At 37.4% G+C, this 144179-nt stretch overlaps 1 protein-coding gene and 1 pseudogene across 1 annotated transcript; one reads left to right on the top strand and one right to left on the bottom strand.

Annotated features, from left to right (window-relative positions):
- Positions 1-30620: 30620 nt before the first annotated feature.
- On the top strand, positions 30621-70087 carry ANKRD10 (ankyrin repeat domain 10). The gene is made up of 6 exons (XM_077158686.1): positions 30621-31050; positions 36497-36649; positions 44573-44664; positions 55780-56015; positions 64268-64363; positions 68352-70087. The coding sequence occupies exons 1-6, from the start codon at positions 30841-30843 to the stop codon at positions 68825-68827; spliced, it is 1263 nt and encodes a 420-aa protein (XP_077014801.1). The 5' UTR covers positions 30621-30840; the 3' UTR covers positions 68828-70087.
- A 12499-nt stretch (positions 70088-82586) lies between these two features.
- Positions 82587-83987, bottom strand: LOC143680584 (torsin-1A-interacting protein 2 pseudogene; annotated as a pseudogene).
- Positions 83988-144179: the final 60192 nt, after the last annotated feature.

Here is a 144179-nt window from a genome sequence, read left to right as displayed (position 1 = left end):
TGCTCTAGTTCATTAAAGAACTTTTTAATATTTGTATAGTTAATCACAGACATTGTCTACTACAAGATTTATTGTTATACATTTCCTTGTTTTAACCTCCAACTTTCTTTCTGGTGACATACATCACTCTAAACTTCCCTTTTCCACTACACTCACACGCCATTCAGTACTGTTAATTATTCTCACAATAATGTGCTACCATCACCTCTGTCCATTTCCAAATGTTAAAGTTCACCCTACTTAAACATTCTGTACATATTAAGTAACCGCTCCCCATTCTTTAGCCTCATTCTATATCCTGGTAACCTGTATTCTATATTCTGTGTCTATGAGTTTGCATTTAATGATTAGTTCATATCAGTGAGATCATAAACTATTTGTCCTTTTGTGTCTTATTTCACTTAACATAATGTCCTCAAGATTCATCTATGTTGTTGCATGCTTCAGGACTTCATTCTTTCTTACTGCTGAATAATATTCCATGGTATGTATATGCCACACTTTGTTTATTCATTCATCTGTTGATAGATACTTGGTTTATTTCCATCTTTTGGCAATTGTGAATAATGCTTCTATGAACATCGGTGTGCAAATGTCTGTTTATGTCCCTGCTCTCAGAAGATCCTACCGTTTTAAAGTAACCTTTTTCCTGATATAGCACTCACCACGTTACTATAGTCCTTTAACTGTTTTCTGGTGCTTTGAGAAAGACGTTTCTGTCAGTTCTTGTTTGTTGTTCAAAGCTATGTGGGGGGGACAGAGCTCTGAACCATCTCATTCTGCCACCATGTTTGGGGTGGGGCCTAGATTGATGCTTGAGTAATTTTTAAAGCACTGAAATTCCAGTTTATGAAAGTAAGTATAATGTCACTAAAAAAGAATGGATGGAAAAGTGTTTTTGGAAACTGGTAAAGCACTTGTACAAATTTCTTTTATACATGACTGGATATGAGGGTTCAGAGACTGTAAGGGGCTTACTCATTGTTGCACATTAAGATGGTCAGTGGTCAGGAGTGAACCCATTATTCTAGCTCAGGCCTTCCAATTCAGAGGCCAGGGTCTTCCTACTAAATGTTTAAAAATCATGACCATCATTGCTTGCTAAGGAGAATATTATGATCTAATCAGTTTTTCCCCAGGAGGTGCTTGGACACAGCAACACTATCCCAGAAAAGACAAAATGTAAAAGTAATCTTTTCATTACCTTGTAATAGGTTGATTGGGTATGCTTAAACTCTACCCTTCCTCCATCTCTGAGTGTATAACATCTCTCATTACAGAAATTTTCAAAATCTGGAAGCCTAATGATTTAATATTTTGGCCATGTAAAAATGTTTCCAATCTATGTGACAGCATCAAATATATATGAGTCAAAATGATGGTGTTGGAATTACCTTACAAGCATTTTAAAGTACCAGTCACAAAAATGTTTAAACAAGCAATTACAAACATTCTTGAAACAAATAGAAAAAATCTCAGTCCAAAAAACTATATATATAGACAAGAACCAAACAGAAATTACAAAACTGGAAAGTATACAATAAAAATAAAAAACTCACTGGAAGGACTCAACAGTAGAATGGAGATGGGAAAGGAAAGAATCAGCAAACTCAAAGAATGATCAGTAGAAATTATCCATTGTGAATGATTAAAGAGAAAACAGACTGAAAAAAAATGAACAGAACCTCAAGGATCTGTGGAATAATAAAAGACAATTGGTGTCATGGGACTCTCAGAAAGAGAGGAAGTAAAATATGGAGCTAAAGAAAATTTAAAAAAAAATGGCTGAAAATCTATTAAATTTGGTAAAAGGCATAAACCCACAGACGGCAGGTGAGTGAAGCCTAAACAGGTTAACTCAAAGTAACCCAGGCAAAAATATATCATAATCAAACTCTTGTAAATCAAGGTCAAAGAAGAAATATTGAAAACAGCCAGAGACAAACAATGCAACCTTTGGGGGGAAAATGATCGAAATGGTGGAATTTCTTTTCTGAAACAATGAAGGCCAGAAGAAAATGGTACATTTTTCAGGTTTAGAAAGAAAAGAACTGTTAACCTTAAATTCTATAACCAGCAAAAATATCCTCCAGGAATGGAGAGGAAATACATTGTTCGAGGAAAGAATACTAATGGAATTTTTACCAGCAGACCTACCCTTAAAGAATGACTAAAAAGAGTTTTCTAAACAGAAAGAAAATATTAACAGGAGTCTTGGGATTTCAGGAAACAAAAAAGAACAATGTGATGCAAATATTTAGGGACAAATATAAATATATATCTATAAACAAAAATACCAAGAAAATCCTTTCTTCATGAATTTTAAAATGATAATTGATGGTGTGGTATTCAATGTATGTTCAGGGAATGCTTGATACAATTATATTTAAAACACAGGGAAAGTAAATGGACATAAATAGAAGTAAGGCTTCTATACTTCACTTGAAGTGGTAAAATACTAATAGTAGGAGACTAGGATAAGTACCTACGTAGATTGTAATACTGAGAACAATCACTAAAAAAAAATAGACAAAGATACACTCAAAACAACATAGATAAATCAAAATAGAATTCTAAAAATGTTCAAGTAACTCACAGGAAGACAAGAAAAGGGAAACAAATGATCAACAGAGGGAACAGAAAAATAACAAAATAGATAAACTTTAACTTATTTGTAATTATTTTAAATGTAAGCGGTATAACTATACCAAGTTAAAGATTGGCAGAGTAGATTTTTTAAATGAACCAAATATATACAGTCTATAAAAAACTCACTTCAATTATACTAATACAGGGAGGTATAGTATAAAAAATAAAAAACTATACAGACATTAATTCTAAGAAAACTTCGAATACCTATATCAATATCAGATACAGTCGACTTCAGGAAAAAAATTACCATAAACAAAGAGGGACACTTGAAAATGATATAAAGGTCAATATATGAAAGGATAGAGCAATCCTAAATGTGTATACAAGCAAAGAACAGATCTTTCATACACATAAAGACAAACTGATAGAACTGAAAGAAGAAATACATAAATGCACAATTATGAGTGGGAACTTCAATACTCTTCTCCCCGCAATGGATAGAACTAATAGAAAATTAGTAGAGTCAGAAGAACTGAACACCATCAGTCAACCAGAGCTAGCAGATATTTATAGAACATTCTACCCAATAGCAGCAGAATACACTTTCTTTTCAAGTATCCATGGAGCATTCACCAAGATTGATCATATCCTGGATTATAAACATAAACCTCAACAAATTTAAAATAATTGAAATCATATATAGTCTATTCTTTGACCATGATGGAATCAAACTAGAAATTTCTAACAAAGATAACAGGAAAATCTCCAAGCACTTGGAAACTGAGCAACACATTTCTAAATAATTTATGATCAGTTACAAAGTCTCAAAGAAAAATGTTAAAAAGCTTAGAACAGACAGAAAGTAAAAATACAACATAGCAAAATTTGTGAGACACAACTAAAGCAGTGCCACATGGGCAATATATAGCACTAAAATGATTACATTAGAAAAGAGGAAAAGTTTCAAATCATTGATTTAATCTCTTACCTCAACAAATTAAGAAAAGAAAAGCAAAATCAATAGAAGGCAAGGAGAAGATAAGACAGAATAAAGATAAGAGCAGAAATGAATGATACTGTAAACAGATATAATCAATGAAACAAAAGCTGGTTCTTTCCAAACATCAATACAATTGATAAACCACTATCTATCAACACTGACAAAAATAAAAAGAAGATAGAATATCAATATTGGGAACTGAAAAGGATATAATTCCAGATCCTTCAGCCATTAAAAGAAAAATAAGGATATTCTATTGTATTAGTTTGCAAGCTGTTGAAATGCAGTATATCCAAATTGAAATAGCTTTTATAAAGGGAATTTAATAAGTTACAAGTTTACAGTTCTAAACCTATGAAAATGTCCAAACCAAGGCATCCAGGGACACTTACCTTAATTCAAGGAAAGCTAATGGGTCAGGAACACCTCTGTCAGCTGGGTAGTCACATGGCTGGCATTTGCTGGTCCCTTGCTCAAGGGCTCTGTTGTTTTCAGCCTCTGTTCCTATGGGGGTTCCTCACTTTGCTTCTCAGGGCTGGGCTTCATCTTTTGGTTTCCCTGGGCTCTCTCTCAGGTTCTGGCTGGCTTAACATTTCATGGCGATGTCTGCTGGACTCCAAGATCTCCAGACATCTGTGTCTCTGTTCTCCAAGTGTTGGCATCTGTGTCAGCTCTGCTCTTTAAGTTTCTGTCCCCTCTGAGGCTTCTGTCATTTCTCCAAAATGTTTCCCCTTTTAAAGACCCATCTGGAATGGGTGGAGTCACATCTCAATCTAATCAAAAGTTCGCAATTTTGTGAGGGCAGTGTTTCTTTTAATCTTGTTTCAATACTGCAGGTTGGAATCTTTTGATTAGATTATACCCACAGAGATGTGACCCACCCAATTGTGGGTGTGACCTTTATTAGTGGCGATGTGACCCCATCCATTCTAGTAAGTCTTGATTAGTTTATTGGAATCCTTTAAAAGAAGAAATATTTTGAAGAGAGCCAGAAATGTCAGAAATGACAGAGCCAACAGAAACTTGAGAGCAGAGCTGCCAGGCAGAAATACACCTAAGTGATTTTTGATAAATGTGCAAAAGCAATTCAATGAGGAAAGACTTTTCAATGAAGGGTGCTGGAACAATTACATATCTACAAGTAAAAAATTAACTTTAATCTAAACCTTATACAGTATAACATATTGCTTCAAAATGAATCAAAGACTTAAATATAAATCATAAAACTAAAAAACTCTTAGAAGAAAACATAGGAGAAAATATTCAAGACGCTTAGGTAGATGATGTTTTCTTAAACTTGGCACCGAAAGCCAACAAAGCAAAAAATGGATAACTGTCTTCTGCAAAATCAAACACTTTTGAGCTGCAATGTATCCTAGTAAGAGGATGAAAAGACAAGCAACAAACTAGAAGAAAATATTTGCAAACCATATAACTAACAAGTCTTATATCTAAAATACATAAAGTACTATCAAAACTCAACAACAAAAAACCAAACAATCCAATTAGCAAATGGTGAAAATGATACACATTTTATCAGAGGAGACAGAGGTGGCAAATAAACATATGATAAAAAGTGTTCAACATCATCATTTATTAGGGAAATGCAACTTAAAGCCTCAATAAAATATTGTCACATATTAGAACATCTGAAATAAAAATATAGTGACTATCAAATGCTGACAAGAAGGCAATGAAACTGGGTCTCTTATACATTGCTAGTGGGAATGTAAAATGGTACAGCCACTCTGGAAAACTGTTTGGCAGTATCTCATAAAACTAAACATGACCCAGCAATCACTCTCTGGGAATTTATCCTAGAGATATGAAAATTTATTCACATAAAAATTTATACATAAATGTTCATAGCAGCCTTATTCATAATAGTAAAAAACTGGAAACCTTTGCTAAAAGGTTAACTCAATAGGCCTGATTACCCAAACGTTGCACGTTCCACAGATCTTTCGTACTGGTGCTTGGCCAGCTCTTAGGTAATGACCACTGAGCCTTTTGAGTACTCTGTATGAGAGTGTCTTAATATGCCTAAGGCCTTGGGTATCAGTTTGTATCAGTTTGACCAGATAGTTTATGCTAACGTGATTTATGGTCTGTTTTCACATGCCTTCCATCTTGGGTTACACTTTATCAATTTTGATCTCTAGGGACTTGAGACTAAGGAAGGTCAGTGAGGCAGGCAGGCACTGCTTGCCTGTGTGACTGATCCTCATAAAAACCTTGACACCAAGGCTCAGTCAGGTGAGATTCCCTGTTTGGTAACACTTTGCACATGCTATCAAATGTTATTGTTGGGATTATTTAGCACTGTCCATGGTATCGACTGGAAGAGGGTAACTAAAATTTTGTGTCTGGTTTCTCCTTGACTCTGCCCTAGGTGCTTTTTTCTTTGCTGAATTTAATCTGTTTCCTTTTACTGTAATAAAACACAATCATGAGTATAACAGATTTTCTGAGTCCTGTGAGTCATTCCAGTGAATCAATGAGCCTACTCATGGTTTTGGGGATGTTCAACACAACCCAAATATCCTTCCATAACTGAATGGTTAAACAAATCCTGGTACATCCATACAATGGAATACTACATGGAAATAAAAAAGAACCAACTATGAATACATGCAATTACCTGGATAGATCTCAAGGGCAACTTTGCTTAATAAAAAAGGCATAAGGGCATTATGCTTAATGATAAAAGTCTATCTCAATAGGTTACACATGGTATGATCCTATTACAGTCTCAAAATAAGAAATCTATACAGATGGAGAACCAATTAGCACTTGCCAGGAGATAGAGATTATAGGAGGGCAGGATGCAAATATAAAGGGATAACATAAAGAAATTCTTTGTGGTGATGCAATGATTTTATATAATAAGTGTGGCATGAGCTGCAGAAACCTGTACATGAGATAAAATTAATAGAAATATACACAAATAAATGTATGTAAAAATGAGGAAAACTGAATATGGTTTGTAGCATTGTATTGTTATCAGTGTCCTGGTTTTGATATTATGCTAGTGTTATAAGATGTAATCATTGAGGTGAGAGGTATACAGGACTCTATGAACTATTTTTGCAAATTCCTGTGAATCTATAATTATATCAAAATAAAAAGTTTAAAAATGATATTGAGTCTCAAATTATCAACAGTTATGGAGTATCCACAGATTCAGGGACTCTTCTGAATGCTACAGGAGACTTAGAGTTGCTGACCTCAGAGGGTTTACAATCTAATTGAAGAGCTAAAGTTATGAACAAAAAGATAAACATTAGCAAAACCCAAGCGAAAAATGAGCTTATAGGTATTAATAGTAAAGACTTGTGCATGTGATTGGCCAAGATGTGGCTTAGCGAGGTGTGGGATTTAGTTTGTCCTCCAGAGCAGTTAATAAATAGCTGGGAACAGTATGGAACAATGGCTGGGGCCACATCAGTGACCGGACACACAGCGTACTCCAGTCTGGACCAGCTGGACTGGCTGCGAACCCACCCAGAACTGTGAGTCCCCCAAGCTGCAGCGGCTGGCGCCCCTCCCCCACAGGCTGCTTCCCAGAAGGGAAAGGGAAGAGATTTTATCAGTAGCAGGGGCTGGGTGCAACAAAACTCCAATTGTGGAATTAATTAACAAATTCTGACTACTAAAAATAGGCCCCCAGCTCAGCTGAACCTGGAGTAAAAGTGGAGGTCACTGGTTTTTGCCCTGGTGAGGAGGGGGTAGGCTGAAGGAAAAACAACAACAACATCATCAGAGATTTGTTTGGATTTGAAAAGGTCTGGGCCCTAAAGGAAAGGAAGGGGCACATAGAACCTGGAGATACACAGAGCAACAAACCAACTTAAGCTCTTGATTGGCAAATCCAAGAAACGGGGTCCTACTCTGAAAAGGATTTTTCTCTTTAGTTTTGGTGGCTGTGTTTTTATGGTTTGACTGCTCTTTGGATACAGCTGCAAGGCTTCTTGGGACCCACTGCCCCAGGCATAGGCAGAATTAAGCTTGTTTGAGTGTTTGTCTGGAGCCTGTGCCTTCCCCAGGAGAGGGGTGGGGCCCAGCCCAGGTGGAATCCCTCCCTCAAGGAGTTCAGACTCCAGGGTCTGGAAAAGTGAAGCTATTAAAACAAGACCAATCTCTCCTCTGTTTCCACCACATCCCCAGCAGGGAGAATCTGCTAAAGTTAAAGGTACTGTATCACCTTATGCTGGTGGGACCTGCAGGCAGACGAGCACCACATATTGGGCAGGATAGGAAAAACACAGAGACCAGAGGTTTCATAGGAAAGGCTTTCAATCTGCTGGGTCTCACCCTCAGGGAAAACTGATGCAAGTGACTCTTTCCTCCTGACACGAGGCCAGTTTGATCTGGGAAAATCTGGCTGGGGTCTATAATACCTAAGTAGGCCCTCATAAGGGAGGGAAAGGCACCATTCAGGCAGGGCAAGAAACAAGAAAACAAGAACTGAAAAATTCTGATCTGTTAAACAAAGCCTAAGCTAGAGGTCCAGAATAATTTGAACTGAATGTCAAAGGACAGACAGACAACAAAGTCATCCAGCAAGAAAATCCTAGGTAAAAAAAGTGAAAACAATCTCCAGAATAAACTAATTAAGGTAATTAAATGCCTAGACACCAGCAAAAAATAATGAATCATACTAGGAAAATTGAAAATATGGCCCAGTCAAAGGAACAAACCAACAATTCAAATGAGACACAGGAGTTGAAACAATTAATTCAGAATGTTCGAATAGACATGGAAAACCCCATCAAAAATCAAATCACTGAATTGAGAGAGGATATAAAGAAGCAAGGAATGAACAAAAGAAATTGAAAGTCTGAAAAATCACAGAACTTATGGGAATGAAAAGCACAGTAGAAGAGATGAAAAAACAATGAAAACCTAGAATGTCAGATTTCAAGAAGCAGAAGACAGGATTAGTGAACTGGAGGACAGGACATCTGAAATCCGACAAGCAAAAGAAAATATAGGGAAAAGAAAGGAAAAATATGAGCAGGGACTCAGGGAACTGAATGACAATATGAAGCACATGAATATACGTGTTGTGGGTATCCCAGAAGCAGAAGAGAAGGGAAAAGGAGGAGAAAAACTAACGGAGGAAATTATCACTGAAAATTTCCCAACTCTTATGAAATGCTTAAAATTGCAGATCCAAGATGCGCAGCATACCCCAAACAGAATAGATCCAAATAGACTTACTCTAAGACATTTACTAACCAGAATGTCAGATGTCAAAGAAAAAGAGAGAATCTTGAAAGCAGCAAGAGAAAAGCAATCCATCACATACAAAGGAAGCCCAATATGACTATGCATAGATTTCTCAGCAGAAACCATGGAGGCGAGAAGACAAAAAATCACTGAGAGAATTGTGACCAAGAGACAATCTCTGCAAGAAATATTAAAGGGAGCACTAAAGGCAGAAACAAAAAGACAGGAGAGAGAGGTGTGGAGAAGAGTGTAGAAATGAAGACTATCAGTAAAGGTAAAAAGAAGGAAAATTAGATATAACATATAAAATGCAAAAGGTAAAATGGTAGAAAAAGTATTGCCCATACAGTAATAACACAAAATGTTAATGGATTAAACTCCCCAATCAAAAGACATAGACTGGCAGAATGGTTTAAAAAATAGGACCCACCTATATGCTGTCTACAAGAAATGCATCTTAGACCCAAGGATAAACATAGGTTGAAAGTGAAAGGTTGGGAAAAGATATTCCATGCAAATAACAATCAGAAAAGAGCAGGAGTAGCTATACTAATATCCAACAAATTAGACTTCAAACAATGTAAACAGTTAAAAGAGACAAAGAAGGACACTACGTATTAATAAAAGGAACAATTCAACAAGAAGACATAACAATCATAAATATTTATGCACTGAGCCAGAATGCTCCAAAATACATGAGGCAAACACTGAAAAGAGAAATAGACACATCTACCATAATAGTTGGAGACTTCAATTCCCCACTCTCATCAATGGACAGAACATCTAGACAGAGGACTAATAAAGAAACAGAGAATTTGAATAATACAAAATGAGCTAGACTTAAAAGACATTTATAGAACATTACACCCCACAACAGCAGGATATATCTTTTTCTCAAGTACTCATGGACCATTCTCAAGTGTGATTAGCCGGAAACAAAAGGACGAATACTGTATGGTCTCACTGATAGGAAATAACATTAATGAATGAACTTGGATAATTTCAGATAAGAACAGAGGTCCTCAGGAGATAGAAATAGGGTAGATATTGGGTAATTGGAACTGAAGGGATGCAGATTGTGCAACAGGACTGATTGTAAAAATTCAGAAATGGATAGCACAATGCTACCTAACTGTCATATAATAATGTTGGAACACTGAATGAAGCTGAATGTGAGGATGATAGAGGGAGGAGACCTGGGGGCACAAATGAAATCAGATGGAAAGATACATGGTAAAAACTGAGGTGATATAATCTAGGAATGCCTAGAGTGTGTAATGATAGTGACTAAATGTATAAATTTAAAAATGTTTTGCATGAGGAAGAACAAAAGAATGTGAATAATGCAGGGTGTTGAAAACAGATGGTAATTAATATTTTAAAATTTTAACTTACACGTGAGATTAAAGCAAAAAATGTTTATTTGGTACAAAATTTGTATTTTGACTAGTGCATTTCCTGTTATAACTTATGTGGACAGTTTAACTGAACACCATGAGTACATGGAACATTGAGTAGGTCATGAGATTTTGTAGGTTTGTCCAGAGTGATGCCTTGATAAATCCCAGAAGGATTCAAACAGTGAATAAAAAATTATCTGCAAAGCCCCTTGGGGGAATGCTTAGAAAGGGGGAAAATTCAACTTCCCCAAGTGGAGAATTCTTGATATTCTCACCAGCAGTGGGGACAACCAAAGCAATAGGCTGAGCCCCCAATCTTGGAGTTTGTTCATATGAAACTTAACCCCATAAAGGATAGGTCAAGCCTACTTAAAATTAGACCTAAGAGTCACCACCTAAGAGAACCTCTTTTGTTGCTCAGATGTGGCCTCTCTCTCTCTCAGCCAACATGACAAGCAAACTCACTGCTCTCCCCCTCTCTACATGGGACATGAGTCCCAGGGTTGTGGACCTTCCTGGCAACATGGGACAGAAATCCTAGAATGAGCTGGGACTCAGCACCAAGGGATTGAGAAAACCTTCTTCACCGAAAGGGGGAAGAGAGAAATGAGACAGTGTCAATGGCTGAGAGATTCCAAACAGAGTGGAGAGGTTATCCTGGAGGTTATTCTTACGCTTTAAGTAGATATCGCCTTGCTATTCAAGATGTAATGGAGAGTCTGGAGGGAACTGCCTGAAAATATAGAGCTGTGTTCCAGTAGCCATGTTTCTTGAAGATGATTGTATAATGATATAGAGTTCGCAATGTGACTGTGTGATTGTAAAAACCTTGTATCTGATGCTTCTTTTATCTACCTTTTTGACAGATGAGTAAAACATATGGATTAAAAATAAGTAAATAATAGGGGGAACAAATGTCAAGATAAATTTAGTAGATTGAAATGCTAGTGATCAATGAATGGGAGGATAAAGGGTATGGTATGCATGAATTTTTTTTTCTGTTTTTATTTCTTTTTCTGAATTGATGCAAATGTTCTAAGAAATGATCATGATGATGAATATATAACTATGTGATAAAAAAAGAATGTTCATATTGTATATTGATTGGTTTTATTAATATAAATAAATAAATAAGATTTGCCTCTGAGCTAGAAGTGAGCCTTCTACTGGGTCCTGCATCTAATTGGATGCAAGCATGCCATGATGAAGAAATAATGCCCCTAAAAGATATAGAAACAGAGATAGGTGCATAGGGGTACAGATTGCTGCCACAGAGATCCTGTTACTCATAGGATTGTTATAGGGAGGAAAATTTTTTGAGCAACATTCATTTCCTCTTTAGATTTCAATTTGTTGTGACATGCTTATGGCTCAACCTATCGTTAGTTTTGCTAACTGCTCAGAGTGCACTTCAAAGAATGCATACTCTGCAGTTTTTAGGGGCAGTGTTCTATAAAATCAGTCAGATCTTTTGTTAATTATGTGGTTTAGTCTCCTTGCTGATTTCTTTTTCTGGGTGCTCTGTTACTATGAGAAATTTGTTAAAACCCCCCACTATGATAGATTTGTCAATTTAGTTGTTTGTGCCAGTTTTGCTTTATAATTTCAAAGCCGTGTTAATTTCCTAAAGATCTTCCAGTGGAATGACTGTTAAAATCATTATGAAATGTTTGTCTTTATCTCTAGAAATCTTGCCGTAAATCTACTTTGTTAGATATTAATATAGTCAAACTTTCTTTTGATGACTATATTAGTATTTGCATAGCATATTATTTTCTATTCTTTTACTTTCAACCTTTCTATGATCTTATCTTTAAGGTGTATTTTTTGTAGACAACATATAGAAGGACTTTTTAAAATCCACTCCTAACCACCTTTTGCATTTATTAAAGTTTTTAGTCCATTTTCATTAAATATAACTACTGATATAACCTGGCTTATATCTACTATCTTACTATTTGCTTTCTATTTATCTCGCTTGTTTTATAGTCCTTTTTTTCTCCTTTCTTGTCTTCTTTTGTATTTATCAGGTATTTTAAATTCTACTTTCCCTTTTATTAAATTACTAGTCATACATTCTTTTTTAAAAATTTTTAGTGATAAAACCAAACAACACACAAACATGAACATTCTTAACATATAAATAAACATCCATACTTAGCGTGCATTCAGTGGCTCACTATATCATCACATTCATCACTATGATCATTTCTTAGAGCATCTGCATCACTCCAGAAAAAGAAATAAAAAGAAAAAAGAAGAAACTTAAACATGCCATGCCCCTTACCCCTTCCTCTCATTGACCACTAGTTTTTCCCTCAATCCAATTTATTCTAACATTTGTTCACCCTATTATTTATTTATTTTTAATCCATATTTCTTACTTGTCTGCCCATACTATAGATAGAAGGAGCATCAGAACAAGGTTTTCACAATCACACAGTCACATTGTGAAAGCTATATCATTATATAATCATCTTCAAGAAACATGGCTACTGGAACACAGCTCTACAGTTTCAGGCACTTTCCTCTAGCCTTTCTAATACACCTTAAATTAAAAAGGGGATAGCTACATAATGCCTAAGAATAACTTCCAGGATAACCTCTCGACTCTGTTTGAAATCTCTCAGTCACTGACACTTTATTTTGTCTCATTTCTCTTTTCCCCCTTTCAGTCAAGAAGGTTTTCTCAATCCCTTGATGCTGAGTCCCAGCTCATTCTAGGATTCCTGTCCTATGTTGCCAGGGAGGTTTACACCCCTGAGAATCCTGTCCCATGCAGAGAGGGAGAAGGCATTAAGTAAATTTGCTTGCCGTGTTGGCTGAGAGAGAGAGAGAGAGAGATGCCACATTTGAGCAACAAAAGAGGTTCTCTGGAGGTGACTCTTAGGCCTAATTTTAAGTAAGCTTAGCCTCTCCTTTTCAGGGATAAGTTTCATATGAACAAACCCCAAGATTGAGGACTCAGCCTATTGACTGTTTGTCTTCATTGCTAGTGAGAATATCAGGCCTTTTCCAAATGGGGAAGTTGAATTTTCCCCTTTCTCACCATTCCCCCAAGGGGATTTTGCAAATACTTTTGTTTTCACTGTTCAAATCACGCTGGGATTTATTTGGCATCACTCTAGACAAACCTACAAAATCTCATGCCCTATTCAATATTCCATGTATTTATGGTGTTCAATTAAACTGTCCATATAAGTTATATTAGGAAATGCACTAGCCAAAATTTAAATTTTGTACCAAATAAACATTTTTTTGCTTTAGTCTCACACATGAAGTTTTAAATTATGAATTACCATCTATTTTTAACATCCTGCGACACTGACATTCCTTTGTTCTTCATGCAAAAACATTTTTTAATTTTATAAATTCTAATGGTTACCTTAACTGTTACAACATGCCTCTTTGACTTCTTAGAATTTAAAATATATTAGTACTTTTACTACTTCATTCTCAGTACAGAGACTAGAATATTTAATTCATGATCTTTTCTACATTTTCCATCCTTTTTTCTCTTTGGGCTATAATCTAGATATAAACTTTGAAAAAGAAATCCCTACCTCTGGAAGGATGCCACGCCACTCCAGTATGCATGGTTTGACAGAAGGGGAGCTAGATTCTAGTACCTATTTGTCTCTTTGGATAGGTGCTCTTGTCCAGTGCATAATGTATACAAATGTACATGGTAGTTCAAGATCAAGAGTCCAAATGATTAGTCCTGGCAACAAGACATTTCACCCTCTGAGTAATTAATGAAGAAGGAAAAAATGAATATATTAAGACTCTTAAGGTAAAGATGAGTTTAGGGTCTGATGTGGAATTCCAGGGACACATCTTTTGATCCTTTATCCATTTCCTCTTGTCTCCACATAATGGAGGGAAATAACGTCTCTAGTTACAAATCAGTCTTAGTGGCTTTTAGGATTTAAGCTGCATCTGCATTTTAATTTTACAAATTAAAAAATATATATATGACATTTTCTGTTGGCTTCTGGATATGAGGCATAATTTGGTAAAATATACATTAGCTTATAGATTTTTATATGGTATATTTTGGTATCATTAATTCTTAACGATTATATAATTTCATTTTTTTCATTTTTGGTTGTGGAAAAAGTTTGAATTTTTAATTTTACAAGAATTTAGCTTTTTTCAGTTGTTACTTTTTCATTTTATAATGACCATAGTTTAAGATCTGGGAGAAGGAGAGTTGTTGAGGATTGAGATTTCCTTTTCGGAACAGAAAAATAAATGGGAACCTGCCAAATTATACTTCGAATGTAATATAAAGCTACAGTTCCTCCCTGGTGTAGTGTGTCCAGGCTAGCAGTTTGTGTATCCTTGTTTCCTGCTTTAAACTAGCACACTGGCATGCACTCCTAGTTCAGACTGCAGACAAGGAGAGAGGCTTTTCAGTGACCCACAAAAGAAAGACATTCTGGGGACCTTTTTTTCTAGTTCATTTTGATTTTAGATCTGAGCATACTGGTCCTGTGGACATCCCTTAGACAGCTCTCTTGTCAGCGGCTTTAATCTCAAGAGAAGAGTCAATCCAGTGACTATGGTTCAAGATGGATCCATTATGAAAGAGGGGAGGTGTCACCACGCTGGGGGGCTTTGTAAAGCCTCCGCAGAAGCTATGGCACAGGCAAAAGCTGGTACAAGACATGTCCATGTATCATCCTTAGTGCATAAACCCAGTCTGCATACAGTGGTACCTATGGGTGTCTGGGGCACAGGGCTGTAGTGTCCTTGGCATAGCAAGGGTCATGGCCCCAGCCCTCCTACAGGGAATACCCACGGCCAGACTGTGTGTGCATATGCTGGAAGAAGAATGTGTGACTGAGCCTGTCAGTTCCAGCCAGAAGCAGTGGCCTCTATAGATTGTCAGGGACATAACTTATAAGAAGGAAGAAAGGGGCACTGGGGGAGAAGAAGTGGGATCAGGGAGGACATTAGTTTTCATAAGAAAATAAATTTAGATAAGCTAAATATTTAAATATTAACAATAAAAGCATTAGAAATACTAAAAGAAAACATAAGGGAATTGTTTCAGTCTGGAGTCAATCAGTAATTTAAACAGGGGAAGTTTAATATAAGGAATTATTAAGCTATGATGGGAGACAGTAGATATATGGAATTTGAAGCTAAGAGGCAATCAATTGATAATTGGCACAGAAATATTTTTATAATCTCAGAGTTCTTTTCTTGGCATACAGAAACTATAAAGAAAAAAATGATAGATATGATTATATAAAACAGAAGACTTTTGCATTGTAAAGGGTATCATTAAAATAGGTAACTATTTGCAACATTTATGAGAGTTGATATTCTCAACTATAAAAGGCTCTAATAAATTAATTTTAAAAATCCAAGAATACCAATTGGCAACTCAGAGCAGAAATATAAAATATATGAAAACATACAGATGCTCAGTAACACCCTCATCAAATAATTTTTAAATTGCAAATTAACAATAGCAGATGATAGGTGCTTACTTAATACTTACTGAATGAATTATTTTGTGTATCAGATTTCCTAACTTTAAAATGTTGATAATACCCAACATTGGCCAGGATGTAGAGAAATAAGCACTCTCAAATATTGTCCATGGTGGTACAAATATTCGGGAGGACAATTTGGAAATGTATGAAAAGCCATTAAAATGTGCATAAAATTAACATAAAGACCCTACTTCAAAAAACTGGACAAATATGCATAGAATTATATACAACATTGCAAAACTGCTTATAATTGAAAAGAAAAAAGAAATATGTATCCATCAATAAAGGTTGGGTAAAAAATTATGGTAACAGTCATACACTGGAATACTAGACAGCTATCAGAAACAACATGGAAAACTGCCTACAATTTAGTAAGTAAATGACTCGTTACAGAACAGTTTGTATAATATGACTTCATTTTAATTGAAATATCATGGGTATATTAACATATAACTATACTTAACGTGTGTGTATGTGTGTGTATGGAAATACACCCAAGAAATGCAACTGTCAATAGGGTGGAATTTCAAGGGACTTTCAACGCACTTTTTACTTTGTATATTTGTTTACCTAGATTTTGCAACAAGACTTATTATTTTTGTAAAAAAAAATTGCTCATTTTAAAACTCAAGCAAAATATGGAAATGTTAAAAAAAAAAAAGCCCCTAAATATCACCACCCAGAAAATCTCAAATGAAAAGCATTTCCCACATCTATTTATAGGAAGATAGAATTATAAACAGATATAGGACTAAGCGGTCCATATTATTATTATTTTTCAGAAAACAAATGCCAATATTAAAAATATGCATCCAGACACACTAATAACTACATTCAATATGAATTGCTTAAGTACTCCTATCACAGTCAGAGATTGCCAGACTGAATGAAATCGTAAGATCCAATATGTACTGTCTAAAAGAAACACACCTTAATTCAGAGACAGAAATAGGTTTAAAGTAAAATGATAAAAAAAGATAAACCATTTGAACAGTAAACATCAGTAAACTTGAGTAGTTATATTAATATCAAAATAGAATTTATGACAAGAAATATTACTACTGACAAGGAGGGGTGTTTAATAATAATAAAAGATTCAATACATAAGGAAAATATGACCATTGCAAATATGGGCACAATTCACAACTAAGCCTCCATATGCATGAAGTAAAAATTGACACCTATTTCAGAGATAAGCAGGTAAATAAGGAGAGGCAAGGTTACTGTCTCTGATCTCCTCCAGCTGAGTTCCGTACGCTTTATGCTGCTGAGGGTGATGGCTTAATCATAGCTGTTTTGTTTTATTTTTAACTTTTTTTAATTGTATAGTATAACATATATACAAAGCAAAGAAATAAAAAAGCAATAGTTTTCAAAGCACTCTTCAACAAGTTGTTACAGGACAGATCCTAGAGTTTGTCATGGGCTAACATATGATCTGCTTATATTTTTCCTTCTAGCTGCTCCAGAATATAGGAGGCTAGAGGGCTTAAATACTTTTTAATCAACATAATCAATTTTTTTCCTTTTTTTTGTTTTGGGAAAAATAACATATATTCAAAGCAATAAATTTCAAAGCATAGCACCATAATTAGTTGTAGTGGTCCATATAATTTAAACTAGAAGTTGTTACAGTAGAGTCACATCATATGCATATTTAACTTACTTGCATTTAGTTTATTTAATTTCCACTGTACATACATAGTAAAGAGTGAGGAAGAGAAAGAAAGAAAGCAGTTTGGCTAGTAAAGGATAATTCTAGGTGCCATTCCACTCAGGGAGCTTATAGGCCAAAGAGTGAGACAGAAGACCTGAATCTATTGTTTGCACAATTGGTCTCAGTTCTTTTTTTTTTTTTTTTTTTTAATTTTTTTTATTAATCAGAAAAAAGAAAAGAAATTAACACAACATTTAGAAATCATTCCATTCTACAAATGCACTCAGTAATTCTTAGTATCATCACATAGATGTATGATCATCATTTCTTAGTACATTTGCATCGATTTAGGAAAAGAACTAGCAAAACAGCAGAAAAAGATATAGAATGTTAATATAGAGAAGAGAATTAAAATAATAATACTAATAATATATATATATATAAAAAGGAAAAAGAAAAAAACAAAAACAAAAGATACAAACACACAAACAAACAAACAAACAAAAAACCATATTTCAGGTGCAGCTTCATTCAGTGTTCCAACCTAGTTACATTACACTTAGGTATTATTGTGCTGTCCATTTTTGAGTTTTTGTATCTAGTCCTGTTGCACAGTCTGTATCCCTTCAGCTCCAATTACCCATTATCTTACCCTGTTTCTAACTCCTGCTGGTCTCTGTTACCAATGATATATTCCAAGCTGATTCTCGAATGTCGGTTCACATCAGTGGGACCTTACAGTATTTGTCCTTTAGTTTTGGGCTAGACTCACTCAGCATAATGTTCTCTAGGTCCATCCATGTTATTACATGCTTCATAAGTTTAGTCTGTCTTAAAGCTGCATAATATTCCATCGTAGGTATACGCCACAGTTTGTTTAGCCACTCGTCTGTTGATGAACATTTTGGCTGTTTCCATCTCTTTGCAATTGTAGATAATGCTGCTATAAACACTGGTGTGCAAATGTCCGTCTGTGTCTTTGCCCTTAAGTCCCTTGAGTAGATACCTAGCAGTGGTATTGCTGGGTCGTAATCCATTCTGCCATTCTATGTCTTTTGATTGGGAAATTCAGTCCATTAACTTTTAGTATTATTACTGTTTGGATAATATTTTCCTCTACCATTTTGGCTTTTGTATTATATATATCATATCTGATTTTCCTTCTTTCTACACTTTACTCCATACCTCTCTCTTCTGTCTTTTCGTATCTGACTCTAGTGCTCCCTTTAGTATTTCTTGCAGAGCTGGTCTCTTGGTCACAAATTCTCTCAGTGACTTTTTGTCTATAAATGTTTTAATTTCTCCTTCATTTTTGAAGGACAATTTTGCTGGATATAGGAGTCTTGGTTGGCAGTTTTTCTCTTTTAGTAATTTAAATATATCATCCCACTGTCTTCTAGCTTCCATGGTTTCTGCTGAGAAATCTACACATAGTCTTATTGGGTTTCCCTTGTATGTGATGGATTGTTTTTCTCTTGCTGCTTTCAAGATCCTCTCTTTCTCTTTGACCTCTGACATTCTAACTAGTAAGTGTCTTGGAGAACGCCTATTAGGGTCTATTCTCTTTGGGGTGCGCTGCACTTCTTGGATCTGTAAATTTAGGTCTTTCATAAGAGTTGGGAAATTTTCAGTGATACTTTCTTCCATTAGTTTTTCTCCTCCTTTTCCCTTCTCTTCTCCTTCTGGGACACCCACAACACGTATATTTGTGCGCTTCATATTGTCATTCAGTTCCCTGATCCCCTGCTCAAATTTTTCCATTCTTTTCCCTATAGTTTCTGTTTCTTTTTGGAATTCAGATGTTCCATCCTCTAGTTCACTAATTGTAGCTTCTGTCTCTTTAGATCTACCATTGTAGGTATCCATTGTTTTTTCCATTTTTTCTTCTTTGTCCTTCACTCCCATAAGTTCTGTGATTTGTTTTTTCAGATTTTCTATTTCTTCTTTTTGTTCAGCCCATGTCTTCTTCATGTCCTCCCTCAATTTATTGATTTGGTTTTTGAAGAGTTTTTCCATTTCTGTTCGTATATTCAGCATTAGTTGTCTCAGCTCCTGTATCTCATTTGAACTATTGGTTTGTTCCTTTGACTGGGCCATATCTTCAATTTTCCGAGCGTCATCCATTATTTTCTGCTGGTGTCTGGGCATTTGATCAGATTTCCCTGGGTATGGGACCCGGCTGGTTGAAAGGTTTTTCTGTGAAATCTCTGGGCTCTGTTTTTCTTTTCCTGCCCAGTAGGTGGCGCTCGTGGCGCTCGTCTGTCTGCACGGCAGTCGGCCCGGGAAACCGCGCGTGGAGGCGGGGGTCGCTGGCCGCCGCGGCTTGGGAGAGTGCCGGTCCTAATTGCCCAGCTGGCCCGAAACGCCAAGCGTGACGGGAGGGCCCCGCTATCCAACGTTTCCCAGTCAGACTGGGGAGCCACGTGCGTGGAGGGGACCCCAGTCGCCAGCCGCCCCGGCCGGGAAAACGCGCGACCCTCGGGTATCTCACTGCAGCGGATTCTCCCTGCCCGTTCAGCCGTTCCAGAATGGGGTACGCTGTCTTTTTGGTCTCTGTCGTGACTCCGGGAGCTGTTTCGTATTGTTTCTGTTTCTTTAGTTGCTTTTCTGGAGGAGGAACTAAGACCCGCGCGTCTTACTAAGCCGCCATCTTCTCCGGAAGTCTCGTCTCAGTTCTTATGAGTCTCTCATGCCAGTGCTTTCTAAATAGAAATAAAACGCAAGATATACAGTAATTTAAAATCATTCACTAGCTACACTAAAAAATAAAAACAGGTGAAAAATTTGCATGCATTTTATTTAATCCAATGTATTCAAAATATTATCATCTTAACATATAATCAATATTAAAAATAATGAAAAGCTTAACATTTTTTTCTTACCTTTTTTTTCTTTCCTGGCTACTAAAACAAAGACCATACAATGGGTTGGTATTCTAGTTTGCAAGCTGCCAGAATGCAATATACCAGAAACAGACGGCTTTTAAAAAGGGGAATTTATTAAGTTGCAAGTTTACAGTTCTAAGGCCATGAAAATGTCCAAGTTAAGGCAAGGTTATAAAAATGTCCAAATGAAGGCTTGAGTGAAGAGATTACCTTCATTTAATAAAGGTCGATGAAGTTTGGGGTTCTCTCTCAGCTGGAAGGGCACATGGCAAAGTCTGCTAACTTTCTCTCCCAGCTTCTTGTTTCATGAAGCTCCCCTGCAGGCAAAGTGCCTTCTTCTGCAAAGGTCTCTGGCTACGTGGGCTCTAGTGGTTCTAAACCTTTTTCCAAAACGGTTCCCTCTTAAAGGGCTCTAGTAAGCAAGCCCATCTTGAATGTGTGGAGACACATCTCCGTGCAAACCATCTAATCAAAAAGTTACCACCTACAATTGGGTGGGTCACATCTCCGTGGAAACAATCAAAAAGCTCCCACCCAGCAATACTGAATGAGGATTAAAGAACTTGGCTTTTCTGGGGTATACAACAGATTCAAACCGGCACAGTTGACTTAACAAAAGACTCTAGTTTCAGAAGCTAGAAAGCTGGCTTCCTCCCAGGGTCAGTATCCTCTGGCTGGCCAGCAATCTTTGGGGTTCCTTGGCTTTTCTGTGCGATATTACATGGCAGCACACATGACGATTGGTCTTCTCCTTTCTCCTCCCAGTTCCAGTGACCTCTGGCTTCTGCTCCTTCACATGGCTTTCTCTACTTTTAATGAATTTCTTCTTCTTATAAAAGGCTCCAGTAATCCAGAATAGGGCCCATCCTGTTTCAGGTGGCCATACCTTAACTAAATAACATCTTCAAAAAGTCCTAATACAATGGGTTCATACCCACAGGAGTGGATTAAGAACGTACTTCAACCATCCACGGTAAGTTTCTGATGTTCAGTGTGTATTTTACATTTACATCATATCTCAATTATACTGTTAAATTTTTAAAATAGACTGTTCTAGAGTAGTTGTAAGTTTACAGAAAAATTGTGCCCAAAAATACAGAAAGTTTCCATATGCCCTCCCACCCCCCATACACACACACTATCTCTCCTACTAACATTTTGCATTAGTGTGGTATATTTGTTACAATTGATAAACCAATAATAACACATTATTTTTAAATAGAATTCAGTTTGCATTAGGGTCATGCTTTGTGTTTACTAATATAAACAGTTTTATGTGTTTTGGCAAATGCATAATATCATGTATCCACCACCACAGTATCATACAGACTAGTTTCACTGCACTAAAAGTGTCCTGTGCTTCATCTCTTCATCTGTCCTCCTCTTTCCCCACTCTGTCTTGTAACCATTAACCTTTTCACTGTCTCTATAGTTGTGTCTTTTCCAAAGTGTCAAATAGTTAGAATTATACAGTATGTAGCCTTTTCAGACTGACTTCTTTTACTTAGTAATATGCATTTAAGGTTCCTCCATGTATTTTCATGGCTTTATGCTAATTTCTTTTAATTAATTGATGAATAATATTCCATTGTGTAGATAAACCACCCTTTGTTTATTCATTCACTAATTGATGAACATCTTGGTTGCTTCCATTTTTGGTCATTATGAATAAAGCTGCCACAAATATTTGTGTGCAAGTTTTAATCTGAAAAGGTTTTCAACTAATAACTACAAGGGTGGTTGCTGGATTGTATAGTAATTCTATGTTTAGATTTGCAAGAAACTACTAACCTGTCTTCTGAAGTGGTTGCACCATTTTGCATCCTTAACAACAGTGAATGAAAGTTCTTACTGCTCCACAACACGGCTGCTCCACAACACGGCCAACATAGTGTGACATCATCAGTGTTTTGGTTTTAGCCCTTCTAACAGGTGCGTAGGCTTTTAATTTGTAATTTCCTCATGACATAGGATGTTGAGTATCTTTTCATATGCTTATTTGCCATTGTATATCTTCTTGGCAAGTTGTCTGTTCAGCTTCTTTTGCCCATTTTCTAATTGTTTTTTTGTTTTGTTGTGTTTTCTTATTGTTGAGTTTTAAGAGTCCTTTGTATATTTTGGATAAAAATCCTTTGACAGATATGTGTTTTGTAAATATTTTCTTCCAGTCTCTGGCTTATCTTTTCATTCTTTTAATAGTGTCTTTCATAGAACTGAAGTTTTTAATATTCATGAAGTCTAACTTCTCAAGTTTTTTCTTTCATGGATTGTGCTTTTGATGTTGTCTTTAAAAGTTATTGCCAAACCCAAGGTCACCTAGATTTTTTACTATGTTATCTTCAGAAGTTGCATAGTTTGGCATTTTACATTTAAGTCTATGATCCATTTTGAGTTAATTTTTGTAAGAAGTGTAATGTCTCTAAGTTAATTTTGGAATGTGGATGTTCAGTTGTTCTAGCATCATTTGTTGAAAATACTATTCATTCTCCACTGAATTGCCTTTGCTCCCTTATCCAAGAGCAGCTGAATGCATTTGTGGGGTCAATTTCTGGGCTCTCTATTCTATTCCATTGATTTACTTGTCTATTCTTTCACCAGTACCACACTGTCTTGACCACTGTATGTTTATATTCAGTCTTACTGAGCAGTGTCAGTCCTCTGACTATGTATTGTGCTGGTTACTCTGATTTGCTTCCATATATACTTTAGAATCAAGTTTGTTGATACCAGAATTAAACTTGCTGGGATTTTGAATGGGATTGCATTGAGTCTATACAATAAGTTGGGAAGAACTGACATCTTAATACCAAGTCTTCCTATCCAGGAATGTGAAATATCTTACTATGTATTTAGATCTTTGCTTTCATTGATCAGTTTTATAGTTCTCTTCATACAGATTATATACATACTTTGTTAGGTTTATACTGAAGAATTTCATTTAATTTGGTGCTAAGTAGATGGTGTTGTGCTTTTTATTTCAAATTCTAATTGTTCATTGCTGATATACAGAAAAACAATGGACTTTTTAAATTTTAACTTTGTATCCTGCAATCTTGCTATAATTACTAATTAGTACCAGAAGTTGTTTTTAATTTTTTTCCCCAATTCTTTGGGATTTTCTGCATGAAGAACCGCATCATCTATGAACAAAGACAGTTTTATTTCTTCCTTCCCCATGTATATACCTTTTATTTCCTTTTCTAGTCTTATTGAATTAGCTAGGATTTTCAGTGCGATGTTGGGGAAAAAGGATGACAAAAGAATTTTATTGATCACAGAATATAAAAACATTCTTTTTACATTAAAAATTATTCAATAATATAAAAAAATTCAGTTCTTCAGTATCATTAATCTCATTTCAAGTATCTAGTAGTCATATGTGGTTAGTGACTATCATAATGGACAACTCTCTACTGCCCTTTATAGGCAGTTTTAAGAGACTTTAAAGGGTAGTTTTGACTGGAAAAAAAAAGCAGAAGACTGTCAAAATTTATAACAACCCATAAAGATTCAACTCCATTATAAATTTTATCTTAGTTTATTCATTGTCCTTCATTTAACAAATTTTAAACACCTACTGTGAATAGGTACTGTTTTGGGAACTTGGGACAGTCTTGCTGTGGTGGAACATACGTTCAGGTGGGGTGGTCAAGACAGTAAGTAAATAGGATAGATTTATATGGTAATGCTACAAAGAAAATAAAAGATGTATGGTATAGAAAATGACTTGGGGGTTAAGATTTCAGAATGGGTGTTCAGGGAAGATCTTTTCATAGAGATGACATGTGAGCTGAAGATTGAGACAAAAGGAGACAGGTGTGTGAAAACTTCAGGTAAGAACACTTCCAAAAGAAGGGCAGCTTATTCCAGGAGCAGGAAGAAGGACCGTTTGGAGTAAGAGGAAGGAAGAGTGATGGAAAGGTGCGGTTACAGAAGACTGTAGGGACCTAGTGAGATCACATCAAGTTTATATGTCATGGTAAGGTATTTTTAAGCCCAATGAAAAGGCACTGGAAGGTTTTAAGCAAGTGATATTATCAAATTTACAGTTTAAGAGAGTCTGTGGCTACTGGACAGGAAGTTGGGAAGCTCTTTCATTAGTTTAGGCAAGAGTGCATGGATCATGATGGTAGGAGTGCAAAATAAAAGATTGGATGGACTCAAGATATATTTGGAGGTAGAGCCACTGATGTGCTGATGACCTGTTTGTGGGCAGTACAGAAAGTGTTGATTCCCAGGTGCTGGACTTGAGCCATTTGGAAGACATCCGCGTAATCTGCAGAGACAGAGAACACCGTGTTTGTGTGGAATGGGGTGACAGGTGTAGGGAGGGTGAGTTAAGAACTTTATTTGAGGCACAACTGAAGATGCCTATAAGAGATTTAAATGCAGATGTTAACTGAATCACTGGATTTATGTGTCTGGAACTCAGAGAGGAGGTCAGGGAAAGAGATATAAATTAAGGAATCACCAGTATAAAAATAGTATATGAGAACATGGGATTAAATGACATTGCCTAAAAGGAAAGTTTGAAGGAGTACTTCAATATTTAGAGATTAAACAGGAAAGTTGGAGTCCAGAAGCCAAGAGAACAGAAAATTTCAAAAAGGAGTAAAAGGTCAAGCTGTTGAATTCTCCTGAAGATTAAGTTAGGATAGAGAACTGATCATTAGGCTTAGTAAACACGAAGGTCTTTAATGAACTTGACAAGAGCTATTTCACTGGGGTGTTGGAAACTGAAGACTAGTAGGAAAGGGCGGAGAAGAAAATGAGACGCAATGACTATAGACAATTTAGGCTGTGAAGGGAAGCAAGGAAATAGGCCAGTAGCTGAAAAGGTATGTGTTGTTTAGAGAGCTGTGGTTACGTTAAGGATTACGCTGCAAATGATACAGCAGATTTGCCTAGTGATAGGATTAACCAATTTAGTAGGGCAGGAGGAATTACTAATTATTGAGCATCTTTTCATGTTTATTGGACATTTGTTTTCTTCCAAAGAATTGCCTATTCTATCCTTTGCCCATTTTGTTTTGTTTTGGTCCTTTTTTTTCTTTTGTTCTTCTTGGTGATTTGTATTTGTAGCTCTTTTTATATGCTCAATGTGAATCCTTTTTTTGCTATATGGCTTACAGACAATTTCCTTCAGCCTGTAGCTTGTCTTTCATTTTTATTCTGCTGCCTTTTCTCAAAATTACTTTTGACCTCATTACTTTTTTTTTTTTTTTTTTTTTTTTTTTTTAAGGAAAGACAGAGAGAAGGAAGGAAGGATAGAAGGAAGGAAGGAAGGAAGGAAGAAAGGGAAACATCTTTAAACATTTTCTTGTTTTATTGTATTTTGTTTTTCCGTTTTTTGTTACATGGGCTGGGGCCGGGAATCGAACCGAGGTCCTCCAGCATAGCAGGCAAGCACTTTGCCCGCTGAGCCACCGCGGCCCGCCCTGACCTCATTACTTTTTTTGTTTGTATGGTGTATGACAGGGTCTACATTTCATTCTTTTTTCCATGTGAGTATCCCCCATTATTGCAGCACCGTTTTTTGAATTTTTGTTTGTTTGTTTTTGTTTGCTTGTTTGTTTGGTTTTTTGGAGAACTGCATGGGTTGGGAATTGAACGCGGGTCTCCCTCATGACTGGCTAGAATTCTACCACTGAACTACCCTTGCACCCCCTGACCTCATTACTTTCAATGTAGTCATATTTGTCCATTCTTTTTCTATTATGGCTTCACTTCATTTCTTAAGAAATTCATCACTACTCTAATGTCATAAAAATGTCTATGTTTTGTTATTTCGTTTGTTTTAAATTTTGCTTTCACATTTAAATCTAATCTACCTAGAACAGATTTTTGAATATGGTAGGACGTAGAGTTCTAATTTTACCTCGTTTCTTGCCCACTGCTCCATGGAGACAGGCTAGAAGTGAAGCAGGAAGGTAGTCAAGTAAAGACAATGAAAACAGCCCTGGGTCTGTGAGCTGGTTCCTAATTATTTTCTGTAGAGTAGCATCTCCTTGCCAGTGCACCCAAACCATCAAAGTGTTAATCAAAATTATGTTTATCATCCTTTAATAAATAAGGAACTAATCCAGAGAGGTACTTGGGAGAATTAAGAGGAAGGGTCCATCCTATATTTGGGATGCATTGGACAAGGAAGAGCAGTATCTCTTCTTCAAAGGACAGAATGCTTTGTAGCATCAGTAGCCCCTGTAAACAGCAGTGCCCAAGAGAGGCATCCTCAACAGGGATCATGAGTGCAAGAAGCAGAGCCAGAGGGACCTGAGCTGACACCCAAGAGATGCTCACAAACAGTTGGGGTGAACTCTGAGAGGGGCCAATTTCTGATAACAAAGCCACTGGAGGCTTTTACCTCTGTATTTTAGCCTTTAAGAAAAACAACAAAAAATGTCATAGTAATACCTAGTACCAGAAAAAGTTGGTTTCTGAAATTTTTATAAATTGCTTGCAGCACTTTGGGAAACAGCCTAATAACATATACCTTTACAATCTAAAAATCCTTTTCAAATCCTCAATCTTATCTCACCCTAAGAATGACCTTTTTATTTAGACAGGATAATTATCATCCTTTAATAAATAAGGAAACTAATCCAGAGAGGTTAAGGCACTCTCCCTCTAGCAGAGGAGGTCTGTTTCATATTCTTTCCAAATGTTATCAATCTGGCCCTCAGAAACTGAGAGAGAGAGAGAGAAAAAAAAAGGGTTTACAGAATAAGAAATTAAATTATCCAAGCAATAATCCCCTGGGCTTCCTACCATCACAGTTGTTGTGCTGTTTTCTTTCATTTCTATCCCCATTTATGGCTGCTTCCCAGAAGCCGGGAGGCTCAGTAGTTACATATACAAACTGCTTTCAAGTTTGAAGGGGCCAGGAACTGTGGTACAAGGTACTAGATAAAATGGGATAGAAGAAGACAATCAAGCATTTATCATCTAGGTAGAAACTATATTGTGAAACAAGTTATTTGATCTTTTTTGCTTCTCACCTTAACCTCTTGGTATGCCTTTTGCATTCCTTTCCAATTTTCTGATGTTTCCTGTCTCACTGGTTCTGCGTTCACTCATCTAGTGACTTGTTTTCTTTTAAATAATGATGGGCTCTAAGAGTAGTTTTAACTTGACAACCTAATTCTTGTTAAAATGTCAGATGGTTAAACTTATATTTTTTCTTAAGTTAACAAAGATTCTTAACAGGTTAAATACACTTGTTTCTGGAACCTTTTTAAGGAATAATTCCCACAACAGTGGGAATTACAGGGAGGGTGAGGAAAAAAAGATAAGTCCCTTTGATCACATCAGGTACCTGAGTCTGGTCCAACTAGCATGGGTTAGCAGCTTTTGTCTGAAAAATGTGGCACTCTTTATTTAGTGGAGGGAAACAGAGGCCTGGTGGTGTGGTAACTTGGGGATTTTCCCAGTCCTGCTATGTAGAGGGAGTTCAACAACCCCTCCCAGGTGGAAAAGTTAAAGTAAATTTTAATAATTGCAATGACTCTCTAGGGATTTTTCTCTATGGTAATAACATTGGGCAATTAAGGAATCAGCTGAAAACATTTTAAATGACTGCATGGTTGCCAAATTAAAGGTCTAGTGTCAGAAACCACAAGCAGATCATCTTCACTGTTCACTCCCAGAATCCCTACTCAGGCAGAAGCCCCTCCTGTTTTCTCTTTCTTAAGGGTAGCAGGCAACAGTACCTTGACCTGCTGTTTTTAAATTTTTTCTCTTCAGTACCTTTTGCCACCCTTTCCCTTAATGATTCTTCTATCACAAGTCTGACAATAGAACATGTCTCCTTCTCTGCTTCTAAGTAGAACACAGGTCCTTTTATTTTTATCTTAAGGATACTTGTGCTAATCACTTTTTAACAAGACAAAAGTAAGGAATCAGTAAGATTCCAAAATCTTGATGTTCACTATAATCGTGATCCCTGGTCTAAAGAACATACCCCTTTTGAAAAAGAACTATAAATGGATTTTGAATTTCAATCAACTTGTGTCATTCAACAAATTTGCACTGAAGGCTTAACATGGGCCAGGCACTGTCCTAAGTGCTAGGGATACAATAATGACCGAGAGATGCCCATCCTCAGGTGTGAAAAATACATACATTTAATTATTTAAATTGTATTTGCATGTTTTAACCAATCACCGGTACTTATTTAACTTGTGGTTTTTGTAATATTCTTACTTTCAAAAACCATTTTTTTTTTTTGGAACAGCTAATAGTATGATCAAGAAAATGCTGTTTTCCCTTTGGAGAGAGTACACAAACTATGCTGTGCATCAGTTCTCATGTTATCCGTTACTGTGAAAATGCCTGAAGTCACTCTTCTTTGTCACAGTTTTGGGATCTGTTTTTACCTGACACAGAGGCCCTTTCCCATCTCCTTTCTCTCCCAAATCCTAGAGTTTTCCTAAATTCTGTCTCTGGACTTATTAAAATATACTCAAATTCTTCACATGAAAAGAAAAAAAATTATTTCTGTAAAAACGGACCCTTTCATCCCACCTACCATGGGTCTACCTGATATATTCAATAGAACATAGACATCTTAGTCTGAAGTATTTTCAGAATAAGTTTTTCGACCTGAAAGACCAAGAGGGCTCACAGAGGAGTTCCATTCTGGAGTATGAGAAAAAGCCTGCCACCAATGACAAACATCAGCTTTCACACTTAGAGCGACCAGAAGCAAACTGCTGGCATGTTTCTAATCATCCAGAGTTCCATGTATACGGAGATGCAGTCTCAGGGCATGTCTCTTCATAATCAAGAATTTTCTTTTCTAATTTTGATTTATTTCATGACTTAAATAACATTTACTTCTCCAGTTTAAAAATTTTTTCATTTGGGCCAACAGGAAACTAAAATGCTAACTAAGCCTCTGGAAATTCCAGGAAGAACTGATAGCAAGATGGGAAGAAAGCACCTGTAATGCTTTCTTACAAGGGTAATGTAATGGCTTTTGAAAAGGAAACTGAAAGGAGTCAGGCAGTCTTGATGGGGAGACCAGTTAGTAGGTCAAGGCTAGGGCACCACTCAGAGAACGCTTCCCTCAGGCAGGGGAATTCAAGATCAGAATCAGGCAGAGAGGATAGGAATGCTAAGCATGTTCCACCTTTTTAGCCCCCCAAAAGTATTACAGAACTTGAACTATTAAAATATTATGTTTTAGCCCATTTAAAGTACACTGTATGTCTCATTCCTATTTTCCATTCATTAATAATTGCTCACTGAATAGAAATGCTTTGCTGCTTTTGTAACTTTTTACATATCAAGCATTTCCCAATATCTATTTCATTCACCACTGTATTTATCAAATGTTTGTATTAACAGATGCCTGTGTTCTGTGTTTATACTACAATTTAACAATTTCCCTTTGTTAAACTTTAAGTTTCTAATATCTTGTTTTATTAACTAATGCTGCAATGTCCTTTCTTGTGTATCGATTTTCTCAAACATCTGAATAGTTGGTTGAATTACTGTGATTTAGAATTCTCTAAAAGAAAAAAGGAAAGCAATATATACAAGGAAAAACAATATACACAAATAAAATATATACTTAAAAGTTCATAAAGGAATACCCATATATTTTAGATGGTTATTCCTCCATAGTGAAACTATTGATGATTTTCATATATTAATCATAATCATAAAATTCTTACTGAAAAAAGACTACTATAATCGGTCACCTGAAACAGAAAATTTACTATTTCTTTACAGCTATATATCTTCCTCAATAAACAGTATATATCTTTTGCACTCTGGCCTTATAACTGATTGTTTAAAATTGCAAATCTATAACATTAGACTGTGCTTGATTATGAGGCAGGCTTTTCTAATTAAGAGATAAAGGAGAATAATTTATTTGTTTTGTTAAAGAAACTAGGGCTTGCTGATTTTCAGGTTTTTAATGAGAGTTCTGCTTCCCGCAGGCGCTCAATAAATATTAATTGGTAGACTTAAATATACACTACTTAAAACCAGAGTGGAGACCTAAGAGGCTCCCACGTGCTCAGCGGTGGGGAAAGTCATTAACAAAAAAACCAAAAAACTTCAAAAACCTGTGCAATTACAGAAGCTCTGAGGTTTTTTTGCTTGTTTTTTTAGAGGAAGGGCTTCTCTGGAGTTTTCCCGCCACCCGGTCGCCCTCCCAGATATTGCTATGGTTTCCAACGCCCTGGGGCCCGAGTCGGGGAAACTTGGCAGCCAACAGACTTCCAGCTTTAGCGGTTCGAGCCCCTCCCCCCGTGCGCCCCGGGCCGCCTCAGGCCCCGCCCCCAGCCCTGGCCCCGCCCCGCCCCGGCCGCGCTCCGCACCGCCCTCCCCGCCCCTCTCAGTGCACACCCGGCACGGCCGCCAGTGGGACGCAGCGGTTGTGGAGCTGCGCTCGTCGCCTTTGTGTTCAGGCAGCAGCAGCGGCGGCGGCCTCTCGGCTTCTTACCGGGGCCTCCTCCTCTCAGCCCCGTCTGCAGCTCCGGGGCCCGGTTCCAGATATCGGCCGGCGGCGGGGCCGGCTGCGGATGCTCAGCGGCGCTCTTGCTGTTCGCGAATCATGTCCGCGGTGGGAACGGGAACGGTGGTGGAGGCGGGCTTCTCCAGTGAGGAGCTGCTGTCGCTCCGCTTCCCGCTGCACCGCGCCTGTCGCGACGGGGACCTGGTCGCACTCTGCTCGCTGCTCCAGCAGACGCCCTGCGCCCACCTGGCGGCCGAGGACTCCTTCTATGGCTGGACGCCCGTGCACTGGGCCGCACACTTCGGCAAGGTGGTTGGCGTGGGCGGGTGCATGGGGAGCGGAGCGGGCTCCGCCCGGGGTGCAGGCCTTTCCCGAACGCGCGCGGAGGGCTGCGAAGAGTGTCGCTTTAAGGCGCCATTTTCTGCCGCTCCCAGCACCCGGGCTTTTCTGTGGAGATTGGGAGGAGGGGGGGGTTGAGACGCGGGCCGGCGGGTCGCCCCTCGGGCGGGCGCGGGGAGTGTCGGGAGCGTGGGGGGCGGAAGCGCGGCGGGCGGGGATATTGCCCGCGCGCGGAGGGACCCGGGGCGCATGTGCCGTGGCGGGGACGAGGCCGGGGGCTCCGGCGACGGTGGGCGGGGGTCGCTGGGCGGAGCCAGCTTCAAACGGGGGCGGGTTCCGGGAACACGCGGAGCCAGGCCTGGTCCCGGCCGGCCCGGATCGCTTCAGCCCTGGGTTGAGTGAGGGGAACCGCGGTTCTGGGCCTCGCTTTTTTACGCTGCTCCTAGATAGGGGTGAAGGCCTCTGGGGGTATCTCTTCACCACCCCTCCCGCTTAGAATTCTTTGTATTAAAGAGTTCAGCTACCCTCACCAGGACAGCTTTTTGAGCCCCCATACTCTTGGCAAGGGTCTGCTAGTTTGTCCCCCTACTGTGTTGCCCGCCTCCTGGGGAAAGATTGGTCACACAGCACCTGAATCACCGTTTCTTTTTTGGCTCTGTTTTGTTTTTGTTATGCCAACGAAGATGTTAGGTACCTCGGGCGATAATAATGGGACTTTTCAGGCTAAATAATTCAAGTTGCTTCAGATCTTAGGACCTGAAGTTTCTTTTTTGGACGTCATTATGAATGCCGATTTTGTCCGTTGAAGTTAGAAGTTAGAGATTCCTTTTGGAAATGTTTTGTTTCTAAGGTATTAAAATTTCCACCACAGGGTTGTTATTCTCGGGTCTGACTAAACGGAGTAAGTAATTCTGTTCTCTGTAAGGGGTGGAAATATGAAAAGCGTCAATTAACCGGACACTCCCAATAATTGGCATGCTCTATAAACAGCACACGAAAGAAAGGAGTAAGTCTTGATAAGTAACTTGGAAACAATTGTGTCTTTAAATTTGAGTTTAAGAAAAGCCTGTAGCTGTTGATATTATAGGAAAGGTGAAGCTTTGAGTAAAAGGGTTTCACATTAAAAATTTTGAATAACTCTTGTGATAGTGCTTCTAAATTTGACTTTTCCTTGTCTCCATTCTTGTTAGTTGTGAAACCCCTCCCCCCTTTTCCCCCCATCTTTACTAGACGCGTGATATACCATCATACTTTGGCTCATATTTATTTTTATCGAGAAACTACCTGCACATTTCATTAGGTTGCCCTTGTGGAAAGTCCCTGGGAAAAGATGCATAGTATTTCAGAGAATATGTTCAATTTCTCAAATTATTGAAGACTTTTAAAAGCAATTTTGACTTTAAGGCATTCTAGAATCAGATTATACACACATGCAAAATATACTAAGTAGTATAACTCCGAGTCATTAATTATACTGTTCTGAACATAGAGCTATGCCCTGAGGATCTGTTAGGCATTAAGGACTCATTTGTGTATATTTAAAATCAACCCGGAATTCATAGGTCTTCATACCATTGAAACCACCACCTTTTTTATCACTGCTTATGTTTGACTGGAGTAGCAAACACCGCAACAGTGTGTTTATTCCTTAATCTTTGCTTTATATATGGTTCTGTAATTTGACGTAAGGAAAACATATAAACTCTATGACATTTCCTGTGCTTGCCCTGGTTAAAAGAGGTAGTGTACATAAAATACCTGGGACACACAACTAACCTACTTTCCACTTCTGCTCAGAGAAGTTTTCACTTTTTAGCTGAAGGTTGCATTTTACATGATCAGGGTTGTGAGATGACTGACCTGATTAAATCGGAAAGTCACCAGACTTTGGGGAACTGTGTTTGGAATGTTCTGTGTATGCTTGTAAGACTCTTACCTTGCCTGGGTTCAGTGAAATGAGTGATGGTTCTATTTATCTTGCCAATAAATTACTGTAGAAGAGGGTTAAATAAGACTTACCTTCCTTTACTTCTGTTATCATTTTTTAATTTGAAAATAAGGGAAAAAAAGGAGGGTACTGTTCTAAATTTTAGAAAGGTTAGATATTTTCCTCATTTAGATTGGGTTATTTGCTCACAGAGGTGGGTCCCTTTCTACTCTTAAACTGAGATTCACTTGCATTTCTACAAAAAGGGACTTATTTAATGATCAAGTTTTTTTTTTCTTTTGGGTGCGTGGTCCGGGAATCAAACCCGAGTCTCCCGCATGGAAGGCGAGCATTCTACTACTGAACCACCCGTGCACCCTTAATGATCAATATTTTTAAATTTGCCTGTTTGAATTTGCTGAAGCTGCCAGAATGCAATATACCAGAAATGGATTGGCTTTTATGAAGGGGATTTAGTTAATTAAATTCTAAGGCCATAAAAATGTCCAAATTAAGGCACCAAGAAGAAGATACCTTCTCTCAAGGAAGGCTGATTCCAGGTTTTCTCTATCACATGGGAGAGAACTTGGTGATGCCTACTGTCTTTTGGCTTCTGGGTTCAAATAGCTCTCTGCCCAGGTCATGGGTAAGGGTGGAAGAACTTTGCTTCTGTGTCTCCAAACATCTGTGTCTAGGCATCTGCTGTCTCTAAGGGCTCTCTGCTGTAGTAAACTAATGCTCTAGTAAACTAATTAAGACTCACCTTAAATGGGCAGGTGGGGGCCACAACTCCATGGAAATAATCTAATGCAAAGATCATGCCTGCACTGGCTGTCACATCTCCATAGACACAATCTAATCAAGTCCCACCATATAATAGGTCTGCCTCACAAAATTGGATTAGAATTAGCATGGCTTTTCTGGGGGTACATAACAGTTTCAGACCAGCACATTGTCAAAATTCAGGGATATAAGGTTTTTTCCTTTTCTTAGAAGATGAGGTTGGTTGAAATAAAGAAATGGTTATGTAGAAAAAACTTTGTTTACCTTGAGATCTTCATGTGTTCTTTTTTTTAATTGCCACATTGATGAAGTTGCCATTTACATTGGTCTTTCCAGCACCACATTGACATTACAGTTGTATATTTGGGGAAATGGTTTTTTATTCCCCTCATAAAATGGAAAAGTTAGAGACTTGTTTTAGTGGAAGAAATGAAGGAGAATTTTGACAGTGGGAGTGGGGGAGCAAATTAAATATTGGCTGTTAGATTGCAATGGCACCAATCTCTAGTTAATTCCAGTCACTGAAAATTAGTGCCCATGAGAAATCAGTCTCTGACAAGCCCTCTCCCTCCAGTCTTGAATGTAAATTCCTAAGGCAGTCAGTAATCTGAGGCATTATTTCCTTTGAGAGTGCAGCTAGGTCAGATTTATTCTTACATGAAACTTCATGAAACCCAGAGCATTGGTTCTCAACGTTTTTTCTGTCCCTGCATGTTTTGGGGAAATGACTTAAGGATGCTGACAGTTAACTACGTAAAAGGTTTGTATCTAGAGAGTAAAGACAACTGGCCAGGCACCCCAGTTCCCACTGGACCCCAATTCTAGCATCAGTTTCTTTCCCATATTTGCAGTTCTACAGTGGGAAGGGTATGATCTGCATCCAAAGACAAGCCAGCCATCCAGTCCAGGCTGTGCTGTTATGCTGAGGGGCAAAGGAATTTGCCACTAAATTTTTCCTTTGGGGTGGAGTTTACTCCATGAGGGGCTTGCTGCTCTCCTTCTTATGTACAAAAATACAGTATTTTCCATGGTTTAAAAAAAAAGTATTTTTATCTTTATAAAGTATCTACTTCTATAGAATTTGTGTAGTAGATTAGCCTAGGAGACCGAATATTGTGAATAGAGGCAGTTTCTTTAGTATCTTTTATCATTAGACATGAAACGGACCTTGGAAATCCCCTTTCTAGTGTCCAGTTCCTTCTGTCTGTGAGAAAAAGCTGTTGAAGGAATGAGACCAGGACTCATGGTTACAGATACCCAATCCAGCCCCCCCCCCCACTTTGACAAATACTACCCTTCTTTCATATACATATAATAACCACTGTTCTCAGTGCCTTCAGCAAAGGAATAACTTGGTATTTAGCATACTTTAAGCTGTTCACAACTTTGGCACAAATGTTTTGTGCTTATTTTGTGCCCGCTTTGCACATTTAATATTTGCTTATTTGTTCCTGGAAGACTGTCATTTAGAATTGCACTTTGCTTTTAAAAGACATCGTGGAACACTATCTTTGCAGAATTCCAAACCCAGTTTCCTAACCAGTTAGACAAATAGGTGACAGGTTTAAGTTCAGTGAACTTGCAGTTGATGTTTAAGATTAACCACTTTTGGCATGCCGAATGATTTCTATCTTTGTTTCAGTTTTATTGGGTTAGAGACCTGTTCGTCTTACCACTAGTGTCTGCATATTTTTCTTGTTTCCCACTCAGTAAATTAATAAAGGCAATATACAAAAGTTGTATCTGTTTATCAGCTTTCATGACCAGGTTCAAATTCCTTCAAGGTAGACCCCAGGCTTTAATTATCCCTGTACTCCCAATTGCTCAGCAGAGTTCATCTTACAAAAATGTATATTGAAGTAGTCTGTCATTTGCAAGGAAAGGTTTAAAATGCGAAAAAATGTAGATATACTTTGATGAAATTGAAATATCAGTTATTTATTTGAGGTCTTCATTTGAAAAAGCCATTGCTTTTTCACTGACTATGGGTTATGATCACTGAGGGAAAAATGGGACAGGCCTGGATCAGAGAACCAGCCAGGTAGTAGAGTGTAAGCCCTTGAAGGCAGTGACCCTTCTACTATTCTAGCATGGGGCTTGGCACATGTTGGTACTTGATACATTTTTGTTGATTGTGGTGAAGGCAGAAGACCCAGCATAATACCAGGGCCTGGCTACGAAGTCTTAGGCATTTCTTGCGTATGGGCTCTTCTCCTATATATTAAAAGACTAAGTGCAACCTGCTCACCTACTATTCCATATTTGTTTCCCCTAAAAAAGTAATCTGCAGAATAGGCTTCCATTGAATGTTCTTAGAATATTGGATTGTATAAAGTGCAAGATATATTTTTAAAAAGTCTTTAGAAAGTGTTTAAATATTTGTTCTTTAGAATAATATGTGTGAAGTGGTGAAATCCAGTTGTTTAAACTTAATCTTTTTAAAAATAGTCTTTGAGTATACAAATGTAATCTTTTGAATTGTCTTCTCTTCCCCTGTACCAATTTATAAGGGCAAGGAAAAATATTTTTTTCAATGCTTTTTGAAGTTTGCATTGTATTGGGAAGTGATTTATACTCTTAAAAATAAAAAATTTTGTGACAAATGCTGTTTGCCACCATTATAGGATTTAGATGATTTGTAATATTTTGTAGTATACTGACATTTATGCATGTTTCTTTTCCCCCTACTCCCTGCTGTTTTTAAAGTTGGAGTGTTTAATACAATTAGTGAGAGCTGGAGCCACTCTTAATGTCTCTACCACACGCTATGCCCAAACACCAGCCCATATTGCTGCTTTTGGAGGACATCCTCAGTGCCTAATCTGGTTGATTCAAGCAGGAGCCAACATTAACAAACAGGTAATAAAGTGCCTATTGATTTTGTTTTTCTTACTCCAGTTAGAATTACTCACATGGTTTTGAGTTTTAAATTAAGGCCTTAATTAGAGTTTGATATCTTTACCTGTGGGATAACTGGAATTTTTATTTGCAAATAATAGGCCTTTTACATGTAAATGCTTTCTGTGTACAGAGTACTTTCACATGTTATTTGATTTATGTTAATCCACTATGATCCAAGGTGATTTGCCCAAGGTTATAGCTGGTAATTGAAGGAGTCTGGCCTTGAGCCCAGGTTTCCTGACTCCCCTGCTCACAGCTGCCTTAGCGTCATTTATTAATCTCTTTTCCACAAATAATTGTAAAAACACATCTGTCCTAGCAGAGTGGCTATTAAGTCAGCTCATGGCTGAGTTAATATTGGTGCATTTACCAAAGTGAGTTAATAATTGCTTCAAATACAAGTTGGTGATGATGACTAAACACATAAAAGTAACTATCATTTAATAATTGGAATGAATAATTGATTCCTACACAATAAGTATAATACATTTTGCATTTATGAACTTGTGTGCCAAATTTTTCATGCTGGGTTTTCAGTGTTCTTTACACTTAAGTGAAACAAAACAGGAAGAGTGTTTAGATTATAAGGAACTTGGTTACATTAAAATAAGCATCTGTGTACTGAAGTGTCCAATAAAGATAGTCTGTTCTGGAGCAGTCTCCAGATTTAGCATCCTGTTTTGAGGATATGTTAGTCTTAGGTACTTTGCCATTGGCTTTTGTAGCTATTCTTTTATGCCTAATTTTCTCTTTTCCCTTTCTCCTATTTTTTAATGCTTTTCCTACTAGTAATTATCGAGTGCCTGTTACGTGCAAAAGAACTTTTATTTTCTCCTTTCTGCTTTTCTCTGCCTTTCCTAAGATTCAGTCCTTGATGATATCCAGGTATAAACTAATTGCTATCTGCTATTTTACTCCACTTTTAAAAATTTTTTACATGGGCAGGCCTCAGGACAGGCGAGAACTCTGCCTCTTGAGCCACTGTGGCCCACCTGCTGTCTGCTATTTTAAAGATAGCTCAGCTACCCACCTAGAAAGCAAATAATTGAGGAAAGGTGTTTTTAGCCTTACAATAATTTATAGTTAAAAAGCAATAAGAATTAGTCAGCAAATTTGTTCCATTTAGGAGACTTTTATTACAAAGGGAAAAGAGCCCTGGTGCTCATTACTGAACTGGAACTTGGAATCTGGGACTTTTAAGCTTACTGAGCCCCATCTTTTTCTCTTCCTAACATCTCCACACATTTAAGTATGTAGGTTTCTCTGCTGCTTTGTTGCTTTTATTCATGTTTTTAGGAGTACTGTTATTAAGCTAGGAATTAAGCTGTTAGCCCATTTGTCTTACTCATTGTATCTTGCATTCTTCTTTTCAAACCACACTCTCCTGTGGCCTAGTAAAAAGTGTACTGCAGGCTTGATGTCTGAAGGCTTGGGCTTGATTCCAGATTTTGTCACCTTGTTTTGGGCAAGTCATTTACTTGGTCTGTGACTCGATTTTCTTATCAATAAAATATGGATAATAACTCCATGAATGGCAATAATTAATATTTAGCATTAAAATGAATTTAAGTGTAGAATATTTTTATGTTAATTTTCATTATATGGTTATATTGGATATAATTGTCTAAGGAGATTTCTGGCATTACTTTTCAGACTTTTTTTAAACCCAGAAAGCCTTCCTTTCCAAATAAAGTATCTTATAGAAGCCCAGTAGTTTCAACAGATAGAAGAGTATAGCAGGGTGTGGAGCCCTATTACTCCCTCCCTTTCTCTGTGATGCTTCTAGATAGTGCTGTGTGGAAATCTTTACTGCACTCTCCTTCCCAATAAAGGAAATCCCCAGCGGGTCTTCCAACTTCTATTACTCTTTATCCTGACATCCCTCCATATAAATTAAAATATTCACCTTGTTAAATATCCCCTCATGTTTCTCAAATGTACCTAGGAGATATCATTTAAACTTATTAAGCATCCTGAGGTTTTTCTTAAAGTTTCTTAGTTTGAGGGCTGAGTTTCCAATATTGCCTTGCTGTATTATATAATGGTTAGATATTGTCTCTCTTGTGATGGACACTCAGTGACCCTTGGAAGTCATAATGGTTTTTTTTGTTAGCTACTGTTGACTCATCTTGATGAGTAATACCCTACCTAAAATGTTAATGAAGCCAAATCCAGGTCTTTCCCATTGTTGGTTTGCATTTAATGTTTTTGAACCTGGAATAGTACTTCTTTATAAATCATCTTGTTAAGTTTTATCTCTTTTAACTGTTTTACATTTGAAGTCTAATTTGTTGGATATTAGTATAGCTACTCCTGCTCTTTTCTGATTGTTATTTGCATGAAATATCTTTTCCCAACCTTTCACTTTCAACCTATGTTTATCCTGTTTTTTAATACATTCTGCAAGTCTGTGCCTTTTGATTGGGGAGTTGAGTCCATTAACATTTAGTGTTAATACTGTATGGGCAATACTTCTACCATTTTGCCTTTTGGATTTTATATGTCATATTTAATTTTTCTTCTTTTTACCTTTACTGATAGTCTTCATTTCTACACTCTTCTCCACACCTCTCTCTCTCGTCTTTTCCTATTTGTCTCTAGTGTTCCCTTTAGTATTTCTTACAGAGCTGGTCTCTTGGTCACAAATTCTCTCAGTGATTTTTTTGTCTGAAAATATTTTAATTTCCCCCTCATTTTTGGAGGACAGTTTTGCTGGATATAGAATTCTTGGTTGGCAGTTTCTCTCTTTTAATATCTTAAATACATCATCCCACTGTCTTCTCGCCTCTATGGTTTCTACTGAGAAATCTATGCATAGTCATATTGGGCTTCCCTTGTATGTGATGGATTGCTTTTCTATTGCTGCTTTCAAGATTCTCTCTTTCTCTCTGACATATGACATTCTGATTAGTAGGTGACTTGGAGTAGTACGTCTGTTTGGATCTGTTCTGTTTGGGGTACGCTGCACTTCTTGGATCTGTAATTTTGAGTCTCATAAGAATTGGGAAATTTTCAGTGATAATTTCCTCCATTAGTTTTTTCTCCTCCTTTTCCCTTCTCTTCTCCTTCTGGGACACCCATAACACATATATTCGTGCGCTTCATGTTGTCATTCAGTTCCCTGAATCCCTGCTCATATTTTTCCATTCTTTTCCCTGTATTTTCTTTTGTTTGTCAAATTTCAGATGTCTCATCCTCCAGTTCACTAATCCTGTCTTCTGCCTCTTGAAATCTGACATTGTGGGTTTCCATTGTTTTTTTTTAATTTCTTCTACTGTGCCTTTCATTCCCATAAGTTCTGTGACTTGTTTTTTCAGACTTTCGATTTCTTTCTTTTGTTCATTCCTTGTCTTCTTTATATCCTTTCTCAATTCAGTAATTTGATTTTTGATGGGGTTTTCCATGTCTGTTCGAACATTCTGAATTAACTGTTTCAACTCCTGTATCTCATTTGAATTTTGATTTGTTCCTTCAACTGGGCCATAGCTTTAATTTTCCTAGTATGACTCGTTATTTTTTGCTGGTGTCTAGGCATTTAATTACCTTAATTAGTTTATTCTGTAGATTGTTCTCACTTTTTTTACCTAGGATTTTCTTGCTGGATGACTTTGTTGTCTGTCTGTTCTTTGACATTCATTTCTGCTTATTCTAGACCTCTAGCTTAGGTTTTGTTTAACAGATCAGAATTTTTCCGTTTTTGCTTTCTTTTTTCTTGCACTGCCTGTATGGTGCCTTTTTTTCCCTTGTAGGAGGATCTCCTTAGGTATTATAGACCCCAGCCAGATTTTCCCAGACCAAACTGGCCTCTTCTCAGGAGGAAAGAGTCACCTGTGTCAGTTATCCCTGAGGGTGAGACCCAGCAGATTGAAAGACGTTCCTATGAAGCTTCTGGTCTCTGTGTTTTTCCTATCCTGTCCACTATGTGACACTTTTATGCCTGTGGGTCCCACCAGTAAAAGGTGATGCAGTACCTTTAATTTCAGCAGACTCTCCCTGCTGGGAGCATGGTTGATGCAGAGGAGAGGTTGCAGTCTTGTTTAAATTGCTTCACTTTTCCAGACCCTGGAGTCTGAATTCCTTGAGGGAGGGCATCTACCTGAGCTGGGTCCCACCCCTGTCCTGGGGAAGGCACAAGCTCCAGACAAACACTCAGACAAGCTTAATTCTGCCTATTCCTGGGGCAGTTGGAGTCTGACAAGCCCTGTAGCTGTATCCAAAGAGCAGTCAAACTGTAGAAACACAGCCACAAAAAACAAAAAGAAAAATCCTTTTCAGAGCAGGACCCCCTGTTCCTCAGGTTTGCCAATCAAGAGTTTAAGTTGGTTTGTTGCTTTGTGTATCTTCAGGTCCTATGTGCTCCCTCCTTTCCTTCAGGGCCCAGACCCTTTCAAGTATCATGTACTATCTGATCAAAAAAACCTCTGTTTCTTTTTTTCTTTGTTCTTTTTCCATCAGCCCTGCTCCCTGTGTGCCAGGGCAAAACCCAGCAACCTCTGCTTTGACTCGAGGTTCAGCTGAGCTGCAGGCCTATTTTTAGTAGTCAGAATTTGTTCGTTAATTCCACAGTTGGAGCTTGGTTGCACTCAGCCCCTGGTACTGATAAAGTCTCTTCCCTTTCCCCTCTGGGAAGCAGCCTGTAGGGGAGGGGTGCCAGCCACTGGGGTTTGGGGGACTCACAGTTCTGGGTGGGCTTGCAGCTAGCTGGTCCATACTGGGGTACACTGTGTGTCCAGTCACTGGCATGGCCCCAGCAGTTGTTCTGTACTGTTCCTAGCTATTTACTAGCTGCTTTGGAGGACGAAGTAAATCCCACAGCTCACTAAGCTGCCATCTTGGCCTGATCTCTTGTTAAGTTTTAACTCATCTCTAGTCTGTTGATCTTTTTTATTTTTTAAGCAGTTTTATTTAGATATATTCACATACCATGCAAAGTATACAAATCATTGGCTCACAGTATTGTCACATGGTTGTGCATACAGCCCCATGTTCAAATTCAGAATATTTTCATTACTCCATGAAAAGAAATTAACAAGAAAACCCTAACCCTCCTGTACTCCTTATCCCCCCATATTAATGCCCCATATTGTTGGTGTGATACATTTGTTACTGTTGATGAAAGAGTATTAAATTTTTCTGTAAACTATAGTCCATAGTTTGCAGTAGGTACATATTTTCCCATATACTCCTGTATTATTGACTCCTTTTAATAATATTGTACATTTGCTGAAGTTCATTAAAGACTTTTTAAATATTTGTACAGTTAATCATGGACATTGTCCACCACAAAATTCATTTTGTTATACATTCCCATATTTTAACTTCCAACTTTCCTTCTGGTGACATACATCGCTCTAAACTTCCCCTTTCCACTACACTCACACACCATTCAGCACTGTTAATTCTCACAATAATGTGCTACCATCACATCTGTCCATTTCCAAACATTTAAGTTCACCCTAGTTAAACATATTCTGCACAAATTAAGCAACTGCTCCCCATTCTTTAGCTTCATTCTATATCCTGGTAATCTGTATTTTCTATTTCGTGTGTATGAGTTTACATTTAATGATTAGTTCATATCAGTGAGATCATAAAGTATTTGTCCTTTTGTGTCCAACGTATTTCACTTAACGTAATGTCCTCAGGGTTTGTCCGTGTTGTCGCATGCTTCAGGACTTCATTCTTTCTTACTGCTGAATGATACTCCATAGTATGTGTACACCACATTTTGTTTATCCATTCATCTGTTGATGGACGCTTGGGTTTCCATGGCAGTTGTGAATAATGCTTCTGTGAACATTGGTGTGCAAATGTCTATTCTCGTCCCTGCTTTCAGATCTTCTCTGTAGATACACAGTATCAGTAGCATGACTGCCAGGTCATAAGGGAGCTCTATACTTAGCTTCCTTAGGAACCACCAAACTTAATTCATCTAGTCTTTTGGTCTTCTGACTAGTCTGTTGATCTTCTGACATGGTATTTTTTGTCTTAAGTTTATTTGCCCCACATTTGTTATAGACCATTCATAAAATTAGCAAAAGAGGCTACTGATATTCCAGATATATCTTATCTATAGCCTTTATCCAAAAAAGAAAGTTAATTTTCGTGTGATTGTTTTAGTAAGTTTATATTGACTACCAATGATTACCACATGTTTTTAATGACCTAGAATTTTACAGGCATTTATGTTGCTTTTGATTATCAGGGTCTAGATTAGAAAACATCTTTTCCTGAAAAAGCCAATGTGACTTGCCTATCCTGATTTCTCGTACCTCCAAATGTTCCTTTATTACTCAGAGTTTACCAACAATAGTTCTATAATCATAATGTAAAATATTTAGTACTTGTTGAGACATGATTGGTTTGAGCTTGTTACTTGGTTATTCTTAAAATGATTGTTTACTCCTAGTATCTTCTCTTGGCTGCAGTGTTCTTTAAATAGTATTTTTTCTATCCTTCCCAGTTTAAAAATGGTTCTCCTTGCATAAGATAAATAGGAGCTGGGTAATTTTTCTGCTAACATCTGACCATCTTTTTGAAGATAGATATAAAATCCTGTTTTGTTTTCTTGAACATTTTGTGCAAACCTCATCTAATTCTCCGCTCTTGTTTCCTGACAGTACTCTCATTTTATTATATGTGATTTTTTTTATGCACCCTTTTTCTCCCCTCCCACCCCATGTTTGGGGGGTGGGGTGGGGATAGGGTTTTTTATTCTGTAAAACAGTTGATCACTCTTTCTTTTTACTTTGGTTGGCCCTTGCCTCAGTTTTCCCCACTGTGAGTTGATATGTATTGATGAAGGAACTTGAAAATTAACTAATTTGTGAATGAATTGTTTTAAAAATTTGGGGCAGCTTACACAGTTGGTCCACGCTCCTGCTCTCTACCTTTATTTCTATTTATGTGGTGGTCTTTATTGCCAGTTTCAGCTTCGTATTACATTGAAGGGTGATTGATTCAAGGACTTTTGCAAAGTTGAAAAAAATGTTAGTCTGAATTTCCCCAACAAAGTATCAAATTAATTTTCCTAATACAAATGATACTTCTCTTTATTGCTTATAACATTAAAGTATGTTTATTCTATTTACCTCTTATTTAATTGGGTGCCTATGAATGAAATCTCATTTCAGAATTTTTTTTCATGTGTATGGTGTAAATGATCTTTCTTTGGATGGCTGCAGTAGTCTCTAAAGTAGTTTCTCTGAGTCTATTCCCTTCTGCCTCTAATATATCCTTCATTCTACCTCCAGAATAGTTTTTCTAAAGCATATTTTCATTGTAATATGCCTTTTCTAAAAATCTTTGAACAAAATTTTTGTCTGTCACATACAGGCTTTGAATTTGTATGTGAAGCTTGCTGTATTTGACTCTTGTGTTCTTCTCCCATCTCATCTTTTTGCCTGACCTTTTAACCTAAAATATCGGCCTAATTAAGGTGAAGATAGAAAATTCAAGAAAGGCATTGATATCTTGATTCAGGTTAGATAAAAATGCGTAGATTAAACTGTAAGGTTTAAGTGCTATTTCTAGACTTTACTATTTTAATATGAATTCTTTACTATTTGTCATAGGATAATTATTTTGGGTTTTATTAGAACACCCTAGTGTTAAGAGCCAGAATAAGATGATTTATAAATTGCCACCTAGAACACTAGTGCTATCAGTACTGTAGAGGTCCCACAATTTTTTTGTTGGAGGTTATTGCTCTCTAAAAATTTTGAAGAATATGCCCCATTCTGTTCTGTATTCTGCTTCAAATTTCAGTAACATGTTTTATTTCAAAGGTGAATGAGAAATTCTGTGGTCAGAGTTAATTATTACATTTTAAAATGTTATTTTATTAGAGCTGAATATTTTTATGTGGTTTACTTTTTTTAGGATTGTGAAGGAGAAACTCCTATTCATAAGGCAGCTCGATCTGGTAGCCTAGATTGCATAAGTGCCCTTGTGGCTAATGGAGCTCATATCGAGTAAGTGTCTTGATTAATTCTTTCCAACTAAAGATATGGTAAAGGATGTTGTGTATAAAGAGAGTATTTAGAGTGAGCAATAATTCCTTTAAAAACTTTTTTTGTAATTTACCTTTTAAGTCCATTGGTACTAGTGAGAAAAGTGGTTGTGTGGTTTATCTTGACTTCTGACCCAAGGGAGCTTAATTTCATTTAAGTCTCAAAATTCTTGTCATGAGAATATATTGTAATGGGAAAGAATAGTTAACTGATTAGATTTGGAATCTAAAATCATTGACTTTGCCACTAACTGGCATATTGCCCTGGGCAAGTCTTCAAATTTTTCTTTGCCAAGTTTTAATTTGAAGATGAGGGGCTTGGATTAGATTAGAATTTTTCAAACCTCTCCTAGTTCAAAAAATTCTTAGACAGTTAGCTATTAGCTTTTCTAGGCTTTGATTTCTTTTTCTTAGATGTGAGAACATTACATTTTAAAGCCTATTATGACAGTGAAATAATAGCTCTTTGTAAAATGGAGCAATATACTTTAAAGGCTTAAAACTTGCTTTGAGCTTTTGAATCTGATGGCATTATTTTCGAATATCCTTGTTTTAGAACATTCTAAAATGTTCTAATTTATTTTATTTAAGACGATAGAAAAATCTTAATGTTTATGAGTATTAATTTAGAAATGTAATCAATCCTTCATGTAAATTTTTAGGTAGCCATCATATTAAACTTTTATTTTGGGTGTTAAACTCTTTTGTATTAACTTTCTCCTAAAGATTTATATTATAAAAAATTTTCTTCTGCAGTTTACAGCATTAACAAAATGGATGCGGTTTTTCACCCTTAAATGTTGAGTGTAAGCTGTATAGCTGTAATAACTAAAAATAACTACAATAATATTGGCTTTTTTGTTTTACCTTGAGTATTTTTGAATACTTAATGAAATAATTGTAAACCATTTTATTCTAATTGGGAATGTAAAAATTTAGACTTTGGGAGAAATAAAAATCACATAACTAATTTAGTTTAACCCTTTGGTTTCCATTTCATTGTTTTGACTCTGTATTATAAGAAATATTGAAACTTGATCCTGTCAGCAACACCATATAGATTAAATGCAAGGCATGTAAGTACTGGAGGCTGTCAGTAGTCTGTAATTATCTGAGCTTCTGTTTTCATTAAGAATTATTTAAGATGAATCACAGATTTGGGCTTGGATAACTAGATTTAGTTGTCTAGTGATTTAGTATTATAAATATGGCCTCATTTAATTATTACATTGCAGGGAACCTTGTAACTTCATAATAGTTATTACTAATGGTAATGTAAAAACAGTTGATAATATGGATATTTAAGTTTAAAATATGGAACAAAATTTTTACTGGATTACTTTAAAATACTGTTAGAGATGCAGTTTTATTAGCTGTATTAAATTAAACACTCAGATCTTTAATTTTAATAACAGAAGCTTTGATTATAAAATACGGAGTCATATAAAAAGTAATTTATTAAATTGCTTAATTGTCATTTATTGAAATGATGGATAAATTGAAGTTGTTCTTTTTAACAACTTATTTTTCTAAACAATGCACTAATTGGTCCTGAACATTTTATTACAAGGAGGTTAATTTTATTAATGGATAGCTTAATCCTGTAAGCCAATAAATATCTATCACTATTTCCTTTTTTTAATAGGTGTCTTTTTAAAAATGAGAATATTTTATTTACAATTCTGTCCTTGGTTACAGGACCCTCAAGTGTCTCTTTTCCCATCTCTACCAACATTGTGATTGAGCATGGCCTCAAATGCCAGTCTGTTTTTCGTTCTCAGTATAAGAGCCACTCCCTCAAGACCCTGCATTATGGTGATTTCCCTTGATTTGAACGTACAGATTTTTTTCTTTAGAAGAACTATTTAGTCTTAGCCACGTAGCCAAAAGTAATTCTTAAAATTATAACGTCTTGGCCTGGAGAAAGAGCAAGTAATCCAGTAATCATTATTTATTGCTATTGTATTTGTGGTTATTTAATTTTAACATCTAGATAAAATGTCACTTTTGCCAGTAAACTAAATTGCAGATTGCTTCTTTGATTTCTGTTCTTCCCCTTGGTATAATTTAACTCTTTTAGTTTACCAACATGTAGCAGTTTGGTTCCCCAAAATAGGGTATTTTATTTGTTTCCTATAATGCTGCTCTTATGGTAAAGTGCTGTCCTAGCAAATAATACCCCCTTTAAAAAAAAAAAAAAAGAACATCAAGGGGCACAGAATTATATTACTTATTTATTTTTTTCTTATCAAGTTCAGAAGGGCCAGACTATTAATTCTTATATTACATGTATATAATATTTAGGAGATAATATATAGTTTTTCTTTTCTTGTGAATAGATTAGAAATTATCTCATGTCAGTATTTTTAAATTAATAATTTTGCTCTTAATTCCTACTTTGCTTTTTATATATCTGCTGCATAAAATAGCCAAAGTCATAAAATTGTTGTGCTTTATTGGCTATCAGATAATGATGAGGGCAAGTATACTAAGTATTTGTGGTTAGAATGGTTTGATATAACTTACTTGTTAATGTAGGTTGCACCTATAAGATAACGCATATCAGCTGCTGTGCATCGTATTAAATTTTCTAGCACCACACGTGAGTATGTTAATGGACTTTCTTTTTCTTCTCTTATTTAAAATTTTGAGTTTTGGTGCCAAGTTTTCTTTTCTATTTGAGGTTTTGTTTCTGGCTTCTATAATGGTCGTTATCATTTGGATTATTTACAGCTATAAATAAAACATCCAGGATTAAATGCCAGTTCTCTGACCAAGCTAAATGTTTGTGTACTTTAAATGAGCTAAACCTCTGCAGATGTTTCTCTATTTTTTTCTCCCTGTGTCCTAGTAAGGAGTTTTCATTATGTATGTTATATTGTTGTCATTCTTAGTTTTGCTTGTATGCTACTTCAGTGTTTCATAGTAGTTACTATTTGGATTTTGTTTCACACTGAAGGTTTTTGATAAGGAGAGGGTATATACTAATAAGAAAAAGGTTTTCTCTCAGATGATAGGATAAGTAACAGTTTTAAGATTTTCTTAATGTGATTTTGATGACGGAATGTGATTTTGAACCTTGGATTACCTTAATTATAGTATTTTGGTACCAATTAATTTTGGTTACTTTGTCTTTATTTATATAAGATAAAGTGGAGAATTCTCCCATATTAACCAGATATAAAATAGCATTTATGCCTCTAAGTGAGAAAAAAGGAATTTAGCTGGATTTAAAGTGAAGTCAGACTTGTGTTTCAGGTAACTTTGCAGACTCTTTTTAATGCCATGTTATATAGATGCTGGTGTTGATTAAGTTATGCCAAAGTCTCTCATACCTTTCTATAGAAGAGCATTTCTGTAGAAGTCATTAACTCTATAGTAACCAGATTTTCAAATGGACTACATGTATTTTAACTTAGTTTGATCCTAAGAGAAACTTAACTGTGATTAACAGCAGAAACATCTTTAGCCTTATGTTAGAAAATAGGCATGGTTTTATAATAACAGAAGTCTAAAATGTAATGTTAGTAGTTTTTATTACAATGTTGCAAAAATGTATATTGCTGAACTTTAAACTTCCTAGTTAAAATGGAATTAGTGTAATTAATAGTTTGTAATTGGTGGCCCCTTGCTTATCCATCTAGAAGCAACATTTTTTTTTAGGGGAAATTAGTGTTAGAAGTTCATTCATAGTTTTTGTCCTTGCCAAAAGTATCATCCAGATTCAATTTTTAGATTGTATCAAACTATCTTGACTAGACTTTAAAAAAAACATATTGAAAAATAAGTTTAAGAATTGCTAATTCCATTTGCAAAAAAAAAATTCTTTAGGATTAATTTTAATTTGCAGAGTGCTTAAAACCTTAAAAATAATTTTTGATGTATTCCATTAATATATCCCAGTTAAAATGATTTCTTACTAATACTATACTACATAGAATCTCTGTTTTTTTTCCCCGTGAATTTAGTATTCTGACATTTTCATTTTTGCCTGACTTGCTCATTTGCATTTCAGAATAATAGTTGAATTATGAAATATGGTAGAATTATAACTTTGGATTAGTATTTTAAGTCTTTGTCATATGAGTGTGGTCTGATTTTAGGTCCTCAGAATTCTAGTCATCCCCATTATCCTAATATTGCTTCCTTTTTCTAATTGTCACTACAACAAACTTGTCTGTTCTTTCTAATTCCGGGCTTTTTTTTTTTTTATCCTTTTATTAAAGTAATACAAGCAGTGTGGAGGAATTAGTTCATGAAATAGCTATTAGTCTACCTGCCAGACAGGAGCAGATGGTGGGTTGGCAAGTATTTCAGAATTGTTGAAAAGTCAGTTTAGTTTAGAATTTTGTTTATTTTTTTTTAACAATGTGAATAATGTATAGATTTTAATTCATACTTGTTTAACCAATGCATTTATAAATAGCTTTCAAATAAAACCAGTGATTTCTAAATCCAGGAATCCTCTTCCTTTGCAAAATTATAATAGGAAATTAAAAATTCTTCACCAGACTTTTTGAATGATGCTCTTATATTTTAATGTATGCAAACATAATTTGGGTTAAATTGCAGTGTAAAAGTACACTCTGTAAAGTTGAACTTGAAATGAAAACTTGGCACCAAATTTATTCAGGTAGAAACTTTGTAAAACAGTTTCTTCCTATTGTTACCTGAAGAATATTTTTAAGAAAGTTCATAATTATTTGAGTTTGGATACCAAAGGGTTAAAAATACACATGTATTTCTTTTTCTGAAAAAAATTCTAGATGTTTGCTAATGTTTTGTCTGTACAAATGGGCATTTAGTAATGTTTTTAATTTTTTTTTTTAATGATTCCATGTATTTGCTTATTTTCATCTAGGAATAGTTACTAATGTATTTGAGATTCAGCATACCAAATTTTAAAGTAACCAGAATCGTGAGTTAATGGCTTTTAGTCCATACTGTTAAACTTTTGTTGAAATATTGCCATATTTAAATTGGCTTCATGCTAAAATTTTACCTCAAGGTAATTTGAAAGGCAGTGTCATAGGGTAGTTCTCATGGTTAAGGTGGTCACATGACAATGGCTTAACCTCAATAAATGTGCTTCTGCACTTTATGTATGTATATGTATTTTTAATCCAAATGTTGCCTGCAAATATGTGATCCCTTATTATTTAAGTTTCCTGTATTATGAACCATTGCCCGTTTGAAATCAAACAGAAGATTCTGAATCTGTAAAAACTACACATGTCAATGTTTTACAGCTACGTAATTCGAATTGACTTGATTTTTTCAAGTAATCCTAGAAAGGGGGAGCATTCCATATAGAAACTGCTGAAACTGCCACAGGTGCTTCTCCGAAAACCTTACAGTTGTGGCATTGAATGTTCAGTATCGCTTCCTTTCTGCACACAAGGCATACTGTTGAGGTATTTGTTGCGGTGATTGGTTTTAATGCTAATCTAGGAATTCAGATATAGATTCTTTAGATTTGCATGCTTTGCTTACCCTAATTTATGATATCTACCTTTTTATCTGTAAACTAACAGTAGATAAGTTGAGATCAGAATTTTAACAGAAATATTTATATAAAAATTGTGGTTACTTTTTATTGTCACATGGCATTAACAAAAAGATACATCCTGAAGGTGATGTGACAACTCAGAATAAAAAGTTAAATTTCCTGTATTTCCTGATCCGTGGTTTTTCAAAATTAAAAAAACAATGGTCTTTAAAGAATGGCTTCTCATATATCATGTTACTGTGGCACTATAAGTGGAAAAAAGATGCAGGGTTAGCTGGCAACAAAGTTAAATCTTTTTAAAAATTCTTTGGGGGATTTTCTTAGGTATAAAAAAATTGAATATTCTGTTCAGAATTTTCTTACATAAAAGCAAATCAGTACAGAAGGAATCTAAAATATAGTGTATAAGCTTTTTTTGTTTTTCTTTTTTTATGTTTTAATTTTTGAAAGGTAATAACAGTTTGATTAGTCTTTGTGAACCTTTTAGTGCGACACTTACTTCACTATGAAGATTATTATGTTTTTCCATATGTTATTCTAATTCTGAAAGAAGAGTAGAAACTTTTAGGAGAAAAGGAATGGCCCTAGCCAAAGATTGCTTTTTTTATAGTCTTGGTGAATGTTACAGGAAGTAGAATCTATAGATTCTAAAATAGTTATAGCAGATTTAGCTTACCAGCCTAAAAATCTGATCATGCCAATTACTTAAACTTTAGTGACCAATAAGAGCATCAAGATGACTAGTAACTCATTTAAGAAATTACAGTCTGCCCATTTTTCAAAGATTTTTCAAATGGATTTCACTCACCAGGAGTGAGCTACAACCTTAGAATTACCTCACAGCAAGCTCCTGCATGGGAGCCTTGTTTTCAGCTATGGACAAAGATAAGTTTTAGGTCAGTACAGTCTTTATTTGCCCAGCTATATCAGGCTAAAGATGTAAAATTCAAAATTATGTGTTTTTAAACAGTTCGTTTAAGAATAATGGGACAGTTTCATTACTATGTCAGTTTTCATTGAAAAAGTAGTTTTGGAGAGTATTTTTGAACAAGTTCTTCAAAGTGTTTTAAATTTTCCTTTGGAATAATGTGTGTAAATACTTCAGTCCTGGTTAACTTTGAAACGTTAATCCTGATTGACTTTGTCTTTGGTAATACCTCACTTAATGTTAATATTTTAATAGGAGTGGCCAGCGAGTAGTGTGGTCATACAATACATTCAATATTTATTGACTGAATGATCGTTCTAAAAGAGTATTATAACAGGTCAAGTACTAAATTCAAAATTACTATAGAATCTATAAATCCTGCTTTCCCAGCTCCCATTAAGTTTTAGGGACAAAAAGGAAGATGACTTTATATTTATTTTAATATTTGCTGAACTTTGGAACATTAAGGGATTGAAGGTTTCATAAGTGATACAGATTACTGTTTCAACTATTAAAACATCAAAATTGAATGATTATTTAGCAAATAGATAAGTATATAAGAAAACAAATCTGAGAACTAGACCATTTCATGATTATATGTTGTAGTCTTACTTGGAAACCCACATGATTTTCAGCCTCTAAAATGTGTTTGAAAATCCCTTCTGCTTATTAAATTATGAAAAATAGTTTGAAGAATCCAGACCTATGAAGAAACACCGACTTGTAAGTGTTAATTTTACTCCTTTCAAAAATTTTCCACTTAAGTTATTTTTAAATATTTTTCTTGGTATTTAGCATTTTGTGACAGATTTGGCAACTTTTAAAGTTCTGTGGGTTTTTAAAATTTGAATTGAATAGTGCATAAAATTAATAGAAAGACTTTTTTTTTTTTCAGGAACCCATGGACAGATACTCATTAACAAGAGTAGAAGGATAGTTAAAAGTATCATCTCTTTGTTTAAATGTTTTTCATCAGATCTTGTCTACTATCTGTTTTTTATAGTTTGCAAGCTAAGAATGGTTTTGGGGTTTCCGAATGGCTAAACAAAAATCAAAATAAGGATATTTCATGACACACAAAATTATATGAAATCTAAATTCCAGTTGGTAAATAAAGATTGATCAGAATATAACTGTGCTTTGTTATTTACATGTTGTCTAAAACTGCTCTCATGCCACTATAGAATTGAGTGTTGTAGCAGACTGTATAGTCTGCAGATCCTAAAATATTAATTCTCTAGCCTTTTACAGAAGGAGTTTGCTTACCCCTGGATTTGATAATTCCTTATGTTTATTTTATGCCACTTTCTGTAGTACTAGATTGAGAAGTCTCTTGCAAATATTTTAAGGTGACAGAGGAGAATCAGGGAGTTTAACATTTCACAGGGGTAGAGAATGGATGTAAGGAAATATAGTTAAGTAGAAGAGGAAATAGAAAGGAAGGCATTTGGAGACAAGAGGCAAGTGGTGGTAGTGGTCAGTTTTTTCATCGCCTCTTGTCTCCAAATCTGTTTGTAAAACCAGAAATTGGGCCAGCCACGGTGGAGACCTGGGTTCGATTCCCAGTGCCTGCCCATGCAAAAAAAAAAAAAAAAAAACAAAACAGAAAAAACCTCCATAAACTGCTGGAGTTGGGTATTAACAGATCCTTTTGCTTGAGAAGAATATAAACTGAAATAAAATGAAACTCTGTATTATATACATTAAGTCGTTAATAATATGAGAAAAAATATATTTGAAATCTCTTATAAGCTGACTAGAAACAGAAAGAATATCATCTATATTCCTGTTTCTGATAATACTAAAGGGAGGGATAATGCTGTTTAAACATGGAGAAAATTTATAGTCTTCTAACTAATTCTTATGCAGTCACCCATCTGTCCCAGATTCTGATGTTGGTCCATGTTTCTAGAATTTTAGAATCTTTTCCTAATTGAGGCCCCCAGAGTGACATGAGAAACAGTAGAAGTTCAGTTTGACTCATGTTTCTTACTTGTGTGGTAATGCATGGCATGAAGTTAATTAATTATTGTCCCTTTGAGCGCTTCTTCCTTTCTTCCTTTTGAGCGCTTCAAATAATATTTCAAGATAATACCTAATACCACTTGAAAATTTGTAGGTTTGGGTTGACGAGAGGTAAGGTAAGAAGACTTCTTGTATTTATCTAGATATAGGAAAATCTTGGATTGTCTTCAGATATTGGTAATAATTTGTTGCTAATTTTTCTTTAAGATTTCCTTGGAAGAACAGTAAAATTGCTATTTTAACCCAAATCTAGTCTACTCTCCATTATCTGAATGAGGAGTAAAAGAATGGAATGTGCTTTGGATGTTTTTTTTCTTTTTCCAACAACTTTAGAATGTTGACATGGCCCTCAAGCCTCTTAATTTTCTATAGTGATTTATGATTATAATGACATTTTACAAAATCTGTTTGCTGTTTATTTAATTCCCTAATCTGCTAAGGAGTAATCTTGACTGTCAGTTTTTTTAAGTTAGTATTTTTGTTTGTCCTAATTTCAAGGAGCAGCTTCTCATTTCTGTATTTGATTTTGGAGAGTAAGTTCATATTATATAGGAATGATCATTTTTTAAAGTTGTCCTAGGTTCTCAGTCTTAATCTTTTCAAAGTTTGAAGTATTTCAAAATATTTTGCCTTCATATAGTAGCTTTTTTTCCTATTAATTCTTGATAATTATAGATCTTTGGGCCATCGTCACTTTTGATATCTTTTAAAAATGAAGTACGCCATATTTTTAAAAATTAATCTAGCTATATGCTTGTTATTTATGTATTTATGTATATTATACTCCAATTAAAAAGTTAATATTAAAAAGTTAAGTATATGATCATTTTGTGTACATATAGTGAACGTAAGTAGTTCTGCCCAAACTTTGGTGTTTCCTTTTCATTTAATTCATATATCAAAATAAAAATAATAATATGAAATTTGTAGAATAGTATTTATCAGAATTCACAACTATAAAGTCTTATGACAAGTGATAAAAGTGACCAGTGGTCCTAGACACAGCCACTTTATATTTTTAATAAAATTGCTTGGTTTCTGGGATTCTCAGTTCTTATTTGTTCTTTTTGCTTTTTTTAATCAGATCAAACTAAGTTGGGCTTTCACCTTTTCTTCAAAGTGTTTAACACATTTCTTTATCTCATGCTTTTAATACATGGAGAAATGTTTAATAATTGTCCAAAAATAGATAGTATTTTTTTTATTTCTGAGGTTGGAGCTTTATGAGTAGGAAGATTGGAGATATGAATTCTCAGTTTATTGTTATTAATGGAAAACTCCCTGATTCTGTTAACTTTCCTTCCCTGATTCTGTTAACTTTTTCTCTCAACAAGTATTTTTACATAACAACAGCCACTCGGGGAACAAGATGTGTGAAAAGCTCTGGATTGGTTATTTCAGTGGATGTAAGATAAGGCCTTAACTTGTCACATTTTTGCTATGTATGTAGAATAGTTTGTGGAATAGAAATGGAAGCTGTTCAACAGTACTTTTCCAATTTCAGTTTAATCAGTCTGCACCTAACAAAATGTTTTGCTTTTTTACAGGTTTTTTACACAGCAGTATGTAATCTTATCTCCCAGGGGAACTTCAGCATGGAGTAAAGTAGCTTTTGTTCCCTTAATTTTTGTTTGAGGGACATGGGCAGGCACCGGGAATCGAACCCGGGTCTCCAGCATGGCAGGCGAGAACTGTGCCTGCTGAGCCACTGTGGCCTGCCCTCTTAATTTTAACTCACTATCCCAATTAAGCTTTACAAGTTCAGCTTTTCCTTTGGTAGAGTCATCTTACTCAGATCTTATACTTACACACTGTCACCACTTCTACTTTATTCTTAATTTCACCTAGAACACATATTGACTTAACTTTTTAGAATTATTAGCCAACTTAACCCAGGGGATAAAGTTCTCAGAATGGTATTGGAAGACTTTTCAAAGGAAATATCCACTTAAAATGCCAAGATTTAATACTCCTGAAAGTTATCGTATGCAAGACCTCAAAACAATGAACATTCCCAACCCCTCACATCACCCCCCCCCCCGCCCTCCAATCTTCTGTCTGATGATAAATTATTTTAATGTCAGGATATCCTTCTAAACTTCCACTTATAGTGCCACATGTTAGCATAAAATCTGCTTTGAGCAGTCTTAGGCTTGTCAACAAGCCAATTATTTTTGCGTTTAGGAAGCCAATTAAGAATGCCATGGACAATTTCAGTACATGTTTGTTTGTTATAATTTTATTCAAGCTAGAGGAATGAATTATTAAAATTAAGTACAAATAATGTAGAATTGAGTTTCATTTTAAGTCTGAAGTTAGCATACATTTACGTTCTTCAGACTAACAAAATAATTTTGAGAAGTTAAGTAGGAAGATGCCTTTTTAAAAAGTTAGTATGTTGATTTTTAAATTACTATCTCCCAAATCTTGCTTAGAAATCAAATGTGTATAAGAGTAGTTAGTTACAGAACTAGGCTGATTACTTCTTTAATGAAAATTTGCTGTAAATTTGTATAGTCTTTCATATCACCTTCAGATAGTTAGTCAGTTCAGCAGGAGCAAACACCAAGTGAAAATGCCAATGGAATGTAATTCAGATTTTTTGTGTCATACAGCCTAAGAAATGCCAGTGGCCTGACGGCAGCAGACATTGCACAAACCCAGGGTTTTCAAGAATGTACCCAGTTTCTCTTGAACCTTCAGAATTGTCATCTGAACAGTTTCTATACTAATGGCACCTTAAATGGGGTTCATCAGAATATATTTCCTAATCATATTAGTATGCGAACAAATCGAAAGAGATCCTTGGAAGATTCGGAATCCATTGGAGTAAAGAAAGCTAGAATGGAAGGTGAGACCACTTCATGGGTGGGAAAGAACAGGCTTTTTTCTTTCTTTAATGTGTCATCTTTTCTATGTCTGAAAACTGTTGAGATCTTCACTTAAGGTGATATATGTTCCCAGAGGATTCTTGTGCAGTGATGACGGAGTTTTTTCTATATATTGCCACTTTGAAGAATGGTCAAAGGGAGAATATAAGAGAAATTTTGACAGCTCAAATGTAATTGTGTGTATATAACTTCCTTAGTATTCAAGTTTATCTGCCATGAAGTATTTTTTTTTCATTTGTTGTATCTGTTTGAAATATAATCATTAAAAGAAATCTGCCACTGTGCCTGATTTTTTTTTTCCTGTGCAAGTCCCTGAGTTTATAAAAGTTGATATTATGGCAGTAAAAAATCCTATTTTCACATTTAGGGGAAAGTAAATGTTTCCAAACTTGACTCTTTGCCACTTACACTTTGATTTGACTTCAGCTGTACTTCATATCTCCACACAGTAGTGTATGTATGCTTATTTATCACAGCAAGATTCAATATGTCAATTTAAAGTTGAGGATGTAAGTATATAAGGTAAGTTACTATAATTTAACATTGTATTTTTTTTCCCTTCAGAGAAGTTTTAGAGTTTCCATATAACCAGTCAGCTAATTACAGTTATTCTTTACATTGAAAAAGCTTCCCATTCATCTTGGGGAAAAACTATGTATATATAATTTCTTAACCAGAAGACAGTAGCTTATAAAATGTAACTTAGGCAACATAAATGTGAAAGGGAAATTTAGATGTCAAGTGACCACAATTGAAGTAATATTAAAATGTTTATTTCGGGATCTGCTGAGGATAAATACAGAGACCTCCCCTTTGGTTAAAAAACGAAACAAGAAAACACCTATTAAACGTATAGACTGATGGAGACCAGGGTTCATTTCCCAGTGGCTGCCCAAGGTAAAAAAAAAAAAAAAAGTGTAGGCTGAGATTAGAATTGGCATAGCCCATATTCCCTTAAACAGTGGGAGAAAGATCACAGATGACAGAGTTATATACAGAGAAGGTAGGGTTTAATAAATGAGTATGATTGTTGAATCATTATATTGATATTTCTTTTAGTCTCCAGTATCTTAGAGCAGCTAGAAGTAAAAACCTGAAATTGTGAAATTGTAGCCCATACCAAACTCAAAAATCTGTTCTACAACTAATTGTAAATTTATTCAATTTAAAATAATTGAAATTTATTGCTTTTTTGTATGTTATTTTTCACAAAAAATTGTGATGATAAATGCACAACTATATGATGATACTGTAGGCCAGATTATACACTTTGTGTGATTCCATGGTATATGAATATAGGATATATATATCAATTTTTAAAAAAGTATAGCCTGAGGAAGACCTGGTTGAACATAAATTCATCACTTAAGGATTTAGAGGTTTTAGTTGACTTATATTTGATGTGGGTCAACATTATCCTCTTAAAACATGTTATAAGAATAAGTACTATGTGAAGGTTTGCATGAATTTCGGAGGTAATGTTTTCTAATGGTGAAGTATTATCCCACATTGTCATTTATTTGTGTTCAATTTTTCTAATATATTACTTTAAAGGCACTTTAAGAACACTTAAAAATAGTGTATTTTTTTTAGTTTCAGTTAGCTTCTGGAACTCGATAGTATTGAACGTATTAAGTATTAATCTCATACCCTTATGCATGAATTGTACACAGTTTTATGTTAGTTTAGGAAATGATTTGTGCTTTTGTTTTCTCTTATTGATGATAAATCTTAAATCCCATTTAGTATTTTTAAAAAGATGTCACTTAACATTAAAGACTCTAATGTACTAAACAAGTTTCAAAGTTTTTAAGGTCAGTTAATCTCATTGAAGTTTTACACATCATTTAAGCAAAGATTCCTGAACCTTGAATTAAAGATTCTTGTACTTTATTACTACACAAAATCATTTTAAGTAGTTTATGCTGATTTTCAAGGGATTTTATTTCCTCCTTTAGGTGAGGATTCATTTTGGTTGACCAGTGGTTAAAGGTGCAAATTTTGCACATTAAACTTACCCATGTAGTTTTTTCAAACTATGTATTTACCCCCAGCCCTGAAAAATCTAACTGAAAAGAAAATGTTGGAGCCTGGCATTTTTTCTGAGTTTTACAGGTAATTTTTGTGATTACGTAAGGTTGAACACTGCTCTAAATGCATGTTAAGGGATTTATGGATAATAATTTTTGAAAACGTCACAGTAGAAATCTTTCATTCAAGAGGAATATTATTTCCAATTCCATCATGTTCCTAATTTGTCTATTGATCATTAGTTTTCTAAAGCCTTCTGTTATTTCAGTACTTTATGTAGTTGACTGTTCTTAGATTTGTCCCATATGTCACTTAAGTGTATGCTTACATTTTTAAAAATTTTATTTGTGTAAGCATAACTAGGTATCTTCACATGCCCCACTCTTTCCTCTATAGAAGAAGAGGTGTGTTTTTGTTTTTTACTATTACAAGCTCATTGTGAAACCAGGTAATTGGAGCATTGATTCTTTATCATTAAAACAAGATTTTTTTTTTCCGATTGAATGATGTGCCAAATGAAGTTTTTCTTGGTTTGAATAGCTATATAATTCCATTCTTTGACCTTTTTTGGTATGCAGTCTCAAGATCTATTGCTTTTGAACTTTTCATTGTAAATTCTGGCATCTTTTGATATTTACAATGCATGAGTGTAAGCTTTTTGCCCAATTAGAATTACATAGTGGTATTTAGAAATGCTTAAATTTGTCATATATTTTGCTGTACAGTTTTGGCTCTTTAATATTTTAAGGGCTCCTAGGATAATATCCTAGCAATATATAAATGTATAACTTGGAATGTATTAATAAAACTTAGTCCATTCTATCTTTCAAGAATCCAAGAATTTTATCAATTGTTGTTTTTAGTATGGAATTTATATTTGTAAAAACTATTTCTTTGAGAAACTTTCCTGATTAAGCCAACTCTCAAAGGGGTGCCCTGTAAAATTCACTTTTAATTTTGCAATCATGATTCTGATAGTTAACTATGTCTTTCCCACAGAAAGTAGTTATCAAAATAAGATTTGGTAAAAACAAACATAATAGATGTAGTCATGAACATAGATGGTTAAATTTCAAAGGTTTTTGAGTGGTTGATTTTAAATTCAGCTTTTTTGAGATAGCGACACATACCGTACAATCCCATCCAAAGTACACAATCAGTGGTTCACAGTGTGAGTGGTTGATTTTGATCAAAAGTTTTTTTGGGGGCAGTGTTTCCCCAAATGTGGGCTAGTTCATGGAATAAATGTTTTCTTTTTTTCCCATTTTTCAACTGCTTGCTCAAGATGGTATGACAGACTTCAGGACAACAGCTGCAGTTTTTATTTTTAAATGAATTTAGGTTTGTTAACTTTCCTAATTAATCTTCAGGAATGACTTTTACTTAATATGATTATTCTTTTTATACTTTGAAAACTGTTGGCACTCCAGAATCTCGAGGGGCAGTATGAATAACAGTAAAAATTGAACCAATAACCTTTAATGTCATGCTTAGAAAACAATAGCTGTAAGAAGTAGGTCGTGATAATCAGATCTCAAATGCTGAATTCAGTTTTGTTTTACATTTAGCATGTAAGTAATTATAAAAATGCCTTTTACTAATAGTGCCTACAACATATCCCTCAGTTTTAAATCAGCGAATCTCAGCACATTTCCCGGGATTAATTAAACATGTCAGTATAATTGAGTCTCCACTTTCTATTCTAATTTGTTTGTGTTGACAAAGCTTAAAGACTAGGTGGAAAGGAGGGTGAATGTAATTTAGCAAATTTGCTAAATTATATATGTTCACTACTTGTTAGCTAATTGCTTAAAAAGCATCGGATTCAAGATGCCTCCCAGGAGTGATTTTTTTTTTCAGTTCCTTCTATTTGTGTAGAAATATTAAATATGTAGATAGTGTTTTAGATTTTATCCTCAACTTTTCTTGGTGTCCCTAAATGTTCTCAGATTTGCTGTAAATTGCTATATTTGTGGTTTTTTTAAAAAAAATTGAACCATATTTGAGAGTACCCCTAATGTATTCAAATAACAAATTACTATGTCTTAAACTTAAGACATGATGTCTTAAACAGAATTATAGCTGTGAATGTAGTCTTGAGTTCCACAAACCTCATGCACCTAGTTTGTTCCACACAGTTGTAGAGTGACAGGTAATAAAATCAAGACATTTGTGCCTAGCCCATTAGCATACATTTGTTTCCTGTAGAGCTTCCCTCCCAAGATCTTAACCTTAAAACTGGCTTTGGCATCTTCAGAACAGTCACTGATTCTTATTTCTTATGTGTTCTTTGCATGCCGTGCTCCAATTTTCTGCCGTCTTGAATTATGCACTCTGTTCTGCTTTTTCTTGCCATGACAGGAGTCAGAAGTTCCTTGGAACGTCAACCTTGCAGTAGAAGAAACCTTGTTTTTGGCGTTAGTCATGTATTTTAGAAAAAATATTTGAGTAAACTTTACCATAGAATAAAGAATAATTCTAATTTGTATGACTTGAGGGGAAACAAAGTACACTTTGCTTACCTTTATTGGGGAATGTGGGGCTTGCCCAAATTAGAGTGCTTAATGATGAAAAGTACACTTAACTCCTTGGAAAGGCCAGCAGGGATATGAGGATCCTAGAGGATCCTGCCACTGCCTCTTAAGGAATTTTAGGTTAACCCAAATTTCATTTAAATGCATTAGACCTACTTGACAGCTTTTGCACATGTAAAATAGCATCCTTTGCTTTGGTCTGGGGGATTTGACCAGTATGGGGTATATCTTGGGTGTAAAATTACGTAGGATAATGAGAGCACTCTCATCTTTTGTAGTTGTTGAGAGGTTGCATAAAATACAGGATCATCTGGGTTCAATTCCCGGTGCCTGCCCATGCAAAAAAATAAGGAATCATACATAAAATAAAGGATTCCCATATACCACCCTGTTACGATACGTTGCATTGGTGTGACATTTGTTACAATTGCACTTATTAATAATTGTACTACTAGCTATAGTTAGTCGTTTACTTTGGAGTCCATTATGTTACATTTCCATGGGTTTTTAAAAAATGTTCTGATACCATACATACAACCTAAAATATCTGTTTAACCACATTAAAATATATAATTCAATGCTGTTAATTATGTTCACAATGTTGTAGAGCACTTAACGTTGTAAGACGTGACAGTATAGGTTAGTTTTTGCCTATCTAGAGATTTCTCTGCCTTCAAAGTTAAAATACACTTAATTAGGCATTTTTTTCCCCATAAATTTCTAGATAAATTCGCAAGTGTGCCTAGCAATTAAAATCTGGGTTTTGTATATATCCTTAACAGTCTGAATTTAGCAGTTGTACAATAAATACATCTTCCTAACTTCACATAATCAGCCCTTCAGATAAATTTCCCTAATGGTACATTAGAGTCTAATCACATTATTTCTATAGTGCAGTGTATCTAATCTAGCTTTTAAAAGCAAAGTAAAACCTTTTAATTTGTCATAAAGAGGTTCATGTAGCTTTAGAATCTTTTTGAAAGAGGGTTTAGAAATTTTTAGTGTGAAAATAAAAATGCAGGCATGCTGATTTGTCCCAGGGTACCAGACCAAAATAGAATATTTCGTGCACACCTCTACAAAGACTCGTGTAGCTACAGAGATAACAAAATTCTAGGATGTTTATTTTACATTAACATTTGCTTCCCATATTAAAAGAATTTCTTGACTGCCAAAATATGAAAGCTTTTGGTCTGTTTTCATTTTCATCCTGCTTAATGAGAAATTTTGTGTCTGGATTAACAAAGATGTATCTACTAAATGGAACTGCTTCAGAGAAGTTAAAGAATTTCTACTGCCCTGCATAGTAACTCAGTTAAGGGGTTAATTTGCTCTAAAATAGCATTGTGCTTCCACTCTTCACATACATGTTTTTACTTTGCTCCTGTACTCACTCTTGCCACACTTTGATGGCCCTAAAATATACCCTTATATTACATTTCCTCTTTATAGTTAATTTTACCTGAGATTATTGTGATTCTTCAGATTTGCTTACTGGATACTCATTAATAAATCATTGTTTTTGTTTGCTTTCTGCTTTTTGTTTTGTTTTGTCTTGCTTTTTTTCTGCTAATGAGTTGGCTTCATTGATACCAAGACATTATTCTAGGCACTGGGCTTAGTAAAGAAAAGTATCCTAATTTTTATGGAGGAGTTTTGGTCCTATCTCAGTTTTTCTGCCTGCTTTTAAGTCTGAAATTGCAAATATGACCTATAGTTGCCATGTATCCCAAGGATCATTAGCATCTGAATTCTAAGAAAAAAAAAGCAGACAGTAAGTATGTCAATACTTAAATGTAGTTATCTAAATTGTGTTTTCAGTGAAGATTTAGTTTCTATTTTACAAAGTGTATTTGGGATTTTGGCGTGATTGTCTACCAGTTTTCAGTACTGGAAAAAAACATTACCTTGTTTGGCTTAGCAGGCTTCGTAGAATAAGGAAATAGAGCTTCAGAGTCAGAAGGGTTTGGAACTTGTCCCCATTACTGCAGTTTTAGTATGCTTGTTTTCTTGTCTCTAAAAGGACATTAAGAACTCCCTCATGGTTATGAGACTTTATTACCTGGTATTTGAAACACTTAGGGGAGTCAACCTTGGCTTCCTCCCGCTCCTTGCCTCCCCTACCTTTTATTGAGATGCCCTGATCTGACTTCTGGAAAGTGAGCTCTGTTTCATAATGAAGATTAGAGCCCTGCCTGTCACTGATTTGGGATCTGTGGAATGCTTTCTCCAGGCTTGTGGAGGATTAAAAAAAGCTTTGGAAAAGACTGCAATCCAGTGTTTAATACCTGTGATTTTAAGGGAACTATGTTTAAGAATGCTTTTGGCATCATATTTGTGCTGACTTCTATTTCCCAACTATGCAAATCATACTATTTCTTATACATACTAATCATTTACAAATTGGGTTACCTTTTAACAATTCTGTACAATTGGTTTCTACACAATTTGAACTCTAATCTGGAACTGATGTGCCCATTCCATGTTGAAAATAATTCACATGCCCCTAAAATCAGAGTCAAAGCTGCAAAGTTTGACTCTTCCAGTTTTTAAACTGCTTATTTAAAAGAAATACTTAGCACGGAAGGTTGTTGTTTTATTTGTTGCATATATGCTTTGGCCCAGAAATAATTCCAAGAAGGTACCTCAGTAAATAACCAGAAATATGAACAAAGGTACATTTATAAGAATTCTAATTACATTCATTGTAGGGAAAAAAATGAAGCAACCCAGACAGCAATGAGGAATTTGGTTAGGTAGATTTTAATATAGCCATAAAGTGTGGATTATAATTTAACTTTTAAATATTCCTTTGAATTAGTTGGTGTGGGATGCATTCATACCATGTTAAATGAATAAAACAAAAGTATAATAGTAATTTTTATCTTTTTATAAAAATATATCCTTATTGAGACTAGAAGGCCATATAAATGAGAGTGGTTCATCCTTGAAGAATGATTATTACTAGTAGTTTGGGGAGAGAAGGGCTTTTGCAGAATGTATTATTTAGAAGAAAAGTGATTAGATAACTCATTAGCTTTCTTCCAAAAACCTAAAGATTATAAGAAATGTGAATATATAGCTTCAGTTCCAAATTCCTTACAACCTAGACTTTTTAATATTTGTTTTCAGTTTTACTATATTTTAGTGTTTAGATCAGATGCTGCTCTGAGACAGTATGGACAAACCTGTCTTGATCTTGAATCTTGGCCTTTAGAGTCATTTTGATGGTTTTGTGTTTAGAGTTGCCTTAGTATTTTTCTATGAAGAACATTTGAAGGGACATTTTGGACACATTTTAGATATGGAGTATTCTAAATTTGAGAAAAGTGCTTACAAATGTCTCTAGGTTACATAATTGCTTTTTACTCTCAAAATAGCCTTAAAGTGAGAATTTTTGCCACCAACTGTATCTTGGATATCCAAAATTCCATGACCTTTAATTGAAACTTTGCATATTTCAAGAACTATTTTTATTGTTTAAAAGTTTCTTAGTGTTCATAGTTCATTAGTGATCTGCAGATTTTTAAATTGACAGTTTTAAAGAATTCATGAAGATGTTTTGACAAAAAGGAATGAAAAACATTTGTCTTAAAGTCGTTTGGTATGTACAAGAAAATCTAAAATAGTCTTTGTTTTCTGTGCAGCTCAAAGCTTGGATTATTCCATGCCAGTAGTGAGCAGTGAAACAGAAGATGATGCTGACAAAATGCACATTGATAGAGAGTTTGCTGTTGTAACAGGTGGGAGTGGACAATTTCCTGTTAACTGCAACAACAATCAAATGATTGAAGACACCAAACAACAGGAGAGTGGTTCTGTTGGACCAAAAGAAATAGAAATATATACTGTTTCAGCAATGCAAACCCCTTGTCGTTGCAAGAATCAGTATGCATATTATTTCTAACATAAATTTCTCAAACTTCTTTTGCACATTGTTGTCCAGTGTCTTTATAGAATGTTATAATTTGCATATCTTGGACAAGTTTGTTTAGATATAAGGATGTTCTTGGTGCATTCTAATCGATATGAAAACATAAGTGCAATCTTCCTATTTTGATTGAGGCTTTTGCTTAATGTGCCTTGCTTATTTTTAATGAGGTTTTACATTCTTAATTTTCTGATATATGGTTTTTTTGGTGAACATACCAAACATGCTATTGCTATATCTTCAAGATAGTATTCAGCAGAGACAGTAGCTGTAAACATGAAGAAATATGTTGTGGTTTTGACCCAGACATACCAAATGGAATCTTGCAGTAAAAGCTCCTACTTGCTTTGGTTTCTGTTCATTCAGAATAAGTCTGTTAAAATGCTAAACACTGTGTTTCACAAAGCACTCATTTTAGTATATAAAATTTTGGTATGTTAAGCAATTAATAGACATAATTTTGAATTTTTAAAAGGCAAAAGACTCAGTTCCCTCTAGCATTTAGATTATATAAAAGTATTTATTTAGTTAATCCTTTTTTCTACTGTTCCTGTTATTTAGGTGACCAAGAAAATATTTTAGCCGTTCTTAACATATTTATTAAAAATACTCATTTTTTAATTAAATTGCATTATTATGTTATTTTCTATGTTAAGTTTTTCACTGGGGACAAAAGATTATGTATTTGTTTCCTAAATCCAAATGAAAAAATTATTTCTTTTCATTAAAATGAAAAAGAAATATGTACATCTTTCTAGCAACCACAGAGTTGTTAGGGGGAGAGTTACCTTGTTGCTAAATAATTCAATGAAATAAGATTTTTCCAAGGTAAATAGTGATTGGAGAATACATTTAAATTAATAGATTTTCTGTAGACAGGGTCTATTTAACTTTGATGAAATATAAAGGAAAAAAACTTATAAACCAAGCTTCTTGGGTGTTTTTTTTTTAAGGCATTGCTACATGCTTTTGAAAAACCAAAAGTAATCATTCTTTATTCTCTAAATATTAATTTCCAGGGTTTTCAGGTTTCATTTAATACCACGCATGAATGTAATGTTGAAAAAGTCATATTGTATCTCAAGCCAAGCTCATCCAATATAGTAGGTGCCAAATAAGCATTCTCCATGTTTCCCATTTTGATTTATAATACTGATTGAATACACAAAGGTATTAAATCATTAAAGATCACTTGTATTTTTCCTTATGTGAATTAGCTTTCATTTCTAAGTTGAGAATTTAAAAGAACTACCTTCTTTCCCCTTTGACATCCATTATAAACTCAGACTATATACTTAAAGTAACTTTGGTTTTGTTTTTTGTTCTGGCAAAATTATTTTCCAGTATAGTACATTTTTAAAAAATTGTGTACAAATAATGTTTTCGAGTTTTAAATGCCCCTAAGTTTGAGACTCCAGGTGGATTTTGAGGAATCTTACTTTAAAGGATTTACAATAGAATGGTAATTGGTTATAAGTTCAGATCTTCCTTTCTTGTATTGGCTCGAGGTGAGGTAATATTGTATACTTGGAACCAAATTGAAACAAGGTCAATTTAGTGTAAATGATTTCCATTTATAGAAAGAAAAGTTGTCAGAAAATTTTAGTTCAGGGCAGATCCTGGCTGCCTTCAATTTCCTTTGTTTTGATGATTGAAGGACCTGGGGTAGATGGTTAAATGAGGTGAGAAGGAAAGGCAGCGTTGAACAGAGTAAAAGGGACAGTATTTGAGATGGCCAGTGGTATTCTGAATACTATCCAATCAGAGCAAAGTTTGTACTATGCTTCTTATTTTTTATATTCAGTTTATTAGACTTTCCATAATATTTTGAGGTTATAAACTAATCTTTATTTTGGGATTAAATCATGAAATGCATTTACTTTAACTGGACGCTGAAGAGAAATGTTACTTACCATACTGATTCAATAAAATCTATGTATGGGGCGGGCAACAGTAGCTCATTGGCAAAGTTCTTGCCTGCCATGCTCTAGACCTGGGTTCGATTCCCGGTGCCTGTCCATGCAAAAAAACAAAAACAAAAACTATATATGAAGTAAATATTAAATGAAAAACCTAAGTCTAGTTTACTGAGATTTTTTTAGTCATTGTTTAATTATTTTTATTCATCCCAATCACCTAAAAATATAATTTCCATCTTTTTTGTATTGGTATGCAGATAATTTACAATGCCATCAGCAAGAACCCAGGAAAGGTGTTCTATTTTAAAAAAATATAAAATATATACACATACACACACACACACACACACACTCACACATACACATACACACATATTCCCCTGGGAATAATTTGTTTTATTTATTTTGGTTTTTATTTTGTATTTTGTCCTTGAAATACTTATTCTTTAATCTTGAGTTTTAACTGAACATAGAAAAGCTGCCATTTAATTTGAAAAAAAATCTATTATCCTCTGAAGAATTTATAGTAGTTATTAAGCTATGATTGTTGCTTCAGTCCCCACAAAAACTGATGATTGATGAAATATTTATGGTCATTGAATAAACCATGATTGTTTTGTTGACATAAATAGATTGCCAGTTCACACAGAAATCTATCAAAATGCAAATTGGAGGTATATAGATAGTAAGACTAAAAGTAAGTCCTTATGAGAAGAATTACAGGTGTGTGATACATTATGGTAACTAAATGTACATAATATATGCCACTCTAAAAGTTATTAGAATGGAGCTCTTATATATTTAATACCATACCTGGCTTTAATAGAGGAGAACATCAGGCTAAAACTTAGTATTACCAAGCAAGAGGTAATTTTTAGATCATTCTCTGTACAGCTCTGTGATTTCATGTGAGCCTGGATATTTATAAATTCTTGATTCCCAAATATACAGAAAAATAGCCTGTAATTGCCTATCCCATTGTGCTCATACATTTTGTAATTGACTTTTTTAAAGACATCTTCCTCTTAATGGATGTCTATATATGCAGATTAAACTGTCAATATTTTTCCCAACATAAATGGTTTTAAGAAGTAACTTAATAAAAAAGAAACCTTGGATATCATAGTCATTTAAATAGTTGATTGCATAAGAAACTGTTGAAAACCATGCTATGGTACAAGACTGTGCATGGAAATTACAAGTGTCCGTAAGTCCTTCCTCTAGTGACAGGTATTCTCTGCACTGTGCCAGTGCTTACCGTGTGGCATTTTGCAGAAGTACTATGCAGATTTGAGTGTTACTAAGAAAATAAAGTGTTCCTTTTAATATTCTTGTGTATGTTTCCCTAATTTGTGAGGAAAGAAGCTTTTTAAAAGCATTATATTATGCTGTTTTACATGAGTTTGACGAGCTTCCTTAATTTACCTGCTTCTTTTTTATTTTTTTTCCTGAAGAGCTAGAGAGGTTTTGTGTTTTATTTTAACCCTTTGTGGAAAACCGTACATACAGTTCTGTTACTTTTTCAAGTGTGACTTTAAAACTACTATCCAAAAGATGTTCTCATACGAGAACAGTTTTTTGACAGTTTTTCAATAATTTTGCTATTCATGCATTATCATTTGTCAGCTTATATGTTTTAATTTGGCTACCCAATGCTACTGAAATTCATAAACTTCATATCTTACCAGGAAAATACTACCGTGTTTTCTGTTTAGATCTACCTATGCCTATGCACGCTCTTTACTTTGGAAAAGGGATGGTTTTTGTTTTTATTTAAAGAAACTAAAAAAGTTCTTTAAAATTGTAACACAGTGAAGCATTTTACAGTTCTTCTCCCCAACTGGTTCTGAATTTTGGTGACAGCTGTATTTCTTAATGCAGATGTGAAAAACAGTAGCTTCGTATCGAATACATTGACAAATGGATGTGGCATCAATGGACATTTGGACTTCCCCTTCACGACACAGCTCAATGGGATGGAAAACAGAAATGACCAATGTTTAACAGGATCTAATGGAATTAGCAATGGATTAGTTCCAGGACTGCCATTTATGAGTAGCCAGGGTTCTCTCTCTGTTAATGACACTGAGGAGCCAGAAAAGACTATGAGTATTAACTCTGAAATGTGCGGTTCTCTGCACCTTAATGGGAGTCCAAGTAGCTGTGTAGCTAATAGACCTTCCTGGGTAGAAGATATTGGGGAAAATTTGCACTATGGACATTACCATGGGTTTGGGGACACTGCTGAAAGTATCCCTGAGCTTAATAGTGTTATAGAGCATTCCAATTCTGTTAAAGTGGAAGAAAGATATGACAATGCTGTCTTGGGTACAATGCACATTTATCATGGCTCTTAAAAATTATGGCCTATTTTTATCTGAAATACATTGATCCTTCCTATGAACCAAGTCAAAATAGTAATGTAGCATCAGTTGGAAGGAATGTCACAACTTATACTATTTTTTATACTTTAATTTACTGACAAGTAAACCTGTTATTTCACAAGTTGGTCCTAGTTTATGCACGAGTAGGGCTTACTTAGTATATAGATGCTTCTACAATGGGGTTGTTGGTGCGTTCATAAGATGCACTTTTGGAATTAATTTTTCTGCCACCAAACTCCTTTTTAATACTGTCACCCAATACTGCCATTTCTCCTTTTGTCAAATTAAATTATATCTGAGCAAGATAAATTAGGAGGTAGTAAGTAAGGTGCCTGGTAATTTATCTGTATTTGTACATGTGCATCATTTTGAAGAACTGTGCTTCCTCTTTCCTGTTGAATTTATGGCACACACACCTATTTGCCTATGCAAGGAATGGTGTCACAACAGATTTCTCGCATTGATCTGTATGAAGAAAAGAACTTTTGTCATTTTCATTGTTGTTTGGGATTACCTTTGCAACTTACCATGTGGTTTTAATTATAAATGCAAATAGAGTAAAACACAATGGTATAAATATATAAATGGTCTTCCTTAATGATGTAAAGTAGATCACTGCCTTGTGTTTATTGAAAAAGAGGTTTAGCCTATGACTTACTTCTGATTTATTGTATTTTTATTCTGCACTTCCTATTTTGTCTCTAGAATTTTTACCACAGATAATGGTTTCCTTTATATGTAGTGGAAATAACTATTTGTAGGAACCATGGGTCAAAATACTTAACTATTTTCACTTTTTCTTCCTTATTTTTATTTTTTTGGGGGTTTTTTTGCTTTGAAATATATGCCGCGGGCGGGCCACGGTGGCTCAGCAGGTAAGAATGCTTGCCTGCCAAGTCTGAGGACCCGGGTTCGGTTCCCGGTGCCTGCCCATGTTAAAAAAAAAAAAAAAAAAAAAGAGATATATGCCGCTATGTATATCCAGTTAGCTGAGAGAATTTTTGAATCTCTTGTAATAAAACTGCATTGTTTATGGTTTTATAAAAGTTAGCTTATGTTTAGGCAACTTGTGGTTACACTGTGCAAATATTGTAATGAATTTGTACTTTTCTGATTTTTGTAATAAAAGTTGGTAAAGCTAGAGAAAATGTCAAAAGTATAAACCAACGTTCTAAGAGTGTTACTAACATTTTGTTTTAAAACTATCCTATACAGATTGAATAAAAAACTTATGCTCAATTTGTTCCTATACTGTAGTTTCTTTGAGGGTTGGGGAGTGGAGTATCAATGGAAGGAATGGGAGGGAGATAGAACTTTAATATTGCATATTATTTTACTATTATTTTTAACACTAAGAATTGACAACTTTATTTTCACATTTCATAATACAAATGAAAATTACTTTTTTTATTTTTTGTCCTACTACCCTCAAAGAAAGCTATGTTCTCTTTGTCATGCTGTTAGGAAACACCCAAAGTTATAGCACCAAATCTCCTGGTGAAGTAGAACAAGTAATATAAAACTGATTCAAAGAGGCTCCCCTCAATCCTTATCTGTCTGGTCAGGTCATTCCTAGCTGAGTGGGCACCAGCATGGGACAGGCATCATTAGCAAGTGTCCGCCCATGGGTGGCCTCATTTCAGGAGCAGGTCTCGCTGGCATTATCCCAGGAGGAGTAGGGCCTATCATTGGCATAATGTGGGGACCCCCTATTTGGGGTGCTGGCATCGTGCCAGGGTGAGGAGAGCCCAGGAGACTGGATGGAGGTGGGATCATTGCCCATGCAGTAGGAGGTTTCTTTCCTTGTTGAAATGCAGCTGTTTTGTCAATCATGCTCGGAGCTTGCTCTTCCATCTATTTCTGATAGTAGTCTTTTACATTCTCTGTTTCCTACCACAGATGGAGAATCATGGGTGAGGTATGTACTGCAGTAGTCACAATAATACTTGGGCATGTTGCTCTGCAGACCTTTGGTCGCTCCATTCATTTTACTTTATTTTGCTTATAAAGTTTTACTTTGTTCTTCTGATTCTCTCCTTATAATAATTTTTGTTTGACTTAATATACTTGTTTTATAGATACTTTGTTTTACAGTGTACATTGCACATCTACTCATCATTATTGTCTCTGGGTACTTATTTTTATGAAAGACAACCATAATATCCTAGATTCTTTTGGTTTCAGCAAATATTAATGAAAGTAAGCCTTTTAAAAATAAATAGTTAGGGCAGGCCATGGTGGCTCAGCAGACAGAGTTCTCGCCTGCCATGCTGGAGACCCAGGTTCGATTCCCAGTGCTTGCCCATGCAAAAAAAAAAAAAAGGTTGTTAGTAGGTAACGATAAAATAGCCATTCTGACATGCCTACATGTGTTATTTAAAACATTAATTTCTTTATGTATATTCTTGTAAAGCTTAATAGGCCAAAATTAAAGAGCATTAAGTTTTGGAAATATGACAAGAATTACTTTGTGCTGAAACCAAGAAGGATAAACAGGTGATGCTTGTATCACTGCTTCCTTCTCCTATGCTCATGGTAGAAATAAGTAATCAAGCTCAGAACCTATATTTGGCCTCAGAAACATTTTGAATTAGACTGATCCAAGAAGCCACCCAAATTACTGAGTGCAAGAGAGCTGAAGCAATGCAATCCCCTGCTTGGAGTATTTTTTAAAGAACTTTCTGAGACTTCATAGTTAAAGTTTTCTGAAAGCCATTAAGTGAAGCTGTTAAAATAAACTAAATATCAAAACATTTTATTAATTTTGGGAGTTTGGGGTTAGAATATGACTTTTTGGGGGGCAAAAATACTGCATAGAATCTATAGTAGGGCAACAGCCATACTTCAATGGATAGTTAATGCAAAGTTTACATTCTAGTTCTGCCACCTTGGAGTCATTTACACTAGTACATAAAGCTGTTGTTTAGAGATATGGAAGGAAATTGTTATGAATGAATTATATGCTTGGAATTTGCTTTAAAACAATATGAGAGGGAAAGTGAGTAGAGACAGATCAAACAAGATTGCATATGAGCTGATTTTACTGGAACTGAGTGGAAACCATTTTAACAGTAACTGAGAAGAAGCTTGGATTTTGCCATGCAAGCTATAATAATCTCATGTTTTCGTATGCATCCAATATTTTTATAGCACTTTAGCACATCTCATCCATGTAAATCTTGATTTCAGCTAATATCTAAAAATACTGGAATTGTACAAAATTGTTTAAGCCATATACATTTTTTTCCTTTGTGTCTTTTTAGGGAGAACTGACACTTAATTTATTATGTAAACTTCTGTAATCATTTACTAAAATTGCTTTTTGTAGTTGTGGGATTCTTGGCTTTATTGTTATAGGGCCTTTTTTCCTCCACACATGCTAACACGTCTCTCATTTGTATTTTTCTAAGCAATGAATAGCTCTTAACTCATCAAAATCAAGTTCATGCCGAACTATTAGAATAGCTCACTAGTTCTCACTCTTTTTGGTCTCTACTCTTTTACACTCTTGTATTCTTATATACTAGCAATGAGCAACTTGAAAGTGATTTTTTTAAAAACCCATTTGTGCTTGTACCAAAACCATAAAATACTTAGGAATACATCTACTAAAATAATGTTCTAGAACCTCTACACTAAAAATAAAAAGGAGGCTTAAATAGATGTTTTGGTAGAAGTATGTTAAGAAAATCTGGCTTCACAAACATAATTGGAAAAGGGAGGGATATTTTAGTAGCCTTTTACATTAGTTGTGGAAATTTAATACAACACCAAAACTCCATAATAGGAGTTTCTTAAAAGTTATGACCAATGTTAACTTAAACCATATCAATTAAATTCTTGTATTCATTTACATTAAAATCCATTCATCTGTCTTGCACTTTGAAATAATCTTTTACTTATGCATTAGTTATTTGAAACATATTGTTTAACCGAGTTCTGCAGATCTCCCAAATGTTGAGACATTTCATTACTATAATATAAAAAAATCATTCATATCACTAATGATCTAATAAAGGTCAGAAGTTACCAAGCTTGTGGTACTGGATACAAGATTTAAAATATTCTGATTTTGCACAAAAGCTCAACTTTTATTATTGCCCATGCTTAGTTAGTTTGCCAGGTCCACTGTAATAAGTACCACACACTGGTTGGCTTCAGCACAGGAATTTATTGTCTCATGGTTTTGCCAAGCGAGAAGACCAAAATCAAGGTCTTGACAGGCCATGCTTTCCCTGGAGCCCAACATTCTAGTGCTGGCTTGCCGCAGTGCTTGGGGTTCCTTGACTTGCATCTCCATCACATGGCAATCTGCCTTTCAGGTGTCTGCTCCTCTAGTCCCTGCTGACATCTTGGTTCTGACTGACCATATCTGAACTTCCTCTCTTATAGGGCATCCAGTCATATGGATTAAGACCTACCCCTGTGTAATTTGGCCTTGTCCAAAACAGGATATTTGAAGATCCTATTCACAAATGAAGTCCCCACCTTAACTAATAATGTCTTTAAAGGCATTAGTCTTATACCCACAGAAACACCAATTAACACTTGAATGTGTCTTTTATGGGGTGTATGATTCGATCCCCAATAGGCCACAAATACCATCAGTTGTTTTCCTTAAAGTGGCAGGATCTCCTGGTTCATTTTTGGAAAAAATGTTGGCTAGGCACCCAAATCTGGAAAACTATAGTGTGTCAATTGTTTTAAATAAAAATGGTGTTTCATAACTGCAAGCAGCTAGTTAAGCTTGCAACACAATCAGTTACACAAGTGCTTTTCCTAGAGACAACCATTGTACTTTGATATGCAACAGAAATGCTTTATTTATACTTCCCATTTCATCACACAGAGGTTGAGATTTAATAAAAGTAATCATTTATACTGTTTCATCAAGGACATTCTTAAGTGAAGTTGGCTTTTTTTTTTTTAACTGAGTGCACAATGGTTGAATGTGGAGAGCCGCCTCCCAGATGGGCCTGGTGGACTGGCTGCAGCCTGCTCTAGAGTTTCCCCCTCCCATCGAGTGAGCTAAGATGGCGCCCACATCCTGCTTCCGCTTAAAACGTATACCCGACGTTCGGGCAAAGATGGCGCCCGAACGTCACTTCCGCCCATGATGTATGCATCCGCCTCTCCTACCCACCTATCCCAACTCTGTACGTGGCTTTCAGCTATTGGTAGTCACCATGCTATATTTGGGACCCCGGGAAGGAAATCGGAGAGACGACCCATAGGGAGCTGTACCTGACGGCCGCATCGAGGTCGCTCTCCCACGAGGCAGTACGCCCCGTGTGGAACCTGTAATAAAGAATGTATGCCTAGCCTCAGTAAAAGCTGCACTCACAACTGCCGTGCGTCTTGAGTCGTGGTTAACCGCCAGGTCAGTGTGTCTGGAGCCTTCTTTCTCTCTCCCTCCTGTCCCCTTCGCCGGCCGAGGATCAGGAGCTGAGCGAGACGGCGCCGGACAAGTGGTGGCCCGTACGGGGAACTCCTTTCCAAACCTCTCGAGCGGTGCTGCGCCTCCGGCTTACGGCAGACTTTCCGTGCCTGATCATCACGAGAAGGTGGGTGTTCCTTTTCCTGTGAAGAGCTAGGGCCTGTGGGCTTTCAGGTAGCCCCAGGGACTCGGGAGACGTCCCCGAGTGATTGAAAAGAAGGTACCGACTGCAATCATGGGGCAGTCAGTAAGCTCACCTCTGCTGGGTCCCTTAAGGATGCTCTTGAAACAGCGAGGTATCTCTGTGAAGAAAAGTTCCCTGCTAAGCCTCCTATCCCACCCGTACGGCCTTCCGCTCCGCCGGCACCGGATGTGAGGGCGCGGCAACTTCCGGCGGGTGGTTTTGATGATTGTGAGTTCCCCCTAGTGCCCGAACCTGGTAGTACCGGCGGATCAGGGGAGGGGCATCTGCAGCTGTGTCCCCCACCTGAGTACTCGGGCCCTCTGGACCCCCTATCATCAACAAATAGAAGGAGACATTTCTGGAAATGGGTCCCCTCTTTGACCTTTCGGCCTTTTGGCATACTAGGTGGATACCAACCGCTCAAGCCAGAGCCATCCCCAGAAATGTACCCGGTTATTCTTAATCCCCAGGGCAACAATCAGTATGAAGCATATGATTATAAAGTCCTGAGGGAGTTTTACTAGAGTTCCTCAACACCTCTAAAGGGCAGCAACAGTCTTGTCTAGGGCTCCTTTCAAAAAATGAAACAAAGAGGTGCCTCAGTTTTGACGGGTTCCGACCAACGGTCTGTCAATGTTCTCGGGATCTAGATACCCCGCGACCCCCCTTTCCTCCCTGTGTACACGGCCTGCCTAAGGTAGTCACTCTTCAAGAGTTTACATGGCACCCCTGCATAAGTGTGTTCCACCCATTCATGCTGGGTGGAGACTGGTGGCTCTGGTCCGTGCGTCCTCATTTACGTAACTATACATCAGTGTGTAAACTCCAAGACTACTCCACAGACGCTGCATGGGGTACTGTCAACCCATGTAAGGAACCAGTACTCGACCCCAAAAAATCCCCAGTCCAGACTTTCGCCCAACATTTGGTTTGTAACCCCTTAGGAGCATGCTTAGATTTGCGCTACTTCTTGCTTCTGAATGGTACCCTGTATAATTCCTCCTCAGAGGCCGAAGGTAATTCCACTAACTGTTCTCTCTCGCAGTCCAGCCCGTCATACAACAACCAAAATTGTTCCTTTCCATTACACAGAGACGTTTGTGTGTCTCCTCCTTTTGCTTTCTTGCTCTCTGATTCCCCAGGTTTCAACTGCTCCAACGAACCCTGCACCCTGTCCGAGTGCTGGAATGGGTTCCCTGTTTACAGCATTCTGGTGTATCGGCCCAGTTACGCCTGGGTTCCCGTTAATGTGACCGACTGGGTTGGCCCAGTTTCCCAAACTGTGCCGGTAGACAAGTTAACTTTCACAAAAAGCAGGCGCCCGAGAGGCATAAAGGATTGGCTGTGGAATGTCGCCGGTGTGGCCGCTTCATTGTTTGTCCCAGCAGTAGGTAATGCTGTTCTGCAGGCCTGGACATCACAACAACTTGCCCTAACGATGGAGGCAGTTAACAACCTGGCTAATCTCACGCGGGATACCCTACGTCACCACAATCAGATGCTGGAACTGAACTCTCAAGCCATTCAACATCTCCAGACTGAAATAGACGAACTTGGCCTAGAAATAGATGGCCTATGGAGAGTACTTCAGCAGAGGTGTGATACCCGGTGGCTCTTCGGGAGGCTCTGTGTAACCCCGGTTAGAGTAAACCTGACCTAAAAGAGGCAGAACGTTGCCACCTGGCTTAGAGACACTTATCTCCCTAAGTTCACCAACCTCTCCAATCAAGTAGAATCTGGTCTCCTAGAGATCGGGGAGATCCAGTTAAAACCTGTCACCTTTGATCTCTCCACACTTGCTGAGACTGTAAAAAACTTGTGGGACCGGTTCACTTCTTGGTTCTCGTGGCCGAACTTAACCACTTGGCTTCTCCTAATTGTGGGACTATTGGTGGGTCTAGTTGTTATAAAGTGCCTGTTAGAACGCTTGTTTCAAGCACAGCAGCAACTGCGTGTTGCCACTATGATGGCTATGTCTTCTCCCCCTCATATCCCTGATGATGACCCTTCTGAATTTTGTACCCCATCTGGGCCACTCTGGGAGGGGCACTCAGGAGTAAGGTTTGCGGCAAGGCCAGGGCCCCGTCCCGGGTATAAAGGGCGGCGCCTGCAGTCATAATTTTTGTCTCCGGTTGATCTCATGAGCGGAGTCACAGTAGTGGCCAGACTGGGCTCTTTGCACTGAGGTACCGAGAGACACCCTCGACTCTGGTAGCCGCTCTCCCATCCCCTTTCTCTTGTTCCCCAGTTGCGAGGCGAAGCACTGCAGGGAGAGTCACGTGGTTTCCAGCTCACAGGCTCTCCGGTCTCTATATGAGGTGAGCATTCTGGTCGGTGCCAGAGGTTCAGCCGCAAGATGGCTGGAGCCTAGTCCAGACTCCCCAAAGCACCAAATCATGTAGTGGGCCTCTCAGGCTCATGGGAGCACACTCATCAATGGAGACACTGGGTCAAAAATAAATAAAAAAGGGGGAGATGTGGAGAGCCGCCTCCCAGATGGGCCTGGTGGACTGGCTGCAGCCTGCTCTAGAGTTTCCCCCTCCCATCGAGTGAGCTAAGATGGCGCCCACATCCTGCTTCCGCTTAAAACGTATACCCGACGTTCGGGCAAAGATGGCGCCCGAACGTCACTTCCGCCCATGATGTATGCATCCGCCTCTCCTACCCACCTATCCCAACTCTGTACGTGGCTTTCAGCTATTGGTAGTCACCATGCTATATTTGGGACCCCGGGAAGGAAATCGGAGAGACGACCCATAGGGAGCTGTACCTGACGGCCGCATCGAGGTCGCTCTCCCACGAGGCAGTACGCCCCGTGTGGAACCTGTAATAAAGAATGTATGCCTAGCCTCAGTAAAAGCTGCACTCACAACTGCCGTGCGTCTTGAGTCGTGGTTAACCGCCAGGTCAGTGTGTCTGGAGCCTTCTTTCTCTCTCCCTCCTGTCCCCTTCGCCGGCCGAGGATCAGGAGCTGAGCGAGACGGCGCCGGACAGTTGAAAATATAATGAGAACTAAGATAATTTGTTACTGTGGCTTTGATTCTTGCTCAAATATTAGCAGTTTTACCCACTGTTCTAGTTTGCAAGCTGCCAGAATGTGATATACCTGAAACAGAGCAGCTTTTAGAAAGGGGAATTTATTAAGTTGCAAGTTTACAGTTCAAAGGCTGTATAAATGTCCAATCTAAGGCATCCAGGAAAAGATACCTTGGTTCAAGAATGTCAATGATGTTCAGAGTTTCTCTCTCAGCTGGAAAGGCACATGGTGAGATCTGCTAGGTTTCTTCAATTGCCTCCCTGGGGCTCTGTCCGTTCTGTTGGTTCTGGTGATTCTAGTGGCTCTAAAGCTTTTTCCAAAATGGTTCGCTCTTAAAGAGGTCCAGTAAACAACCCCACTTTGAATGGGTGGAGATATGACATCTCCATGGAAACCATCTAATCAAAAGTTACCACCCACGATTGGGTGGGTCATATCTCCATGGAAACAATCAAACAGCTCCCACACAGCAGTATTGAATGAGGAATAAAGAACCTGGCTTTTCTTGGATACACAACAGATTCAAACTGGCACACCCACCATTTCTTTCTTTTCCATTTTCTTTAAACTTTTTATTGTAGTAATATTTATACAACTCAGAATTTCCCATTTTAACCGCTTTAAAGTGTACATTTCAGTAGTACAAATAACATTCACAGTGTTCTGCCACCATCACCAATACCCACTACCTCAACTTTTTTATCACCTCAAACAGAAACTGTACACAGTAAGCAATAACTCCCTCTTGCTGTCCACTATTTTTTTTTAACCATTAGTACAAACATCAACATACTGAAAATTACATATACATAGTATAGTTTTGACCTTATGGATTCTGTGAAATGGTTGTAGGTCACCAAGGGTCTGCAGACCATAATTGGATACTGCTGGTATAAATATACCATTATTGTTCTAAAGCAATGAGATCTAAGCAACTAGTAAATATTGGTAAACATACACGGGTGTTCACTGAATTACTCTGTAACTTTTCTATAGATTGAAGACAGCAGAGAATGGAAGAAAAGTAATTGGAGACAGAAAATATAGACAAGTTTTTTAAGAGTTTTGCTATAAAGGGAAATTTTAAAAAGGGACTACTTAGAAGGAGAAATGTCATCAAGAGAGTCTTTTTAACTTGTGATATATATATATATACACAAAAGCAATAAATTTCAAAGTACATTGTAAAAGGTAGTTATAGAACAGATATCAGAGTTCGGTATGGATTACAGTTCCATATGATTTACAGTTTCACAATTTTAGGTTTTTCATTCTATCTGCTCCAAGACACAGGAGACTAAAAAGAAATATCAATGTAATGATTTAGTAGTCATACCTAATTTGTTAAATACTATCTCCTCTATTATACCCCTCCTTCTCCTTTGATCTTTCTCCCACTCTTCAGGTGTATTGGATTATGCCCATTAAAACTTTTTCATGTTGGAAAGGGCGGTTGATAATATGTGGTAGGGGAATGGAACTAATTGATGTTCTGCAGAGGCTGGCCCCTTTGGGTTTCAGGACTTATCTGGCCTAGGAACCATCTGAAGGTTTTAGGTTTCTGAAAAGTAAACTTTATGTGTACAACTTTTGTATGATCTTAGATAGAACCCTGGGTGTTCTTTAGGATTAACAGAAATTATGTTGGTTGGGGTTTGGCAAACCATAGCCATTGGCAATATCTAGCTGAAGCTTGGATACAAGTAGCCTTCAGAATAGGCTCTCAACTCTATTTGAACTCTCTTAGCCACTGATAACTTATTTTGTTACATTTCTTTTCCCCCTCTTGGTCAGGAACGCATTGTCAATTCTATAGCACCAGGGCAGGCTCATCCCTGGGAGTCATAACCCACGTTGCCAAAGAGACTTACACCCCTGGACTTCATGTCCTATATAGGGGAGAGAGTAATGATTTTACTTGCAGAGTTGCGCTTAGAGAGAGGCCACCTCTAAGCAACAAAAGAGGTTCTCTTGGAAGTAACCCTTAGGCATAATTATAGGTTTGCTTAACTTCTCTGCTACAGAAGTAAGTATCATAAGAGTAATACTCAACCCCATGCAGCAACTGCTAAAAATGTTGAAAAAGTGATCAGACTTTGACTAGAGATATGAATGAAACTGATCTGGACAGAACTAAAATAAATCAGAATACAGGGTAAAGGTCCATATTATAAAACTTCAACTTCTGTGTGAGACCAAATGGAGAGATATTTATTTGATGCAAAATTTGTATTTGTATTTTGCATAGCGCATTATCTAATTTAACTTGTATGGTCAGTTTAGTGGAACACCATAAATACATGAAACCTTAAATAAGGCATGAGATCTTGTTGGTTTGTGCAGGTTAATGTGATGCCCTGATATATGCCAGAGTAATTTAGGCAGAGAATAAAAAAGTATTTGCAAAGTACCCTTAGGGGTTGTTGCCCAGATGCAGCCTCTCTCCCTAAGCCAACTCAGCAGGTGAACTCACTGCCCTCCCTCACTACAAGGAACATGATTCCTAGGGGTGTAAATCTTTCTGGCAACATGGGACGGAAATCCCGGGATGAGCCGGGACCCAGCATCAAGGGATTGAGAAAGCCATCTTGACCAAAAAGGAAAAGAGAGAAATGATACAAAGCAGTTTCAATGGCTGAGAGATTTCAAACAGAGTTGTTATCCTGGAGGTTATTCTTATGCATTATATAGATATCTCTTTTTAGTTTATGGTGTAGTGGAGTGACTGGAGGGAAGTACCTGAAACTGTTGAGCTGTGTTCCTGTAGCCCGGATTCTTGAAGATGATTGTATAATAAAATAGCTTTTGCAACGTGACTGTGGGATTGTGAAAACCTTGTATCTGATGCTCCTTTTATTCAGGGTATGGACAGATGAGTAAAAACAAATAAATAGTAGGTGGGGAGGAAAGGGTGAAAAAATGGGTAGATCGAAACAGGTGGCCAATGAGAGGGAGGTATAAGGAGTATGGGATGTATGAGTTTTTCTTTTTATTTCTTTTTCTGGAGCGATGCAAATGTCCTAAAAGTGATCATGTGATAAGTATACAACTGTGTGATAATGTGAGCCATTGATTGTACACTATGTATGGACTGTATATGTGTAAATATTTCTCAATAAAAATATTTGAAGGAAAAAAAGCAATACTCAAGATCAGGGGTTTGAGCTTTTAATCTGGGAGTCTCTAGTGTTTGAGAGCATGTCAGGGGTTATCCCAGGTGGGAAAGTTTAATAGTTTCATAGTTTTTTCCAGTCCCTCAAGGGACTTGACCAAAATTTTAAAATTATCTGCTCAACATACTCTAGGAGGTATCCCGGAATGACAGGACGCTACACAGAATTACAAGCCCTCATTCCCCTTCTAGGCTCCATGCATTTGGGTTGTTTAACTGAACCATCCAGACAGGTTAAATTAGATTTTGTGCTACAGAAAATATAGGTTTTGGACAAAATAAAGCTCTTTTTTTTTTTTTGGTCTCATACAGTAGGTGAAGTTTAAAATACAGACACTATCATCCTTTACCCTGTATTCTTATTTACCTTAGTCCCAACCTGATTGGATTTGTTCTTATTTCTAACAGAAGCCTGATCTTTTTTGGTTTAACAGTTGTATGTAGCGATGCTGACTTTCAGAGCTGCAGAACTCCAACTCTGAGTCTCAGCTGTCACACAGTACTCAAAGTTCCAGGGAAATACCAGGTTATACATATATGGCATAGCAAGAGAGGCTTTTTTCTTTTTAACAATTGATATTGGCCTTAATACCTCTGAGAATCTATCTACCATTTGTTTCCTCTCATTAAATACAATATTTCTTGTATTTCTTTAATTCTTAGTTCTGACTGGCTAGTCTAAAAATGAGCTTTACATTATATAATGTTCCATCACTGCATAACAGAGAGCTCTGTAAAGTTATGCCAACGTGCCCATATAAAATCTATGAAATTCTTTATCAAAATACACTCTGCTTAGAGGACACACAAACTTTCGTCTTAGACAATTATAAAATTCCATCAGACATGATGATTAACAGAAATTAGCAAAAGCACCAGAGACATGCCAGTAAGAACTAGTTTATATATTCAACTGTTCGTCTGTAGTGTCTTTCATAAGCAGCGCTTCTATAACCTACACCTTATCCATACTCTTCCTACTCATAAATTTTAATACATTCATTTTCCTACCCATTCTTATCTTCTAAGATGTTTTTCCACTTAAGTAGGTTTTGAACTTCATTAACAGTGGAACTCATTGTTCCAATTAAACCTGTAAGTAGACACAGTTTGAAAATCACTGTTTTAAATCATTCAAGAAAGCTATAGTAAATATTTTTAAGAATTTCCTTGCTGTTTCCATTTTTTAAGAACATTTCTTAAGTACAGTGGGTTTTACCTGAGCTCATTAATGGAATAAAAGCACAGTACCTTACATATAATAAGTATTCAATATTTAATTTCATATTTACTTTTTTATACCACTCAAAAGTACATATTAGTATGAGATGAAATTGCATAAAGTGAGTTTTAAAAATATTTAATATGTAATAGAAAATTTTTCTAAAAATGACCATTGCTTTATTTCTGTAATAGCTTTAGTCAGAGTCCAAAAGTGATCAAAAAGGCTTATTATAGTCTTTCAAGAAAATAAAAAATCACTCTTAGTCAATCTGAGAAGACTATCTTTTTGTGCAATGACTGTTACTGTATTTTTAGGTTTAAAAAAAAAATCCTCAATTATATATACCATGCTATATGTCAAACCTGATTTGTTTGAAAGACAAGGGGAAAAAAGGTAAATTTTTAGCCTTGTCATGCTTTGATTAGAAAGATTTTTGCAAAAAGCAAAAAATTTCTAAAATAAGCCAATTTGTGCTTTTCAAGACATTTCCTCACATTTTTCAACCTCCTTCCAGATAAACAGAAGGCCTTTAAACTGACTTCTTAAAATGAATCAATGGGTGCACTGGTAGTTCAGGGGTTAGAATGCCCAACTTTCATGCCGGAGACCCGGGTTCGATTCCCAGGCCATCCCCACCCCCCCACTCCCCCAAACATCGATGCCTTCTGTATCCACCTTTATGCTCGGCCTTGTAAAAGGCGCCCCTCTTCTTCTATGTTCCTCACTGGCTGAACAGGCAGTACCAGGTATGAAATATGGCTCCACAGTCCACTCAATTTCTCTGAACCCATGTGGCTGAAGGAATTGGGAGTGTCAGAATTAGTAAATCTAGCCCAGAGCAAATCACTCACTTTTTCTTCAGTTTCCCTTGGGCCTATGTTTGCTTCTAATGTTTCTTCCTCTAAGGAAATGGTCAGGACCAGGACCACATCTTTAAAAGCTGCATCCTCATGATTACAACTTGTAGAAGCTCCAGGTGCCTGCAGGAGGGACTCAGCGTGGTGTACTACGGCAACCTTCCACCACTTTCAAATCCAGAGCTCAGTTCCATGTCGACCAACAGCTTGACCTACAAGGTTCTTCCAGCCCCATCGATATGAACAGCAGAGACTTTCTGGGAAGAGGCACAGGCGTCTGCAACCTAGCACCTCAGGAATTTCAAGGTTTTTCTTCCTTCTCGAGCTGCTGTAAATATGATGGTGGCTGGCTCTGTGGGGTCTGAAGCATTGAGGTGCTTCTGTGGAGACACTTACATCCTCTTTGCCAGAGGAAGGGACGCTGGCCTGGAAATTTATCCTTCAATTGGTTGAACTGAACCAAGAAGGCCTCCAAAGCTGGATTTCTGGATCGCTGCTGGGCCTGAGAGGAAAGTAGCTATTACTAGAGTCTAGCAAGACAAAAATCAGAACCACAGCCAGGAAGGCAAGAGAGATGGAGCCATGGCTTACAAAATCCATCATATTAGTCTTTCTGATTACTTTCTGTGCATTCTTTGTTTCCTTCCAATTTTTGTGTTTCCTGTTGATGACTTCCAGCCTCTGGCACCAGCAGTGGCCTCCCCAGTGTGCTCTGGCTCTCCTGTCTGCACAGGAATGATGAGGACCCTGGGCATCCAGGAGTCTGGAGCAGGTGGCTCCTGTGAAGCTCCAGTCCTGCCACTTGCTTCTCCAGGAGGCCTGCAGAGCTGCTCCTGGAGTGTGCATCTGCTCCTCTTAGCTTGTCATTTGGAGAACCGTCAGGATCTGGATCCATGGGTTGTCCTCCCAGACTTTCTGGAGGGAGATGCCCTTGTTCCCCATCTGGAAAATGCCTTCTGTTCTCATGCTCTGTTTTATCCTTTGGATATTTCCCATAATTATTTCACATGGACTTTCTGATTTATCACATGTATCTGTACTTTCTGGACCTACTGCCTCTTGGTGGGCTTTGTGAAGATTAGAGGCAGGGTTTGGGGTCTGAACTTCTTCAGTGGCACTTGCTGTGACTGTGGTCCCATGTGACTGAGAATTTATTGATGGGTCATTTTCCAAATCCTTTTGAGAGTCCTCTTGAGGATTCCTAAATCCTCTGTCAGTCATGTTTGTGTTCTATCTCCTTCAGAGTTTGGAGTATTTTTTGTTAGTATCTGTTTTTCCTCATAAAGATGTCTTGTTTTCTTCTTGTCTCAGGTCCCAACGGACTCATGCTTCCCATGGACCCAGGAAACGAGACATATATACAGTGAAAATTCTAGTGCCATTATAACTCAATGACTGTCAGTGACAGGGGAACCCTTCAATGTTCTTTCAGCTCCACAAATGCCGGGCTGCACACTTCGGCTGAACACTGATTTCTGAAAGGCTTTTTCTTTAAGGCTTTTATTTTGGGGGGGGGGGGGGTGCATGGTCTGGGAATCGAACCTGGGTCCCCCGCATGAAAAGCAAGCATTCTACCATGGAACCACCCATGCACCCGAGGCTTTTTTTTAAGAAGAAAAAAACAACATTTTTGGAAACTGATGGGGAGGGAAACAGAAGAGCTGAGAACACTGGTGTTGCAGGTGGGTTGCGATGGGCTCTGGTGCACTAGTGCTTCCTCCCCAGAGAAGAGAGAAAACAGAGTTCTGGGACTGGAAAGATGTGAAGTGAGAACTTGTGGAAGTTCTGTTCTGTTCTCTTTTACCAGTGGAATTTTAAGCCATCAGCTGGGAGTGAGGATGAGCGGGAGTTGTGTTTGAGGAGAGGCAGGGAGGTGTGATTTAGTCATCTAGGACAGTGAGAGATGAATGGTCTAAAGAAATGCACACTGTTTTCTGGGGGGCTGGGGATCACCCGAGGTTGTTAACTAAAATGAAAAGTGAGACCAGGCACAAAGGTTTCTGAGTTTATGTTGAATTTGATTTAATTAGATTATGGTTTAGCTAGGCAAGTAAAGTGAAGTACAGAGGGATTATTACGACTGTAATGATAGAGTACAGAATTTAAGCCAATTCACGAGGGGATTGAAGATGGGATTGGAGGGCGAGAGAAAGTGGACTGTAGTTCTAATGGAGCTGAATTGCTCCAGTCGGGACGCTAGAGGAAGATGGCTAGAAAAGCAAGGCGTGATAGAACAGGGTGTTTGTAACTGAGATTATAAGGGATTTGCAGCCAGCAGTTGTGTCAAGGTCTGTAGTCAGACTGTGGGAGTGATGGGAAAAAAGGGGGTCAAGGAACTGAGAGATCAAGAATATTGAAAGAATCATCTTTGTGGATAGTAAAATGATCCAAAATTACTACAGAAGTGAGGTTGGAGAATGATAATGAGACAGACACTCAAATCCCCCAAGGAATGCAGAGAAGAGACCCGGGGTTAGGATATAACTGCAACAAGGCGGGGTAGTGTGTTGCGTAGTTAGAGGATTAAAATTTGACAGATGAGAGAAGAAGAATGGTCTGGAAGGAGAAAAAAAGCAAAAGGGAAACACCTTTACCTTCTGCAGGCCCAGTATGAGAGAGAACAGGCAACATGTAAGCGGTTTTGGAGAATGTTCTCCTGTCAGAGAGAACCAAGTTTCAGGTAGAGGAAGAAAGAGTAATATCAGGAGAAGAAATATAGCATTTTGGGGATTTTGCTAACGACTGAGTATGGTTTTCAAATGGTACAGTGGAAGCATTTTAGGGTGGGAGACAAGGTCAGAAAAGGGATTATGCAAAGATGCATGGGCATTAGAGTCTCGGCGGGGAAGGCAGAGGGTTGGAAAGTGTTGGACAGAGCTAGAAAAAAAATCTTAAGTGTTTAAAGACGCATAAGTTTGTTCAAACTTCCTCTGAATGATGCACCAAAATTACCAGTATATTTTAAAACAAAACCATTAAAACAAGTGAATCTGTCTAAAGTCAGCAGGACATTTGTAATGTCTTATGTTTCCTCTATTACAAATAGTACAGGAATGGACATCTTTGTTCAAGCCTCTCTTTGTTTTTCATATCTTGTAGGATGGGGATATAAGATTTGATTAAATCTTAAAAACCATCCTGAAATAGACTTTTAAAATAATTGTTTAGTTGGGTAATATGAATTTAAGAATTCTTGATTTAGACCGTGACAGGTGAGGTTGAAATTAAGAAATATAGGGTGGCTCAGTAGCAAGAATCCTTGCCTGCTGAACTGGAGACCCGGGTTTGATTCCTGGAGCCTGACCATGTTAAAAAAAACAACATATATATATATATGTACGTTGAAGCTGTTGAGTCTAAAAAAGTGTTAAAAGGTTTAGAAAGTGGTTGGAGGGAATAGAATTGAACAAGGGAAGGCAGAAATGGTATCCCTTAGGTCCAATCCACAGACACAAACCACACAGTAAGTTAAACAGAAGTTTAATATTATTAACCTATGAAGCTCTGATAGGAGAAAAGCTATAAAGATGTAAAAAGAATTCTAAAAGGTACAGCACCCAGGGGAGGACAAACTTGGAAGGGGTGTCCCCTCCTCTGATCTGGAGTTCAGACCTCCAAGGAGAAGGATGCAGTACAATGAATGATGAAGTGCAATGAATTGTCTAAACGCAGTCACCAGGCAAGCAGGAAGCATCTCTCTGGGATGAAGGGAGATTTAGGCTGGTGGGTGGACACACAGACGAGCTCAGTGCACTACTGCCAGCATTTGTGTTGGGAGAGTCACAGCGAGGTGGTCACCAGGCCTTGCTCGGGCTGCGTGATTAGGTCCGAGGACCACTGCACACCTGCCACACCTACGCACACACCACTGATGGGCCATACAATAGGAGGAAGAAAATGCAAAGGACAGCACATCAGAAACAGAAAGAGAAACCCCTTCCTCCTGCAATGTCCCTCCAATGCCCTCTACTGGCAAAGATTACTGTCGTGCTCACTGTAGGGAAGAAATGCTTCGAGTCTAGTCCATTAACATAGAGCAGGTACTGAAGGGTAAATCTGGATTTGAGAAGCCATGAATTGAAAGCTGGCACAGCAACCATTCTGGCCTATGGGCCAGAAAGAAGAAAAACCTAATTAAAGCAAATTGGAAATGGAGTTTATTAAGGTACAATCTAATCTTGGGACTTAGAGTTATACAGATTTATATATAATCTAAGTGTAGGACTTGGAACCAGCAACCACCTACTAAATAATAAAAGGATGAGTGGTATAAAAAAATTCTTGGAGGGATCCTGAATAATTAATTTATGCCGAACACAAATAAGAAATAACTTTGCTTTTAGAGTAGTTATAGATAGTAACTAGAATTGAGTATAACTATTTGCTTTTTTCTATTTTTACCTGTAATTTTTTGACAACTATAGTAAAGTTCCAAACATGCCGACCAAGACCCAGTAATCCCAACTGTAGTAGAATTTTAGAGAAACTTGTAATTTACAGAGGCATGTATTAGTTACCTATTGCTGTGTAACAAATTACTCCAAAACTCAGACACTTGAAAAAACAAACATTTTGCTATCCCACAGTTTCTGTGCATCAGGAATCTAGGTGAATTAGGATAGATGCCTCTGAATCAAGGTTTCTGATGAAGTTGCAGTTGAGCTGTCAGTCAGGATTGCAGTCTCATCCAAATTCTCAACTGTGACAGGCTCTTCTTCCAACTAACTCACATGGTTGATGGCAGACTTCAGTTCCTCAGGGGCTGTTGGACTGACGGGCCTCAGTTCTTTGCTGGATGTTCTCCAGGGGCCTCTTTTAGTTCCTTGCCATGTGGGCCTCTCAATAGGCATCAGTGAAGCTGGCTTCCTTCAGAGTAAACATGTGAGAGTGGAGAGAGTTCCCAAGATGGAAGCCACAGTCATTTAGTAATTATCTCTCAAAATGATGTCTTATTACCCCTGCTGCCTTCTACTCACTAGAAGTGAGTTACTATATTGAGTCCATAGTAAAATGGAAGGGAGAGACTTCTGGGAAGATGGCCGACTACAGTAGCTTGAGATTAGCCCTGCTCCATGGAAAAGTTAGAGAAGGGACAGGAGGGCAACTGAGGTGGCAATTCGGGAGTGCGGCTGACCTGGGAGAACCTTCTGTACCACATGTGGCAGCCCTGGTTGCAGAGGCCAAGGGACTGCGAGGCAGAAAGCTGGAGCGTGGCATGGAGGTGTGGAGCCACGGAGCCCGAGGGAGTACACAGACTGGAGCGCAGGACTAGGAAGTCAGCCAGGCTGTGTTCCTTGGGTGCTCTACTCTCACCAGCACAGCCCTGTGACTGATGACTCACCCCACACCCCATGCACCTGAACCCCTTCACCTTCTCCACTCCCCACGCTCCAGGCACCCCCACCCCACCAGCCCCCAGTGCATGTACCTGCCCCACACCCGCACCCCAAGTGCAGCCCAATCCACCTCACCTGCACCCCTCCCAAGCACTACCTACCCCCTGCCCTGTTCCCTGCAGGCTGTTGCTAATGCATAAAGGTTGCAGGCACTAACCTCCATACCTAGGCTACCCCTACCCGCTGCCCATAGTGTCGCACAACCTCACCCCACCCTCCCTGAGATCAGCTCCTCTGTTTATGGCACTCCTAGGCATGCACATGGGCCACAAATCATGTCATTCAACTCTGGGAACCACATGTTACAGCAGTCCTAGAACCACATATGCACACAATCCTCAGCCTCACTTCCCAGCTCTGAGAAATTCCCGACCCGTGCAGCTGGGTCACAGCTGCTTCCTATCCACAAAGTCATAACGTTGCCACAGCTCTACGCATGTGCACAAAGGGCCCCATGCCTTAGACCAGCACACACCAGGGCTACGTCCCCCCAGACCAGTGCATCTGCACAGCTACATCCTCCCTGGCCGCTGGGCACCCACGTTCACAAGCATCAACATAATGTCCCCAACCTACGCCCATACCTGCCCTGAAGCAAATCACCTTACTGAGTGCTCCACCCTATTTCCTGTTTCCTGCTATACAACCATCCTGCAAACACAAGGCCTTAGGTCACTGAAAGAAAGCAACTCCCAAAGTAAATCGATCAATATATTTATGTGCCACGAAGACAGCAGAAGATCACTAAGAATATCACAATGCAGACAGATGTAACCCCGCCTAATGACCAAACTAAAACACCAGAGGAGACAGATGTTGGAAAAACCAATTGAAGATGTTCGTACGACTCTACTTAATTAAGTAAGTGGGATAGAAAATGAAATAAAGGAGATCAAGAATATAGTAGAGGCACACAAAGAGAAATTTGAAAGAATAAATAGAAAAATAGCGGAAATCACAGAGATTAAAGACTCAGTTGACCAAATAAAAAATATACTAGAGGCACACAACACCGAATTTGAAGAGTCAGAAGAAAGAATAAATGATATAGAGGACAGGATAATTGACTTCGAAGATTCAAAATCACAAGTGGCAAAAAAGATGGAAAAAATTCAATGGGAACTCAGGGAAATGAAAGAAAAAAACAAAGCACACAAATATGAGAATCATTGGTTTCCCAGAAGAAGAAAGAGGAGTAAAGGGTTAGGAAGAGTAGTTGAGGATATAATAGGGGGAAACTTCCTAACCCTCATAAAGAACATAAATATACAACTCAAAGAATCCCAAAGAACTCCAAACAGAATAAATCCAAATAGGCCTTACCCAAAATACATACTAATCAGTCTGTCAAATGTTGAAGAGAAGCAGAAAATTCTGAAAGCGGCAAGAGAAAAGCAATCTACTACATACAAAGGAAACCAAATGAATCTGACTTCAGACTACTCAACTAGCACCCTGGAGGTGAGAAGGCAGTGGTATGATATATTCAAGATCCTGAAAGAGAAAGACTTCCAGCCAAGAATTCTGTACCCAGCCAAATTGTCCTTCAAAAGTGAGGGAGAGATTAAATTTTTCACAGACAAAGAAGTCCTGAAAGAATTTGTCAACAAGAGACCGGCCCTATAAGAAATACTAAAAGGAGTTCTGTCCGCTGAAAAAAAAAGACAGGAGAGGGAGGTCAGGAGGAGGGCACAGAATTGAAGAGTACCACTAAGGGTAATCTAAACAATACAAGGAGAAAGAGGGAAAAGAGTATATAGATCTAACAAATAAAATTTAAAAAGATAAGATTGTGGGATCAAGAAATGCCTTTTTAGTAATAACTTTGAATGTTAATGGACTAAAACTTACCAATTAAAAGATACAGATTGGCAGGATGGATTAAGAAACATAATCCAGCTATATGCTGCTTACAAGAGACTCATCTTACACAGAAGGATACAAATAGATTGAAAGTGAAAGGATGGAAAAAGATTTTCCATGCAAGTTGTAACCAAAAGAAAGCAGAAGTAGCTATACTAATATCAGACAAAATAGACTTTAAATGTAAAGACATCATAAGAGATAATGAAGGACACTATATACTAATTAAAGGGTCAATTCACCAAGAAGATATAACAATCCTAAATCTTTATGCTCCAAATCAAGCAGGTCCAAAGTACACGAGACAGACATTGGCAAAACTGAAGGGAGTAACAGATGTTTCAACAATAATAGTAGGAGACTTTAATGCACCACTCTCCTCTAGAGATAGAGCAACTGGACTGAAGATCAACAAGGAAATAGAGAAGTTAAATAACTTGATAAACGAATTAGAGCTCACAGATATATATAGGCCATTGCATTCCAAAGCACAAAGATATGCATTCTTTTCTAATGCTCATGGAACATTCTCTAGGAACTGGATATCAATAGCCAAGAGAAGGAAAGAGGACCGCTATCTTACACCCTACACAAAAATGAACTCAAAGTGGATCAAACACCTAAATATAAGGCCCTAGGTCTATACAGAACCATAAAGCTTCTAGAAGAAAATGTAGGGAAACATCTTCAAGACCTAGTAATAGGAGGTAGTTTCCTAAACTTTACACCTAAAGCACAAGCAACAAAAGAAAAAATAGATAAGTGGGAACTCCTCAAAATCAAATTCTTCTGCATCTCAAAAGACTTTGTCAAAAAGGTGAAGAGGCAACCAACTCAATGGGAGAAAATATTTAGAAATCACATATCAGACAAAGGTTTGATTTCCTGCATATACAGAGAAATCATACAACTCAACAACAAAAGAACAATCCAATTATAAAATAGGCTAAAGATATGAATAGGCATTTTTCTGAAAAGCAAATACAGATGGCTCAAAAGCACATGAAGAGATGCTCATTTTCACTGGCTATAAGGGAAATGCAAATCAAGACTACAATGAGATACCACCTCACACCTATAAGAGTGGCTGCTATTAAACAAACAGGAAATTATAAATGTTGGAGAGGATGTGGTGAAAGTGGGACACTTATGTACTGCTAGTGGGAATGTATAATGGTGCAGCCACTATGGAAGACTGTTTGGTCATTCCTTAGGAAACTAAATATCGAGTTGCCCTATGACCCAGCAATCGCACTACTTGGTATATACCCAGAAGAGCTGAAAGCAATGACACAGACATGTGCACACTGATGTTCATAGCAGCATTATTCACAATTGCCAAAATATGGAAACAAACATATGCCCATCAACAGACGAGTGGATCAACAAAATGTATATACATACAATGGAATATTATGCAGCAGTAAGAAGAAAATGACATCCTGAAGCGCATGACAAGATGGATGAGCCTTGAGGACATAATGCTGAGCATAATTAGCCTGACAGAAAAGGATAGATACTGTATGATTCCACTTTTATGACCAGCATAAAGGTATAATCTGAGGCTTATAATACAGAATATAGGGGACTTAGAAATACATAGAAGTTAGAGATGGGTGAACCGTTAGCTAATGAGGTTGAACTCCAATGTGAGGGAATAGATAGGAGTGAAGGTGATTCTCTAGTGTGTCTAGAGGTAGTATTACCATAGTGAAGATGAACGAGATTGAAAAAGGGTTGTATAGACCTACGTGTCCCACTGACTCACACTAGAAATATGAATGAGTTCTCATAAGAGATATTCAAAGATAGGATTCTTGTAGAAAGAGTGTTTAAGTCCAGGGTCCAGGGGGGAAACTGCTATCGCATGCTATGAGCTATGTTCAAAAGGAAACCATCAGCACTACCACAGCAGCAGGAGAGATAAATAACGGGGTGAGGGACAAGAGTTAAGAGGAGGTTTAGATTTCCTATTTGACGAGGGTATGTTTATTCGGTTTTTTTCTCTTGGGAACAATGAAATTATCTAAAATCGAGAACGTTGATGGACTATGGACTTTGGGCCCTCTACATGATGCCCGATGAATGCAGGTGGCTGAAGGATGCACTGACGGCGAAGTAGATTGGCGAACAATGGTGTATACTTATGAATGAAGGTTGTGCTGCCACAAAAAGGAGCAAAGTCGTGAGGCATGCAACAACATGAATGAACATGTGGGACATTTGGTGAGACAAAAGAAGCCAGAAACAAAAAAACAACAATGGTATGCTTACCTTTAGAAAATGCTTGTAAGAAAAAAGGGGCCTAAATTGTAAGCTTTTAGAACAGACACATTAAGTCTGGAGTGGTGATTATTATTTCTGGATTTTGAGAGGCTGTTTTGTATATGTAACCTGATATTTAGAGATAAGAACAAAGTCAAACAGGTTGGGGTTAAAGTAATTCAGAAACTAGAGATAAGGAAGACCGTGTCTATATTTTAGAACCACACATACTCTTTGAGACCAATGGAAAAAAGGTTTATCTGATCTGGAACTGAAATTTTCTGTAGTGCATAATCCTATTCACCCTATCTGTATAGCTCATTTGAACAACTGGAACACAGGAAGCACAGAATAAGAGAGGTCCTTCAATCCTGTATAGATTATTGCAATGGCTGGAAACATCCTAGAGTTTATTAAGCAGATAATCAAAAAGTATTGGCAAAGTCCCCTGAGGGAGGGGAGAAAGAATATGGAACTATTAAACCTTACTATCTGGGAATCCCCTGATACTGTGTCAAACTTTAGGGACACCCAAATCAATAGACCATGCCCTTTATCATGAGGCTTACTCTTGTGAAACTTATGTAGGTAGCAGAGAAGCTTAGACTACCTATAGACATGCCTAAGAGTTACTTGTAGAGAACCTCTGTTGTTGTTCAGATGTGGTCTCAGTCTCTCTAAGCCCAACTCTGCAAGTGAAATCATTGCCCTCCCCGTTATGTGGAACATGACATCCATGGGTGAAAGTCTCCCTGGCGACATGGGAGATGACTCCCAGGGATGAATCCAGACCTGGCACCCAAGGATCGGCAATTACATCCTGACCTAAAGGGGGGAAAGAAGTGTAATTAACAAAGTATCAGTGGCAGAGAGAGTTCAAATAGAGCTGACAGGCTACTCTGGAGGTTGCTCTTATGCAAGTCTTAGGTAGACCTTGCTACCTATCATAAACTGCCAACCCCCAGCCAGGACTATTACAGCCAGTCCTAAAAAACATCTAGAGCAACACATAAGATTCCACAAGGGTTCCATGCACTAGAGTAACTTTCCAGAAACCTACAACCTCCAGATGGATCCCTGGTCCAGATAAGTCCTGGAACCTAGCCCAGCTAGATTAAATTTACAGATATTTCCAGTTGATTCTGCCCAGATAGTTCCATCTCCCAACCCCATATTAGTGACCCTTCCCATATCAAAAATTTAGAATTGCCATAGCCCAAACACCCCTAAAGAGTGGTATGGAAAGATCAAAGGTGATGGTGGAGTTATACATAGAAGATAGAATTTAACAAATGAATATGAAAGCTGAATCATTAAACTGATATCTCTTCTAGTCTCCAGTATTTTAGCACAGCTAGAAGTAAAAACCTAAAATTGTGAAATTTTAACCCATTTTAAAGTCCGAAATATGTTCTACAACTAATTGAGGGGCTGCACTGTGAAATTTATAGCTTTTTTGTATATATGTTATTTTTCACAAAAAAAAGAATGAAAAGAAGTTGATTGTGATGATAAAGTATTTAAGCCCTCTAGCCTCCTATATTTTTAGCAGCTAGAAGGAAAAATATGAGAGGATCATATGGTAGCTCTATTAGGGTTCTCTAGAGAAACAGAATCAACAGGAAATATCTGTAAATATAAAACTTATAAAAGTGTCTCACTTAACTGTGGGAACATAGACTTCAAAATCCATAAGACAGGCTTGAAGCTGACAACTCTGATGGAGGGTCTGGACGAACTCCACAGGAGTGGCTCGCCAGCCAAAGCAGGAAGAGAGTCTCTTCTGAATCCTCCTTAAAAGCTTTCCATCAATTAGATTACATGTCACTCACTGCAGAAGACACTCCCCTTGGCTGATTACAAATGCAATCAGGTGTGGATGCAGCCAACATGATCATGATTTAATTCTATGAAATGTCCTCATAGCAACAGACAGGCCAGCACTTGCCCAACCAGACAAATGGGTACCATCACCTGGTCAAGTTGACACAGGAACCTGTCCATGACAGTAGCCCATGACAAACGCTGGGATCTGTCCTATAACCACGTGTTGAAGAGTGTTGAAAACTATTGCTTTTTTATTTCTTTGCTTGGTATATATGTCATACTATACAATAATAAAAAGTTAAAAAAAAGAAAAAAAAATGGAAGGGATTCCACAAGGCATAAATATACAGAGTCAGGGATTATTGGGATCCACTGAGACAGTCTGCAACAGACATGCACAAGGATGCTGGCCCTGGCCTTGGAAATAGCATAGATATCCAACAGAAGGGGACTGGGTTAATAAATTATCGTGTAATCATGCAGTGCAATACCACATAGCAATTAGTAAACATGAAGTAGGTATTCATCTACAAACATGCATAAATGTCTAAAGCATGAGGATGAGTGTCCGTTTTGCTAGCTGCTGGAATGCAACACACCAGAGACAGACTGGCTTTTAATAAAAGGGGATTTATTTTGTTAGTTCTTCAGAGGAAAGGCAACTAACTTTCCACGGAGGTTCTTTGTTACGTGGGAAGGCACAGGATGATCTCTGCTGGCCTTCTCTCCGGGCCTCTGGGTTCCAACACCTTTCCCCAGGGTATTTTCTTTCTGCATCTCCAAAGGCCTGGGTTGAGCTGCGAGTGCTGAGATGAGGTAGGCTGAGCTGCTTGGGCTACACTATGTTGTGCTCTCTCATTTAAGTACCAGCCAATTAAGTCAAATGTCATTCATTGCAGCAGGCACGCCTCCTAGCCCACTGCAGATGTAAATCAGCCACAGATGAGGTTCACGTACCATTGGCTCATGTCCACAGCAACAGAACGAGGCACCTTCACCTGGCCAAGTTGACAACTGAATCTAATTACCACAATGAGTGAAAGAAACAAGTGGCAAAATGGTATGTCCAGCACAATTCCTGTATACAAAATTATATATATATATAAAATAAACAATACTGTGTATCATTTGCAGACACATTCATGGATGTAGTAAAAGTATAAACCACATGGATGGGATGGTGTACCCTGCCTTCAGGAGAGTGGTCACTTGGCAGAGGGAGAACAGGGAATGGGATGTAAAAGGGTACAAGAATGACTTCTGTTTCTAATTTTATTGCCTCTTTTTCAAAGGAGGGTCCCAAGCAACTATGTAAAAACCATTTAAAAGCCAAAATAAGAACAGAATCAAATTAGAACAGTTCTATTTGGTTTATCTTGGCCTCCTCTTAAAACTTCCTTTCCCTCCTGGCTTTGACAACCCCCGTCCCACAGGCGCCTCCCTAGACTTTCAGATTCCAGTACAGTTTGAAAACAGCTAATTTATGTTTACCATTTATGACTGCCAAGGTGTTATCACCAGTGATTTTAATTAAAATGATTTTTAGGAACAGCTACCAAAAAATTGCAACTCAGATGTGCCAATGAGTCATCCCATCCCCTTTCTGCTATAAGATATTTTTCCATTACCATCATCTGTTTGTATGGCTTTTCTGACAGTTCGCATAATTTAAGATAATTTAAGCCAATTTTGCAAGCAAAACAACATGAGGCATTCCATCAAATACCACATTAAAGCTCCAATACATCACAATAACACTATTCCCTTAATTCAGTCGTTTTGACATGCTTTCCAAAAGAGAAATGGGGGTGGGGTGGGGGTGGGGGTAAGGGTTGGAGACCAAGGAATAGGGGATGTGAAAAGGCAACCAATGGAACCAGGAAACTTTCATCCCAGACAGCATGGACTCCCCTGTTCTATGACAGGGTAAAAACACAAGATTTAAATTAAATCTATTGAAGTGTATTCAATAGGTTACATAAAAATGACAAAAATGCTATTATACGTACAAGTAATGAACATCCGTTTGCATTTTCTACCTTCTGGGGGCAACCTTTTTAATAACACTGGGCAAGAGGAATTGATTTAAAAGGAGGAGAGGGATGTAGCATTTTCATGTGTCAGGAAAATTCCCCTTCATGGGTCGAGTATAATGACGAGCTCTGAGGGTCAGTCCAATGGAGAGGAAACTGCATGGATGCATCCAAATAAGACTTTAAATCTTAGATTATGAGGCAAATAAACATTAGTCACTCAAGCGACAATAAATTCTCACAGTAACAGTTGAAAGGAAGAAAAATAACACTCTGATCGTTACCAGAGAGAAAACTGACCAGAAACCTTCAATAATTAGTGCACTGCATATCAATTTAGTTAACAACTCTATGGCTAGTGAGCCATTATTTATATTAAATTCTTCTCTTACAATAACTGGTGTGGTTTCTGTCTCCCGAAGGACCCTGACTGATGCAATGAATACATGAATTTTGACTTGCATTTGACACTGACCTTCCAGAAACATTAAATCTCCGTAGACTCTTCTGGCCACTGATGAATCAGACCTGTCAGGCTACAATGAGCCACTTCTATTTCCTGATGGAATTTCAGTTTTCCTCCTGGAGCTTTGAATCAAGACACAGATTTATTTAGGTGGCATCTGTCAAGTAGTGTTTGTGTGAAAAAAAAATAAAACAAAAAGTCACATTTGATGAGGGCTTCTGGAGGCTTTTCTGATGGAGAAGAGGCTTTGGGATCCATGAGAACAGGGTCTTAGAAATCTAAAGTCATAACTGCTCTGGGGCTCCCTGTAATTCTTTGTGATTCTCTTTGGGGGCCCACTGGGATAGAGAGGTTTGCAGCCATTACCCCCCACGAAGCTTCAGCCAAGGGAAAGAAGGGAAAAAAGGAAAGAAGAAAGAAGAACCATTTGAGTGTGAAGTGAGAAGGTGAATTATTAGTATTAGCTGCTGGCAGTTCAATACTCACAGATGTATCTTATCTTCATTTTGTAGGACAGAGAGGTAGAAGAATATGCTGTGGAGATGGACTGGGATGGGAAGAGCCAGTGACAATGACAAAAAGGGGAATTTTATTTTCTCCTGATCCAGGAAAAACATGAGATATACCTGTGTACATCTGTGGGCCATCATGCTAGTAAATTGGCTTTTCAGTTTTCACTCAGGTTTTGTGATTGACATAACAGGAGGAGTGGATAGGGTACAGAATTGTTAGGCTGAAAAAGCTATCATGGCATCTGGGCATCTTCCAGACTCCAATCCATCACACCTAGTCCCAGGGATCCTAGGACCTCACCTGGCCTATTCTTGACCCACCTGCTCATACCCATATCTGAAAGCTCCTGTAGTTCTCTACAATCTCTGAAGGGATCCTATCTCTAGAAATAAACTCATCAAGACTTTCTTGCATCCACCACTCTTCCATAGATCCCTTCATATGTATATATGGTTTTATGTTATCAAAAATTTTCTCAGCATTAATAAAGTGAAGTGTCTTTTCTCATCCTAATGAGAAGCAGAATTAGTCTCTTATTTTTGCTACTAATAAGAGAAACTGTAACTAGAAAAATAGTTTACATATGGGGGCAGCTTCGAAAAAAAGAGCTTTCATGCTAAAAAAGACAGAGACATACCTGTCATAGGCACTGGTCTCATCCTAATAAAAGCATAATCAAAACAGACAAAAACACTGATAGGTGCGAAACACTAGTTTCCAAGGATGCCAAAGACAAACAAATATCTTTCAGCCAATGGTTTTTGAGCTAATGAGGTGCCATGGTTAGGTTCATGTGTCAACTTGGCCAAGTGGTGGTACCTGTTTGTTTGGGCAAATGCTGGCCTGTTTGTTGCAATGAGGACATTTCATAGAATTGGATCATGAGCATGTCGGCTGCATCCACAGCTGATTCCAATTGTAATCAGCCAAAGGGGCGTGTCCTCTGCAAGAGTGATGCTCAGTCTAATCACTGGAAGCCTTTTAAGAATTCAGAAGCGACAGGTTCTCTTTCTACTTTGGCTGGCGAGCCTCTCCTGTGGAGTTCGTCCAAACCCTGGGAATCGTCGGCTTCACAGTCTGCCCTGCAGATTTTGGACTCGGCATTCCCGCGGTCACATGAGACACTTATAAATTTTATATTTGCGAGTGTTCCCTGTTGAATCTGTTTCTCTAGAGAACCCTAATACGTGAGGTAATGAACATTTTTATTTACATGGTTTTCTATAAATTATATGACATTCATTTTAATTCTTATGACAAAATTTGAAAAATATACGTAAAGTTATAAGATCTGTATGAACAGAAATTTGCAAAATATAAAATCTGACCACTTTTAATGATTTTTCACTCATGTCTGAATGCTTTATTGATGGAATGGTGATGTTCGGATGTGTAATGAAGGGCACTCATAATTCATAAATTATTATGTATTTATTTCACAAAATTTATTTTTAATTTCAGCAAAATGCACATTTTATTGTAAAATTAATTTCACATAATTTATTTTCTATTGACAGGATTGCCAAATAAGACAAACTCTTAGGCCATTGCAATTCCTGGATAGTTTTTATGAATTTCATTTAAGACATATTTCACTCTGTTGAACTAATAGCAAATGGAGTTAATACAGTTTTTAAAAGTGGTTATGATGGTTAATTTCATGCATCATCATGGCCAGGCAAAGGTCTCTAATTGTTTGGTCAAACTAGTACTGGTGTGATTGTTACTGTGAGGGTATTTCGTAGGGGTTTAAAATCATTGGTCAGTTGATTGCATCTATAGCTGATTACATCTACAGTCAGCAAAGAATATTGCCTTCAGCAGTGACAGAAGTCTCCTTATCCAATCAGTTGAAGGCTTTAAAGTGAGAACTAAAGATTTCAGCAGTCAGAAAGAATTCCTGCCACTGCTTTAACCAGCCACTTTCTCCTGGGGAATTCAACATCATCTTCGTTGGAGTTTCCAACTTGCAGTATGTCCTGTGGAATTTGGACTTGCCAATCCCCAGTCACGTGAGTCAATTCCTATAAAAAAAATCTCTTCGTATTTACATATATAATATATATTTAACATAATTTAATATTTATGTATAACATATATGGCTCCTGTGGTACTGGAGTTCGTCCAGGGAATTATGTGGAAAAACCTGTCAACTATTATTATTGAAGGATAACTTGGTAATATATATCAAACATGTATTATTTTGCATACCCTTTTATCCTAAAGAAATAATTGTAGATGTGTACAAAGAAGCAAATAATTGTTTATAGCTAAAAGTTGGAAATAATGTAAATGTCCAACAATTGGTGGTTCACTAAATAAATACAGCACAGCAAATCCACACAATGGAGACCTACAGTCAAAAATCTCTCTCCCACCGCCACCCCAACTCTGCTACCACCATCACTTGCCTCTCAGCCTTTTAGAACTCCTGGGATGAATGTGATAAGAGTTAACAGTTTTTTAAAGAGTTGGGTGAAAAGACCAAACTGTCCAGCACAAGGTGTTCACTTGCTTCTCGCCCAACACCTATTTCCCCACCCCATCTCCACCCCCAGCAACCGCAGCGGTGGCATGAGTGAATCTGCTGGTCCTGGCTCTCTTTCACTGCTGTCCCTTGGAAGTCTCTTCCACCAGAAGTTGATTTAGCCCTCCAGGCAAGGGGTCAGCCAACCATGCCTGCCCTGCCACCTGTTTTATAAATAAAGTTTTATTGGAACACAGCTGCATCTGTCCCTTTATTGACTGCTTTTGCTCTACAAGGGTAGAGTTGAGTAGAGACTAGATGGCTTCCAAAGCCAAGAGTCCTTTCTGTCTGGCCCTTTACAGAACAAGTTTTTTAGGTTAATACAGTTCCAGGCTTTGTGTTTGCACACCACAATGTCCACAGGGGAGTGAGCATCGCCAGGTACAATGTCTTTCCTCCTGATCTCAGCAATGCCCTCACTTCCCATCTCTCCCACCCCTGTCCCACCCCAACACCTCTATGGCCAGGGGAATCCATTCTCTGATTGGCTTAGGCCTCCTAAAATTAGTTAGGGTTCCTGAATTAACTGTATGGCAGGAGAGACAGGATTCCCCTTACACCAACCAGTTCCACCCCTGAAGGTTAGCCTGGGGTCCCTTAGCTTCTGAGAAATAAGTGTGAACAACTGAGCAAAAATCAGGGTAATGTATGAAAGGGAAAGGGGACATTAATGGATGCTGGGCAAAGTAGACCAAACCTCTTCCTCTTCTCACACTCTAACTCCCACTCTCAGGCTGAACTCCTGCCAATGCCTCAAGCCTCTTGGATGTAGAGTTGGAAGCTTCTGTCCTCCCTCCACTTCTCTTATTCACTCATTTCCATGAGAGGAGAAATAGTAAACCTGATTGGCCCTTGTTTTTTTGGTTTTCTTTTCTTTTTTTTTTTTTTCAGACTCCTACCTGGGGTGCTCTTCCTAAACAAGCTTCTTTGATTGCTTACAGCTGAGCTGCTAGTTACCATTCCCTAGTCCTTTTTCCAGAGCAACGGGGAGCTCTGATTTGATTCAGAATGGCAGGGCATCCACTGAAGGACTGTATTTCCCAGCCTCCCCTGCAGTGTGTTTGGCCAAGTGACTAAATCCCATCCAAGGAAGCAGAATCTAGTGTGGATTTCTTGGAAGGCTGCTGTGATGGAGACTTGAATTGGCTTTCTCAACATTCCTTCAACTCTCCCTATACTTGGAGAGGTTGGGAATTAAAACAAAAACAAAACAAAACAAAAATCCACACAAGGCAAACTCTACATTTCCTGTTCCTCATTTGCCTCATTTCATTCTGTGCATACTTCTTAAGCAAGATCCCTAGGGGGATAATTATGTAAATGGTAAAATTTAGGCATCGAACTACACTCTGAACTTCCATCCTGCTGGTACCCAATGTGAGGCCCATACGTAAATGCATTTACGGAAATAGTGGCTATGAAGTGAAGAGCCACTGGGGAGGCTGAAGCCCTCAGCTGGAGGGCTGCCTGCAGACTGATTTACTGTGGGTGGTCCCTGAGGCTGCTTTGCTATACGAAGTTTGCATCCTAGGGTTTTAAGGAGGGCCATGTCCTCAGCATCACCCATTGCTGTTTAATAGGAAGAGGGGGATGAAAACAGGCTTGGAGGGATCACCTTGATCTGATCTCTGACAGCATGTGGCCAAAGAATACAAAGGTACTGGCATTTTTTAAATGATTCAGAGTCCATGTGAAAAAAGCAAACCACTTATCCTTACCTCAGAACAGATGGGTTGTTTTGCCAGGATGGCAAAAGTGATCATGAGCTAATCTTTAGAGTAAGACTTCTGGAGCACTGGACATTGGTGGCTGGAATTTTAAAAGGTTTTTATTTATATTCCATGAAGTGCTGATACCCAGAGGTCAGGCCTTCCTGCAATAGGAAGTGATTATAGGAAAGAGATTGTGATACTGCCTCAGAGAAGTTAAATGTGAACAAGTCCAGAGACTTAAAGTTTGAGGACAAACAATGCATAGAGAGGTAATTTCTATGACTTTTTGATGGAATAGTGCCTGGCATCAATAAGTCTTAAAAAAAAAAAGCAACAACGAACTTGTGAGATGTTTTCTACTACAGCTAACCACTTGATGGGAGGTTTTATCCACTTGATCACTAGTATCTCTAAGTTTAAAATTCCAGTTAATGCCCTCCCCCTGTCTGCATGGGACATGACTCCTAGGGGTGTGGACCTTTCTGGCAATGTGGGACAGAAATCCTAGAATGAGCTGAGACTCAGCATCAAGGGACTGAGAAAATCTTCTCGACCAAAAAGGGGAAGAGTGAAATGAGACAAAATAAAGCATCAGTGGCTGAGAGATTCCAAACAGAGCTGACAGGTTATGCTGGAGGTTATTCTTATGCATTAAATAGATATCACCTGTTTAGTTAAGGTGTAATGGAGAGGCTGGAGGGAACTACCTGAAAACGTGGAGCTGTGCTCCGGCGGCTGTGTTTCTTGAAGATAATTATATGATGATATGGCTCTCACAGTGTGACTGGTTGTGAGGTCCTGTGTCTGATGCTCCTTTGTCTACCTTATCAATGGACAAGTAAAACATATGGGTTAAAAATAAATAATAGGGGGAACAAATGTTAAAATAAATTTAGTAGATTGAAATGCTGGTGATTGGTGAAGGGAAGAGTAAGGGGTGTGGTATGTATGAATTTTTTTCTGTTTTCTTTTTATTGCTTTTTCTGAATTGATGCAGATGTTCTAAGAAATGATCATGATGATGAATATACAACTATGTGATGATAGTGTGAATTATTGATTATATAACAAGAACGGAATGATCATATGATAAGAATGTCTGTGTTTGTATGTGGCTATGTATCATAAATAAAAAATAAATTAATTAAAAAAATAAAGAAATAAATCCTCACCAAAAAATAAATAAAAATAAAAAATAAAGAAAATTCCGTGAATGCCTATCCTTTTCAAACTCTGCCCCCAAAATAGAGGAGGAAATAATACTTCCTAACTTATTCTATGAAGGCAATACTACCCTGATACTAAAGCCAGACAAAGATAGCACAAGAGAAGTAAACTGCAGATAAATATCCCTAATGGATATAGTTGCAAAAACCCTCCACAAAATGCTAAGAAATTGAATCCACCAGCCTATTAAAATGAGTATACATTATGACCAATAATTCCAATCCTATGTATATACCCAAGTGTGATGGTTTGAAGCTGTTACACACCCCAGAAAACATAATATTCTCAAAGCTAATCCATTCCTGCAGGTGTGCACCCATTGTGCAGGACCTTTTGGTTAGGTTATTTCACTTGAGGCCTGCCTACGTGGATCCTAGTCCTGTTACTCGAGTCCTATATAAGAGATGAAAGTTAGAGAAGCACACACGGAAGCTAAAGAGACAGACGACAAAGAGGAACACACGCAGAAGCTGAGGGAGAAGGGCCCGGGAAAACAGAGGAAGACACTGAAATGAGAAGCAGGAAGCAATCAAAGCTGGTACAGAAGGGAGAGACCAGCAGATATTATCACATGCCTTGAGGATTGGCAGTAGCTGGTCTTTGGGGAGAAACCATTTCCTGTTGATGCCTTGATTTGGACATCTTGTAAGGTAATATATTTCTATCGTAAAAACCAATTTCTGGTATATTGCATTTCATCAGCTTTAGCAAAGTGAAACACCAAGAGAATTGAAAGTAGGTGTTCAAACAAAAACTTCAACACAAATGTTCATAGCAGTATTATTTATAATAGCTCAAAAGAGGAAAGCATGCAAATGTCTATCAACTGATAGAATGGGTAAACAATATATGTGATATACATATGATAGAACATTATTCAGTCACAAATAGGAATGAAGTATTCATGCATGCTACAACATGGATGAACCTTGAAAACATTGTTATGTGAAAGAAATCAGATACAAAAAGCCACATATTGTATGACTCTATTTATATGAAATTCTTCAGAACAGGCAGGTTCATAGACACAGAAAGCAGATTAGTAGATGCTGGGGGCTGGGGAGACTGGAAATGGCAATGTGTAATTGGTGTAGGCTTCTTTGGGAAGTAATGAGGATGTTCTGGAATTAGATAGTGGTGATGATTGCCCAACATCGGGAATGTACTGGAAGTCACCGAATTATATACTTTACAATAGCTGAAATGATGAATTTTATGTTACGTGAGTTGTACCTCAATAAATTTTTCTAAATTAAAAAAGAGTTTTCTCTCGTGATTTCTACCTGCCTTGCCTCCAAACCTCTGCTTCTGTGGTCTTTGCCTGACAACAGAAGCGGGGTCTGTTTTGGACCAAGTACCGAGTTCTAGAAAGAAAACTGTCCTTGGAATAACCATTGTAGGAACTAGAAAGTAGAATATGTTTATGAAGTTTGTGGGTGTGGACTGCTGCTGTGGTTCTTGTATTATTCGCCCTTTGGACTCAATGCAAAGTGGGATAGAGGAGAGGCATGAGGTCGGAGTCACTCAATTTTGGAAGGTTTGAGGACTCGCCCCCATGTCAGGTCACTGCCACTGAAGAGGATGTCTGGCACCATCCAGACACCAAGGTAGACTGACAGCAGTGAGGAACAGGGAGGGAGGTATAGGGGAATTGAATTTGCAGAGGAGGTTTTGTTTTGTTGTGGGTTTTAATTCTTCTCTGGGAATTTAATGAAAGGTGGGTCAATTGTTCAAACCTGATGAATTTTCATGTTGGCATGGTAGTGTCTGGGGAATTACTTGGCTGTCATTAGAAAGCAATTCCAAAACATCTGGTAAATTTTATTGGACAACATGCCTAGGTGTAACTTGAAATGGGACACAAAAAAGGAAGTGAAATTCTGACTTCATAAGAAAATTCCTGTTGTCATCCATCTCAGAGTCCTCTATGGCAAGCACTAAACTGCCCACCATGGCCCCAGAAGAGTCGGGTAAGGACCAGGATGCTGACCTCACAGGTGCAGCTATTTACACAGCTCACAGCTGGCCCAAACCGTTCTATGTGTTGTTTCCCAATCCACAACTAGTGACAACGTACTGATGGCTGGAAATCTGCCAAGGGGCTTAGTTTTACACCATGGAAATTGAAAAGTGTGCAAATCAGGGCTTCTTTTTCCTGGAGATCTGGTTATTAAGCACTCCTGGGTGCACAATCTCTCTGATATGCCACTGGTCTCCCCTGGAGGACTCCTAAGCCCTTTGTTGATGGGACACTGAGTAAAACGCACGAGCGCACTACACAGAGGGAAGTTGGGTGAGTATGGTGTGGTAGAGGACCCTTCTCTCTCTTTCTTCACAGCTTGATCTTTACCCACAGAGGAGGGAATTTCTGCCGATAGTTTTGACATTCCCAGAAATGCTAGGAAGGAAGCTCTACTCTTTTCTCTTTCCCTTTGCTCACTTCTCCCGTGGGAGAACGAGGGACTAATCTGACTGGTTCTCACTGTCTTATAAAATATACGTATTTATAAAAAAAATGCCAGAGACGTGGGTTTGATTCCCAGTGCCTGCCCATGCAAAACTATATAATTTTCAATATATATATATATTTTCAACATATCACCTGTGAGGTCAGCACCCTGGGTCCTTACCCGACTCTTCTGGGGCCATGGTGGACAGTTTAATGCTTGCCATAGAGGACTCTGAGATGGATGACAACAGGAATTTTCTTATGAAGTCAGAATTTCACTTCCTTTTTTGTGTCCCATTTCAAGTTACACCTAGGCATTTTGTCCAATAAAATTTACGATTTGCATCTCAAATGCATCATATCCAAAACCAAACTCTTGATTTTTACCCCAAATCTATTTCATCTTTACTTATTAGTTGATAGAAACTTATATGCTTCCAGATGCTCAGGTCGCAATCTTGGATTCCACCTGGACTCTTTTTCTCTTTTCCTCACACCTCCCATCCCAACTAAATCCATCAGGAAATCCTGTTGCTCTCCCAAACATACCCAGAATCCAGGCACTTCTGACCACACCACTGCTCCTAACTAGGCTGTCATCTTCTCCTGCCGGACATCGTTCTCTCAGCTTTAGCTCTTGCTTCTGTAAATATGTTCTCAATGCAGCAGCCAGAGTTATCCTGTTAAAATATAAATCACATCATGACGTTTTTTGTTCAGAATCGCAACCCCAACATCTTTTTCTCACACAGAGTAAAAGTGAAAGTCCTGGCAATAGCTTTTAAGGCATCTCCTATAATCCCTCCGACTTTGTTTCCTGGTATTTCCTTTAAGGCCACCCTCTGCTCCAGCCACACAGGCCTTCTTACTCTTATCAAACACACCAAACCCAACTCGGTAGGATCTTTGTGCTTTCTGTTTCCCCTGCCTGGAATGTTCTTTCCCCAGAGAACATTTTCTTTAGGTCTCTGCTTAAGCATCACTTATGAATGAGGTGTTTCTTGACCACCTAATATTCAGTAGTAGCCCCTACTCCTGGCACACTTCTTCTCCCTAGCCCTGCTTTGGTTTCAACATATTGGATAATTACTTTGATAAATCATGGATGCATATTTTTAATCTTATAATTATTACTAAAGAATTTTTAAAAGCATGTGTAACCTTTAAGTTAATGAGAAAAATATAGAATGAAAATATTCATCCAATCTAACAGAAAGGAAGAAAAAAGAAAAAAAGTAACTTAGGACATGTGGTACAAAAAGGAAGACCGTAATAAATGTTAAATATAAAATTGAAAATAAAGTTTATATAACAAATGGAATAAGTGCTTGAATTTTAAAATACAAAATTATCAGTTTGTAAAGAGAACCTCTCTATGACATAGAATATAGAAGTGTTCAAAGTAAAAGAGAAATGAGAAAAAAAAACATGCAAATATTAACTAAAAGCTGGAATAGTTGCATTAATATCAGGAAAAAGTACATTTTAAAGGCAGAAAGCTTTACTAGATATAGAGATGGAAGCTTCACAACAACGAAAGTTACAATCACCAGAAAGATAAAACGATTCTAAAATGGCATCCACTTAATAAGATGTACCCAAAATTACAAACCTGAAAGTACAAAGAGAAATAAGAAAATCTGTAATAATAACAGGAGATATTAGCACAATTATACCAGTTAATACTGACAAAAACAGCAGGCCAAAAAATCAGTGACTGTAAAGGAACCTTGAACAACACAATTACTCAAACTTTTATGGAACAAATGACCCAGTTTCTTCAATAAGTAAATTGATAAGGAAAGTAAAGTAAAGCAGATGGTGAGGGCCCCCAGTCACATGCTGAACACCAGGAATCCCTTCCAGCATGGCCCAGAAGAGCTCTTACAACAAGATCGTAGCTACGTGTCAAAGGCACAGTCACACCAAATTCACAGCAGATTAGTTGAAGATCCTGGTTGACACTTTCAACAAAAATGCTACCCAGGCTCTGCTATTGTGCCGGTTTGCAAGGATTATGTGCCCTAGAAAATCCAGATAGAAATGAGAAAGCACTCGATATGGTGCAACACAAAAATGAAATGAATATAAAAATAAGTATTAACAGAAGGGAGGGACAAAAAAAGTCATAAAACTAACAAAATCCAAATAGTACAATTGCAGAAAAAAAGTCCTGTATTATCAGTACTGACTTTACTTGTAAATGGATTAAACTCTCCAATCAAAAAGCAAAGATTAGCAAAATTGTTAAAGAAGCACAATCCAACTATATGCTGTCGGAAAGAGATACCTCAAATTCAAATTTACAAGTAGGTTGAGCGTGAAAGGATGGAAAAAGCATACCATACAAGTAATAAAAAAGAGAGAGTTTTACTAATAGCAGACAAAATAGACTTTAAATTAAAAAAAAAACTGTATGGCAATTAAATTTTTAAAAAGTTACAAGGGAAAGAGATGGGCATAATATTACTAATAAAGGGGCCAATTCAACCAGAAGATGTAACAATTATAAATATATATGAACCTAAGAGCAGAGCCCCAAAATATATGAAACAGATACTGACAGATTTGAAGGGAGACGTTAACAGTTTTACATTAATAGTAGGAGGCTTCAATACACCACTTTCAATAATGGATAGAACATCTAGACAGAAAAGCAATAAGGAAATAGAAGACGTGAATGATTCTCTAAACCAACCAGACTTAACAGATATATGTAGACCACACACGACAACAGAACACACATTCTTCTAAAGTGCCCATGGATCATTCTGCAGGGTACATCATATGTTGGGTCATAAAACGAGTTTCAATAAACTAAAAAATATTGAAATCATACAATGCATATTTTTGACCACAATTGCATAAAGCTAGAAATCAATTGCAGAGGAAGAAATAGAAAATTCCCCAAAATGTAGAAATTAAACAACATACTCTTTTGTCTGAAAATGTTTTAATTTCTCCCTCATTTTTGAAGGACAATTTTGCTGGATATAGAAGTCTTGGTTGGCAGTTTTTCTCTTTTAGTAATTTAAATATATCATCCCACTGTCTTCTAGCTTCCATGGTTTCTGCTGAGAAATCTACACATAGTCTTATTGGGTTTCCCTTGTATGTGATGGATTGTTTTTCTCTTGCTGCTTTCAAGATCCTCTCTTTCTCTTTGACCTCTGACATTCTAACTAGTAAGTGTCTTGGAGAACGCCTATTTGGGTCTATTCTTTTTGGGGTGCGCTGCACTTCTTGGATCTGTAATTTTAGGTCTTTCATAAGAGTTGGGAAATTTTCAGTGATAATTTCTTCCATTAGTTTTTCTCCTCCTTTTCCCTTCTCTTCTCCTTCTGGGACACCCACAATACGTATATTTGTGCGCTTCATATTGTCATTCAGTTCCCTGATCCCCTGCTCAAAATTTTCCATTCTTTTCCCTATAGTTTCTGTTTCTTTTTGGAATTCAGATGTTCCATCCTCCAGTTCACTAATTCTAGCTTCTGTCTCTTTAAATCTATCATTGTAGGTATCCATTGTTTTTTCCATCTTTTCTACTTTGTCCTTCACTCCCATAAGTTCTGTGATTTGTTTTTTCAGATTTTCTATTTCTTCTTTTTGTTCAGCCCATGTCTTCTTCATGTCCTCCCTCAATTTATTGATTTGGTTTTTGAAGAGGTTTTCCATTTCTGTTCATATATTCAGCATTAGTTGTCTCAGCTCCTGTATCTCATTTGAACTATTGGTTTGTTCCTTTGACTGGGCCATATCTTCAATTTTCCGAGTGTCATCCGTTATTTTCTGCTGGCGTCTGGGCATTTAATCAGATTTCCCTGGGTGTGGGACCCAGCAGGTTGAAAGATTTTTCTGTGAAATCTCTGGGCTCTGTTTTTCTTATCATGCCCGGTAGGTGGTGCTCGTGGCGCTCGTCTGTCTGCGGGTCCCACCAGTAAAAGATGCTGTGGCTCCTTTAACTTTGGAAAACTCTCGCTGTGGGGGAGGGTCGCCAGCTGAAGTGGCTTGGGGGAGTGCTGATCCGGATCTCCCAGCCGTAAACAACATACTCTTAAACAACCAGTGGGTTAATCAGAAGTAAAATTAGGAAATTTTGAGGCAAATGAAAATTAAAATACAGTATACCAAAACTTATGGGATGTAACAAAAACAGTGCTAAGAGGGAAAATTATAGCTCTAAGAGCTTACATTAAAAAAGAAGAAAGACTTCAAATCAGAGACCTAACTTCAATGAAAGAAAGAACAAGCTAAACCCAAAGTGACCAGCAGGAAAGAGGTAAGAAAGATTAGAGTAGAGATAAATGAAACAGAAAACAAACAAATAAAACAATAGAGACAACAAAATCAAAAGTTGGTTCCTTAAAAAAATCAATAAAACTGACAAACCTTAGGTTAGACTGACAAAGGAAAATAAGAGAGAAGTTACAAATAACTAAACCCGGAAATGAAATGGGGCATCGCTACTGACTCCACTGAAATAAGGACTGTAAGAGGATACTATGAACAACTATAGGGCAATAAATTTAGATAAGTGAAATGAAATGGATAAATTCTTAGAAACACACAAACTACCTACCTTGACTCAAGAAGAAATGGAAGATCTCAACAAACCAATTACTAGTAGAGACATCGACTCAATAATCATAACCTCCCAAGGAAGAAAAGCCCAGAACCAGATAGCTTTACAAGGAATTCTACCAAACATTCCAGAAAGATGTAACTTCAAATCTTCTCAAAGATTTGAAACTCTTCCCCAAAATTGAAGAGGCAGGGTCACTCCTTAATTCATTCCACAAGGTCAAAACCTCTGTGCTGATTTGGAAGTATTATGTACCCCCAGAAAAGGCATGTTTAATCCTGATTCGATCTTACGGGGGCAGCTTTTCTTTTAGTGTTGATTCCATACTATAGATTGGAATCTTTTTTTATTAGATTATCTCCACAAAGATGTGACACACTCAATTACGAGTGTAACCTCTTGATTAGGTGATGTGATTCCACCCATTCCAGGCGGGTCTTGATTAGTTCACTGGAGTCCTTTAAAAGAGGAAACATTTTGGAGAGAGCCAGAAAAGACAGAAATGACAGAAACCTAAGAGCCGACAGAGAGGGAGCTGACAGTAACTTCAGAGCAGAGTTGACACGGGTGCCAACATTTGGAGAACAGACTCAGATGTTTGGAGATGCTTAGAGTCCAGCAGACATTGCCATGAGATGTTTTGTTTTTGTTTTTGTATGTTGTATGGTGGGGGTCACATTTCATTCTTTATCCATGAGCGAATCCTGTTATTGTGGCATCATTTTGTTGAATTTTTGTTTGTTTGCTTGTTTTGGGAAATGCATGGGCTAGGAATCAAACCAGGATCTCCTGCATGGCAGGTGAGAATTCTACCTCTGAACTACCCTTGCACCTCTACCATGAGATGTTAAGCAAGCCAGAACCTGGTGAGAACCAAGGGAAGCCAAGAGATGAAGGCCAGCCCTGGAGAAGCAAAGTGAGGAACCCCTATAGGAGAAGAGACTCAAGGCAATGGAGAGTAGGAGCAAGGGACCAGCAGATGCCAGCCACATGACTACCCAGCTGACAGAGGTATTCCTGACCTATTAGCCTTTTTTGAGTGAATGTAACCTACTGTTGGTGCCTTAGTTTGGACAATTTTATAGGCTTAGAACTGTAAACTTGTAACTTATAAAATTCCCCTTTTTAAAAGCCATTCCAGTTCTGATACGTCACATTTCACCAGCTTGCAAACTAACACAGCTTCATACATTATGCCAAAGCCAGATAAAAATACCACAATAAAAAGAAAATTAGAGACCAATACCCTCTTATGAATTTGGATGCAAAAATTCTCAACAAAATACTAGCAAACCAATTCCAACAGCATTTGGATCAAATATGATCTATCCCTGGTGTGCAAGTATAGTTCAAAATAAGAAAATCAACTAATGTAAAATACCACATTAGCACAATGAAGGAAAAAAAACATCACCTCAATTGATAAAGAAAAGGCATTAGACCAAATCCAGCACCCCTTCATGATAAAAACATTTAGAACACTAGGAACAGAAGGAAACTTCTTCAACATGATAAAGGACATACTTGTAAAGCCACAGTTAACATCCTACTTAATGTTGAAAGACTGAAAGTGCTCCTTCTATGATAGGAACAAGACAAGTAGCCCACTGTTGAATAACATTATACTGGGAGTTCTTGCCAGGTCGATTAAGCAAAAAAAGGAAAAGAAACAAAAGAAATAAAAGCATCCAAATTGGAAAAGAAGAAGTAAAACTTACCTTATTTGCAGATGTTATGATTCTATATACAGAAAATCCTGAAAAATTAACAAAAATGTTTCTAGAGTTAATAAATGAATTTGGTAGTGTGGCAGAGTACAAGATCAACACCCCAAAATCAGTAGTGCTTCTATTTACAAACAGTGAACAACTTATTGTAGACCACATATATATATAACTCAAATTATCCCATTTTAACCACATTAAGCGCACAATTCAGTGGCATTGGTTTTATTCAGTGCTGTGCCACCCTCACCAAAATCCATTGTCCCAAGTTTTCTTTGCCTCTGGCAGAAACCCTGTATAAACAGTAATCCCCCTATCCCCAACCAGCCCCCGGTAGCATCTGATCTATATCTGTCTCTATGAAGTTTGCTTATTATAGGTGTTTCCTGTAAGCAAGATCATACAATATTTGTCTTTTTTGTATCTGGCTTATCTTGTCCAACATGGTGTCCAGGATTCATCCATGCTGTACCATGTGTGAGAACTTTGTTCCACTTTGTGACTCAATAATATTCCATGCGTGTATGTAGCACACATACACACACACACACACACACACACACACACACAAAGGAGGGGGACTTTTAGTTAAAATAGATTTGGGGGACATATCAACCAATTGCAATCTATGGACTTTTGGGGGACCCCGATTCAAACAAACTGAAAGCAAAGCACTTATGAGATAACTGGGAAAATTTGAACTGTATATTAAATGATATTAAGAAATTGTTGATGTTATTTTATGTTTTAAAATGAGTCCTTATCTTTTAGAAATATATACTGAAATTTTTATGAATGACAGTTGAAATTTTTAAATGTAAATATCTAACAATAAGAATTTGTGATCATCAAAATAAGTTATTAGGGGTGTGAAAAGTCATGCCAGAGAATGGAAGAAATACATGTGACTGACAAAAAGACTTCATGGAGAATTTGTATTGATTCTTTTAAAAATACATACTATAATTGAGACATCTCCACACATATATTCCGTCCATAGTGTACTATCAATAGCTCACAATATCATTACATGGTTGTATATAAATCACCATGATCATTGTTTGAACATTTGCATCACTCCAGAAAAATAAATAAAAAGAAAGAAAAAAACCCATACTTCTCATACACCTTACCCCTCCCTCTCATTGACCAGTAGTATTTCAATCTACCCATTTTCTTTCACGCCTTATCCCCCCCACCACTATTATTTATTTATTTGTTTTCTTATTTTATTACTCATCTGTCCATAGCCTGGATAAAAGAAGCATCAGATGCAAGGTTTTCACAATCACTTGGTGACATTGTAAAAGCTATATAGTCATACAATCATTTTTCAGGAATCAGGGCTATGTTCCTTCCTGTGAAATACTAAACGTGCCAGAAGCCAGAAGGATCCACAGAGGCTGAGAGAGTCATTTGAAACCATAATCTGGGAGAGGATGCAAATGCCAGCCACATGTCTTCCTGGCTGACAGAGGTGTTCTAGATGCCAGTGGCCTTTCTTGAGTCAAGGTATCTTTCTTTGGATGCCTTAGTTTGGATGTTTTTATGGCCTTAGAATTGTAAACTTGTATCTTAATAAATCCTCTTTATAAAAGCCAAAAAAAAAAAAAAAAAATCGGGACTACTGGAATATAGCTCGACAGCTTCAGGTACTTCCCTCTAGTCACTCCAATACACCATAACCTAAAAAGGGATATCTATATAACGCATAAGAATAACCTCTAGGATAACCTCTCAACTCTGAAATTTCTCAGCCACTGTAACTTTATTTCGTCTAATTTCTCTCTTCCCCCTTTTGGTCAAGAAGGGTTTCTCAATCCCATGATTCTGGGTCCCAGCTCATCCTGGGAGTTCTGTTCCACAATGCCAGGGAAATTTACACCCCTGGGAGTCATGTCCCATGTCTTGGGGGAAGGCAGCGAGTTCACCTGCCAAGTTGGCTTAGATGCAGAGGCCACATCTGAGTAACAAGAGAGGTTCTCTGGGGTGACTCTTACACATAATTATTAGTAGGCTTAGCCTCTCCTTTGCAGGAATAAGTTTCATAGGGACAAACCCCAAGATTAAGGCTCAGCCTATTGATTTGGTTATCCCCACTGCTTGCAAGAATATCAGGAATTCCCCAGATGGGGAAGTTTAATATTTCCTCCTTTCTCCCCAGTCCTTAAGAGGACTTTGCAAATACTTTTTTATCCTCTGTCCAGATTACTCTGGGATATACCAGGGCATCACACTAACCTATAAAAACCAACAAGATCCCACACCTATTCAAGATTCCATGTAATTATGGTGTTCAACTAAACTGATCATACAAGTTAAACTAGATAATATGCTACCCAAAATATAAATTTTATACCAAATAAACATCTCTTCCTTTGTTTCACACAGAAGTTGAAGTTTTAAAATATGGACCTTATCATCCTTTACCCCGTATTCTTATTGTTCCAGATCAACTTCATTCATATCTCTAGTCGAAGTCTAATCTCTTTTTCAGCTTTTTTTTTTTTTTGACAGTTGCTCTATGGGGTAATGCTGACTTTCATAGCTTCAGAGCTCTAACTCTGAGCCTCAAGTGTCACATATATACATGAAGTTTCAGGGAATGACCAGGTTATACACAAATAGCTCAGTATCTCAGAATTTAGAAATAACAGCTACAACTCCAGAATATATATGACTTCTATAAGTGTTTATAATCTAAGAACATTTACAATAGACCCCAACCTGATCATCCATGTTCTTGACTTTAGTTCTCTGAGTTTGTATATTATAGTTAGTCCATATGAGTAAGGCATGACAACATTTCTCTTTTTGTTTATGACATTTCATTCAACATACTTCCTCAAGGTTCATTCAACTTTGTTCCTTCTTTAACCACTCGGTTGTACATATACATCACAATTCCCCCTTCCATTCCTCAGTTATTGTATCCTTAGACCATCTCCAACCATTGCTAATAAAGAACACAGCTGCCTTAAACACCAGTGTGCAAATGTCCATTCGTGTCCCCACTCTCACGGGGTATATACCTGGGTTCCCCCAGGTATATACCTAGCAACAGGGTTGCAGGAACATGTGGCAACCCTACTCCTAGCCTCTGGCGGAACCACCATGCTGCCCTCCAGAAGGGCTGTGCTTCTCAGCTTCCCTACCAGGAGTTAATAGGTACATCTCCTTTCCTACATTTTCTCAGAGCACTTGTTTCTCTCTGTTAATTTTTAAATAATTTAGTTCACACATCATATAAACCAGCCTAAGTATATATTGATTCTTAACAGCAATAAGGAAAAGATGAAAATCCAGTAAGAAAATGCACAGAAGATTTGAACAGGTATTTCACCAAAAACAAAGAAATAAGTAAACAGAAGTATTCACGTGGCTGATAAGCATATTAGTAGATGGTCTACCTCATTAATAAGGTCAGAGTAACACAAATTAAAACCACAAAGAGATATCAAACACCCATCGTAATGTTTAAAGTAAAAACACTGATAATATCCAATGCTTGTAAGGATATAGCAATAGGAACTATTGGTTGGAGTGTAGTTTGATACAAACATTTTGGAAAACTGCTTGGTATTTTTTCCTAACACTTAACATATACTTGCCTATGAGCTAGCAGTTCTTTCTTTAAATGTTTATCCAAAAGAGATAGTATAAATATGGACACAATATGAAATATGTCCGAGAAAATTCATAGTTTCCTTAATTCTAGTCCCCTAAAACTGGAAATAACCCCAATGTCCATCAAAAGTAAAATGAATTTTAAAAATTTAGTAGCATGGTCATAGAATAGAATACAGAACACCAATGAAAATGAAAGAACTACAACCACACCATATAGTAGACATGAATCTTATGACATAGTGTTGAGTAAAAGAAGCTGTACACCAAATAACACACGATACAGTTTTATAAAGTCAAAATCAGACTAGTTAAAATCTAGTTGAGTAAAAACATGACAATAAATAAATAAATAATAGGGGGTAATAAGGGGTATGGGATGTTTTGGGCATTCTTTTTGTTTTTATTTTTCTTCTTTTTTTTTGGAGTAATGATAATGTTCAAAAATCAGTTGGGATGAGTGCACAATAATATGTGGATACTGTGAACCATTGATTGTATGCTTTGGATGATTATATGGTATGTAAAGATATCTCAATAAGATTGCATTAAAAAATCTAGTGCTTAGGTGGTAAATATGTAAAGAAAAATATCGTACAAAAGCTACCATTTGGGTGAGAGAAAGAGTCATGATTGAGAAAGAGTGTGGGGAGGCTTCTGGGATACTTGGAATGCTTTTTTTAATTTTGTTAGTGTCATGGTTTGAAAGGATGTATGTACCCTAGAAAAGCCATGTTTTAATCCTAATCCCATTTTATAAAGGCAGCCGTTTCTTGTAATCCCTATTCAGTACTGTATATTTGAAACTATAATTAGATCATCTCCTTGGAGTTGTGACTCAATCAAGAGCATCCGTTAAACTGAATTAGGTGGAGATGTATCTCCACCCATTTGGGTGGGTCTTGATTAGTTTACTGGAATCCTATAAAAGAGAATGACGAGAGAGAGCCAGAAGATTCAGAGAGAGCAGAGAATGCTGCAGCTCAACGAAGCAGAGAGTCCACCAGCCAGCGTCCTTTGGAGATGAAGAAGGAAAACGCCTCCCAGGGAGCTTCATGAAACAGGAAGCAGGAGAGAAAGCTAGCAGATGATGCTGTGTTCGCTATGTGCCCTTCCAGCTGAGAGAGAAGCCCTGACTGTGTTTGCCATGTGCCTTCTCATTTGAGAGAGAAACCCTGAACTTCATCGGCCTCCTTGAACCAAGGTATCTTTCTCTGGATACCTTTAATTGGACATTTCTATAGACTTATTTTAATTGGGACATTTTCTCAGCCTTAGAACTGTAAACTAGCAACTTATTAAATTCCTCTTTTAAAAAGCCATTCCATTCCTGGTATATTGCATTCCAGCAGCTAGCAAACTAGAACAGTTGGGGTCACTAAAATTCAATTTATGACATATCTTTGAGTTGTACATTTTTGTTTGTATACTTCTCTGTGTATGTTATTTTTTCAAAAATAAGAAAGGTTTAGAAGTAAACAAATCTTTAACACTAGATTGGAAAGTCCTCCCTTATATTATATTGATACCTACACCCTAACACTCTCATCCATATATTCTAGTTCTGCTTCTTTAGAACTACACAGAATATTATAATCTGTTTCTATTCAATGATTCTTTTCGGCAAAGTTGAAGAATAGGAACAGCGTGGCGTTCAGAATCAGTTAGACAAGTCCCTAAATTCCAGGCCAGATAGGTACAAGTTATGTGACCTTGAGGAAGTTTTTCAGCCAATCTTGTATTCATACAGTGGAATATTCTATAGCCACAAAATATGTATACGTAATAATAGCTTCCTCACCGATTCAAATGGAGGTTATGATTTCTTGCGGAAATTTAGGTATGTAAAGCTGAAAAATAGTCCGGAAAGTCAGGATATGCCCTACTGTTCCTCCCATGTAAACTAAATATCATCAATCCTCTCAATGGTTTCTTAGGTTTCACAGACTCCATATCTTCACCATACGATCTCTTAAAGACCCTCTGTGCAAACATCCTACACTGCTTGATCCTCTCACAGTGTAAGCAGTTTCCTTGATAGAGCAGCGTGATGGCACAAATTCAAATTGATACTCCTGCCTTCAAATGGTTGGGTGCGATTTCCCTCCCTTTGAATGGGGGCTTGACTTAGTGACTCAACTACCAAACAGAATGTGGCAGAAGAGCTACATGTGAATTCCAAGGCTAGGTCATAAAAAAAAAAAGATATAACTTCTACCTGGTTAACTCTCTCTCTCTCTTGGATTGCTCACAGTGGAAGAAGCCAGGCACCATGCCATCAGAACATTCAAGCAGCTTTGGGAGAGGCCTACATAGAAGGGAACTGAGACCTCATGCCACCAGCTAAGATCAAGTGATGTTGTCAGCCAAATGAATGAACCACTTTGGAAGGAGATATTCTATTCCCATGTTAAATCTTCAGATGACTGTTCCTTGCTCTTATCTTGTTTCAAGCCAGAACTGCTCAGGCAAGCTACTACCAAATCCCTGAGTGAAAGAAACCAGGAGAGATTATACATGTTTGTTGTTTAAAGCTCTACATTCAGGGATAGTTTTTTATGCAGCAAGAAATAACTAATATACATTTGGTCAGACCAAGAGGAATGAACAGAGTTGGCACCTCCTGTGTTCTCCACACTGACCCTTTTAATGGTTATTTTTGGGTATGCTTTTCCCCCTCTGTTGTCGACTCTCACATTCCCTGTTAATCAAAAACTCTTGTCAACATAAAGGGCTGACATTAGCCCTATCCTGTATCAGGAAGTGAGTTTGCAGACCTCACTGCAAGACCATAAAATTATCCCCATTATATTGCATGTTGTCAACTTTAATCCATAATTTTTCCATCAGAATAATATTGATCCTAAATCAATTATTTTACAGCCTTTAATAAGAAATTGATGCTACAAAGTATGGAATAGTGCAGTTTTGCTTGCAGCATGGGTCATTTGGTTAGTCTGTTCATCATATTTCCTTCAGCACTGCCAGAGTAGATTAATGGGCTCAAAAATTAGTTCTATTATTGTTGTCATTTCTAAAGTGAATTCATCATGACCTTGCAATTTATTCTGTGTGAAGTCTACTCAAATTAAAATTTACCATTCATTCTACAGCTAAGTGTAACAGATGTCAGAACAAAGAGGGGGAAGAAAGGCTGGGAGATCCAGATGAGACAGCCTTTTAGACTTTCATCTGATCACCCTACCATGTGCTGGTTACAGACACCAGATTGAGAGTTTGTGGGAAGCAAATATCAAAAGAAAAATTCAAACGCTCAGCATAAAAGGAAGCTGGGATATTCCCTGGTACTTGGCATGTTCATTTATTGGAGTGAAAGAAGATTGGAAATGAAGTTAGTGCTTGAAAGAAAAAAAAATAAGTTTACTTAAAGGAACTTGTGCTGGAAATGTTGAAATGGGTGTGCTTACAGAAAATTTATTCACTACCAAGGAAGAGAAAATAATAATAATAAAAAATACCTCCTGAATAGGATTTTAAATAAATGAGGGAAAGGGACAGAGAAAGAAGAGAGAATTGCAGAAATAGAAATTTCCTGGTGATTATACCTTATGGAAGGATAAAGTAACGGATTTTGAGAAGGCACAATGCATTACCTAGGAGGTACCTATTATGGAGAGAGAAACCCACAATAAATTAAGACAATGAGTCCTCAAATAGTTCCTACTGAGACCCTGAGGACCTTCTTTACAGAGTCAATAAGGAGGATGATAATTTCCCACCTGGAAACCCTTGATAGTCTCTCAAACACTAGGGTCTCCCAAGTTAGTAGGCCAAGCCTTTGATCTTGAGGCTTTCTCTTATGAAATTTATTTCTGTAGCGGAGAAGCTAAGCCTATCTATAATTATGCCTAAGAGTTACTTTCAGAGAACCCATTTTGTTGCTCAGATGTGGCCTCTCTCTCTTCTCTATGCCCAACTATGCAAGGAAAATTATTACCACCCCCACCCCTCCCCCCAACTGCCGCCATCCTGCTATGTGGGGCATGACATTCTGGGGTGAAATTCTCCCTGGCACTGCAGGATTGACAGTACTTTCCTGACCAAAAGTGGGGAAAGAAATGTAGACAGATAAGGCATCTGTGTATTTTAGTTTGTTGACGCTCCCAGAATGTAATATGCCAGAAACGAAACAGCATTTTAAAAAGGGAATTTATTAACTTGTAAGTTTTCAGTTTTAAGGCTGTAAACATGTCCAAATTAAGAAACAAATAAGAGGTTATCTTTACTCAAGAAAGGCTGATACCATTCAGGACACCTCTGTCAGCTGAGAAGGCACATGGCTGGCATCTACTGGGATCTCTGGCTTCTGGAACCTTTCTCAGCCGGGAAGGCACATGGTGACATCTGCTAGCTTTCTCTTCTCATTTCATAAAGCTTCTCTGGGGGAGTTTCTTTCTGGGTCTCCAAAGATATTTGGCTGTGGGCTCTGTCAGCACTAAAGCTTTTTCCAAAATTGTTCCTTTTTAAAGGATTCCAGTAAGCAACCCCACCTTGAATGGATGGAAAATCGTCTCCATTGAAAACAACTAAACAAAAGTTACCACCCACAACTGGGTGGGTCACATCTCCATGAAAACAATAAAAAAGCTCCCACCACACAACATTGAATATGGATTAAAGAACATGGCTTTTCTGGGGTACACAACAGTTTCAAACTGGCACACTGTGGCTTCTCTTTTTTTTTTAATTAAAAAAAATTAACAACAAACAAAAATATTAACATATCATTCCATTCTACATATATAATCAGTAGTTCTTAATATCATCACATAGTTGCATATTCATCATTTCTTAGAACATTTGCACTGATTTAGAAAAAGAAATAAAAGGCAACAGAAAAAGAAATAAAATGATAACAGAAAAAAAAAGATTATATATACCATACCCCTTACCCCTCGCTTTCATTTATCACTAGCATTTCAAACTAAATTATTTTAACATTTGTTCCCCCTATTATTTATTTTTATTCCATATGTTTTACTCGTCTGTTGACAAGGTAGATAAAAGGACCATCAGACCCAAGGTTTTCACAATCACACAATCACATTGTGAAAGCTATATCATTGTTCAATCATCATCAAGAAACATGGCTACTGGAACACAGCTCTACATTTTCAGGCAGTTCCCTCCAGCCTCTCCACTACATCTCGAACAACAAGATGATATATACTTAATGCGTAAGAATAACCTCCAGGATAACCTCTCGACTCTGTTCGGAATCTCTCAGCCATTGACACTTAGTCTCATTTCCCTCTTCCCCCTTTTGGTCGAGAAGGTTCTCTCAATCCTTTGATGTTAATTCTCAGCTCATTCTAGAGTCTTTCTCAGTCCCTTGATGCTGAGTCTCAGCTCATTCCAGGATCTCTGTCCCACATTGCCAGGAAGGTCCACACCCCTGGGAGTCATGTCCCACGCAGAGAGGGGGAGGGTGGTGAGACTGCTAGTGTTGGCTGGAGAGAGAGGCCACATCTGAGCAACAAAAGAGGCTCTCTTGGGGGTGACTCTTAGGCCTAGATTTTAAGTAGACTTGACCTATCCTTTGTGGGGTTAAGTTTCATATGAACAAACCCCAAAACTGGGGGCTCAGCCTATAGCTTTGGTTGTCCACACTGCTTGTGAGAATATCAAGAATTCAACTTGGGAAAGTTGAATTTCTCCCCATTCTCACCATTCCCCAAAGGGGGCTTTGCAAATATTTTTCCACTCAGTGATCGAATCACTCTGGGATTCATTGGGGCATCACTCTGGACAAACCAACAAAATCTCATGTCCTATCTGAGACTCCAAGTACTTATGGTGTTCAATCAAGCTATCTACATAAGTTATAGTAGGAAATGCACTAGTCAAAATATAAATTTTGTAACAAATAAACATTTTTTGCTTTAGTCTCACACATAAGGTGACATTTAAAATATTAATTACCATCTATTTTCAGCACCCTGCAATAATGACATTCCTTTGTTCTTCCTCATGCAAAAACATTTTTAAAATTGTACATTGTACATTTCACTATTATTATACACTCTAGACATTCCTAGATTATACCATCTCAATCTTTAACATCTATCTTTCTTTCTGATTTCATTTATGTCCCCAGCCCTCCTCCCTCTATCATTCTCACATGCAGCTTCATTCAGTGTTTTAACATAATTATATTACAGTTAGGTAGTATTGTGCTGTCCATTTCTGAGTTTTTGTATCCAGTCCTGTTGCATAATCTGTATCCCTTCAGCACCAATTACCCAGTATCTTACCCTATTTCTATCTCCTGATGGTCTCTGTTATCAATGAAATATTCCAAGTTTATTCACTAATGTCAGTTCATATCAGTGAGACCATACAGTATTTGTCCTTTAGTTTTTGGCTAGTCTCACTCAGCATAATGTTCTCTAGGTCCATCCATGTTGTTACATACTTCATAAGTTTATTCTGTCTTAAAGCTGCATAATATTCCATCGTATGTATATACCACAGTTTGTTTAGCCACTCGTCTGTTGATGGACATTTTGGCTGTTTCCATCTCCTTGCAATTGTAAATAATGCTGCTATAAACATTGGTGTGCAAATGTCCGTTTGTGTCCTTGCCCTCATGTCCTCTGAGTAGATACCTAGCAGTGGTATTGCTGGGTCATATGGCAATTCTATATTCAGCTTTTTGAGGAACCGCCAAACTGCCTTCCACAGCGGTTGCACCATTTGACATTCCCACCAACAGTGAATAAGTGTGCCTCTTTCTCCACATCCTCTCCAGCATTTGTCATTTTCTGTTTTGTTGATAATGGCCATTCTGGTGGGTGTGAGATGATATCTCATTGTGGTTTTGATTTGCATTTCTCTAATGGCCAGGGACGTTGAGCATCTCTTCATGTGCCTTGTGGCCATTTGTATTTCCTCTTCTGAGAGGTGTCTGTTCAAGTCTTTTTCCCACTTTGTAATTGGATTGGCCATCTTTTTGTTGTTGAGTTGAACAATCTCTTTATAAATTCTGGATACTAGACCTTTATCTGATATGTCGTTTCCAAATATTGTCTCCCATTGTGTAGGCTGTCTTTTTACTTTCTTGATGAAGTTCTTTGATGCACAAAAGTGTTTAATTTTGAGGAGCTCCCATTTATTTATTTCTTTCTTCAGTGTTCTTGCTTTAGGTTTAAGGTCCATAAAACCACCTCCAATTGTAAGATTCATAAGATATCTCCCTACATTTTCCTCTAACTGTTTTATGGTCTTAGACCTAATGTGTAGATCTTTGATCCATTTTGAGTTAACTTTTGTATAGGGTGTGAGATACGGGTCCTTTTTCATTCTTTTGCATATGGATATCCAGTTCTCTAGGCACCATTTATTGAAGAGACTGTTCTATCCCAGGTGAGTTGGCTTGACTGCCTTATCAAAGATCAAATGTCCATAGATGTGAGGGTCTATATCTGAACACGCTATTCAATTCCATTGGTCAATATATCTATCTTTATGCCAGTACTATGCTGTTTTGACCACTGTGGCTTCATAATATGCCTTAAAGTCAGGCAGCGTGAGCCCTCCAGCTTTGTTTTTTTTCCTCAAGATACTTTTAGCAATTCGGGGAACCCTGCCCCTCCAGATAAATTTGCTTATTGGTTTTTCTATTTCTGAAAAGTAAGTTGTTGGGATTTTGATTGGTATTGCGTTGAATCTGTAAATCAATTTAGGTAGAATTGACATCTTAACTATATTTAGTCTTCCAATCCATGAACACAGTATGCCCTTCCATCTATTTAGGTCTTCCGTGATTTCTTTTAACAGTTTCTTGTAGTTTTCTTTGTATAGGTCTTTTGTCTCTTTAGTTAAATTTATTCCTAAGTATCTTATTCTTTTAGTTGCAATTGTAAATGGAATTTGTTTCTTGATTTCACACTGTGGCTTCTTGAGCTCTAATAGAGTTGAGAGGCTGTTCTGCAGGCTACTGTTATGCAAGCTTCAATGAGATATTGCTAATTACCATGGTTTGCCAAACCTCAACCAACATTATTCCTGTTAAACCTAAAGAACACCCAGGGCTTTGTCCAAGATCCTATAAAAGTTGTACACACTAAGTGTACTTTTAAGAAATCTAAAACCTGCAGATGGTTCCCAGACTAGATAAGTTGTGAAATCCAGAGGTGCCAGTCTCTCCAAGAACATCTACCAGTTCCATCCCCCTATCCCATATTGTTGATACCCCTTTTCAACATGAAAAAAGTTGGCATAACACAAATGTCCCTAAAGATTGGGAGGAGAATCAAAGGAGAAGGAGGAGTTATAACAGAAAAGTAAGAGTTTAACAAATGAGTATGACTGCTGAATCATTATATTGATATTTGTTTTTAGTCTCCAATGTCTTGGAGCAACTAGAAGGAAAAACCTGAAATTGTGGAGCTGTAAACCATACCAAAGTTTGAAATCTGTTCTGTAACTACTTGTTAAAATGTACTTTGAAATTTATTGCTTTTTTATATATGTTATATTGCACAATAAAAAAAGAAAAAAAAGAAGAAGAAGAAGGATGTCAAATCACCGTCAGTCTTCCCAGTTGTCAGCAATTACTCCAATTGCTTGACCAGGGATCTCTATTAATTGCAAGGTCAAGACTGTGAGGATCATTTTGACTGGGTTGCCAGTCAATTGTGTTGTCTCTTTAGGCTGAGAAGAATCATTGTGTTCCTAGTGGAATTTACCTGATTCCTTATATACTGTGGAGCCACTAATGAGAAGCCAGCAAAATTCACAAGGTATTGGAAGATTTAGGGAGGATGAGTTGGGACTTTTTTCATTTATTTATATACTTATTTTGGCTTTCACCTTCCCTTGAGAAGAGGGGAAAGTAACACTCTTTGGTCTCTTTATGAGGTAAATTAGTAATTGTAGTGTACAGGGTAGAGAAGAGATGGCCCAAGATTTCTCACAGTGATTGAACTTTGGAGAAATGGATCTTAATCCAACATTTCTTGAAAGGATCAAGGGTTTCATGCAAACTTTATGTTTTTTCATTCATTCATTCTTGCAACTATTGGTTAAATAAATTACATTCAGGCTGCCTTTATAAATTTCTATTAGCCTCTATGGTACCTAAAATTGTATGTCTGATCCCTCTAAAAATTGTCAATGATCCTCTTAAAATGTGTTACTTATGAGAAATAAATTCTTTATAATCTACCAATTATCTACCAATATCTATCAATGAGTTAGCTGCCAACAATCCTTCCCTAGTCCTTTGTTATGCACTGGAAAAGGTGGCCAAATTGCCCTCAAATTTCAAAATGCAAATGTGACCATAGCAATTCTACTTATAGTATAGTTTTCAATAATATTATATTATACCATTCAATTTAGACTCCATTAGAATATAAACTTTGTGAGATCAAAGATTTTTGCATGTTTTATTCACTGCTATATATCCAGAATCAAAAATAGCATTTGAGAGTAAATATCTGCTGACTAAAAGGAATAAATAGAAATGTACATGTACAAAAAACTGCACACAGTTTCATGTATAAGGATGTTTATTGCAGCATTAACTGTATTAGTAAAAATCCTATTGACTAAATTTAATCAATAGGACATTGGATAAATAATAATACATCCATATAATGACTAATATATGCTGTTAAATGAAAGGGTTATTCTATAAAGAGAAATTATTAGTTCTCTAAAATAGGATAATGTGGATATTATGATTCCACTTTATAAAAATAAAATTACAAACATGTTTACGTTTGTGACAGGGTGAGATGGTTAAGCTCAGGCATCAACTTGACCAGTTGATGGTACCCAGTTGTCTGGTCAGGAAAGCACGAGCCTAACTGTTAGGGCAAGGATATTTTATGGCTGGTTGATAAATCAGAAGACTGATAGATAAAATTATCAGTCAGCTGATTGGAGCTGTGGCTAATTACATCTACTATCAACTAAGGGCATGTCTCCTGCAAAGAAGATAATCCAATCAGTTGTTGAAGACTTTTAAGGAAGAAGGGAGATTTTTACTGCTGCTTCTTCAGCCAGGGAGCCTCTCCTATGGAGTTGTCAAGACCCATCATCAGAGCTGCCAGCTTCACAGCCTGCCCTACAGGTTTTGGACTCTTGCCTTCCCATGGTTGCATGAGACACTTTTATAAATCTCATATTTACAGGTCTCCTGTTGGTTTTTTTTCTTTAGAGAACGCTGATGAAAGCATAGGGTAAATTTTGTAACTTTTTATTTTGAAATAATTCTAGAGGCACAGGAAGTTGCAAAAAAAAAAGTAGAGGGAGTTCCTGTGTGCCCTTCACCCAGTTGCCCCAATGGGAATGTCTTGGATGACTACAGTACAATATTGCAACCAGAAAATTGATACAACCCACAGGCCTTAATCAGGTTTCACCAGTTGTGAGTGCACTCATCTGTGTGCTTACTGTGTGTGTGTATGTGTAAAGATCTATACAATTTTATCACTCGTGTAGATTCATGTAACCACCGCCACAAGATAGAGAACTGTTCCATGACCCCAAAAATCCCTCATTCGAAGCCATACCTCCCCCTTCACCCCATGGCAACCTAAACTCTAGAAACCATTCATCTGTTCCCAGTTGGTATAATTTAGTTATTTCTAGAATAGCACATAAATGAAATCATATATTATATAACTTTTTGAGATTGGCTTTTTTACAACTCAGATGGATTCTGAGATCCATCTGAGTCATTGAGTGTACCATTAGCTCATTCCTTTTATTGCTGAGTAGTATTTCATGGTATGGGTGTACTACAGTTTGTTTAATCATTCACCTGATGAAGAACATTTGGGTCAGGATAAGTTTTTGAGATGTTAATTTGCATTTTCTTCCTATAGTTTCACTCTTCTTTCCCCCCATTCAAGGTGGGATAGACATCCTTGTTTCAAAGGAGGTTTGTGGCAGGACATCCTGCTTTAGTTTGTAAAAGTCTGAGCTCATGGAGGGGGCCAGGTTTGTGAGAGTGAAGCATGCATCTGCAGTTAATATAGTGTGTGAGATTTAAATCCTGCTTCCTGGATGAACCCTATGGGTATGGCAGGGCCGCAGAGGGATGGCCACAGGGTGCAGCAGGGAGGCTGAAATCTGGACTTGAGCTTCCAGCCTTTCCAAAAATTGCTGGGCCTACCTGGCAGCAGAAGAGACTGTAGGGACCCCAAAGACAGTGAGCTCTGATCTCAGCCATATCCAGATGACTAAAGGAAGCTTATGCTAATGCTTCAGCCCTGCCTAAGGCCCAGAAACTCTACCTGGGGGTGGAAGGTGGGTGGATAGGAAGGGTAGAGGAGAGGAAGAATTTCAAGAATGACAGAGGCTGCATTTCCTGCCTGCCTAATGAGATCAAGTCACAGAGTCAAAATTAGTTTGATTCATAGAAAAAAAATTTTTAAATAATACTTCTAACGTAAAGGAGATAATAGATACTAAATAACTCATACTAAAACTCTGTAGAGATTAAGCTATGTGAAAGAAGCCAAATTCAATAGGGTAAATACTATATACTTTGGATAGATTGTATGGTATGTGAATATATCTTAATAAAACTGAGCTTTAAAAAGATACATACTATATGATTTCATTTATATGACATTCTAAAAAAAGGCAAAACTGTAAGGTCAGTTAAAGATTATGGTTGCTAGGGTTGGGGAGGGAATTGACTACAAAGGGGCACAAAAGAATTTGGGGAGCTGGGGAGCTGTTCTATCTCTTGATTGTAATTGTGGTTACAAACTTGCATGTATTTGTCATTACTAATAGAACTGCATGTTAAAAAAGGTGAGATTTTTAAAGTGTAAATTATATCTCAATAAACATGACTTTAAAAATGTTACTGCATGAAAGTATTTGATGGAAAATATGTGCATTTTACAAACCTCCAAATGTAAGACTATTTTAAAGTATAGAAAACAATTCTTAAATGTATAGAAAATATTCCCCAGTTTGACATGTAGCGATTACCTCTGATATGAAACAAGTGGGCTGGGAGGACCTTTTCATTTTTATTAAATGTCTTTCTGTACCTGATTTTCTTGCAAAGATCTGGGGTTGCATTTAATTTATTAAAACAAATGCAAGTGTATGAGTTTTCTATTTTTTCTTTCTTTGCTGGAGAGATGCAAATGTTAAAAAAAAAGATCATGGTGATGAATACACAGCTGTGTGATGATATTGTGAGTCACTGATTGTAACCATGTCAAAAATGTTTGTATGTCAAGAATGTTTGTATTTTTGTTCGTTGTTTGTAATTAAAATTTTTTAAAAATAAATAATACTGTAAAATAGTGACATAGAACAACTTGCTTCATAAAGTGTTAAGAGAAAAATCAGGTTGAAACATGTATTTTAAAGATAAGAATATTCTCCAGAGTGGTAACAATGGCTACCACTATGTGATAAAATTAGAAGTGACTTTTGTTCATCTGTATGTTATAAACTTTCTGCAATAAATATATTTCTTTTACCAAAACAAACAAACAAATGCAAGGGGGTGCAAGGGTAGTTCAGTGGTAGAATTTTCACCTGTCATGCAGGAGACCTGGGTTCAATTCCTGGCCCATGCACATTCCCCGCCCCCCCACCATGAATTCAATAGATGGTGCTGCAACATCAGGATATTCACATGGAAAAAGAACGAAATGTGACCCCCACCATACAGCATACAACAACAACAAAAAATGCAAACAGAAATATAATGTAATTAAGAAGCATGTTTATAAAAAGAATGTAAAAAACAAAATAGAAAAGTTTCAACTCATGTAACCTGTCTCACAATTCACTGAGACCACCTTCTACTCGCCCTTATGCTCTTTTGCTGAGCTTGCCTCCTTCTCCATGGTAAGCAAAATAATGGCCCTCCCAAAGGTGTCTGGGTCCTAAGCCCTGAAACCTGCATGCATGTCACTTTACATGGTAAAATGGGCTTTGTAGATATGATTAAGTTAAAGATCCTGAGATAGGGAGACTATCCTGGATTATCTGGGTGGCGCCAATGTTATCACAAACATCCTTACAGGAGGGTGGTAGGAGGGTTTAAGTAAAAGCAGGAGCTGTGACAAAGCAGAGGTGGAAGTAATATGGGACTATGAGCCAAGTATTACAGGCAGCCTTGAGAAGTGGATAAAGATAAGGAAACAGATTGTCCCCTAGAGCTTCCAGGCCTGCAGATCCATTTTAGAATTCTGACCTCCAGAACTGTAGGATAATATACTTGTGTTGTTTTAAACCTCAAGTTTGTGATGATTTGTTACAGCAGCAATACAAAGCTAAATTACTCTTGAAGCCTGCTATTGGGACTTTATTCTTTGGCTGTTCATTAAGTCCTCTTGATATATATAGCTGGGTTTATTTGCTCTTGTGTCTCAGGCATTGTGATACCACCCCCATACCCCTGTCACCCACACATATCTGCCAATAACAGGATATTAGGCGTGACTATTTATTTATTTATTACCATTTTTCTCCCACCCACCATGCAAATCTAGCCTCTTGTACTCTTCCTCTAAAATATCCTGTGGCTACCCTGGACTAAGGCCTGGTTCCTAGTTTGAAAATTCTACAATAAATATTTTATTCCTTTTGATGCTGTTATAAATGGAATAGTTTTCTTACTTTCATTTTCAGATTGTTCATTGCTAGTATATAGAAATGCAGTTGTGTTTTGCAGATTGATTCTTTATCCTATAAGCTTACTGACCTTACTTCTTAGTTCTAGTAGTCTTTTTGCGGATTTCTTAGGGATTTCTACATATAGGATCATCTCATCTGAAAAGAAAGACAATTTCACTTCTTTCTTTGGAATTGGGCTACCATTTACTTATTTGTTTAGCCATGCTGAACTGACAAGAACATCCAATATACAATGTGCATTAGAAATTGCAAGAATGAACATCCTTGTCTTGTTCTTGGGCTTAGAAGAAAGCATTCAGTCTTTAATCCTTAAGGATAAAGTTGGCTACAGGTTTTTCTTTTCCTTTACTGCTTATTTGGTTAAGATGTTCTCTTTTACTTCTAGTTTGTTAAGAGGTTTTTATTTTAAATCATGATTAGTTTTGGAGTTTGTCAAATGCTTTTTCAGTATCTATTGAAATGATAATGTGGTTTTTCTCCTTTAATCTATTAATGTGGAGTACAGAAATACTTTGTTGTATTGTGCCTCCCTTTATTGCACTTTGCAGATATTGTGTTTTTTACAAATTGAAGGTTTGTGCCAACCTTGTGTTGAACAATTCTGTCAGCACTATTTTTACAACAGCGGGTGTTCACATCATGTCTCTGCATCACATTTTGGTAATTCCTAGGATATTGCAAACTTTTTCATTATTATTCTGTTACAATGATCTGCGATCAGTGATCTTTGATGTTATTAATGTAATTGTTTTGGGGCTCCACAAACCATGTCCAAATAAGATAGTAGACTTAATTGATAAATGTTTGTGTTCTGACTGCTCTACCATCTGCCTCATTCTTCAGGCCTCCTTGTTCTGAGATACAACAATTCAATTAAAAACCCTATCATGGGCGGGCCGCGGTGGCTCAGCGGGCAAGAGTGCTTGCCTGCCGTGCCGGAGGACCTCGGTTCGATTCCCAGCCCCAGCCCATGTAAAAAAAACAAACAAACAAACAAAATATAATAAAACAAGAAAATGTTTAAAAAAAAAAAAAAAAAAAAAAAAAAAAAAAAAACCCTATCATGGCCTCTAAGTGTTCAAGTGAAAGGAAGAGCTGCATGTTTCTTACTTTAAATAAAAAACCTGAAATGATTAAGCTTAATAGGAAGACATGTCAAGAGCCAAAATAGAGCAAAAGCTAGGCTTCTTGTGCCAAACAGCAAAGATTTGTGAATGCAAAGGAAAAGGTCTTGAAGGAAATTAAAAGTGCTACTCCAGTGAACACACAATGACAAAAAAGCGAAACAGCCTTATTTGGCTGATAAGCCAAAACCTCATCCACAGCAAGAATTCTTCAATTCTGTGAAGGATAGGAGAACTAAGGAAGCTACAGAAAACAAGTTTGAAGCTAGCAGAGATTGGTTAATGAGATTTGAGGAAAGAGGCCATCTCCATACCATAAAAATATAAGGTGAAGCAGCAAGTGCTGATGGAAAAGCTGCTGCAAGTTATCCAAAAGATCTAACTAAGATAATTGATGAAAGTAGCTGCACTAAACAATAGATTTTTAGTGTAGATGAAAAAGCCTTGTAGATGAAACTGCCTGGCTTCAAATCTTCAAAGGACAGGTTAACTCTCTTGCTAGGGTATAATGCAGCTGATGACTTTAAGTTCAAGTGAATACTCATCTGTCATTCCCAAAATCCTAGGACTCTTAAGAATTATGCTAAATCTATTCTGCCTGTGTTCAATAAATGGAGCAACAAACCCTGGATGACAGCACATCTGTTTGCAGTATGGTTTACTGAATATTTTAAGCCTACTGTTGAGGCTTATTGCTAAGAAAAAAAAAATTCCTTTCAAAAATAATACTGTTCATTGACAATGCACCTGGTCACTCAAGAGCTCTGATGGCAATGTAAGACAAAATTTGTGTTGTTTTCATGCCTGTTAACACCATATCTATTCTGCAGCCCATGAATCAAGTAGTCATTTTTACTTTCAGGTCTTATTATTTAAGAAATATGTTTCATAAGGCTATAACTGTCATAGACAGTGGTTGCTCTAATGGATCTGGGCAAAACAACTGAAAATCTTCTGGAAAAGATTAACCATTCTAGATGCCATTAAGAACATTCATGATTCATGGAAGGTGTCAAAATATCAACATTAACAGGAATATGGGTGAAGTTGATTCCACTCTCAGGGATGATTTTTACTTCAGTGGAGGGAGTACCTGCACGTGCAGTGGAAATAGCTAGAGAACTAGAATTAGAAGCAGAGCATGAAAATGTCATAGAACTGCTGTAATCTCATGATAAAACTTGAACAGAGGAGGAGTTGCCTCTTTTGAGCAAAGAAAGTAGTTTCTTGAGATGGAGTCTACTCCTGGTGGACATATTGTCAACATTGTTGAAATGATGACAAAGGATTTGGAATATTAAATAAACATACTTGGTAAAGCAGCAGCAGGGTTTGAAAGGCTTGATTCCAATTTGGAAAGAAGTTATACTTTGGGAAAATGCTATCAAACAGCATCACATGCTATAGAGAAATCTTTCATGAAAGGAAGTGTCAATCAATGCAGCAAACTTTTCTGTTGTCTTATTTCAAGAAATGGCCACAGTCACCCCACCCTTCAGCAACCACCACTCTGATCAGAAAGCAGCCATCAACACTGAGGCAAGACACTCTACCAGCAAAAAAATGAGAACTTGCTGAAGGCTCAGATGATGTTAGCATTTTTACTGTAAAGGCAGTTCTTGACTCTATCATCTTATCATTTTAATTTTATTTGCCAGATCTATATATTCTCCCCACCCCTGTCTTTTTATCCTTTAAGTTACCCTTACTGATACTCTTCAATTCTGTGCCCTCTTCCAGACCTCCCACTCCTGTCTTTTTTTTTTTTTTTTCAGCTTCTTATAATTTCTTATAGGGAGGTTCTTGTTGACAAATTCTCTCAGCCTTTGTTTGAGAAGATTTTAATCTCTCCCTCAATTTTGAAGGACAAGTTGGTGGATAAAGAATTCTTGGCTGGAAATCTTTTCTCATTCCGGGTCTTAAATATATGATACCACTGTCTTCTTATCTCAGTGGTGCTTGTTGAGTAGTCTGAACTCAGTCTTATGTGATTTCCCTTGTATGTGATAAGTTGCTTCTCTTTTGCTACTTTTAGGACTTTCCACTTCTTTTCAACATTTAATGGTCTGATTACTTTGTGTCTTGGAGTATGTCCATTTAGATTTATTCTATTTGAGGTTCATTGGGCTTCTTTGATTTGCATATTTATGTCTTTTATAAGACTTGGGAAGTTTCCCCTATTATCTCTTCAACTAAACTTCCTAGCCCTTTACTCTTCTCTTCTCCTGAAATCCTGTTCCATTTTCCTCATCTTTCTTGCCATTTGTTCTTTTGTATGTTTGAGTCCAATCATCCTGTCTTCTAGCTTGCTTATTCTTTCTCCCGCCTCTTCAACAGCTGCTTTTGTATATCTCTAGCGTGTGTGTGTGTGTATTTTATTTTATTATTTTTTGCATGGGCAGGCACCGGAAACTCTAGTATATATTTTTATTTGTTCTACAGTATCATTCATCTCTGTGAGAGTTGCTATTTTTCTATTTATTCTTTCAAATTCTTCTTTATGCTCCACCAGTGTCTTCTTAATATCCTTTCTGTCATTATGAACGTGCTTGATTAGTTGTTCTAAATTCTATGTCCCCTCTGGTGTATTAATTTGGTCATTTGGCTGGGCCATATTTGCCTGAGTCTTCATGTGCTCTGTGATTTTCTTGTGTTAGGGGCATTTATTCATCTTGATGAGATTATTTTGCAAGCTGATTTCCTCTACTCATCAAAGATTTTGTATCTGCTTGGGCTTGCCCTGAAGGTCCGCTTTAGAACTTGATTTGCCTGCAATTACAAGCCAAACCAAGACCCAGATCTCATGGAGGTGATGCAGTTCTACTTGAGGCTTACCGATAGATGGCGCTCCTGAACCACTTCTTCCCCCAGTCCGGGCTCTCCCCAGCTGCCCTGGCTGGCTGAGCAAGATGGCATGCTGCAGGGCATCTATTGCTGTCGCCCGGCAAGGCAGCTATTCTCCGTGCCTGGGTGGGGTGGCAGCTATTCTTGGCATCCGGCAGGGCGGCTATTCTCTGCAGCCCTTGAGGCAGCTATTTTTGGTGCCTGGTGGGGCGGCTCTTCTCTGTGCCCATCCGGGTGGCTACTCATGGCGCCCGGCAGAGTGGCTGCCCCTGGTGGGTGGACCAGAGCTTCTCATTCCCTCAGGGAGCCAGTCCGCTGTGCCCATGGGGGAGAGACGCCACCTCTGCAGCTTGGGAAACTTACATTTTTATGTGGGATCTCAGCCATTCCACCATTCCAGACTGGTGTAGGATGTATGTCCGGTCACTGAGGTTCCCCAGACAGCTGTTCCATACAGCCCCTAGCTATTTACTAGATGCCCTAGAGGACAAACTAAATTCTATGCTTCACTACACCCCCATCTTGCTCCACCTCTGGTGATTAGCATTTTTAGAAATAAAGCGTTTTAAAATTAAGATATGTACATTTTTTTTGATATAATGCTATTACACTCTTAGTAGACTATAGTATAGTATAGGCATAAAGTTTTTTTTGGGGGGGTGATGGGTTAAACTTTATTAAAACAGGCTTTTAAGTTATATATCCTTCATCCATCACTCTGTAAACAAATACAGTACACATGTAACTAAAAGGCTAGCAGATAAGAACAACTAGTGAAAAACCAAAGTTCCTTTTGTACAGTAGCACTCCACCGCTGCATGTTCCCTGATGCCACAGGCCCATGTTATGGTTAAGCATGAAATGGAAAGACCAGAAGCAACTTTATCATGCTTTTACCTCCTAGGATGCATTTCAAGTTAGATATTTGTTCCTCATTACAGTCAGTTGGATTATATCAAGGCAACAGTATAATTTTTACATTTACGGATTTGCTTGAAATAGTACAAATTAAGCTATAAAAAAGTTAAAAAGAAAAAGAAATTCAGCTTATGATCTAGAAGTCTTTCTTGCTATCATGTGCCCCAGAAAAGTCATGTTTTAAACCTGATCCAAACTTGTGAGGGCAGCTCTTTGTTTTAATCCTGATTCAATACTATAGGGTGGAAACTATTGATTAGATTATCTCCACAGAGGTGTGGTATGTCCAGTTGTGGTTAGATGGAGACGTGATTCCACCCATTCAGAGCTCCAGAATAGCAAGGCTGCCATGCATGTCCAGGTTAAATCCTTTAATCTGCCACCAGAGAGATTGGCACAGATACACATGCATCCTGGTATATGTACAAAAGGTTACCATGCTCCCTCCAAAACTGGAACCTGGGACCCACACTGAGGGTGCAGGATGGCTCTGTGCTTAGCCAGTGAGGTGTGGAGGAGGGGCCAGCAAGGGCACCATGAGGTTCGTCTTTTTTTTATAGTTTAAATGCTTAATGCAGTTTATTTGCTTGCCTATCCGCAGGCTGCCAACATCATATGCAATGACCAAGTTAAGCGCACACAGTGGATTTAAAGGTGGAGAAGAGAGTCTTTAAAGTCCATCGGGTTTGCCTTTTAAAGTTGCCTTTTTCTTGATTTGGTGCTCAACCTGTTACTGCAACCCTTTAACTGTCTTTCCAGAGTTTGAGAAGATATTTCTGTCAATTGTTGCTGGTTGTTCAAACCTTCTGTGGGAAGACTGGAGCCCTAGACCCTCTCAATCCACCCTCTCTGTTAAGGCAGAGACTTATTTTGCTTTTCTGTTATGGTCTGTGTGGTGGGTTGAATTGTGTATCCCAATTTGGACAGGCTCTTCATCTTGGTCTGTATCCTGGTGGGTGTGAACCTACGGTAAATGAAATTTCAAGATGTTACTTTGGTTAAGGTGTGACCCCACTGAATCTGGTTGGGCTGTAATCCATCCTACTGGAGTCCTTTATAAGCAGAGTGGATGTCAGATGGAGAGTAAAGCCATGGAGAACAGCCAGAAGCTGGAAGAAAACAGAACCTGTAGGTGATGGGGGAAGATGGCGCCATGTGCATTGCCATGTGATGGAAAAGCCAAGGAACTCCAAAGGTTGCTGGTCAGCCAGAAGATGCCTACCCTGAGAAGAAGCAAACCTTCTAGCCTCTCAAACTGTGGGCCAACAAATTCCTATTGTTAAACCAACCCATTGTATGGCATTTGTTTTAGCAGCTAGGAAACTAAAGCAACAGGGATCCATCCTACCAGTGTGGGCTAGTGCTCTGCCTCAGAGAAGGAGGGAGGGCAAAAAATCCTATCTCACTGTATATGTGAGTACATGACGTTTTCCGTATTTGGTGTCATCTCCTTAAGATAGTCTCTCAGAAATAAAATAATTGGGTCGAAGTAGACGTGTGATCCTTTCCAAAGCTCTTGATAGATCTGACCAACTTAATTTCCAAAAGGAAGATGACATGTAAATTCGGGTACTCTTGTTTTTAAAAAATGGTTGTGGTGGGGTAGGATGGGAACAGATGTGTTGGGGAGGAAATTGTGGGGAAGACTTTAGAAGGTTGTGATAAGCAAAGGCTAGTTTTGTGCTTGTAGGTTCTCTATAGGGGTGATAACTAATTCTTCCCTCCTACGACACCTGCAGGACACCATATCCAACCATGTGCCTGGTTTGGTGATTGTCGTTGAAAATTAAGTCACAGAGTAATACATATTGCAAGTATTTGTCTTTTAAAAAGGCTGAATGTTCCTATTCATCCACAAACACAATAAGGCTCATCTGTTTGATGAAAGCAATATAACCAAGCCATAGGAAATCTCTTTTAAAAGATGCAGAAAACTGGCACAGAGAGAAGGAGAACAAGATGACAGAAAAATTAGCATTACATAGGAAGTCTGGGACCAGGTGGGAGCTAAGAGTAATTTTGTTTCCAGGAGTACAGAGTCAAGGACAAGACCCATTAGCACATTAGCAGGCGCACTGCTGTCACGATTAATGAGGCTAGTCTGAAAACCTTGGGGGAAGACTCCAGTTTCTCTGATTTACCTAAAACATCCTCCATGGTTAGGTCTGCCTTTAATTTCATCATTTTATTCAAATTACTCCAGATATCAATCTTGGAAACTAACTTTAATTAAGTTGGCCCGTTGAATGTGTGTGGATTTTAAAGTTGAATGGTGATATTTAAAGTACTAGTGGTGATTTTTGAAATTGTAAAGAGAGTAATTCATTTCACCTTGAAAAAGTGAGCTCATTGAAAATAAATTAGAGTATGCTGACAGAGAATTTAAAATGCAATTTAAGTTAAACCATCAGATTTACTGAAGTTACATATGCAGTCAGATAGTAAGTCATCTGCTAGGTTCTCCGTACCCTGCTTTTAATTTCTGTGCTTGAAGACCAAATATTTTTTCCTTAAAACTTATTTAATTTATGAAATAAGAAAGAATGTGTTTCTGCCAAAATCAGGAAATAGAGTACCCTTAAAGTGCTAAGATAACTTGATTGATCAATCCACATAAAAAATAAAGATACGCACATTTTATGAAAACACCAGAATCTCATTTGTGCCTGTCAGGCTTGATCAAAATTTAAAGTTTAATTTACAGAGAGTGTGGGCAAGTGGGCTGCTGCAACTGCCTCCACCCATCAACTGCCTCAAATACGAAGTATGCAGGATCAATTTCTTAAAGTTTCCTTTCTTTTTTTTTAATGTAACAAAGCATTTTCAACAGAATTCAAACAAGAATTTGAACACTATTTTAAGCCAGTCTCAGTATAGTGAAATTTCAGTTATAATCTTTTTAATACATTTATTCATCATCTAAAATATTTTTCTTTGACCTGTTTGCTTGTATGCTTTGCCCAGTTTTCTACTAGATTGTTTTTAAATTAATGTTTATAAGCTTTTTGTATAATGTCAATCTCTTATGTATGGCACATATTTCCACCTGTGTCACTTGGTTTTTTAAGTTCATTCTAACCCATAGTTTTTGTCCTCAAGCAGTCAAATCGTTCATCTCTTCTTTGATGGTTTCTGGATTTAATTTCTTGTGTACAATTGCATTTCCTTCTGTGAGACTGACAAATATGCTGCCACATGTTATTTTAATCATTTTATGATCTTATTTTTATAATTATTTCTTAATCCACTTAGAATTTATTTTTGTATATTGTGTGAGGTAAACATCATTTTTTATCTTCTAAATATATAGGAAACTGTTCCCAAAACATTTGTTGGATGATTTCTTTTCCACACTGATTTCAAATACTATTTTTCCTCATATGTTAAATTCTTATATATTTTTTAACAAGTCTCTAGATTCTATTCTGTTCCTTGGATCATTCAACTATGTTAATGCTATCTTCATACTGCCTCTTTTCTACAATGTTCTTGTTATTTTATATATCCACTTTACTGCTGAAGCATAGAATTAAGTGATCCTGTTACCCAAAAATTCTCATTGGGAATCCTGATTGTAGGATGCATTGTACCTATATATTAATTTAAGGAGAATTAACTAAGAAGACATGATACTGTCTTCCAAATCAGGAAGCCTCTCTATTTGCTTGAATTTTTTTTTTAGAACCTTCACTAATGCTGTTATTCATATCAATCTTGTACTTTTTCCACTGTTCTTAGATGTTTGTCAGTTTTTGTTGCTTTCATGAATATTTTTTTCATTTCATTTTCTAACAACTATAGCAGTACAAAAGAAATAATTTTTCCTTTAAATTTGTCTCACAGCCAGTCATCTTGTTGAATTCTCTTATTTTTTCTTATAGTTTTTGGTTAAATCTTTTGAATTTTCTTATACAATTATGAAACTTAAAACTAATGATAGTTTGGCTTTCTTTGGAAATACTTATATACTTACATTATTTTCTTGACTTATTGCTTTGAAATATCTAAAGCGTTATTTAGTAATAGGCATTTCTTAATTGCTTTCGCCTTAATGTTATTGCCTCCAGTATTTCAGCATTTAAAATATTTGCTATTTGCTATTGGTTTCTATAAAATACTCTTCATTATATTTCTAGGTTCCTTTTATTTCTATTTATATCAAGTTTGTAATTACAAAATGTATTGAATGTTACCAGATTCTTTTAGTCATATAGTGATAAAATCACATGATTTTTCTTGTTTGGTATGATGGATGTAATGAATTGTGTTCATGGATTTCTTAATGATAAACCATCTCCATGTTGCTAAAGCAAATCCTATTTCATCACTGTTCATAGAATATTGTTGTTTTAATATATTGCTGGCTTCATTTTGCTAATATCTTGTTATTTTAGCATCTGTACTCATAAGAAATGTCTACAGTTGTGTGTGTGTGTTGTGTTCATGTATATGTGTGTATTTTATTTGTGGGGAGGGGCATATTTATCAGCTTTTAAATGATGATAAAATGATTGGTAGGTCATCTATATTTTCATATATTCTAGAAAGGTTTATGTAAATAGTAATTATATGTTCCCTGGTTATTTTGTAAAATTACTTGAAAAGCCATCTGGTTTTACATCTTTTTTTTTTAGAAGTCTTTGCTATCCTCTTCACAGTTTTATATGGCTGTTGGTTTATTCAGGTTTACTATTACTTCATGAATGAATTTTTCTACAAAGTCACCAATTTATGTTTTCATATTGGTAGTTGATATTTTATAATAATCTCTGCACCAGTAGTGATTACCTGTGTATTTCTGAAAGCCACGTACCTATAGTTCAATATCGATATACCAAAATTTAAAAATAAAGCAACATATGCCTCCCTTCTTCCCTCCAAGATGACCTTATTAACCAACTTTTACTTCTTCCATGCCTTTAGCACCAAATCTCCCAAGTTCAGTTGAAACAATTTTGAATTTTAATTTCACTTGCTATTCTTGGAGCATAGTTCTTCTATTTTAAGAATCTTTTATTAAACTCATGTTCATGATCACACTGTAAATACCCTTTAGATTTAGACACATGTTTAACTAGCTTTATTACTCACCAGTCACTCTTACATCTTGTGTTGGCTTCACGTTTATATTTTCCTAGAGTACTCACTTGGATAATTTCTTTGAATGTTCAAAAATGCCTTTCTTTCACTTTTTTATGTGATTATATTAGATTCTATGATTACAGTACTCTTCATTACTGAAATCTTAAAATGGTATTTCACTGCCTTCTATATTCTAGTGTTGCAGATAAGGAGCCCAAGGCTAACCTGAATCCCTCTTCATTGCAAATAATTTACCTAATATATATGGAAGCCTGAGATTTTTCCCTGGAGTTAAAAAGTTTATCAGAAAAATTTCAATGAGTGTCTCACTGAATATATTTCTAGAGATGTTTCTTTTTAGTAAGATCTTTCATCTGAAAACTTGTCTATAGTTTATGGAAGTTTTTTCCCCTCCCTTTTCCTGTGATTATTGTTTCTCCTCTAATGTTTTGTTCCACCCTTCTGGAATTTCTAATATTCAGTCACTAGATCTCTTGGGTCTCGCCTCTTTTATAATTTCCACTTTTTTGAATTTTCGATCTGTGTGGGAACATAATTCCTGCATTTAATTTTCTAAATCACTTAATTTGTTTTTAAAAATATCCAATCTATTTTTTACTTCCTCTATTAACTTATTAAATTTTAGAAACCTTGTGATTTTCCTTCAAGTACATTCTTTTTGTTCCCAGGCCTCTTCTTTTCTAGCTCTCACCTCCTTCTCCTACTTCTTATACCTTCCTAAATAAAGCTACCTGTTCTGATTAGTCATGGTGGATTTGTCCTTTCAAGCAACAAGTGATTCTCTGGAGGAACATTAAAATGACCTGAAGTGTTTTAAAAGGCACCTGACACCAAGCTCTACTCCCGGTGTTTCTGATTTAATTGTTCTATGGTGGGTGGAGAACCCTGACCTTAAAGGATCAATGCTCTTTCTTTATCTGTGAAGAGAAACTCTGAATCAGAAGGATTTAGTCAGAACCAACTCCATTTCCCAGGAAACAGAGCATCTGCTGAAAGCAGCATTCTTCTTTGTGCCTATGGGTGCATTTCCATAGGGTATAATCCCCAATTGTTGTGTCACAGAGTATTCTTTGGTTCATCTGTAGCAGCTACTAAACTAGCAACTAATTTTCCAGGGTACCAATTTAGTGCTATCAGCAGGGTATGAGAACTTCTCCAGAGACTTACCTCATTTAAATTGTGGTCATTCTGATGGTTGTGAGAATATATCTCTCATTATTAATTTCCCTGACTACTAATGTTGAGCACTTCTCATACATTTATTGGCTGTGTTGTAGAATCCTAATTTCTGAATGCCTGCTCAAGTCTCATGCCTATTTTTCTATTGAATAATGTCTTTTCTTACTTAACGTAGGAGTTATGTACATATTCTAGATCTGAGCTCTTTGTCAGTAATATGTTCATGACAGCATTATCCATAATAGTGAAACACTGGAAACCCTACAAATATCCATCAGTAGTAGAATAGATAAATGATTGTGGAATGTTCACACAATGGAAGACAATGCAACAATGAAACTGCATGAACTACAGCTACTGTGCAATAATATGGGTGAATGGCACTAAAATATTAAGTGAAACAGAATCACATACAAAATAATGCAATTGTATAAAGTTCAAAATCAGGCAACACCAAACTATAGAGTTAGAAGTCACATCACAGTTCCCTTGGGAGGGAGCACAATGGCTGCTTCTGGGGTAATGCTCTATTTCTGGAAAAGGATAATGACTTCACAAGGGTGTTCCCTCTGTCATCATTCTTCAAGCCATACGACAATGATTTGTCATTTCCCTCTGTGTGTTATAACCAATTAATACATAAAAACAAAATAAACACAAAGCAAGCAAGAGTGGCTCTTTTTATTGTTGATATGTCTCCATATGAAGCAGGAAAGGACACAGTGCTTCTCAGCATTATAATAGAACCCTTTGTTTCTTTGGGGTGGAGACAAATGTTGATCTGAAGGGGTATAGTCTTTCTTCAATAAAGATATAAACCATGTGGGAGGAAGATACTCAGTCACCAAGTAAAGGGGCCAGCATCCCCTCTGTGAACACTGAAGTAGAACCCAATGTTTTAGGCTACCAAAGCCACCAGAATGCAACACACCAGAGATGGATTGGCTTTTAATAAAACAGGATTTATTTAGTTAAAAACTTACAGTTCTTCAGTGGAAAGGCAGCTAACTCACCTGAGGTTCTCTCTTACACAGAAAGGCCGCAGGGCGATGTCTGCTGGCATTTCCTGGCTTTTGTGTTCCAACGGCTTTCCCTGTGGAGATTTCCTTCTGCATCTCCAAACATCTGGGCTAAACTGTGAGTGCTGAGATGAGGGTACGCTGAGCTGGTTGGGCTGTGCAGCGTTGAGATCTCTTCTGACCTCTCTCCTTTAAGCCTCCAGCTAACTAAATTAACCATCACTCACTGAGGAAGGCATTCCCCTTAGCTAACTGCAGAAGTAATCAGCCATAGATGAATTCCACATGCTAATGGATCAAGTCCACAGCAACAGAACAAGGCACCATCACATGGCCAAGTTGACACCTGAACCTGACTACCACACCCACAACCCCTGTTCCCCTTGCTCTTGGGACCAAGTCCACCCTCCCTACCCTGCCCCTTCCATGCCTGGAGTCTGGGTGGACTGAACATCTGTGCAAAAGAGAAGACTTCCTTTTTATTCTTTGTTCTCAAGCAGCTAGGAATGAGCATACTTCATCCCAGGTGCCTCCCACTGAGCTCATAAACCTCCTGCCCTTCTCTAGATGGAGAGAGTGGCCACCCAAGTTGCCATGTTTTCAGAAGCCCAAGCCCCAGCTGCAAGTGGCTTCCTTTCCAGGCTCCAGCATTGGGGGCCAGGCTTTACCTTCTCCACAGAAGCTGCTCACCCATCAACAAGCCAGGTGAGAGGAGCAATAAATGTGAGCTCAAGCAGACATCCTCCTAGAAGTCCTCTACTTAACTGTCTAAAGTCCACTCCAAGATTTCTTCCCCTTGCTTTTTTTGATGCTTGATATTACTCTGCTTTGTACCTCCTGAGTGTGTAGAACCTTTTAGCATGCAATAAAAACAAAACAGGTTAGGTATTAAAATCAGAAAGTCTGTATCCAAATGTCTGCACTGCCACACACCCATGAGTCACTTCACCTCTCTGAACTTGTCTTTTCATGTGTAAAACAGAAATCATAATACAGCTGCATCACAAGGCTGTCGTGGGGGTTAAGTCAACAGGGACAGGTGAAGATGCTGTGGCAGTTACTATGTCAAGGTTTCCCACTGGGTCCCATACCACTGTGATTTTCTTCTGCCTAGCACCCTGTGCTGGTTTGGAGCTGCACGTACCCCAGAAAGACATGTTCTTAAACTTGGTCCATTCCTGTGGGTGTGAATCCATGGTATGTAGGACTTTTTGATGAGGGTACTTCAGCCCACCTCAATCAGGATGGGTCTTGACCCTATGATTGAGTACTTTATAAACAGAATGAAACTCAGACATACAGAGAGAAAGCCATAGAAAGCCAGAAGCTGAAAGGCAATGGAACCTGGAAGAGAAGGGAGGGACCAGGAGATGCCACCATGTGCATTGCCATGTATCAGAGGAACCAAGGACAAAGGATTGCGAGCATCCAGTTCCAGAATGTCAGTTTTTAGGGAGAAAGCATTGCCTTGGTGATATATTGATTTGGACTTTTTCCTGGCCTTGAAACTGTGAGCCATTAAATTCCCATCATTTAAGCCATCCCTTTGCATGGCGCTTGCTTGAGCAGCCTAGAAAATGAGAACACACCCCTTCCTCCTTTCTTTCGGTAATTACAAACTATTTCCTTTGGGCAGTAACCAACCCCCCCAAAACACTCACACGTAATTATACCATTATTGCCAGTCATAATACTCAGCCTTCCTGCAGATAGGGTTTGTTCAGTTGAAAATACATTCTGAAACTAAAGTGTAGAATAAGTTTATTGAGCAAAACGACATGCATGAGAGCAGAACTAAAAGAACGTTACTGCTTAAAGAAAAGTGGTAGGGAAACAGTTTATATACCTGCTTAAAACAAAGAAAGGGTAGGGGAACATGGAGGGGGAGGCAAGGAGGACGTAAGCTCCTTGAGTTGTCTGGGGCAGGGCATCTTCCGGTACCATAAATTTGCAAAAGCTGCCCAGCAGAACGTTTGTGTAGGAATGGGCCCACTGGTCCATTTTATTTATTATCTAAATAAAATAACAGCAGACCTGTTATTTTATTTAGATAAGCATGATTGTTTATCACAGTTCCTCCTTTCCCAGGGAGGCAGGGGTCTTCCTTAGACTGCAAAGGAGTTGTTGGTATATCAGCCTGCCTCAGTTGCTTTTGGTTTCTTCTTTGTAGTTTTTGAGTTAAAATGGAAGTTTAAGCAAATTAAGATGATTAAATCTATTTACCTTTCTAACTTCACATTCCTTTCTTTTGATTAAGAGGGCTTCAGGACTCCCTGAAGACTAAGAGGGATTATTTTATTGATTAGGGCTTTGGTGATTTAGTGATTTTTCTGTGTTTCACCAGTGAAACACAGAAAATAGTTTAGTGGCTTTTAGTTTTTGAGACAAAGAAGCCAGTGAGCCATTGAGGAATTACTGGGCCAAAGAAGAGCAGGAGCATAAGAATAATTAAAGAGGAAATTAGGGAAGGCGGTAAAGTATTACTATGTGATGATTTACTCTGTCCCGCTATTCTTATAATTTTTTCCACCACCTCTTCTACATAAGCCCCTGAGCGTAGGCATGGGAGGTCTCAGGTTTACAGCCTGCGATGATGAGAAATAAGGCCACAACTACAATATAAATGGCAAGAAGATAGACAAATAATTAATACTGTCAGTGTGCCAATAAGAAGAGGATAACTCCAATGCAAAGGTGGATTAGTGAGCTATGAGGAAGGAGTCCACAAATTCCAATTTTTGGATATGGTTTATAGGCTTTTTGTAAGTATGCCAAGGTATTAATGACATTTGTATGTTTCTCAGGTATATTTGAACAGCAAGTGGTGCCAATCATGGTACAGGTACCATTTTGAGCTGCAGTGAATATACTTAAGGCCATATGGTTTAGTAACACTACTCTTTTTTTATTTGTTTAGTTTCTCTATTTAAAAGACATACTATATTTGGGATTTTTAAGAACATGAGCAGTGAAATTAGCTAAAATTGGTATTTGTGTTAGGGCATTTAAAGCTCCAGCATTAGCGAGAAAAATACTATGGGGCTGTTCCCACCATGCTAAAGAACATTTTATTCTTAGGCTTAAATAATGATTTTTTGAGGGTGGGAAGATTTTGGGGTGCACTAGGCAAAACTTTATGACTGCTTCCTGGCAGGAAGGGGTATCTTAGAGTGCATTTACCCATCCAGTAGTAGGGGAGGTATAGCCAAAAGTGTTTTCTGCATAACCAACCGGCAATGGGGGAGGCAAATACGCCCTGGCTTCTTTAGAGTTGTTTTGTTTCCTTGTCCATTTAATCTTCCATACAATGGTGTTTTTGTGTGTGTGTTGTTTTGTTTTCTATTTAATTCGGAGTTTATTGACAGAAA

Source organism: Tamandua tetradactyla, chromosome 4 (genome assembly GCF_023851605.1).
Source record: "Tamandua tetradactyla isolate mTamTet1 chromosome 4, mTamTet1.pri, whole genome shotgun sequence".
NCBI lineage: Eukaryota > Metazoa > Chordata > Mammalia > Pilosa > Myrmecophagidae > Tamandua > Tamandua tetradactyla.
This window is presented reverse-complemented; position numbering and strand designations above follow the sequence as displayed.

What these genes read in the sequence shown, in the direction of transcription:
- ANKRD10 (XM_077158686.1), top strand. Translation starts at nt 30,841, where the DNA reads ATGTCCGCGGTGGGAACGGGAACGGTGGTGGAGGCGGGCTTCTCCAGT. An exon ending in GAGCCAACATTAACAAACAG is followed by an intron (nt 36,650 to 44,572) that starts GTAATAAAGTGC and finishes TACTTTTTTTAG; the next exon opens with GATTGTGAAGGAGAAACTCC. An exon ending in AAAGAAAGCTAGAATGGAAG is followed by an intron (nt 56,016 to 64,267) that starts GTGAGACCACTT and finishes TTTTCTGTGCAG; the next exon opens with CTCAAAGCTTGGATTATTCC.